At 43.3% G+C, this 144,179-nt stretch overlaps 1 protein-coding gene across 1 annotated transcript; it reads left to right on the forward strand.

Annotated features, from left to right (window-relative positions):
* Positions 1-80,483: 80,483 nt before the first annotated feature.
* On the forward strand, positions 80,484-81,801 carry LOC132569066 (uncharacterized protein F54H12.2-like). Its single transcript, XM_060235250.1, has 2 exons — positions 80,484-81,512; positions 81,640-81,801. Exons 1-2 carry the CDS (start codon positions 80,484-80,486, stop codon positions 81,799-81,801), a joined length of 1,191 nt encoding a protein of 396 aa, XP_060091233.1.
* Positions 81,802-144,179: the final 62,378 nt, after the last annotated feature.

A 144,179-nucleotide genomic window follows, 5' to 3' on the forward strand; every position in this document is an offset into this window, starting at 1 on the left:
AATTATATTTTAAAATTTAGAAAGTTTGCCCCATCATTGTTTGTAATGCATCAGCATTGGGCAAAAGTAGGTTTCTGAAATATGTGTGTGTGTGTGGTGATGATGGTGGACAATTTTACTAAAGAAGGTGAACAGGTTTAATGAAAATAATCATTATTCGGTCTGAATATTCTGACAAAATGTGGATCAATCTTACTAATCAATTAGGGGTTTTTTTTTACCAGTGAAATTTCTAAGAATCAATGCATTATAGCAGCCATATAGGATGATAAGCTTTAATTATCTGACATTCAATATTTTACATATTTTTACAATATTTAGAATACTTTAATGTACACTCTGCATTTGATTCCAAAGATCATAAGTAGCTTACCACAGATTCCATGACTATGGCTATTGGAATACTTTGCTGCTATGTGACACTTGACGTACAAAAAAATATAATACAAAAAAGACTAAAATACTTCTGTATTGGCATACACTGTACTCTAGAAAAATGAAGAATATGTATAATGCATAAATTAATACTAATTTAAAAAGTGATAGGAGGCAGCATTAAAAAACTGAAGTCTTGAACCATTCTATCTAGTTGCTAATTTCATGGGTGAATGTGGTTGAGTATTTTTCTTAAACTCATAATGTTTGGAAAACTAATTGAATCAATTAACATGTATTAAAAGCTTTGTGTACTTTTGAAAAACCCCAAATACATTAGTTTAAGAACTGAGAACATGGTGAGGGTATAAAAAGAATAATTTAAATTACTAATAAACCATGGCACTTCTAAGGTCACATGCTAGGAAAGCATTAGCCAAACTTCTGCACTCTTCTGAAATGATAATAATGGGATAGAGAAGTTAAAAATTAGGACAGAGCTATGTGAAAATTAGAAACATCATTCAAATCACACATATGCTTTTCATTGTCTGAAAGGACTGGCATTTGCCAATTGTGATAATTCAACATTTTGATCACACAGTATATTTCTTACTTCTGGAAAATAATATGGAGCCCTGTGTATGCACTGACTAGGGGAGGCATAATAACATGAGGAATGAGAAGGGTAGTGTTTGGGGAGGGAAGCAATCTCAGTAGGGTATAATGTCAAGAACCACCCTCCAAAGCAGCCTTTTCCCCCAGGGAATATGGAAAGCAGATTTCGAATGATCTCCAGCCCCCACCTGGAGATTAGCAACCCATAATTCCCCTGGAAGAAATGGTTACTATGGAGGTAGGTTGGGCTGAAAGTATGTGACTGATCCACCCAGTGAGATTCCACAGCAAAATGAGGATTTGAACTTAGGTCACTCAGATCCTACTCTGAAGCTCTAACTGCTGTATCACAGAGGATTTCATAGGATGGCTGCTGTTGAGGAGGTGTCAAAGGGTGGATGCAGTTGAAAAAAAATAGATGTAGTCAAAGGGTAGATTCTGTTGAAAAAAAAACTGGAAACTGTCATGGTTAAGCCATTATGACATTCACTTTTGTTAGAGATTGTATTGTTTTGAAAACTTTGTCATATTGCAAATATACAAGAAATATATTCATATTCTAGGATATACATATTCTAGGATGTGTCATTAATTTATCCTAGGGGTTGAATTAGAATTCACCATACAAAAACAACCAGTTCCTTCACTCAAAATATCCCATCTTTTAAATACTAGTTGACTGAAAATACCCAGATGGGTTTTGCATTTCTCCTTACAAGGTTCAGATTTACATTTATAATGGAATGATGCACAAATTTGTTAAGGCATTTCATTATCTCTTTCAACATCAGCATGTGTAGTGTGCAAACAGCAGCTTTCTCTGGGCACCCAAATAGAGTTGCTAGTGCAGTATTGATTACTGATAGGAGACTGACCTGTGGGATGGGGGGACTTGCTGGCAACATAATGATACTGGTGGTGATGCAATGCTGTCATTTCCAGTTGTGCCAGAAGTGGCATCCTATCTGCAGCTACTTTAGCATTTGATCAAAGCTCTATGGTTTCATCATAGTGTTTTGACCAAATACTACAGCATCACTGGTGACATGGGGACATTATTCTGGAACTGACATTATTATATCAGAACCCAGGCAATAGTTCATTTTCACTCCCTTTCCTTTCTCACTGACCAGTTGAGCAGCAGCAGGAATGGCTGGTATATGACTACTTGCCTGAAATGGGAGCCTGGAAATACTATAGGCAAACCACATCAAATCCAACACATAAATGGTGTTCAATATGCTATTTGGGCCAATAGCAAATGAGAAAGATATAATTTCAGCTATTGCAGCATCTGCCTTCTTATTAGTGCCATCTAATTAATATTCATAGCTTAAGATCATTTATTTATGAGCACAACTTATCTCATTTAAGAAGATTCAATGACCTTGGATTGGATATAGAAACCTTGATTCAAAATAACAGTAATAGTTATATTGAAAATTATATCAATTATATTGAAAAATAGTTATATTGAAAATTACCAATTATTTTCTGGCAAAAGACTTAGAATAGCAATCCAAATAGGTAAGGAAAAATGAGATATTGTGAGTTTACTATTAATGATAGAATCTGTGTTCAAGAACATATTAGGTGCATGTGTATGAGAGAGAGTGTCAAGGGGAAGGAATATGTGATATCTGCTGAATAAAATTTTACAATATTAAGGGCATGGCATACATGATTGCTCTTAGTCCCCATATTTCCAAGTTTGCCATTGTTTTTTTTTTTGGGGGGGGGGAGTGATCATTCTCTTTAATTTCTCATAGATGCAGTTACAATACTAGTATGAGAACTGAACACATGCAGAGTTAAAATTATAGGTAAGTGTGGAATCGCATCTAGGGGTATGCATTCCAAAAATTCCAAGCCAAAACTATACATGAAAATTGTTGTTTTGGGTCTTAACCAGGGCTCATTTCCAGTAGGAACGCATAGAAATGAGTTTCCGGGAGAGAAGAAACAAAGTATTTATTTATTACCTTGAGGCAGCAGCACATGGTGAAGTTCTCTGTGCCTGTCTCTGCTCCAGCTCTGCTTCTCTTGCAGTCAGCTGGAGTTACAGTATTGGCTCTTCAAAGGCAGTATAGACTCTTTGAAAATCGGCCCCACCCCCTTAGCCCTGCAAGGGGAGAGGTTGAGGCCTTGCTTGGAGTTACTACCTATCTGGCGATCTTGCTGGACTGGCTACTGCTCGGTAAATTGTGAGGAGGGGGGATGGACTTCTTTGGATGGGGGAGAATGGTCTTCAGCCCACATTAAAAGGCAAGCCTTGGCCTCGCTTACCCTGCTTGGCTGGGTGCACTTGACTTCGAGGAAAGGGCTGTGGCAGGGGGGGGTGATCTCTGGCCTCCATTGCAGGCCTGGCCTTCCTTGCCTTGCTTGGCTGGGTGCATTTGCCCTCGGGGGAGGAGCGCTTCTCTACTGAAGGCAAGTGCATTGCGCCACCACAGCAGGACAAGGCTAGGGTCTTTCCTGTCAAGTGGGCATTGGCGGAGGCAGCATTGGGGGGGCACCTTCAGCCCACAAGCGAGCAGACATCTCAGGGGGAGGTCTTTCACCTTTATGTGGGGGGATGCAGGAGAGTTCCCCAGCCATGCAAGGCCTGCCCAACCATCCTGAGCTACTGGGTGAGTGGGAGTCTTCTGTTGGAGGGGATGGGGGAGGGATTCTATATCTTCTTTTCACACACACCCTTCCCTCTCTCTCAGCAAAGGAGCCAGCCTCCAGGTCTTTCCTGGAGATTTCCCCACAAATCAGGTCAGTTCCCCAGGGGAGAGGACTGAGGGCTTTCCCTTCACACACTTTTTGGGGAAAGTGGGCTGCCCTTTCTTTCTAAGAGTTAGGTCTTTTCCCCCTCACTCTTCAGGACTTTCCTGGAGATTTCCTCACAAATCAGGTTCAGTTCCCCAGGAGAGAGGATGGAGGGCTTTCCCTCCCTTTATGAAGGAAGTGGGCTGCCCTCTCTCTCCAAGTGATAGGATGGGAAGGGCATATAGTGCCCTTCAGCATAGGGTACCCAGACCTTACAAGACAGCTGTTGAAGCAATGTGAAATGGTAAAGCAGATACAATAAAAGGAGCAGGGGGGAAATAGTGATGCTCAGTATGAGAAAAAGGTGGACTAAAAAAAGCCCAGTCTTGTTACTGGAAAAATAAAATTACCGAAACAAGAATAAAATCAATGTAAGGCCTTTTATTGGACCAATCAAATTAGTGCAAAATAAAATTAACCATGAAAGAAAAATGGTGTAAGCCAGAAAGAAGTGGCAAGACCCAGTCACTACTAAAAAAGCTGTCCAGAAAAGGGTTGGTTTTGGACTTCCGGGGGAGAAAAATGCCGAGCTGAGCTGCTTCTCATAACGGGAGCAGGCTGGAACTTCTGTTCGGGGTAGTGGAAGGCAAATTAATGCCTACTGCCTATTTTTCTCAGTTAGAGATTAGTCCAAGATATGTACGGAAAACTTTGAGGAGATTTACCTTGGCTAAAAGGGATTCCCGGGAGGGGGGGCTCCTTTGAGGCTTTGAGGGGTCTCTGGAGAAGAGCTGCATTTTCATCATCTGCAGAAGTTCTCAGAGTCATTTATTTGACATAAGCTCGACAGAATCCTAACCTTCTTGGACATTGCTAAACATCTAAAGCTACAAAAGACCAGTGTGGATCTGGATAATTGGCAGAAAAGGTACAGATTACTATCTTTCATTCTGGGACTATTTATAGTTAAACAGAATAAATTCAGAAGGTGGGAAATGGAAATCTAGAAAGCTTGGAAGAAGAAGGGAGGAAGAGGTGAAATTTGGACTTCGTAAATTTAAAGGACAGAGCTAAAAAAGTGGAAAGGAATTTATTGTTTGGTCTACTTGCGTTTTTGAAAAAAGAGCACCATTGTCACAGACCTGCAGCATATACAATCAACACAGGAAGCACGTCAAGTATCGTGAGATCTCTTTACCAGTAAAAACGAGATTTGGTGGCAAGCAAAGCAGAAAGTAGCTGACAAAAAGCCTACTCTAGGACTGAGAAACATCGGCGGCCATTGCAAGGAAGTCAAAATTAAGATAATATTTTTAAAGTGTTCAGGACATTAAAAAATGTTGGAAATAATTGAGATGATGATAAGAGGATAAATACTATTGGACATATTGTTTATAACGGACTTTAGAAGCCTTTAAAAGGAAAAAAAATAGAGAGAAGCAAAAAGTTACGACCACCATTTTGAAGGATTTAAAAACTTTAAAAATTAATATCTCGGTCTGGGAAGCTCTGAGGACGGCAAAATTAGGCTTGTAAAAAGCAAGCTCTAATCTTTTGAACTTGATAGTCAAATTTCAAATTGGTGAGATCAAAATTTTCAGTATTTTTAAATGTCAGAACACAAGCAAACCCGTACAAGGGCTACTTCATTGGAGAAAATGCAGGATCAATTAGAGGCAATAGAGGCCACAATGATGAAAGGCATGAGAGAGATGATAACTGCATCAAAAAAAGAAATTATAGAAGAGATTAAAAAAGATATGGAAGATCTCAGAAATGAGACAGAGGAAACATCTAAAAAAGTGCAGGAGGTAGAAGAGAGAATGAAAGTACATGACTCCACCTTGTTGAAAATACAAGTGACAATCCATGACTGCAAACTGATGGAGACTCAGATATGTCTGAGAGGAGTACCTGAAATGGAAGATGGTGACCTGAAAGAATATATAGTAAAAATAATTGCAGAATTTTAGAGGAAGATCCTGAAGAGACTAAAAATATGTATGATTATATGTATAGTGTGAACTCACTCTATGCCAAGAAAAATATTTTTTGCTCCATAAGACGCACCTGACCATAAGATGCACCTAGTTTTTAGAGGCGTTTGTGTGATGTTAGAGGCGTTTGTGTGATTTTTTTGCAGTATTCGCTCCTTAAGATGCACACACTTTCCCCTCCACTTTTTTTGGGGGGGGGGGAAGTGCATCTTATGGAGCAAAAAATACAGTAATTTACCAAGAGATGTCATAAGATATATGACAAAAGAAATAGTGGGAAAGATCATGAACAAAAACTTTGAAAAGACATTGATAGTGGGAGGCAGCAGAGTAAGAATTATGAAGGAGTTGCCAAGGCAAGTGATAAATGATAGAAGAACATATAAAAAACTGACAGAAAAATTATGGGACAATGATATGAGGTTTAGATGGATAATACCTGAAGGTTTGAGCTTTGAACTTCAGGGGAAAAGAATCACAATTACAAAAGCACAGGAACTGCGTAGATTTTATGAAGAAAATAAAGAATTTGCACCATGATGGATTACAAATTATTGTCTTGGAATGTAAATGGACTAAATTCACCACAGAAAAGAAGGGCAACATTTCATTGGATTAAAAAGAAAAATTGTAATATAGTTTGTTTACAAGAAGTGCATATTAAATAAAAGGATAACAAATTTTTATGAAATAAACAATTGGGGTTAGAATTTTTTTCACTGGCTGAACAGAAGAAAAGGGGAGTGATTTTTTATATTAAACAAGAATTGGAGCCAAAATTAGTGTTAAAGATAAAGATGGAAGATGTGTAGCAGTAGCAATAATATTAAATGCAAACCCCCCCCGTTGTTATTGGGACTGTATGCGCCTAATGGTGCAAAGGATGCTTTTTAAAAAGACATTATACAACAATTTGATGAACTGACTTATGGCTGCCACCAGACATCACACAGAATGCCGGTGATCACTGTTTGGAATTTTAACGCCGCTTATAATGTATAGATTCAGCACTATATAATGGTTTTAAAATTTGTAATTTTAATATGTTTTAAATTGGAAAATGTAAATTATGGTTTTATATATTTTATTGATTTAATTGTGTAGATGATACTGTGAGCCGCCCTGAGTCCGCTTGCGGAGAGGGCGGGATATAAGTCAAATGTAATAAATAATAAATAAAATAATAATAATAAAATAAAACCAAGTTCTGATAATGGGAGACTTTAATGGAACAATTAAAAACTCATTGGATAGGTCTGGGAAAAAAAATAATAATAAAGAAGGAAAATTGCCAAAGTCTTTTTTTGAATTGGTCAAACAAGAAAATTTGGAGGATATATGGAGGAAATTTAATCCTAAAGTGTGGGACTACACCTTTTTTCAGCAAGACATAATTTTTTTTCAAGAATTGACATGTTGTGGGGCACTAAAGATTTAGGTCTTATAACAAGGAAAATAGAGATTTTACCTAAAATCGGGGCTGACCATAACCCAATAATGTGGAATACAAAATTATCTAAGAAATTGAGAAGATGGAGATTGAATGAAGATTTACTATAGAATAAAGCAATAGTGACATACCTAGAAAATGAAACTAAAGCTTTCTTTCAAATGAATGACAAAGAGGATATAGAATTTCAGACTGTCTGGGATGCCTATAAGGCAGTAATGAGAGGAATATCGATTACTTATAAAGATAAGAGAGCAAAAGAAAAAAAGTTGTTGGCCATTCAAAATGAAATAAAGAAAAAAGAAGGAGAGTTGAAAAAAAGGCCAGGGAAAAAGAAAATTATAAGAAAAATTACAATACTACAAATGCAAATGAGACATTTGTTAAAAATAAAATTGGAATGGAATTTGAAAAGACTGCAGCAGAAATCTTTTGAGGGAGCAAATAAACCTGGAAAGTATTTGGCTTGGCAACTGATGAAAAAAAAGAGAAAATAAAATTATTAATAAAATTGTGGTAGATGGAAGAGAGGTGGTTAACCAAGAGGGCATAAAAAGAGAATTTTTTAAGTATTATGCCAAGTTGTTTAAAGGTGTTATAATAAAGAAAGAAAAGATGAATGAGTATCTACAAAAGATAAAAATAGAACCCTTAACAAAAAACATGCGAAAAGTTTTGAATGATCCAATTGAAAAAATAGAAATTGAAGTAGCAATTAATGCAATGAAAAATGGAAAGGCACCTGGGCCAAATGGATATACAGCTAAATATTTTAAAACCTTTAAAGATGAGTTAATACCGAAATTGCAGAAGTTGATGAACATGATAAGAATAAATGGGAAAATACCAAACACATGGAAGGAAGCTGTTATTTCGTTGATTCCAAAGGAAGATAGAGATGTCACGAATGTAAAAAATTATAGACCAATTTCGCTATTAAATAATGACTATAAAATATATACAAGAATCTTGGCAGAACGGCTTAAACAACATTTGATAAATTTTATAAAGGAAGATCAAGCGGGGTTTCTTCCCAAAAGGCAAATAAGAGACAATATTACAACTGTTGTAAATATTGTAGAATATTATGAAAGACATCCAGAAAAGGAAGTAGCATTATTCTTTGCGGATGCAGAGAAAGCATTTGACAATTTAAATTGGGACTTTATGTTTGCAGTAATGAAGAAAATGGAGCTGGGAGAAAGCTTTATAAGAATAATAAAAGCAGTATATACTGAACAACGTGCAAGGCTATGTATAAATACGGATCTTACAGAAATGATAATTAGCAAAGATACAAGAGAAAGCTGTCTGCTTTCCCCATTGTTGTTTATAATGACTCTTGAAATATTACTGATGCAGATTAAAGAAGATAAAGAAATTGAAGGATTAAAAATAAAAAGATTTACTTACAAATACAGAGCATTTGCAGATGGTATAATGTTTATAAATGAAAATCCCATACAAGTTACACCTTTGTTGCTAGCTAAAATACAAGAATATGGGGAGTTAGCGGGACTTTGTATTAACAAAGAAAAATCAAAACTTTTATGTAAAAATATGCAAAAAAACAAGCAACAGGTCTTGCAGAGACTGATGGGTTGTGCAGTTATCTCTAAGGTAAAATACTTAGGTGTGGAGATAACAATGAAGAATATTGATCTGTTTAAAAATAACTATGAGAAGCTATGGCATAAAATGGATGAAGATCTGTTAAAATGGAATAAACTTAATTCGTCATTGCTGGGTAGAATAGCTGCAATTAAAATGAATATTCTACCAAGAATAATGTATTTGTTTCAAACTATTCCCATTGTGAAAGACAGTAAACAATTTGAGCAATGGCGAAGAAAAATTTCAGAATTTGTGTGGGCTGGGAAGAAACCAAGGATCAAAATGAAAATTTTGACAGATGCAAAAGAGAGAGGTGGATTTCAACTACCGAATTTAAAATTATATCAGGAAGAAGTTTGTTTAGTGTGGATAAAAGAATGGATAACGCTGTTAAATAAAAAAACTCTTAGCGCTGGAAGGTCATGGAAATAAATTTGGCTGGCACGCGTATTTGTATTATGGAAAAAAGAAGATGGGCGGTTTTTCTCTCACCATTATATAAGAAATAAGTTGCTAAATACATGGATGAAATGTAAGAAATATGGAGATGAGAGAAGACCGTTATGGATAGTGCCAGCTGAAGTAATAAAAATAACAGCTGAGATAGGTGAAGAAAAGTGGTTGTCATATAATCAATTATTAAAAATACAAAGTTGCAAAATAGAATTCAAAACTGCTGAAGACTTGAATAATAAATATGATTGGTTCCAAATGCAACAAATAAAGAGTTTGGTGGATAATGATATCAAAACTGAAGGAATAAGAAAAGAACAAACAGAAATGGAAAAAGTTCTGCTTGGAGATAATGAAAAATTGATTTAAAAAATATATAAATTACTTTTAAAATTGTCTACGGAGGATGAAGTAGTGAAATCTCAAATGATTAAATGGGCAATTAATGTATATAAAGAAAGACAGATGGAAACTTGGGAATACTTGTGGAAGAATTCTATGAAGCTTTCGACGTGTCCTAGTATTAAAGAGAACTGTTTTAAAATGATGTATAGATGGTATATGACTCCTAAAAAATTGGCAAAGATGAACAATAAGATGCCAGACAGATGTTGGAAATGTAAAAAACATGAAGGTTCTTTCTACCATATGTGGTGGACTTGTGAAAGCGCAAAAAAGTATTGGCAGATGATTCAACAAGAAATTTCTAAGATCTTGGGATATGAATTTAAGAAAGTTGCAGAGACTTTTCTGTTGGGATTACAAATGGAAAAATTTCCAAAAGAAGATAGAACTGTAATTTGGTACTTGCTTTCAGCTGCTAGGACATTATATGTGCAGTTGTGGAAGCAAGAAAAAATACCAGAGAAATGGGATTGGATTATAAAAGTTATGACATGGAGTGAAATGGACAAATTAACAAGAATATTAAGAGACTATGATTTGGAAGTTTTTAAGATGGAGTGGAAAAAGTTTAGAAGATATGTAGAAAAAGAGTTGAAAATAAAAGGACATTGGACAATTTTTTATAATGATTAAGTTTTAGAAAGAAGAAGAATATAATTTTTTGTTTTATTAGTTAAGGGTACCTTTAAATATTAGCATTTTAAGTAAATAACACCGGCGGGGGTCAAGTAACGGGAGGAGGGTTGGGTAGAAAGTAATATATGGGATAGATAAAAGAAGTTATTAAAGATGTAAGAAACAAATTTATTACCATATGTTACCAATAACATTGTTTTAAACCAGAAAAGGGTTGGCTTCAAGAGCTGTTGCAAACTTAGCAGCCAGATAATTTCCCTGTGTGTGGCATGCAGACTGAGAAGCCTCTCTCCCCTCTTTTCTCTCTCACCTCCCCTCACCTCTTCTTCCTTTCTCTATCTCTCCTTGCCATCTGTCCCCTATCTTTCTTTCCCCCAAAAGTAACTTGACAAGCAATGCATGCCCTCTGATAAATGTTTGTGATATTGAAATCATTTAACATTTTGGCTGTTTATTTTGTGCTTTTGAAGTAATTTTTCTCCAGATTGCCAACTTTGAGTTTGGAAATACCTGGAGATTTTAGGGTGAAGCCTTAGTGGTAGCCATTGCCTTCTGACACACTTCCGGTGATGTCAGAGCATATACAAATAACTTATGCAAATACGTTATGCTAATGAGTTCCTGGAAAGCTTTTTCTACGAAATGACCCCTGGTCCTAACCCTGATTATTGGAACAGTAAACACAGATCTGGGATGCTTAGACATTACAGAATTCGGCCCCGCCCAGGCCGCGCCGCAAAGCGGCTGCGCGCCACGGGACTGCTTTTTGCCTCCCCTTTTTGCCTATGAGCTTCCCCTCCATCCGGGAGTGCAGGCGGGCGGAGCGTCGGGGCTATTTGTAGCCTCGACCCCGCCCTCCCAGTTCAGGCTAGTTGTCGCTCTCGGCCAGGGCGGATGTTTCCTGGCGTCTGAGGCCGAGAGCCGAGGAGGGCCACGTCGGGCCGGCCGGCTCTGTGGCGGCTGCGGCGAGGTCGGGTTCGCGAGCTCCCAGGGGAGCAGACTGTGAGGCGTCCGGCCTGAAGGCCGGGGGCCTCTGAATGAGCGTGCGGGAGCCGAGAGCGAAGGAGGGCCGCGTCGGGCTGGCCGGCTCTGTGGCGGCTGCGGCTAGGTCGGGTTCGCGAGCTCCCGGGGGAGAAGACTATGAAGCGTTCAGCCTGAAGGCCGGGGGCCCTGAATGAGCGTGCGGGAGCCGAGCGGCGGCCGGCGTGCAGGGGGGTCGGGCGAGGTTTTTACCCGCTCTCACCCCCCCTCCCCCCCATTGACACAGGCAAGTAGCACGGCTTGGGCCGCGTCTCATTGAGGAAGGTCCCCCCCACCTCCCTTCAGGAAGGTGTATAATTTTGAAAAATGAGGGGTTTATTGGGGGAAGGGGCTATACCCTCCTGGGCGCCATTGCCAGGCTGAGGTTCCTGGCCACCGAGGTTGTGACGGAGATATGAAACAGGTTCATTGGTGGCTGTTGGCCACAGGGTAGGTGTTTGTTTGGAATTCGTGGCCATTGTGTGGCGTAGAGTGTTGGACTGGATGGGCCGTTGGCCTGATCCAGCATGGCTTCTCTTGTGTTCTTCTGTGACACAGAGTGTTTGACTGGATGGGCCGCTGGCCTGATCCAACATGGCTTCTCTTATGTTCTTCTGTGACACAGAGTGTTGGATTGGATGGGCCATTGGCCTGATTCAACAGGGCTTCTCTTATGTTCTTCTGTGACACAGAGTTTTGGACTGGATGGGCCATTGGCCTGATTCAACAGGGCTTCCCTTATGTTCTTCTGTGACACAGAGTGTTGGACTGGATGGGCCACTGGCCTGATCCAACAGGGCTTCTCTTATGTTCTTATGTGACACAGAGTGTTGGACTGGATGGGCCATTGGCCTGATCCAACATGGCTTCTCTTATGTTCTTATGTGACACATAGGGTGGCCAGACCGTCCCGGGCACCCGGGAATGTCCCGGTTCTGGCCCCCTATTCCCGCCTCCCGGGCTGGCTATACCAGGACCATTGGAGGTCCCGGTTTAGCCAGCCCCGGAGGCGTTGGGCCGCAGGCGCCGGTGGGGAAGGCGGCGAGTGAGGGAGGGAGCGTCCCTGCGCGTGCGCAGGGACGCTCCCTCCCTCACTCGCCGCCTTCCCCACCCGCGCGTGGGGCCCGGTGGCGGAGGCCGGGGAGGCGCCGGCCTCTCCGCTGCCTCCCCGGCCTCCGCCACCTCCGCAGGGCCCCGTGCGCGGGCCCTACACTTCAGGAGGAGGCCGGGGAGGCCGCAGAGAGGCCGGCGCTGGTCCCTGGAGGCCCCCCAGAGACTCTGGAGGGCTTCCAGTGACCAGCGCCGACTAGGGGGGCAATTCGGCCCCGCCCAGGCCGCGCCGCAAAGCGGCTGCGCGCCATGGGGCCGCTTTTTGCCACCCTGGAAGGAGGGGAGGCTGCCTATGAGCTTCCCGTACATCCGGCAGTGCAGGCGGGCGGAGCGTCGGGGCTATTTGTAGCCTCGACCCCGCCCTCCCAGTTCAGGCTCTTTGCCGCTCTCGGCCCACCCACCCACCCTGTGTAGTACAGGTTTAACCGGTCATCTTATTAGGGGCCACTTTCATCTCACCTGATTGGCCTGTGGTGGGGTGTTTTTTTCGCCTACCTTGTACTACCGACAGTGGTGTGGATATTAGGTAATAGGGTGGGGGTTTAATTTTGGTCACTTGGCAGAAGGTGCAAGGGGGTTATACCTTGCAGGTGAGCACCCAGGCAGCTGCACCTGTTCGTGCAGTCGATACGCAGGAGCGGCAGATGGGCTTTACGGCTCAATGCTGTATAATGCGGATCGTATTCATGCCTCCTCCTAAATTCGCCTCCTTCTGGGTATCGGGGCAGAAGTTTAGGGGAGGGTTTGGCCTGGCCGGCCTGGCATTAGCCAGAATCTTATGGCTCGTGCTGGGGGCAGGGTGACTTGCCCTTCGTGGGACTTGGCGGGGTCTGAGGAAGACCCCAGGGCTTGTCCCACTGTAGGTTGCCCTTGCTGTGTTAATTGTGTTAATTAAATAAAGTGGCCCGTTTCCCAATATTCTGTGTCAGCCTCTTTATTCCGACTAGGGGGGCAAACATGTCTCCTGAAAAATGAGGGGGTTTTCCCCTTATGGCTGAGTATTTGCAATCATTATCAGCAGTAGTAGTCTTGTTTTCCTTTGATTCTCCTGATTTCTCGGGAAACAGTATTTCTCCCTTCTGATTGTGTCCTTGCAATACCAGAGAAGGAATTTTAAAGTGTTCCTTGAGTCAGAGCTTCCTGCATGCTTGAAGAATGTGGTATTGAGATCAAGAGAAGTCACTATAAATTCAGGTATGGATTTTATTTTATTTTTGTTTTCTATTTATTTCTATTTCATTCACAATATATCTCACTATTGTCACAATGAGAAAGGAAGATTTAAAAAAAAAAAATCACCACCACCACCTAACACAGAGGAATGCAGATGATGTAAAGTTACAAGGAAAGGAGGGAAAGGTGGACAAAGAAGAAGGAAAAACTGTCCCTCATTCTGAACCCACTTAGTACTGTTCTTCCAGCCAGTGGGTGGGGAAGGAGTGCTTGCTGCAAAGCTTACCCTGAGGCAGCACCACAGCAGTGCTTCAAGCTTAAGCTGAGTGGGTGGCCAGGGGAGGGTCAGGAGACAGCGCTGGTGCTGCAGGTTGGTGGGCAGCCTTGTAAATTACTAGCCTGATATACAGAGAGGGCAGGATGGATTAGGGGTAGGAGAAATACAAAGAGAAGACAGGCTGTGATCACACACACTAAATAATGCTGTTTCAATCCACTTTCAACTAGATTTTGCCAGTTCACACACAGTAAAAGTTGTGAGCTACTGCATAAATTAGTTTGTTCTGGGGCCATTTTTCCTGAGCTAGGAGAAAAATGCATGAGCTAAAAAACTGTGAACTAGCTGACACAACCTCAGCTTAGAGAGAACACTGCTTGTGAGGTAGATGGGGCTGAGAGAGATCTTTCAAGGACTGCTCTTGAGAGGAAAGTTCTGAAAGACCTTGTGACTGACTCAAAGTCACATCAGCACAGCAGGTGCATACAGAGGAGTGCTGGGTGAATCCAGGGGTTTTTTTTAGCAGGAGCTCCTTTGCATAACAGTCCACACATCCCTGATGTAGCCAATCCTCCAAGAGCTTACAGGGCTCATAGTACAGGGCCTACTGTAAGCTACAGGAGGATTGGCTACATCAAAGAGTGTGTGGCCTAATATGCAAAAGAGTTCCTGTTACAAAAAAAGCCCTGGGTGAATCAAACCTGGTTCTCCCAGATCAGAATCTGCACACTTAACCACTGCACCAAACTGGCTCTGGCCACTGTGACTACCTGGAATTCCTATGTTGTATACCCTAACAGTCTAGAGGTATAGGGGAATAATGAGGCTCAGTGTTTTTTACCAAAATAAGTTTTACTTAGGAGCAACTGGTTTGAATAAAACTATTCTGTTGAGTACCTTGAACTGTAAAAAAATCAGCTGAGGAAACTTGACAATAATGTGTGTTATATTTGGCAATACCATATCTGCAATTGTACAACCTTATACAAAATGCATAAATGCTGCAACAGTTGAACATAAGATGAACTTCAGTGTATGACTCATCCAATACTAGTTAAGGTATCTTCCAAACTTCCAAATATGCTGGGAACAAGGAAAACAGTTCACATATCATCCTGCTAATACTTGTGCCTTGCAGTAAATCTGTGAGATAAAATGTCCATTATTACAAGGCAATTTAAAATATTTGGCCATGAAAACCCAAATATAAATATTTTATAATTACTTTATATAAAAGAAAATGTAATCTAAATTAATTATTGTTGCCACAAACAGAAACATAATGTGAGCAAATGTATTAATGGTATTAATGGATGCAGCCAGAAATTGTTTTTTTAACACTGGTGGCCAGAGGTCTCCTGCCAGACCATCACCATTCCCCTCTACATAAGAAACAGTGGAAAGAACTGTGCCAAAGTGCACTGTCTGGACTGAGGTGTCCCAGCCTCTCCCAGACGTGCAGCAACCCCACCCCAAGGGAGCCCCTCCTCCAATGATGAAGCAGCAGCCCAGAAAAGGGCAGCCCGGCCCGCGGGCCCATGTTCTCCTACCTGCCCGTCTGGCAGTAGGCGTCCTGGGGGCCCAGTGGTAAAGTGGAGGAGACTGGCGCAACAGGCATGCTCAACGCCTAGGTGAGGCAAGATGAGGAGGAGCGAAGCCGACGAAGGCCACACCGCTGCTGCCAGCATGCAGCAGGATGAACACACCCCATAGACTGATGCCCCTGGAGGTTCTGGGGAAGGGGCGGGAGACAGGAGTGAGGACGGGGGCGGGTTCTAATGAGGGAGGGGGAACGGGGCCCAATAGCAGGGGGGGAGTGGAACTGGAGGGTGGAAATTGGCACTGAGGTTTGAGGCAATAAAAGAGGGAACACTGCTGCCAGCCAAGGAGGAAGATGAGCGGAGGAAGGGCTGACTGCACAAGAGAGAGTGCCCGGTGACTGTACTCTGCGGAGCAGGTAGCTGAGTGCTGTAACTCACCCCGCTCCACATTTCTGAGGCCTTAAGTGAACCCTAGCCTCCGTTCCCCACCATGGCAGAGGCTTCACCAGGAGGGAGTACCAATAGGGAGCACCATATGCACCTACTTGAAGAATCTATAAAATCAAACTTTTATGTCCATTCTACTTGAAATTTAGGGGTCTTTAGATTAGATGATAGCATATTTTCTGTGCAAATTTGGTACTATTAATAGCTGTACTAGGTACTCATATTCACTCTCAAATTCCCCTTTTGAAAATAATGATCCTGGAATTCTAGAATTCCCTCTTTAAAGATACAAGAACCTTGAATACTGAAATGACCAGGTAGGAGCTGACTTGCTTTTATAGGACCAGCACCCAAACCTTGTTTATCTAAACAATACAATAAAGTCCCTGTTGTACCCACTGCCTATTCCAGAACACCTCCGAAATCCAGTTGAGTATTGTATGTTAAATTGCCTCATTTTTCCCCACTTCAATGTTCCATTCAGCATTTCAAATCTGTCTGGTCCAAGCTGACCAAGGAAGGAAAAAAGACAACATTCTTCTGTCCATCACAATGTGTGTTCTGAACAATTTGTAACTGTCAATGTTTCAATTATTTTATTTGTTACCAAGCAAGGATACATAATTTTGAATTGTTATAGTTGCATCTAAAGAACTTTTTTTCTGTTATATACTTTCCCTTTCATCATGTGGTTTACAGCAAAAGACGGATTAGAGGAATAAGTATTATCATAGCACAGTGCAGTGCTGGGGAGAGTGCAGGGCTTAAAATGCTAAGTCACATTCTACTGATATGTTTTATGAAGCTGGACCCTAATCATCCAGCACTTTCCATCTTTTAAGAATCTTCTCTATTTATAATGATGGCTGCCTTTCCCCATGCAGTGAGTTCAAGGCAGTGCACAGGAACACATAAAGGTATAGACACTTTTGAGATATGTAGGCCATCAGGACTATACAGTATAAACTAGCACCTTAAATGGAGCCTGAAAACATATTGACCAAATAGTTGTTCCAAACAATTTTAGATACAGATTATTAGCTGCCATGTGAACATCAAATTCAGCACATCACAATGATCAAGCTGAAGTTGTAGTAGGGTGGGCCAGTACAGCCTGGTTCTCAGATTTTAGGAGCAGGTACTCTTTGAACCAAATGCAATTTTTTTAAAAAATATTATAAGCAACAGTATTTGCAGAGTTAGTTCCAAAATGACTGCCAAACCTTTCACCCAATTGCCTAGAGGTAAAGCTACCATAACTCAAACTGGTAATACAAATTAGTTGGTATTAATGCAGTTCCCTCTAAATTAGAAACTTTTTCTGACCAACATTACCATCTTCTTGTCTGGATTAAGCTTCATCTTGATCTATCCTTAGCAACTTGACAATAGCATTCAGACAACTACTTATTACAGAAACATTAGCTTCCAGGGACTTATTTAACAAAATATAAAGTGGGGTGTCATTAGCATACTGATGACATCAAGATTCAAAGCTACATACAATCTAATTTAGTCATCTGACATAGCTATTAAACAACACAGGGGAAAGAAAAGAACCCTGAGGGACTTCATATGTCAACTTCCATTGCACTCTACAATGACAATTCTTGGTTTCTGCTGGGTAAAAATGACTGAAATCACTGGAAAACCACCCCTTTCATATCCCACTCTGTTCTGCAAAGAAGACAGAGTTTTCAACAATGTCAAGCTGCTTTTAGATCTCCCAGAATCAACAGGGAGACATTTCCTTGATACATTTATATGCAGAGATTGTCTGCCATAGCAACAATACTACCTCTGTCCCAAAGCTTGATCTAAAGTCAGATAGAAATGGAGCAAAGAAAAATATGTAATTGAGTCACATTTCTCCTCAAAAGCACATTTGAAACTGCCCTTTAATTGTTTAGATCTTTGTTTGCTATATAAAACTTCTGCAACAGACAAACAATTTCAAAGGAATATAAAAGTAACCTATCAAAGAACAATTTGGCAAGAGGGTCACAGCTTTCTTGGCAAGATTTTATAAGCTGCAACAATGCAAGGTGGTGACTTTGAGGATTATGAAAACAATAGAGCACATGCAGTGGTGGGATTCAGCCGGTTTGCACCGGTTCTACCGAACCGATACCTAATGTGCTATCGGATCGGCAGAACCGTTTGTTGGCCGGGTGCCTCCTGTTCATTTTTATTACTTTTTTTGTTCACTGCAGCTTGCCCTGGCCTGGACAATGGAGCCTCTAGCAGCCTAGCTCAGGAATCCATTCCCTTGAGCTGCAATCTTGGGTGCGCACAGGCCCAGCGCTCCACCGTCGGGAGCTCGTGGCCGCTGCTTCCGCAGGTGCCCCACTGCTCTATGCCTTTAAGAAGAGGGTGGTGACAGAAGGGTGGGGGAGGCTGGTTTCGGGGAGCTCTGCCCGTGCACTGTGATCCCCTCGGCCGGTCCGGGAGAAGAGGAACGGAGATGATGTGCAGGCAGGCAGGAAGGCGGGCCCTGAACAGGGAAAGGAGCGCGCGGGCAAAGCAGCCCATTGTGGGGCTCTGAAAGGAACCACTGGGAAGGGCCTGAGAAGTGGCGCTCATTGGGTTGGGGAACAAAGGGGGGGCAGGCACAAAGGGCGAGATTGACGGCCCGTGCTGCCCCCACGCTGGGCTCAGGCAGGCAAACGAGCTGCGGTTTTGTTCCCCTGCTTTTTCCCCAGCGGGCAGAGGGCGGGCGGAGGCTTGGGGGTCGCTGTTCAAGTCCGGCTTTGTCTTGCCAGACCTAGGAGGGCCGGAGGGCAGCTGAAGCCTGCACAGACACAACCAGCGGTGCTCCCTCCCTCCGAAAGGGGGCTGGGAGGAGGTGGGGGGGCTTGGAGAATGGCGCTATCGGCACCGACCCGGAAGAGACCTCGTGGCCAAGGCCCAAGCAGAGCTTTGCAGGTGGGGTCTGCCATCTCCCCCGCCCCCCCAGGAGTGCGCCTGAGCCGGCCGCGTCTTGTCTCGCTTGTCAGAGGCCCGGCAGGAGTGCAGCATCAGTGGTGGTCACGACGACCCGAGCGCGCAGTTCCAGAGCCAGGGAAGGCTCGGCAGAAAAGTGGCGGAGCTGGGGGGTGAGGTGGGGGAGGAGGAAGGTGGCTTGCTGGGATCATTCCCCCCCAAAAAACCAACCCCCTTGGTTAAACTCCATGTCCCTTCAGCACACAAGCAGCTGGCTGGGCTGTGGGCTAGCGGGAAGGGGCTTCCTTCCTGAGCTGCTGGCTTTCCATGGGCAGAAAGTCTCCGGTGGAGGCAACGTGCCTGCAAAGCCAGAGCCACCCCCATGCCGCCGCTCTGGTCCTTCGGCTGCCGCTCTCAGCTCCCCACTTCTCTTCTCTCCTGCCGCTCGCCTGCCTGCCCCACTTGGGGAGCGCAGCCTCCAGGAGGAGCGCAAAAACAGCGGGATCTCCCCTCCACCCCAGCCTCTCCGGCGTGCAGAACTGCTGAGGCTGCCAAAGGGCAGCCATTCGGGGTCTGTGCGCAGTCACGGGAGATATCCTTGGTTCCCTTTTGCTCCACGGAGCAAAGCTTCCCCCAGTTGCTCAGCTGGCAGCCGAGACAGGGACTCTCTCCTGGGTTCCCAGTCGATGCCGAGGGTAAACTGACTAGGCCAGACCAAATGGCTGGCTGGCTCCCACCCAGGCCACGGGTCATAAAACTGTTCTGCCCGGTCGGTGACAACCGCTTTGCTAGAAGGCGGCATAGTCAGGCCGGATTCAAGCAGGGAACTCTGGGCTGGATAGTCCAGGCTAGTCCCACCTTGTCAGATCCCGGAACATAAGCAGGGCAGGCCCTGGCTAAGGCTTGGATGGGAGACCACCAAGGAACTCCAGGGTTGCCGGGCAGGCAGAGCCAGGGAATGGCAAACCACCTCTGAACCACCTCTGGCCTTGGAAAACCTACAGTCGGCTGCAACTTGACGGTGCTTTCCGCCACCAAGAGAAAGGGATTCCCTGAAGTGCAGCATGTCACACCTGAGGGGCCCTGTGGTTGCTGCCCCTCTTGATGCTTTAGGCCCAGGGGGTCGTGAAAAGCACAGGGGAAAGGCCAGCCTGGCCCCCTCCAGTGAGGCTGCGCATCACAACCTTGTCATCGTGTGAGGTGCATCACAGCCGAGGCTGCCAAGAATTTCATCCCCCTTGACCTTAAGTGGTAGTCATCTGCAATAACGACAGCGACCTAGCTTTCGCCCTGCTCACAAGTTGCAAGCAACTCAGGTCCAATCCGTCTACAGCTGTACACTTGAATAAGAGATGTGTTGCGCAATTCTCCAGGCCTCTGGACCCTGATACAAACCCCACATTTGTCCATGGTTGGAAAAGTGAATGCCTTTTGGATCCTTCTTACAAAAAATTGTACTCACATTGGGCAGAATGTAGAAGCGATCATTGTAACGTATGAACATGATTTTTCTTTGCTCAAATTAATCAGAATGTCTCAGAAACAAGCACCCATCTGCCACTAATTAGCCTGACTAATTAGAGAAAAGAGGGCTTATTCCGAGTGACGGAGGACTCTCATTTGCCCTAAGAGACCAACATATGCTCTTCCTCCCACTGGTCTGTCTGAAGGGGTGCCTGCAAGGAAACAAGCAGAGGGTTGCTGGGGCTAGTTCTCTTCACACTCAAGCTTCCCCCCCCAGCCCCCCCCCCATATTATCGCTATGGAATCCTATATTCGCATTTTTATGTACTTTAGAAGCAGGGATTTATAAAACTCAACCACCCCAATTTAATTGCAACAGAAAGACCTGCGATCTCATGTATATAGAACTGAACTAGAACCGAATGGAGTTTGCAATCCTGAACCCTTAGGATCGCCAGTTTCCTGCATCCTGAACAGTCCTGACAGGAACAAGGGTGTATTCACACTACACTCTAAATAAAGCATTTTGCAACTGGATTTTTACTGTGTAAGAATAGCAAAAATCTAGTTGCAAAACACATTATTTCATGTAGTGTGAATGCACCCAAACTTTAGTGAGAATTTTCTTGGCATTATAATGCAATGATGGGAAAATGTGTCCTCTGTTGGTATAGTGTGTTAAAACTGGAACCTCTAATTTAGAACAATAATCAAGAAGCAACTAAAAAGCCTTATGCTATTACAAAAGGGAGATCCAAAAGGGTAGGTGTGTGTTGGTCTGAAGGAATAAAGTTAGAGTCCAGTGGCACCTTTAAGACCAACGAAGTTCTATTCAGGGTATGAGCTTCAGTGTGCAGGCACACTTCTTCAGATAAAATGAAATGGAAGAAAACCATTCAAACTTATAGACAGAGGCTAAACAGCAAATTAGCATATAATGATAAAGGTATTTTGAGACAAAACAGGAATAACAAGTTAAGTGTATAGTTACATGCAGGGATTTAATTAAGAGGGGAACAACAGTTGAATCAATAAATGTCAAAATAGGCAATACATGTGTAAGGAAATTCTTTCTTGTTAATTTCCTTGTGGGAAATTAACTGAGACTCCTTTAGGATGCCCCATTTGTCTTCTCTCAAGTGTGATGGTAACAAACAGCATTTTTTTGGGGGGGTGGGGTGGGGTGCAGACTAGTGCTATGTAGGAAAATATATTTAAAGCTTCATTGCATTGCATTACAATCACTATGGTGTTCTAAATGCCATACCAATGTATTGTTTTGTTAGAGGTGTTATGTCAGGAAAATCTATTCCTATATATTGAATTGCAATACAAACAGTATGCCAATATATTATTCAAAAAAGAAAGAAAGAAATGCATAAAAATATGGAGGATGGGTAGTCCTTCTTGATGAGAATGAGTTTAGCATATATAATGAGATAAGAAACTGATATCCCTGTTAAGTCCTGGGGGTACTTGTTCTGAGTGTTGTAATAACTTGTAATTCAGCAATTTCCCTTTCCATTCTGTTCCTAAGTCAAAGGATAAGTGGACACAAATCTGACATCAAGACTGAGAAATCTGTAGGAGAACACTTTAACCTCCCAGAACATTCAACGGGTGACCTCAGAGTAGCTGTTATTGCAAAGTAACTTCAGGAACAAAATGGAAAGGCACATTGCTGAATTACAAGTTATTACAACACTTGGAACATAGCCCCCTCCCCAGACCTTTTTTACTGTTCTTATTGCAGTATTTAATGCATGAATTATTAAACTACCTTTCGGTATATCTTTTGGTATAGTTAAAATGGTCATTAGGACATAGAACCTCTTGTTAATTTATTTGAATCCCACCACTGAGCACCTGGTATATTTGAGATACAGTAGTGACTCCTTCATCTGGATTCAACATGTCTCTAAAGAGTGAGAATACACATTTTCTAAATACATAAGACAATAATTCCTTGCCGTCACCTGCATGTATGTCAGGATTTTTGTTTTAGAAAGAACATGTACTAGGATTCAAACATGGACATTTAGAGCCGCACATGCTAAAATCCTAAGATATGGTTTTAACAAGCCCCAAATGTCACTTGTGCTGAAGAAAAAGCCATCAGGACTCAGGCCCGGCGCTGGCCTTTCCAGAGCCCCAGGCCGAAAGTGGGCCCCTGCCTCCCTTTTTATTTTTTTTCACGTGCTGTGCACGCGCGGCCTGATGACATCACCAAAAGTGACATTATCAGGGTGTGCACTCCTCACCAGCGCTCTGCATGGTCCTCCCACCCCTCTTCAAAGGGAGCCAACTGGCTTCCTTTGAAGCAAGGGATGGGAGGGCTGCGGAGTGCTGGCTGGAAGCGTCTTTGGCTGGGCGGGGGCAGTGCCAGGCTCTGTGCGCTCCCTGACCCCCACCAGTGCTCCACACAGCCGTCCCACCCCCTGCTTCAAAGGCAGCCAAAGAGCACCTCCGAAGAGCCGGTGCCCAAGGCAGCTGCCGAATGCTGCCTAGTGGACGCGCTGGCTCTGTAAGGAACCCAGCTGTGTTCAGCAGGCCTCCCTAGTGTGTGAACTGACCCAGTAGCTAGCCCTTGTCCTCCATCCAGGCATCTATTAGGTGGTCAAGACAGGACATGACAAAGATCTGTACTTCAAGCACATTACCAGGAACTAGACAATGAGATCTGTGATTGTGGCTGGCCTGTACTACAGAAGTAGTGTCAGTTGTGGTAGACCTGTGGTCCACCCGAGGATGCAATAAACATGTGGGTACAGCATTCAGGAACATTCATGAAGCCTGTGAATGCAGCAAACTTGCCATGGTTGGGGATTAGCATAGCTTTTTCTATGGGGAAGAACACATGCTCCTGCAGGTACAGCAGCATGGCATCCAAGAATCTATGTAGACAGTAGCTTGTCAAACACTGGGACCTCCAGTATCTCAGCCATGACTTCCTGTAAACAAACCTGTGGTAAGGAAGTAGAGGGACAGCAGCACACTCTGCAAGATAGAAATGGCTCTGGGGGCATGTGCCTGGCCCTGCAGAGCTGGTCAAATCTCCTTGCAGAGGCTTTGGTTGGCCACATTGTCCAGGCAGAACCATTCTAGGCAGATGATGCTAGGGAGCTGCAGGGTGTTGAAATGCTGATGCTAGCACCTGATACAGTAGCTGCTGCACTGTCACTGTGCTACCTGAACATCAAGCACTAGTAGGAGGTAGATCAGCTGGATACTTTGTGGAAGTGGTAGGAGAAAGGCCACCATACACCTGAGGGAAGACCAGTGGCTAGGGGAATGGGTGCTGGTTAGAGGGAAGGTTTGCATTGGAGAGCACCCCAGGTTCCAAAGCCATTGCTCCCTGTGGACCTGGCTGTCCCTGTGGATGCTCTGCTGTTGCTCTACAATCCTGTGGTGGGAGGTATGGTTGCATTCTGTGTTCTAGTGGTTCCCATGGCTCCTGGCAATACCCTCATGGCATGGTGGCATGGCTCTGCCAGGCTCTGCGGGAAGTGCTTTTATTTATTTATTTATTTATTTGATTTATGACTTGGCCTTCCTTGCTATCCCACACCTCAGAGCAAATAGCAACATATTTATAAAACATTCATAAATAATTATACATTTTAAAGGCTAATTATATTAGACTGAAGGTGCATATGATACAGTTTCATCTGGGAGAATTTGGTCATATTCACACTGGGGAGAGGCCAGAGGAAAAGGGAACAGATGGAGGGCTCATCAAGACAGTTGTAATTCTCCTCAGTCAAAAACTTCGGCCATAGGCCTGATGGAACAGCTGTTTTGCAGGCCCTGTGGAACTGAGAGGTCCCATAGGGCCTGAATCTTAGCTGGAAGAGCATTTCACCAGGCTGGGGCTATCTGGTCAAGGCTAACTGAATACATCTTGGCCCAGGAACAATAAGAATATCTTTGTCCAGTGAGTGTAATGCTCTGGCGGGGGGAGGGGCTATACCAGTCCTGAAGGTATGCTGGTTCCAGACCATGTAGAGCTTTAAAGATTAAAACAAACATCTTGAACCCAATCCAGAATTCAATCTGGAGCCGGTACATTTGGTGGAGCACTGGCTGAATGTGTACTCTAGTTGGAGTCTTGGGGATAGCCCTGTGTAGAGTGAATTACATAGTCTAGTCTGGTGGTGGTAACTGTTGCATGGATCACTGTGGCTAAGTTAGGGTGGTACAGGAAAGGGGCTAGTTGCCTGACTTGGTGCAGGAGAAGAAAAGCCACTCTTGCAACATTTGTGATCTGGGCCTCCATTGAAAGGGAGTATCTAGTATCACACCCAGACTCTTCACCACTGATGCTAGTGTTAAGAGTCAGGAGCTGACACCCCAGACCCAAACCGCCCTGGCTCAATCACAGGACCTCCATCTTAATTGGATTTAGTTTCAGCTGACTTTGCTTCAACCACCCCTCCACAGCTTCCAAACCCTCTGCCAGAGCTTCAGGGGCAGAGCCTAGCTGACGATGCACCAACAGATGTAACGGTATCATCAGCATATTGGTGACAAGCTGGACCAAAGCTCTATGCCAACTGGGTGAAAGGGTGCATATAGATGAAAGGGAGGCATCTAAGATCACACCCAAACTCTTCACAGCTAGTATTGGTTAGAAGTGCATTGTCAAGAATTGGGAGTTGACATCCCAGTCTGGCATCCCCCTGATTCAGCCAGAGGACCTCCATCTTTGATGGATTTAGTTTCAGCTGACTCTGCTTCAAACAATCAACCACAGCCTCCAAACCCCTGGCTAAGATGTCTGTGGTGGTGTTCAGCCGACCATCCATCAACAGATATAGCTGGGTATTATCCTCATGCTGGTGACACCCTAGTCCAGAGTTCCATACCAACTGGGTGAGAGGGTGCATATACATGTTGAATAACGTTTAGATGAAGATTGCCCCCACATCTGTCCCCAAACATGGAGCATTGAGACAAACCATGAGAGCAATGGGAGGAGTCACTGCATTAAGGCTCTCAAATCTACACTCATTCTCCAAGTGACTCCATCTGCTTTGAAAATTGGCCACAAGGGTGCATTGCAAATGGATAGCATGGGAGTAATAACTAGGGGTGTGCATTCGGTTCGGCCAAACCGAATCAACCGCCGAATCACCCCTGATTCAGCTGTATACGGAATCACATACAGCTGAATCCAATTGGGGCCCATTATGCAGGACCCGAGTATGGTTCCCCGTATACTTCCGTATAGATATTCGGAAGTATACGGAAATCCATGGAAAAGGCGGGAAAGGGGCTTCTGCAGCCTCAGGGGAACTGCTTGCCTCCTTTCCTGCCTTTGGTAGCCTTTTCCCGCCTCTCCCATAGCCTCCCTGGGATCAGGGAGGGGGAAGAGGAGCCCCAGCAGCCAATCCAAAGCATGCATTTGCAAAATGCATTGCAAATGCATGCTTTGCAGGGCTGTTGTATAGCTGATCCCCCAGCCATTAGCAACATTGTTGTTATTTTGATCTTTTGCTTACTTGGGTATCCAAGTAAGCACTGTTGTCTGGCCAATCACAGAGCAGTGCTATTTTTTGAAACTGCTCTCTGTAGGGCCAGAGAACCTTTTTAAGGAGTCTGCCTGGCTGGACTCCTCCATTGCTGCTGTGTTGGTGTGTGAGAGAGATTGTGCTGTTCTGGCCCTTGGCCTCAGCTGCTGCTGCTCTCTCTCAGCCTTACCAGACTTGCCTGGAGTAGAGAAGACGTCTAAGGTAAGACAGTCTTGGGATTCTTGTTTTTATTTTAGTTGGTAAAAGGACTTTTTAAGACTCAGAGTCCCTTTACTTATCCAGATTTGGGTGGTGGGTAGCTTATTTGGGGTTAAGGTTAGGGGGTTCTGCTGGGGGAGAGGGCCTGGGGTGGGGGGAGTTTTGCCAATTTGCCCATATCTTACTTTAGTGAGGGGACTTTTAAAAGTGAGGTATTCTTTTACTTTTCCTGATTTGGGTGTCTTGGATTTCTTGGTGTTAGGGTGACGGTTTTTTTGAGGAGGGAGGGGTCTGTTCTGTGGCAGGGAAGCTGGCACCTGGGTGAGAGATCCAGAGCCAGCATGCTTGTTGTGCTTGGCCAGCTCTCCCCGCGTTCTTTGGGGCAGGGTTGGAGAGCTGGCATCTGGGTTTGCTGCAGCCAGGTCTGCAGAGCAGACCTTGAGCATATTGTGTTTTGTGTGGCAGGGTTCATAGAGTAGATAGATGTATATAGTGCTTTTGGGTGCTATAGAGATTCTCTGGTGTGAAGTTAGGTTTGGCTTTGGGTGCCCCAGGAATTGGACCCCCTGGCCCAATCTTTTTGGGACTTGGGGGGTTTGTAGGGAAGAGTCCCCTGCAGGTCCCCTGCAAATATGGGGGCTCTCCCTCAAACCGCCTCCCCTCCAGGTGGCTTCAAATATACCCTATTTGCCATTGATTTCAATGGCTCATAGGGTATAATGGGGCTGTGTATTCAGAAATAGCTGCGCATCTACCTTATATGCGGCTATTCCGACGACGAAATTCAGAAATATATGGGATTCCATATTTCCCCCCCGTATATTTCCGAATCCGTGTACTACTGATTTTTTTTTTTTTTTTTGCACATCCCTAGTAATAACATCTCATTTTAAAAGTCCTTCTATACCTCTGGGTAAGGTCACTGAAGCTGTGATACTGTAACTTTTTAGTTTTCCCCTGTCCATCAGGGACATGCTGTTGCAGCCCTGTGAGAACAACATGTCTTGTGGAAACACCAGCATGATTGTGGCCCATGTGCCCCCCCCCCACCTGAGCATTTGCCCAGTCCCTAGCCTGTGCAGATTCTCTTTAGGGAAAGGACCAGCTGTGCTGCTGTTCAACTGGTGGCTGTGTTTCTGCCTTAGTAGCCCTCAGGATTGTTCCGATTTGCCACCCATTGTGCTCATTTAATCTAGTATTCCTACATCATAGATCTCCATGCCTATTATGGTACAATCATTACATATGAGTGGTTTGTACATGCAAAGCAAATAAAATGAGATTTTTCATCAGATGAACTTGAATTAATGTAGGGATATGCAAAGCCTTTATGTTCCATGGAACACTTCATGAGAGCAAATGGAAAGGTAGCTGAGCTGTGAATATATGTAAAACTAGGTTACAAGTGACTGAGAACATTAGCATTAACATTAATGAGCTACTTATATTGCTAGATGACAAGTGCAATTATTTATTGAGAGGTTTCTAAAGAATGATGCTTGAAAATTTTATAAAATATCTTCATCTAAATATGTGAAATTTCCATTCAATTGAATAGGGACTAATTTTGGGGATTTTGACATTTCAAGTGATGAAAATGGCTTTTTATGTGTTAACTAGCTACACAAACAACATTTTCATAACACATCTAATAATATCATTGGCCAATGAGGCAATACAAGGACTCATACTATTGAAAATTCTTCCTTTCAAAAGCAAATATATGTGAAACATGGAAACTTCAGAAGATTGTTATATTTACAATCATAAATAGTATCATCACACATTTTGATAGCCAAATTGGATCACACTGGGAGATTCATAGATGCCTATGTGATTGAGCCTCCATGTACAGCTGCACTGACTTATGCATTGTGGAAACATCATTATTTCTAGCCATGGATAGGGCATGTTTTGTGCCTGGCTACCCCATTCACAAGTTAGCTGTTTTTGTGGGGAATGTGTCCTGCTCCTAATAATGACGGAGGGGTACTGCTGCTCACTCTGTGAGTGGCTAGTTCATCCTTATGACTTTGACTGCCATCTGTAGAGAAAAAAAGTCTGTTTGTGGAGGCTTTAATGGGCTGTAGATTACCAATTATTGTTATTTGGCTCCATGCCATGAAAAGCTTCAGCTGTCTGGACATTAGGCCTCTATTAAAGGGACAGGACTTTCCCCCCTCCAGTTCTGTTGGCACCCCTATGTTTAAGCCCAAAGAAAGTGTTCTTTTACCCTTCAGATCTGCTACAACTCTTGTGCAAATGCATCCAGACTGCACTGATCTAATAACTGCATGAAAAATACAGAATAAGCAAAGCAAAACACAGAGGCTCCTGTTCCCTCAAAGTTCTACACAGAGATGCAGATAAATTGCAATTTATTTAGCCCAGTTGCTTCGGTATGTAATTAACCCAAGTGTGCTAACAGGGTTTTTTTTTTTCTAAGTTGTGTAAGTAGGAAAAATATTCATTAATTCTTTTCACTGAAATTTTAAATTTAGCATTTATTTGCAGCCTGAAATAGCTAAAATCTGCAGTACTTCACAATACATGTTTTATTTCCATTTAAAGTTTTTAAAATAAAACCCAATTTTTCCCAGCTGAGTAGTTACTTATTACATGACAATGTTTATGTTTCATTTTCATGAAGATGTTCAGAGAAAAATCCTCTCCAATCCTTAAAAAAATAAAAGGCAAATAATTTTGTTTCAGGATCAAGCTAGACATGATGATGGGAGTCATATTGGTTTATTCATGAACATTCTCAGTCAAAAAAACTGAAGAGTGCAAGGGTCCGACTTAACAACAAAAGGGTACTAATACAGCAGCCCATCAACATTATCAACTGAAGTGTTTTTCTCCCCATCTGATTCCAATACTGTAAGTGTTGGAATCAGATTAACTGTCTGAGGCATAGAGGGACACTGTAAGACTGCCAATCTCCAGGGGGAGGAGGGTGGAGACCTTTCAGAAAATGGCTGCTCTGGTGGATATACACTATGACTCATACCCTGACAAGATCCATCTCTTTCCTGAACTGTGACCTCCTCCATCTTCAACTCTCCAGAAATTTCTCTAGTCCAGATTGATTCCCACGCCAGGTTTTGGTGGATACCATTTCAAGACAGTACAAATTCTAAGACACCTGGGATTTATAGACTAGATTTTTGTGCAGTTTTTTTTTAAATCCTGAATCTGTTGGCTGCATCCGACATGTTTGATGGTCCAGAATAAGGAAAAAGCCTTCCTTCCTTATATTTTTTTCTTCCTTGTTGGATTTGATCTGCCCTTGTTCCAACCCAACTGCTATTTATGCAGAATGAGACTGAAGATCTTCTGCAAGATCCTGCTTGGGTGATTTGTGTGAAAAGCAAAATAACAGGTATGGATTATTTTCCTAGATGTGACTCCCAACCACATGGACTAAACAAACAAAACAACACAACACAACACATATAAATGAAATGTAAAGTTCTGTATTTAGGTAGGAAGAATCCAATGCATCATTATGGAACGGGGGGGACTTGTCTTGGCAGTATTAGATGTGAAAAGGATCTAGGGGTCTTAGCGGACCATACACTAAACGTGAGTCAGAAGTGTGATGCAGTAGGTAAAAAGGCAAATTCAATTTTGGGCTGTATCAACAGAAGTATAGTGCCCAGATCTCGTGAAGTGATGGAATCACTTTACTCTGCTCTGTTTAGACCTCACCTAAAGTATTGTGTTCAGTTTTGGTCACCACAATTTAAGAAGGATATAGACAAGCTGGAACATGTCCAGAGGAGTGTAACTAAGATGGTGAGGAGTCTGGAGACCAAATCTTATAAGGAAAGGTTGAAGGAACTGCGTGTGTTTAGCCTCAAGAGGAGATGATTGAAAGGGGATGTGATCACCATCTTCAAGTACTTAAAGGCTGTCATTATAGAGGATGATGCAGAATTGTTTTCTGCTGCCTCAGAAGATTGGACCAGAACCACCAGGTTGAAATTAAATCAAAAGAGTTTCTGGGTAAACATTAGGAAAGCGGTTCCTCAGTGGAACAGGTTTCCTCAGGAGGTGGTTAGAGGCTAGATGCTGATCTTTGAATTAGGCAGATCATGAGAAGGAGGTCAGGAAGGGTGTGTGTGTGGGGGGGGAGATATTTGTGAAGTTCCTTCATTGTGCATGGGGTTGGACCAGATGACCCAGGAGGTCCCTTCTAACTCTATGATTCTATGTGTCTATGAAAATAAACAACAAACAACATACCACCCATATTTGCTGAGTTGTGCACACATTAATCTGAAGTATCACTTCACAGGCAGGTGGACCGTTTGGTTTTGATGCATGGCTTCTGAAAAGGAATCTTATTCCAGGTCTTACCTTACTTACTCAATGCCTTAGCAAACCTGAGAGAACTACAAGTTGATTGTTCAGTGTGTGAAAACAGATCCCCATGCAGCAGCTCTGTGGATTAGGGCCAGAGAGAGGGAATATATTTCTGCTTTTGTCAGAGAATTCAGGAGTTTACTTAGATGTAGAAATCACATCATAAATATTACTTTGGCAAGCTAACTACATAATAAAAATGTCAAAGGTTGAATTATGACTGATGCACAAGTTTATATGAATTACTATTCCATAATTTATATCTGCTCTGCCTTATTGCATGCTAAAAGAAAAATGACAACAAACGAAACTGTAAAGTGAAACAAATACAGCTTTTAAAAATGAAACTTTTTACCAGTAGTTTATGGGTTGAGATGACAGGAGATTTTGCAACACTTCAGACAGTCTTTTAAAAATCAGTATAAATTAATAGTTGAGAGTATGTTACAATTCATTTCTAGTTACTGGGAATTGTACAATCAATTTTACACTAAAAAGGTTTTACTGGAAATAGACTTTCATGCTGCTTAAAGTAGTTTGCTGGTGGTTCTGAAAGTAGGAAGGTTATACTTGCTAGATATAAATCAGTGGTTCATACATACTATTCTTGTTGACAAGTTGGTAAAATGTGGTTTGGATCCTGAGTGCTTGTTAATGGTTCCTCATCGTCTTGGAGTGACAAGTGGAGTGCCTTAAGGATCTGTCCTGGGACCTATTTTGTTCAACATCTTTATAAATGATTTGGATTAAGGAATAGAGGGAGTGCTTATTAAATTAGCAGATAATATTAAATTAGGAGAGCACGCAAATAAAGTAGAAGACAGAGGGTGATTCCGCATTAGCCTTTGCTCCGGCTCCGACGCTGTGTTTCCCCCAGGGCAGCTGTTGGTTTCCTTACATTTTGACCCGGGGTGGCAGTTTGACCCGCCTCCGAAGCGGTGCCGCCTCAGATCAGGGTGATCGGCAAAATACCAGATCTTTTTTTTGCTGCGGTTCCGAGGCTCGGAATTTTATGTGCGGAACTCGAGCCAGTGTGCTGTCAAACTTGTCGCATCATTAGAACACACCCACATAATTCCACGCCCCTGATTCTGCCCAGTTATTTCATCACACCCTCTTACTTTTACTCCCTTTTAAAATTGTCTGCCATTATCTGATTAGGAAATTTTTTTTAAGCAAAGCTGGTTTTGCGTTACAACGCTGCAACGCGGCAACACGATTCTGTTCTTTGCCTGAATGCATCCCTTACTTTCAAACGCCCTCACTCTTTATGGTGTGCCCTCCATTATCTGGGAAGTAATCTGCCATAACATTTGATTGTTCACAACGTTATCCCCACCCCCCCCCAACTGAAAGCACTTCGTGCTATCATACCTTTTTTTGACAATAGTTTCGTTACAACATCATGAAATGAAAATCGATGTTACGCAAACTAATTTTAAGATGTGCTGATGACACTTTTATCCTCCACCGCCCCCCGCATGTTCCTCAAGAGGGAACTTGGCTATGTTTATAGCCCTTTGCTGATGTGCTGGGGACAATACTTTAGATACCACCCCCCTTTTGGGCTCCTTTTTTAAATAGTTTTTTCCTGAAAACTGTGTGCTTAGCATTCCAGCAAGTGTGTGCTGAAGTGTGTGCTTCCTGCTTTAGACAATAGACCAGGGGGCAGATTAATGACCAATGGCAGGTGGGAAGGAAAACACGTGACTTTGCAAGTATTGCGCCTCTGGTGTTACGTTGTAATGCAATAAAAAGGTTACATTGTAATGCAAACAAGCATGCATGTAAAAAAGAAAGGAACTACATGGATGAGTGAGGGGGGAGGGGCACAAATGAGTGAGGAGGGAGGGGGAAATTGCTCCAATTATGGTGGAAATTCCAGGAGCAACAGTACTGCGGAATCAAAACACACGGAACAGATTGGGAATTGAATCCGGGAGAAGTCCTCTAGTGTGGAATCGGGAAATCAGGCCCGCATGGAACAACCTCGGAGCGAAAGGAAGGCAAATGGCAAATGCGGAATCATCCAGAGACAGGATACAGGATGATCCTGACAGACTAAAATAAATAAATAAATTTTAACAGGAATAAGTGTAAAGTTGTTCACTTATGTAGGAAGAATCCAATGTATCATTATAGGATGGGGAAAACTTGTCTTGGCAGCAGTAGATGTGAAAAGGATCTAGGGGTCTTAGTGGACCATACACTGAACATGAGTCAGCACTGTGATGCGGTGGCTAAAAACGCAAATTTAATTTTGGGCTGTATCAACAGAAGTATAGCATCCAGATCACATTAAGTGATGGCATTGCTTTATTATGCTCTAGTTAGACTTCACCTAGAGCTTTGTGTTCAGTTTTGTATACCACAAGGATATAGACAAGCTGGAACATGTCCAGAAGAGGGCAACAAAGATGGTGTGGGGACTGGAGACCGAGTCCTATGAGGAAAGTTTGAAGGAGCTTGGTATGTTTAGCCTGGAGAGGAGATGACTGAGAGGTGATATCATCATTGTCTTCAGGTACTTGAAAGGCTGTCAAATACAGGATGGTGCAGAATTCTTTTATGTTGCCCCAGAAGGTTGAACCAGAACCATCATAGAGTTGAAAGGTACCTCCAGTGTCTGCTAGTCCAACCCCCTGCACAATGCAGGGAATTCACAAATACCTCCTCCTAAATTCACAGGATCTGCATTGCTGTCAGATGGCCATCTGGCCTCCATTTAAAAACTTCCAAAGAACAAGAGCACACCACTTCCCAAGAAAGCCTGTTCCACACCAGGTTGAAATTATATCAAAAGAGTTTCTGGCTAAACATCAGGAAGAACTTCCTGACAGTGAGAGCAGTTCCTCGGTGGAATAGGCTTCCTTGGAAGATGGTGGGTTCTCCTTCCTTGGAGATTTTTAAGCAGTGGCTAGATTGCCATCTGAAAGCAATGCTAATTCTATGAATTAGGCAGATCATGAGAAGAAGGTCAGGAAGGGTGTGTGTGTGTGGGGGGGGGGAAGGTATTTATGAAGTTCCTGCATTGTGCAGGGGATTGGATTAGATGACCCAGGAGATCCCTTCCAACTCTATGGTTCAATTAGTTTATGAAAAAACAACAACAACATACCACCCATATCTGCTGGGTTGTGTACACATTAATCTTAATTTGTTATTTCCTTACTTATCACCTCACAGGCAGGTGGACTGTTTGGTTTTACTCCAGAGTGGTTCCTCACTGGAACAGGCTTCCTTGGGAGGTGGTAGGATTCTTTGCAGGTTTTGAAACAGAGGCTAGATGGCCATCTAACAGCAATTCTGATTCTGTGAACTTTGGCAGATCATGAGAAGGAGGGCAGAAAGAGTTTCATCAGTGCTTAGTTCTCATGGCCCTTTCTTACACACCCAGGGGAATGCTGATTGACACTTTGGGGTCAGTCAACGATTTTTCCTCAGTTTGGCAAGGGATCCTGGAAGTTACTGCCATCTACTGAACATGAAACAGGAATCATTGGGGATTTTTTTTTTTTTTTTGCAGATAAGATCACGTCGCTCTGCCAGGACCTGCCTATCACATTGGATACAGTATATGAACTTGAGGCTCCGTGCCTGTCTTCTGATTTAGTTCTGGATCGCTTTGACTCACTCAGCCTGGAGGAAGTTGATGGAATTCTCTCTGCTGCACGCCCAACAATTTGTGATTTGGACCCTTGCCCCTCCTGGCTGATTAAATCCTGCCAGAGGGAGCTTAGATGTCCTTTACAAGACATCGTAAATAGATCCCTCGCAGAGGGGTGTTTTCCAACACCCTTGAAAGAGGCTATGGTCTGCCCCCTCCTGAAAAAAAGTACAGCAGACCCGGCCGAGTTGGCAAATTACCGACCGGTCTCTAATTTACTGTTTTTAGGTAAAATTATTGAGAGGGCAGTGGCGTTGCAGTTGCAGGATTTTCTGGAGGACGCTTTCATCCTAGACCCTTGCCAGTCCGGCTTTCGTCTGGGTCATGGGACGGAGACAGTGCTGGTCGCCTTGGTAGATGACCTCCAGCGACATCTGGATCGAGGTGGCGTGGAGGTGCTGATGCTATTAGATCTGTCGGCTGCGTTTGATATAGTCGACCATCAGCTACTGACCCGTCGCCTCGCCGACATAGGGGTTAGGGGGTTAGCCCTACAATGGCTTTCCTCCTTCTTCAAGGGACGGAGACAAAGGGTGGCAATCAGGAGTGAGCTATCCCAAAGGCACACACTAGATTGTAGGGTGCCACAGGGAGCAGTCCTCTCCCCAATGCTATTCAACATCTATATGCGCCCCCTTGCCCAGATTGCCCGGAGGTGTGGGCTTGGGTGTCACCAATATGCAGATGACACTCAGCTCTATCTGCTAATGGACGGCCAGCCTGGCTGCATCCCAGGGAACCTGGACTTGGCTTTGTAGGCCGTGGCAAATTGGCTTAGGCTGAGTGGACTGAAGCTGAACCCAATGAAGACAGAGGTCTTGTGCGTGGGTCGTGGCGCTCTGGGGAGGGAAATCCCTCTCCCGGTTTTTGATGGTGTACCGCTAAAAGCGGCGCACCGAGTCAAGAGCTTGGGGGTTCTACTGAAGGGGGCACGGCAGCTGGCCCCCTTCCTAGAGCGCTGTGACCTAGCAACAGTGATTCATGCAACGATCACCTCAAGACTGGATTACTGTAATGCCCTCTACATGGGGCTGCCTCTGTGCCAAACCCAGAAGCTGCAGCCGGTGCAGGGCCTGCAAGACCATCCTTTTTAAGATGGCCTTTGCCGATTGAATGATCAAAGGACTTGCTCAAAGTGACTTGCCATCATATTCGCTGATAGAATAGCACCAGAAATGTCGATTTTAGTTTATAATTAGAATGTTTTTAAGATTAATGTTGTTTTAATACCCATTGTATATTGTATTGTATGAAATGTTGTTAGCCGCCCTGAGCCTGCTTCGGCGGGGAGGGCGGGATATAAATAAAATATTATTTATTGTTTATTATTATTATGTATGAGTGTGGGGGAAGTATTTGCGAAGTTCCTGCATTGTGCAGGGAGTTGGACTAGATGACCATGGAGATCCTTTCCAACTCTATGATTCTATATATTTAAATGATCCAGAGCTAGTTTGGTGTACTATTCTGTGGACTATTTAGAAACTGTTTTTAGTTGCAAGTGTACTTCTATTGTGCTTCCATTATAATTTATGTTGACATGAAGGAGGGGCTGCTTAACTCTGCCACCAGCCATTTTTCAGCTTGAAATCTCATTCTAGGTGCTTTTCAAATTGTAGGGGAAATTATATTCATATCAGGTTTAAACAGCCTTGTGTCCACCATTCTCAACCCAACTTTGTAACTTATAATATTCCCTTTTCATAATATAATCTGAAGACCATTATGCTCATTTGCCTCATAAAGTTTAGTTTGGCCCTATAGCATTTATTTTGTCTAGTTCTGTTCTGCCTCTAGCTTACTATTTTGATACCTTACCCATATGTTAGACTCCATTTCAGTATGATAAGCTTGAAACAGAGACCAGAATGCTGCAGTGTTTCCTAACAATGCTTGAAAGGTATGTAGATCCAGCTGACTTAATGTTCTGGAGCAGGATAATACTAATTTACCAAAAGTCAAAGTTTGTTCTACATCAACAGACTGGTAAGATCAAGACATTCTATGTAGATATATTTTAGACTTCCCCAATCATGTACACCATTACATCCAATACTGTATAAAGCCAGGATTATCAGAAATAAGTTTAATTGGCTTTATACTTTGGTTTTGTATCTTAAATTGAGGATGTGCCTTAGGGCAATTCATATTCATTCAATATCAGTGGATTACCTCCCTCACTTGAGACCAGGATCAGTGAGATAATTTCAGACTACTAGATTTGTGCTTCAAAATGCAGTAACCGGTTTCTATCATTTAGATCAGGGGTTTCAAACTCATTTGTTATGAGGGCCGGATTTGACATAAATGAGACCTTGTTGGGCTGGACTATATCTATCATAAAATGTAATGTAAGAGAAAAAGAAAAAGTTAAACATATATAAGAAAAAAGACAATGGAATATGCAGTATTCTTCTGCTTGAGTATCCAAACAAATTGGATGCAGATGTTTGCATTGGTAATTAGGATCAATCCAAAACTGCTTCTTTGTGTTCCATTTATTTGTCACTTCCCCAAATATCCCTTTATTTTTAGCATTTATTTGGCAATCTTGTGTCCACACATGTCATCCTGAATTGTTCAACAACACAGTGATCATTGTGTAATTAGATAACAATATGCTTATATAAAAAGGCATGTATTTGCTGTCCAATCCTTATCTATACATACAACTGATTCCTAGGCTGTGCATACACATCATGCTATATTGGTTGAGATTTATCACCCACTCATAAACTAGCTGTGGGAAGGAAAATGTTTTAAAATACATGTTAAATGACTTTTCCCTAAGATGACATCCAACAACATAGGGAACTGAAACTTCCAAAGCTATAGCAGAATGGCAGGGAGATGAAAAGTCCTCTCCAGATTCACAAAGCTATAAAGCCAGTCAAATGAAGTGTCTATAGAGCTGATTATTGCTGACACCTAGAATATGAACAGCTGACACTGTGGACTGTTACCAGGAAACTCTTTCAAAAGCCTGCTGTCATGAAAGGATATTTCATGAGAAATGATAGAGGCAAATTTCACAAGATCAAGTGACACTATTGTGAGATCAGTGCAAATGATTGAAAGCCTGATGAATTATGGGAAATGCTGTAGTAAAAGGACAACTAGTCATGACTGAACAATAATTTTAAAAAGATATTTATAAGGCACCATCAAGGAGTCCAAGCTTTAACCTCATGTGTCCCCAGGGCAGTTCCCAGAACACTAAATTTATTTATGAAGTTTATTTCAATGGCTGCCAACATGATAATTTACTCCATAGCCAACACATTAAAAATCAAGAAAACAAGAAAAGTAGCTTAGCTATCTAACACGCTTCAGGACTTACATTAGATGGCACAAACTTTAAAAAATAGAGAGTCAAAGGCCGAAGATCTGGACCGATTCCCCACTAGGCTTGTTCCAGTGTCGAAGCTCTTTTCCCCCTGATGCTTCCATCTGATTTCACACAAGCTGCCGCACTGCAGCGACTTGGCCCACCTCTTTCCTGTGGCAAGCAAGATCCTCTGAAAACTGGTTTCTGCCTGCCACAGAAAAGAGGCGAGCCAAGTCGCTGCAGCATGGCAGCTTGTGCGAAATCAGACAGAAGCGTTGGGGAAAAAAGAGCTCTGCTGCTGGAACAGGCCTAGTCTATCAAAACCCCAACTAGTCTCCCTTCTTCAGGGCCTTAACCAAATTACAGTTTTTGGGCCCAGGAGTTTAGGTGAGGATGACATCCAATCAGGACATGTTTTCAGGAAAAACCTCTAGGAGTTTACCTCATTAGCCCTGGTTGTCTTCCTCCCATCACACGAACCACAGTTTCTCATGAGAAGCTGATCACCACACTTCCATCTTGAATATGACAAGAAATGTGCAGGTCAAGGAACCAATTAGTAGCACCTGCAGGATGGACCAGGTCCATTACCATTCACATTAACTCTTAAAGGGAAGCCAGGAAGGCTTTGCCTCACTGGAAGTGTCTGCTGGAAGGGGCTTTTTGTGGGCTGAAAATTGTGAATATTTTAGTCACTTTTACTGATCATGTTTGAAAGGCTAAAGTTTACATGCTAAATGTTATGTGTAGGTCAGGATTCCCCCACCCCCACCCCCATGTCAGTTCCATAGCAAATCTCTTGTCAGTGGGAGAAGTTCAACATCAATGTGAGATAGGGAATGCTGGTCTAATGTTCTGCTGCTGGTGTAGCAGCCACAGAAGATATCAGTGTGCTCATTTTTTCTAAAGGTTTTCTTAAAGGAATTGAATTTTTTTAAAAATCATTATCAAATAATCATCATGCAATAAATACTAGACAGATAACTTTTTGGAAATTTTTCAGTATATGTAGACATTTTAAGTAATACTTGCTTTATATACGGTCCTGTGGTTTTATTATCATGCTAATATAAACCTTTATTTATTATGTAGTCTTACATTTCATTCAATATAAATGAATCCAAGGAGAATGGTATACATAAAATTCTTGTAAGATCTAGACATGTTACTTAGGATTCATTATTTTCAATTGATTCCAAGATAAAGTTGTCTTTTCTGATATAGATATGTTCTGTAAACTTTATCACACCAGAAAATCTGTCCCCAAGTGCAATTGGGTAAATATACCTTGCTTCATATGGTGGATGAATAGCAAAGAGCATGCCCAAAGGTCTACAAAGGTGGAAATATAACATATGAAGGAATAGTAAATGTTTAATCTCACCTATACATTCATAATATCATTACTTTTTAAACTTGAAACTGAAGATAGCATTTTTGCACAGTAACCAGTTTTTACCTTTTTGCCATATCTAATAGAAGAAGAATAAACTGTCCTTTAATCCTCCTTCTAAGCAGTCAGGTTGAAAGACAACATGTTTAGGAGGCTGGAAGTGAAAAGGTCAAGAAGAAATGCAGGTATACAAAAATGAGCAATAGTTAATCAAATTATTGTCTCTAAATACAACTTAATAGCAATGCTGTAATTGCAGAAGCAGGGTCCAAGCCAGAGAAAGAATAAAATCACCTAAGAAGGAAAGTGAGATTTCATACTCACCCTCTCTATTCTGCTGCAACCTAAATTTTTATCCACAACATCCCATGCATTTCAAAATTGATGTTCAAATATATGGAAGCACAGAACCAATATAGGTGATGGAATATTGGGGCAATAGCTGCTATTGGTGAAGTCTTGGGCTGTGCTGAAATCAGGGACCAGAACAATATCATGTATGCTTATACTATAATACAGGCCTCAACTATCATGAATTACAGTGTTTGTTATAGAAATGGTTATATAAAAATTCTTCCACTCCTTTCTCTTCTACTTCCATAAACCGGCACTTGTTCTTACATAGGGTTGCCAGGTCCTTTCTGGCCACTGATGGGGGGATGTGGGGCTAGAGTTGCCATTTCAATTCCTGGAGATTTGGGGGTGGGACCCAGGGAAGATAGGGACCTCAGTGGAGTACAATGCCATAACATCTATTTTCTTCAGGGGAGCTTATCTCAGTAGTCTGGAGATGAGCTGTAATTCCAGGGGATCCACAAGCCTCACCTGGAGCCTGACATCCCTATGAGTCTTATGATTGCTTCATACACGCACACTTTTCTAGTTTACCTGCAAGAAACACATTTCTATAGAGAACAATTCTAGCCTACTCATTCATCTGTTGCCTAATTCATCTTCAGGAGCTTTGAAATAGCATTTTGCAATTCAGAGTGTAGGAGGGAAACAGATGTAGACATACAAAGGCTCTGGTTACTAAATTGTCATTCGAGGATCTAAAATACCTGATTTTTTTTAGAGATGTAGAGTACCCATAAATCTATGGAAGATTACAGCTGCTTAACATTAGCTCCTAATTCTGTGAGGGGAAGACATCTAAATAGCACTGCAGCTGTGTGCTGGATTTGTCATCTGTTGAAGAGCTGGGAGTGGGATGAGAAGCCCAAAAATATCTAGGACCTATTATTCATTCATAATCACCATAATCACCATTAATCATTACTTCTTAGTGATGAACACACATTTTCTTTCCCTTTGGGAATTTGGAGGAGCCCTAGAAAATGTGTTATACTGCTTCTGAAAAGAATTCTACTTTTATTTCAAGGGGCCATAAATATGGAAACATGCACACACAAATGACATATATTTTCCCTGCCATTCCTTCATTCATTCATTCACACACACACACACACACACACATGTAATTTGTGTCACACACACATATGTCATTCGTGTCACACACACACATGTCATTCATGTCACACACACACAGATATTTATGTATGTATATGTGTGTATGACACATATGGCGGGTGTGTGTGTGAATGAATGAATGAATGAATGAATGAATGAATGAATGGCAGGGAAAATACATCATTGCCCTCATTATACCCTTCCTGACTTCTCATATGTATAGGAATTTCACTTTAGTTAGTCTCAATAAAGTTTAGCAGAGCACCCCATGGGTAGGGCTCTATCCATGTAATATTTTCCTATATATATGGAATATTTCAGCTGTTAGCATTTCCCCATGCATGCAATAGTAAAAGTATTTATTAAAATGCAAGACTAGTCTCCCCCCCACCCAGGTATGCCATCAAAAAAGCAGGGGCTGTCTTACTGGGGTGAGCAACTCAGCATGCTTGGTCATTGTGGAGTGTTACATGATCCTAAGAGTTCGGCCCCGCTCTGTCCGCGCCACAAAGCGGCTGCGCACTGCAGGGCCGCTCTTTGCCTCCCCAGAAGGATGGGAGGCTGGAGAGCTTCCCGCCCATCCGGGTGCTGCAGGCTGCCGAAGCGTCGGGGCTATTTATAGCCTCGACCCCGCCCAGCCAATGCAGTTCTTTTTCGACTCTTGGCTGGGTTGGAGGCTTTGTCAAGCGTCCGAAGCCAAGAGTGGAGGAGGGGGTTCCTGGTCGGGTCGGGCTGGTGTGCAGCGTCAGCGGCGGACCCGTGTGCGGAGAGAGAATAAGGATTCCGGCGGCAAGCCCCAGCAGATGGCAGCAGGCGTTTTGAGGCTGTGGAGATCTGTGGGCGATAGAAAGGGGCGTGGTGCGGCTGCCGGAGGGCAGCGGGCCCTGGGGGCCGGGGAAGGAGCCTTTAAGGGGGCAGTTCTTCTTTGTTTGTTGTGGGCCAGTTCAGTGTTGGGGCTGCTCACCCCCCCACACACGCAGTTACATTCATTAACTGGGGTGTGGACTGGTGGAAAGAGGGTGTGAGCCCCCCCTTAGGGAAATTTTCTCTGTTGAAGGGTTAACTGACGAGCTCAGTATGGGGCCAAAGAAAGGGCAAGGCCCTTCCAAAGGGAAGCAGCTGGCCAAAGGCCCTACTAAGTGGGTTCGCCCGAGTGCACCGGGTGAGGAGCAGTTGGATGGGTATGAGATGAGGCAGGCCATAATGGATAAGTTGGGTGCCTTAGAGAGGGAAAGGGGTGCGGCTGGGACACCTACACCCTGGTCAGATCACCATAGGGCTTCGAGGCGGTCGGGTGCCTTTACATTTGAGCGGGAGGTACTGGCAAGACTGTCTGCGTTGCAGGAGGGCATGGGATCCAGACCAATGCCCGACCGGAGTCAGGAGGCCGGGACGGGCAAGGATGCCTTGTTGGATGACAAAGGCAAGGACCTGGAGGTGGTGGAGAAAAGGCAACAGCTGGACCAACCGGTAGCAGTGGCAGTGACGTCATCTGGCAGAGAAGGTACAGTTGCACTAACACGACATTCCCAGGTTTGGCCATGGGGGCCTTGGGGCTATAATACATTGCCGGGGCCCTCTAGTTTGGGGCAAGTTTCTACACCATTGGACCAGGGTGGGCCATGGGTTTTCCCTGCCCAGCCTGGCCCGGAGTGGGTGGCGGGTGGCCATGCTGTGGGGCGAGCACAGGGCACCACGGCTGGGTGGTGCCAGCCACTGGTAGCCTCTACGGGGGCGGTGGCAGCTCAGGGGGCTTCCGCACCATCAGTATTGATGGGGGTTCTCTCGTGGGGTGGGCATATGTCACTGGCCCAACCCATGGGGTGGCCTAGGGGGCAATGGAATGCCTGGAGTTATCCTCCGAATCCTTATGAGTCGGTGCCTTTTCTGGCTCTTCCCTTCGGAGATACCGCACTGCCCTTAGGGGACCATTTGATTCCCACGATGTGGGAAAATTTTTTAAGGGGGGAGTATGTCGATGTATTCATCCTCCTTTACAGAGAATTGGAGAAGAAAAGTAAGGACGAAATGGATGAGAAAGAAAAGGAGAAGCTACAGCATAGGAAGGTTGACCGCACCTGGGCCAATTGGCTGCCGGTTTTTTTGATATATGTGGGAGTTATTACTAGGGTGCAGCTATGTAGGGCGGCCCCCCTATTTCAATATTGTTATATTATATATAGGGCTTACTCAGACTTTGCGGGGATGCCTGGTTACAATATGATGAAATGTTTAGGATGAGGGCAGCAATTAATCTGGCTTTACCTTGGGACCAAATAAATCAGCAGCTGTGGCTACAGCTGATGGCCCCAGCAAAACCCAATTTGGGGGACAGGGCTGACAGTGGTCACCTGGTGCATAGACAATCGGGAGTCTCAGTTGCCCGCTCATCAGCAGGCCAGCTGGTTCAACCCCAGTTGCTGTGTTGGGAGTTCACTTCTCAGGGAGTTTGCTCCCCAAATGCTTGCAAATTCAGGCATGAATGCCCGTTATACAGTGGTCCCCATGCATTTTCGGCATGCAGTAAAACAAAGCAGAAAGGGGGGGGGCAAAATGCCCCGGGGGCGGGGGCAATTCACAGATGCCTGGAAAAGGGTCCCAGTCCCATTCGACTGAGAGCGCTTAAGCGTTTCCTGGAGGGTTACCTCAAGGAGACGGACAGGGCCTACTTATGGGAAGGGTTTACCTTGGGGTTCAGGATACCATTTCAAGGGCCTAGGGCGCCTTGTAGGGCTTCCAACCTCCGTTCTATTGTAGGGCTCGAACAGGTCGTTCGGGCAAAGATAGCAAAGGAATGTTCGGAGGAGTGAGTCATTGGTCCTTTTGATGACCCCCCAGTTCCATGTTTATGGGTTTCTCCTCTTGGTGTGGTGCCTAAGAAGGCAGCTGGTGAATATAGACTTATTCATCATCTTTCTTATCCTAGCGGTGGATCGGTGAATGATGGAATTCCAGACCACCTATGCTCAGTTAGGTACACTTCCTTAGACCAAGCGGTCAAAGTGGTGCGGGGGTATGAGCTGGGTGCAGAAATGGCCAAATGCAACATTAAGTCAGCGTTTCATCTGTTACCAGTACACCCTAAAGACTGTGAGTTGTTGGGGTTTCAGTTTGAGGGGAAATATTACATGGATAGAGCCCTACCCATGGGGTGCTCTGTATTCTGCGCGGCCTTTGAGAGATTCAGCTCCTTTTTGGAATGTCTGTTGATGACAAGATCAGGGCATAGGGAAACTGTTCATTACCTGGATGATTTTCTGTTTGTGGGCAGGGCAGGGACTGGGCGTTGCACCCAGCTACTGGAGTTGTTTATGGAGCTGGCGAAGGAGCTTGGCGTTCCTTTGGCACACGAAAAGACTGAGGGTCCGGCTACATGCTTGAGATTTTTGGGCATTGAGCTGGACACCATTCAGCAGGCCTCACGGCTGCCGGAGGAAAAGGTACAGCAACATAGAGAGCAGCTCGCTGCCATTAAACGTAAACACAAGGTGTTGCTGCGGGAGTTACAGCAGCTTGTCGGGCATCTCAATTTTGCCTGTAGAGTGGTAGCACCAGGTAGAGCATTCCTTCGGTGCCTTTGTGATGCCATGGGGTCCCTCTGGTCTCCCCATCATAGGGCGCGTATAACAGCTAGTATGTGCAGCGATTTGGAGTCGTTTAATGGGGTTTCGTTTTGGTGTGGGGACATGAAAGTGGAGGCTGACCTCCAGATATCCTCAGATGCGGCCGGGTCGACCGGTTTCGGGGTTCTTTTCCAGGGGCACCGGTGTACTGGGCAGTGGCCCTGGGATTGGCAGAACAGTGGGCTTTGCTGGAACTTAACATTTTTGGAGTTTTTTCCTATTGTTGTGGCAGTATGGATCTGGGGGGAACAGCTGGCTAATAAAGTCGTACATTTTTGGTGTGACAACTTGTCAGTTGTGCACATCATTAACTCATTAACATCTAGGTCAATACCAGTAATGAATCTGATAAGGGCTTTTACACTACGCCGCCTTCAATTAAATGTATTGTTTCTGGCAAAGCACGTCCCTGGAGTTTGTAACAGGGTGGTGGACGCCCTGTCTCGCCGACAGATGGAGTGTTTTCGCCAGCTGGCCCCGGAGGCAGATCCACTGCCAGAGCGGATGCCCCAGGACCTGTGGGAGCTTGGCAGGTTGAAGCCAGTAGGGCAATTATGTTAGCTTTGGCCCCGAGCACCCGGAAAGCGTACAAGCGTGCCGCTCGACAATTTAAGGTGTTTAGATATATGGCTGACTTGGGGGATAGCTGGCCCATTCCACTGTTGCATCTGATGCAGTTCTGTGTGCATCTAAAAGATAAGAGCTTAATGGTTAAGTCTATTCGGGGGCAGTTGGCCACCTTAGCTTTTATCAGCAAGGCACAGGGCTTTCTGGTAGCGGTTGGGGATTTTAGAGTTAAAAAGATGCTGGAAGGTTGGTCGCGTGAGCGGGGGGCACGGGCGGATGCCCAGCAACCCATCTTTCCGTCCATACTTAGGGGGTTGGGCCATGCATGGCCTGAGGTGTGCAGCTCTGACTATGAGATCGCACTGTTCCATGCAGCAGCACTGACTGCATTTTTTGGTGCCTTATGGGTATGCGAACTTGTTTGGCTGTCACGAAATGATCAGTCGGATGGAGCGGATGGGGCGTTGCAGCACAGCGATGTCAAATTTGTGGGAAGAGACGTGGTGCTGCATGTCCGGTGATCCAAAATGGGATCAGCGGTGTAAGGGCACCAAGATCACAGTCGGTCCCTGTGAAGAGGCTGGTTTGTGTCCTGTGCAAGCGTTACAGTGCTATGTGGAAGGGGGAGTGCCCAGGGACCGCTTTTTTGCCATAAGGGTGGGGCTCCTCTCACTAAGTATCAGTTTTGGGCAGTTACGGCTCAGGCCCTAGATAAGTTGGTTTGGCAGGGTTCAAGTTCGGCACACATTCTTTTCAAATTGGGGCTGCGTCCACTGCTGCAGCAATGGGCTATCCGGGGCCGGCCATCCAAAAGGTGGGCCGCTGGCGTTCAGCAGCTTTCCATGCCTATGTACACCCATTGGTGTTTCCATTAGGGTGTTGGGGTGACTGTTTAGTGTTAAGTGCATTGAAGTTCAGTTGTGTTTGACTGTTTTCTCATAACAGGTGCTGTGTCTCGCCAGGGGAGGCTGCAGATCCTCATCTGCGGACACAGTATGATTTTCTGGGCGGCCCACTATGCAAGGAGATTGCCAGTCAGTACCCAGTTGGAGCTGAGCGAGTGGGCTATTGTTGAATGGCAGGGGCGTCATGGGCTAAGATGGCCAGGGCTCCTGCCATTGTTGTTTTCGGGTAGGGCCGGTTCCCCACCTCACATTCTTGTCGGGAATGATTTGGGGCTTGGCGGGAATGATTTGGGGCTGATGAAGTGGAAGGCCCTTTCATTGCAGGTGGTGGCGGACCTTCGGCTCATTGTAAGGAGGTTGCCCGGAGTCCGGCTAATTTGGTCTGCCATCCTACAGAGAAGAGTCTGGCGGGCTGCTTGGGACCCGGCTGGGGTTGAACGGGCCAGACGAAAGGTGAATCGGGCCCTGTGTAAGGCCTTGGAAGATGGTCTGGGTACCTTCCTTCCTCATCTGGGAATTAGGGTGGAGATGGGGAGCTGTACCAGCCAGATGGGATTCATCTGTCGGATGTAGGTAATCGGGCCTTCTTAAGCGACATTCAGCAAGGTCTTCGGGTGGCTCTAGGCTGCCCAGTGGGGTGCTAATGCCTAAGCAGAGGCTTGGCATTGGTGGTGGCAGAAGGAGCAAGGGGTTTATACCTTGCAGGTGAGCACCCAGGCATCTGCACCTGTTAGTGCAGTCGATACGCAATAGCGGCAGATGGGCTTTACGGCTCAATGCTGTATAATGTGGATCGTAGTCGTGCCTCCCCCTAAATTTGCCTCCTTCTGGGTATTGGGCAGAAGTTTAGGGGAGGGTAGTTTTGGACTGGCCTGCCCGGCATTAGCCATAGTCTTCTGATAAACAATTTTATTAGTAACATATGGTAGCAAAACTATATCTACAACTTATAAAAGCTTAAAATAAAAGAAAAAACTTTCTACCCCATAGCTTACTTTTCCCTCCACCCCTCCCGCCGTTACTTGACTCCGCCAGTGTTATTTACTTAAAGAAAGTAAATATTAAAGGTACCCTTAACTGTTAAAGAAAAAACCCCAAAATAATAATAATAATAATAAATTTTATTTGTACCCCGCCCTCCCCTGCCGAAGCAGGCTCAGGGCGGCTAACAATACGTTATATTCTTATATAACAATAAGTTATATTCTTATTTTAATCATTATCAAAGATTGTCCAATGTCCTTTTATTTTCCACTCTTTTTCTACGTATCTTCTGAATTTGTGTTAATTAAATAAAGTGGCCCAATATTCTGTGTCAGCCTCTTTATTCTGACTGTGGGGGGGGGGGGCAATATATAGATGTTATCGCTTTGAATGGGATGCCTCTCTTTGTCTTAACCTGGGAGCTGCCTTCTGACTCCTCCTCTCTGTTTTTGGCTCCTCATTCTCTCCTCCATGGAGATACATGTCTCTGCAGATTTCCAATGAAAGCCACAGAGAAAACTCCTTATGAATTATGGCATAACTGAAAGCCAAGTGCAGAACACATTAGAGTATCTGGATCTGTAAAGAAATGCATTGTTTCCTGGAGGGTTGGCAAGCAGCAAAAGTCCTCTCTATGTTTTTGAATCATTTTTTTTTCTGAGCTAAGAACAAGAAAAAAGGGAGAGGAAATTAGCCTGTAGTCTTCCAGATGCAACTCTTAAGAAATGCTAATAGGATATTGCAGGGGAGACAATGGGATCATCTGCCCCCCCCTCCCACCCCCCCCCACCCCGGTTAGGTGGGGTGCCAAATTCTTCAGAGGCTGAGGAAGGAAGTTCCTGGACAAAACAGGAAAAGATACCTTGATCTGGGCTAATTGGGGTCAATAGGGAGGGGGAACAGAGAGGGAAAAGGAAATTGCTTTGTTTTTTGGGGGGGGGGATACAGCTGGCAGGAGGACTCTGATCTGGAGTGTGCAATCAGGCAGCTATTTTAGAAAATGTGGTTTGCTTAAAGAGCTGGGAGCAAGCTAAAGTAATGGAAGATCTTTAAAGATCTAGAATACCTAAGATAAAGAGCCTGCCCTATATGTTACCATCAATAGGATATGTATAGAGGAAGGGATAGAGGATTTGAATTTCTTACCCATTTCTTTTGTTCTTTCTTGTTTTAATATGGTACGGTGTCAAACTATGCTTGTAAACATTTTATTTCAATAAATATTTTAAACTGTTGATGTGAGAAGCAGTTCTGTGTATCACATAGACCCCCCACTGTTTCAGACAGGCTATTTTATAAGGGAGCCCCAGGAGGGGAAAGGCAAGCAGATTGCAACTGGCTGTTCTCCCAAAGACTTACAAAGCAGTAGACTGTCCACATGGTAGCCAGGCCCTGGGCTAGCGGGTGACATAGAGGTAAGGCCTCTGAGTTAAGAAAGGAAGCTAAGGGTCCTGATCCCCTCAGTGGGAAATCCCTATATTGATCAGGTGGTGGTGGCAGCTACTGGAGCATAAAAGGAAAAGACCCTCCAGGGATTTGGGAAACCCCAAGGAAAGCAGGGTGGAATGGGGTCTGCAGGCCAGAGTGAGCACATTCTGCCCAGGAGATGAGGCCTATACCCATAGAACAAGAGAAAAGAGATCCAAACTAGAACCCAGAGCCAAGGGAAATGACTTTGTATGCTATTCTGCAGAGAACAAGGGATACCGAATTCTAGGCCCAAACACTGCCTAAATTACTACAAGCAGAATGGTGCAGTTTTATGAGTGACCAAAGAATGACCAGATGGCTGCAACAGATGACTGTCCAGAGGGAGAAGGTGACAACAACCAACTGCTGCTGTATTGTCCAGAGCCAGTGGATGGAATCAATATGCAGACACAACAGATGGTCAACCAGAAGAAGAGGTTAAGGTGGAAGTTTCTAAACCAGAAGATGAGCCAGAGGAGCAGAAGACCATCACAGAGGCAGACAAGGCCCTAGACCTCAGATGCTCACCACAGGCCAATAAGGGAGTTCTAGCTGAGAAACTAACCCACCTCACAAGAGCTTTGCTATCACATGAACCAACATCATGGGCTGAATTACAGCACATGCCTGAACCAGAAGCAAGCTAGTGGAGGAAAGCAATGCAAGAAGAAATATAAAACACTGCATAATAACTTGTAGACTTTCACTGAACTACCTAATGGCAACAGTGCCATTGAGAATAAGTGAGTCTTTAAGGTTAAGCAGTGTACACTTGACGACACTGAGAGCTACAAAAGCCAAACCAGTGACCAAACATTTACAAGAGTTGTACAGTATCCCAGAATTAGGATGCTCCTGAGTAGGGATGGGCATGAATCAGGAAAATGGTGCTTCATGTTGGTTCATGGTTCATTGAATTGCCCAAACTGGTGGTTCATGTTAGTTCATGGTTTGTTTTGTTTCCTGAACTGGTTCATGATTCATTTGGTTCATTTAGTTCAGGAGGTGGTAGAACATTCCCCTTGTGAATTAGAGATGTCAAACTCACAGGAAGTTTTCAACAGACTTCAACAGACTCTCTTCCACCAGTCCTCCAAGTTTGGCAAAGATTTGGATTTGGGATGTCCAAGTTATAGCCCCCCAAAGCAGGTATCTCCAGGAAAGCTCAGCTCTAGCTTCAGGCTAAGTCCCTGAAATCATGGCAAGGAAAACCTTCGCAGCCAGGAAATGTGTTTTTAAAATTGCCCCACTGTGTGTGGGAGGAGAGGAATCCCTCAAAGCTTCCCCTAAATCAGCCGTGCAGCAAACAACAACTGAACTCTTCTTTCTTCATGCTGCAAAGTGAAAGCGACTGAGTCACTGTGTGGTATACTGGTATATAATTTGTTCCCATACAGCACAATGGGAACCCTGTGTTTGGCTCCCAGAGTTGCCAATCAAGCTATGGACAACTGCTTTGGGTGTTTTTTTAGGTTCTTCACAAGTCCACCCCCAGCATTGCCTAGAAATTGATTGAATTGGTGCCAGGCTGTCTGAAGAATGAACTGCAAAAACAAACCAAATAAACCACCATGGAAAAAAAGTGGTTCTTTTTTTGGTTCAGGAAATACGTGACCAAATGAACCAGTTTTAAACAAACCACAAACTGGCCCAGTTCATGCTTGTTTCTTGGTTCTTGCCCATCCCCACTCCTGAGCATTGCAGCTTCAAGAAACATGCAAATGGAACACTTAGACATTAAATATGGTGGGATAAGTTGACCAAGACACTACTCAATCAGGGCTTCAGACAAGGCAAAACTGACTCCTGTCTAAAATGGACATTTATTCTGACCTATGTTGATGAGCTGATTATTTGCGAAGAAAATTTTTTTAAAAAACAACTGTACTGAGATTAAATCAAACACCTAGGCAATGTTAACTTTTACTTGGGAATCCAAATTGAACAGGAATCAGATAGAAGTTATCTTCTTAGCAAAAGCAGAAGATACTGGAACTATTGAGAATCCTGAGCCTGCAAGGTGTTAATCAAGTGCCCACAACAATGGAATCAGGCTTCTACAAAGAAAAAGTACCTGATGAACCATTGTCAGACAACAATAACTACAGAGCAAGCTTCCATAGGCAAGCTTCTATACTTAGTGATGACAAGAAGACCTGACATTGCAACAGCTATAAGTATATTATCCAAAAGGGTTAGCACACCCACAACAAAGAATAGGACTGCAGTTAAAAGGGTGATGAGGTACTTAACGTGCAATCCATGACTTGATTCAGCCCTCCCTGAGAACTGATCACGGTACTGTACATTAGAAAGTGATTTTTATTCTAGTATTTTTAACATGGTAGGCCTGTTTTGGTGACAAAAGTGAACAATTTGGAGGGTTCAGTAGATTCCAACATGTGAACCATCTTCTTAACTGTCTGTCTTTGATTATATGGCCTTTTTTCTTGTGTTACAAATGTTTCAGTTGATTTCTTAATTCATAAGTAATTGTGTAAGCCACTGATTCAAGTTTTACTAGTCTTTGTTTTGGGTCTTTTCTCCAGCCAGCAATTCAAACCAACCCTGCTTGGTAGTATACTTTTATGTTTGGAACTGCTAAACCTTCTCCCTTTTTGCCATCTTATAATACTTTAAAACTTACTCTTGATTTGTTTGCTTGCTTACTCTTGCTTGCAATTCTTCAGCCAATTCCTTGGCCTGCTCCTCTGTTCTACCTTTTGGTAGATATGCCTCTATTGCAAACGATATTCCAACAGTTGCAGAAAGACACCCCTGTACTGATTCCCAAGCCATGCACCCCTGGAATGTGATATTGCAATGTAACCCTAAAATATTAATATGACACAGCAATGCCCATTTGAATTGGAATGGTCTTTCTTGCACATAAGGGAGAAAAATCCAGTTCCTTTTAGGCCTCAGGCAGGCTGGAATGATGTCAAGTCTGGTTCACAGGCTGGATAGACATGGTGGCCAATGCTGAAAACTTAAGAAGCATCCATCTTTCTGCTCCTGGAAATGAAGAATTCCAGGCCCAGAGAGGGACACATGGTGGGCAGAGCTGTAAAAGTTCCTTCACTTCTTTTGGCAACCTTTTAAGTCCTGTTATCAAAACATAAAAAATAAGGGTTACCAGGACTCCTGCGACACAAATAAATGGCTTGTATATATATATATATATATATATATATATATATATATATATATATATATATATATATATATATATATATGTTCTGTTATTCTTCAGGGCAAGACAGCAAAAACACAAAGGCTAAAGGTTAAGTGGTCATCTTGTTGTGAATGTGTGGTATACCTGTAAACTGGTCTCACATTTCTGTCAGGGAATCTGACTTTTAACAAAGTTTCTATTTTTCTTTAATTATTGCTAAAGCTATCAAAGTCAACCAATCTCCTGAACACTTGATGGATGCCTATCCATGTTTGACACTGAGAGAAAAATCTATCACTTTTTGGGAGCTTCAAAGGAATCAGTTTGGAAAAACAGGGCCATAAAAAGTCATTTGGCCAGTGTAATTAAAATTCCTCTATTGGGGTATGAATTTATGACACAATGATCTCTGACTGGATATTCCACATATGACACACTGATTTTCCATTGATTGGATTGACATTCCATTTTCCACTGATTTTTCACTGATTTTCCACTCTGCTTCCTCATTGGGTAATTGAATTGCTTGATGTGACGTAATTTACCCTAGAAAACAGACAATCCCACTTGTCAGGATTAGAGAAAAGGAAAAGAGAAAAAAAGGAGATAGGGAATTCCTCCATCCTCTCCTCCCTCCATCCCTTTCTACCCTCACCCCCCCTTCTTCTCAAGAGAAATCTCCCTCCAGAGGCTTTGTGTTTCCCCTGACAAGCCTACTCTGCAAGATCTAGGTATTGTATCACCTACCCCATCCATACTTATTCAGCTAACCACTGTATTCTTCTTTTATGCTTGAAATTGTTTGATTGGGATGTAACTATTTGAAAACCTATACTTACAATAAAATCCATAATTAACCAAAGGATTTTCAGTGGTCTATCTCCATAAACATTGACAGAGATCCTTGCTCACCTCACCTCTCATAGACTCACCATTTTGAGCTAAGAAATATTAGGATTCCCCGATAAAAAGTTAGTTGAGGTGTAACACAGCCAATTCCTTGGCCTGCTCCTCTGTTCTACCTTTTGGTAGGTATGCCTCTATTGCAAAAGATATTCCAGCAGTTCCAATTATTGTGTTCTAAGGAACAAATCTCTTCAGCTAGGTACTACTATTGCCACACTCCACTTAAAATGGTTCCTTTACTTTTTTTCTTTGAAAGGAGGCCAATACTATTTATTAAGGTTGCTTCCAGGGCCTAGCAACTTTACTGTTCATTCTTATGAACCAAAATGATTGTGGACATGAACCAGCCAAAGATAAGCTCTGTTAAAGAATTTTCTAGAACTGAAAATGTCTTTACTCTTACAATCGAAATTAATGCAATCTACAAGTGTTTAATTTTAGCCAAATTCTGCTACATGTTTTTCTGGAGCACGGATGGATGGTGGCTTCCCTTCTAAAACTAATAGTATAATTCCTTTTTTAAAAATGTAGTATTTTGCTACAACAATGAGCTGCAAACTTCTACTCTTTTTCCTTTCTAAAAGTTAAGATTACCCTGCAGCACCCTCACCATTGACCTCATTACTCTTCAGTAGAAGGCATCACCATTGACTCAATAACCAGAGCGTCAAAATATCATTAAAATCATTAGTCCTTGAATGGAACATTCTGAAGCCATAATTCACCCAACTAGTTTTCCTGAGCCCTCATGCAAAGATGACAGAGCAATATCAGCAGTTTATATAACCTGCCATGCAATGTCATTGACATAGTTAATGTGGGTATGTTTTGTCATAATAATAGTGTTTCCTCAGACTATCAATACACAATGGAGTATTTAAAAATAAGTTTGGCTCACAATCTAAATGTAGATCTGCTTGATCTATTAGGTTGCTAGAGGTGCAAAATTGCAGGCATCTAGCAACCACAATCTTTCTTTTCCTGCTCCCAGAAAACCAACAGGCAATGTACTGCTCAGCTTACTCTGAGAAATACATTTTTTTTCTTTGGAGGCTAGCCTTTTCAATGAGGGTTTTTTTAAATTCTCAGGGCAGAAAAAAGGTATAATGGGGTGGGGAAGTAAATTCGAATTCTTTCCAATCCCAGCTCAGCCACCTTCTTAGAAATGCTAATAGGTCTAGCTTGAGAAAATGTGATGGTCCAGTTCTCACATCCCAAGCCAGGAACAGAGGCTGTGGGGAATGAAGTATTAGAAAGACTTCAAGAACAGCTCCAGGAGACGTCAGGAAGAGATTGCTTGACCTGGCCTGACCTGGTCAGTGAAAGGAGAAATGATAAAATTCCTGACAGCAAAGAGGAAGGGCTCTTATGTGCTGATTTCATTAAGGCAGACAGAACTCTTTACTGAGGTCTGTGGGAGGCAGCCATTGTCATGTGCCGGCCTGCACATGTAAAACAGACTTGAGGGTAATGGAACCCCTGTAAAACATCTGTAACTTTCTAAGCTGCCTTATATTTAATGTCTGATAGGGCATGTATAGAGGGAGGACAACGGAATTGAATTTTACCTTTTTCTTTCAAATCATTTGCTCATACTGATGCTGTGCTAAGAGTATGCTTTTGAACATTTCCTTTAAAATAAATACTTCATAACTTTTGATCCTGGTAGTAGGTCTCTGTGCCACATGTACCTCTACATCTTGGGCATGCTATTTTAAAAGCTGTACCAGGAGGAAGGGAAGGGCAATCAGCTGGCAAGTGACTACTCCCCCAGTGGTGTACAAGAAAGTAAGCTGTCCCTGTGGTGACCAGACACTGGGTAGCATGAGACACAGAGGCAAGATCTCAGATCTTGGAAGGGATGCTGGAAGTCCTTACTATCCCAGTGGGCAATTTCAACAAAGGCCAAATGGTGTCTGTGCTTAAGCAGAAAGAGATAGCAAACTCTCTCTAGGTGTTGGAAAAACTTGGAGAGCAAGGTGGAACAGGACCTGCAGGTCAGATCAGGACTATTCCACCACACAAATTCATTATTGGCTCTGATGGTGCCAGAGATATTGTGACAGCCTCTCTATTTCCAATGTGGCCCGAGGCATCACTAGTAAGCTGTAAAAAGGAGATGCTTGTAAACTGGCATTGATTAAATGATGTAGGTGTTTACACCATATTTCTGACTCATTCATCTACCAATCTGTAGATTTACCATACATGGGAGTAGCTAGTCATCATTTTTAGGAATTTGTGGGGGGGGGATTTCCTCAAAGTAGCTTGTGTGGAGGATCATCATAGTGTGTGCAGTTATAATTAGGCTATGTATTATAACTGTTGGGCCATAAATAGAGGAGAAGAAGAAGAAGAAGAAGAAGAAGAAGAAGAAGAAGAAGAAGAAGAAGAAGAAGAAGAAGAAGAAGAAGAAGAAGAAGAAGAAGAAGAAGAAGAAGAAGAAGAATTGCAGATTTATATCCCGCCCTTCTCCCTGAATCAGAGACTCAGAGCGGCTTACAATCTCCTATGTCTTCTCCCCTCACAACAGACACCCTGTGAGGTGGGTGGGGCTGGAGAGGGCTCTCACAGCAGCTGCCCTTTCAAGGACAACCTCTGCCAGAGCTATACCTGACCCAAGGCCATTCCAGCAGGTGCAAGTGGAGGAGTGGGGAATCAAACCTGGTTCTCCCAGATAAGAGTCCGCACACTTAACCACTACACCAAACTGGCTCAGAAGGCAGAAACTGTGTGGATTGCTAGAATATGGATAGAGATTAGCAGTGAACACCTAAGGCAAGGGTTGCCTTAGGTGCTGAGTAGGGATGTGCATTCGGTTCGGCCGAACCGTATATACAGCCGAATCAACACTGATTCGGCTGTATTCGGAATAGGCCGTAGCCGAATGCCATTGCCGCCCATTATGCGGCTCCCAAATACGGCTCGCCGTATGCTTCCGAATAGCTATTCGGAAGTATACAGTACGGCTGTCAATAGAAAAGGTGGGAAGTAGCTTCTGCAGCCTCAATGGAGCTGCTTGCTTACTTTCCCACCTTTAGTGGCCTCTTCCCGCCTCTCCTATAGCCTCCCTGGGATCAGGGAGGGGGGGAGGGGGAAGAAGAGCCCCAGCAGCCAATCCAAAGCATGCATTTGCAAAATGCATTGCAAATGCATGCTTTGCAGGGCTGTTGTGTAGCTGATGGCCCAGCCATCAGCTACATTGTTGTTATTTTGATCTTTTGCTTACTTGGGTATCCAAGTAAGCAATGTTGTCTAGCCAATCAGAGAGCAGTGCTATTTTTTGAAATTGCTCTCTGTAGGGCCAGAGAACCTTTTTAAGGAGTCTTCCTGCTGGACTCCTCCATTGCTGTGTTGGTGTATGTGGGTTGGTGTGAGAGAGATTGTGCTGCTGCTGGTGGCTGGCCCTTGGCTTCAGCTCCTGCCTGCTGCTCTCTCACTGCCTTACCAGAGACCTCCCTGGACTCAGAGAAGACAAGGTAAGACAGTTTTGGGGTTCTTGTTTTAGTTTTTGTTGGTAAAAGGACTAGAGTCCCTTTACTTGTCCAGATTTGGGTGGGTGAGTACTGGGTGGGTAGGGTAGCCTATTTGGGGTTGGGGTTAGGTTCTGCTGGGGGTGGGGGCCTGGGGTGGGGGGGGTTTGCTAATTTGCCCATATCTTAATTTAGTGAGAGGACTTTTTAAAGTGCAGTGTCCTTTTACTTCTCCTGATTTGGGTGGCTTGGATTTCTTGGGGTTAGGGTGAAGGGGTTTTTTTGGGGGGGGGGGGGGAGTTCCTGTATTATTAAAAGTTGAGTTTTTAACTGTTTCATTGTTTGATTTGTTGCTGCTGTGTTGTGTTGCTGCTGTGTTACCTTTATCTTCAGGTTATTGGGGGGGGGGGTGCTGTTTAGCCTAATTTTCATTGTTTAAAAGGCCACTTTTGTCCCCCTTTTCTGGTTCTGGTTTTAGGGGTGGGGGTGTTGTTGTTGACTGATTTGGCCTGAGTTTTCTTATTGGTGAAAGGCCACTTTTTAAAATCTTGAGTTGCTTTGCTTGGCCTTCTTTTCCTGTTGTCACTTTTCTTGGTTTGGGGGTGGGAGGGCCTGGGGGGGTGTTGTTGACTGATTTGGCTTAATTTTTCTTATTGGTGAAAGGCCACTTTTTAAAATCTCGAGTTGCTTTGCTTGGCCTTTTTTTCCTGTTGTCACTTTTCTTGGTTTGGGGTTGGGGGGGGGGCTGGGGGGGTGTTGTTGACTGATTTGGCTTAATTTTTCTTATTGGTGAAAGGCCACTTTTTAAACACTTGAGTTGGTTTGCTTGGCCTTTTGTGATTCTGCTGGTTTTGTTTTGGTTTTTTAAAATTACCTCTGGTTGGTGTGGGGGTTGGCGAGGGTGTGTGTGGGCTGGGTCACTTTCTTGTTGTTATAGAGTGATTTTTGGAATCTGAGTGTGCTCTCGGTTTGGCTAGGGCCACTAAATAGGCTGCCCAACTAATAAGGGTGTTTTTAGGGATTGTGTTTTTTTTGAAATTTAAAACAACATTAATCCAGTTTAGGGCTTTATCTCCTTTCACAATTCAAGTAGGCCAGATAGGGGTGCTTTAAAAAGTTTTTAGGTTTCTCATAAAAGGCAGCGTGACTACTAGGCCACATCAGGCTCCCTTTTAAAGAGACTAGGGTTGCAGCAGCGGTGCATCTGGCTTTCAGCCACTGAAAGCTGGTGCATCCTTAGATTTCCACAGGGTAAACCACAGCTTCTCTCACGTTATAGGGGACACCTGATTTCTAGTTTGCAAGGAAATCAGGTTTGTCCCAGGATCTAGTTAGAAGTTTAACTAGGAGGATATAACAAGGATTGCCTTCATCTCAAGGTAGCCTTTTAAAAACTGCAGCCAGGTAGAGGCAGGATCACCTAGTCTCCTAAACTTTACCAGACAACTACTACCCCAACCCAAAGAAGGACAGGTTAGGGAGCAAAAAAACAAATAAACAAGCTTTGGTGCGAGGATTTTTAAAAAGAAGTCAGGGCACCTGTTGGTTCAGGGTACAGTGCAGAGAGTTAGGTTTGTAAAAAACCCCACTCTCAGTTCAGGTTCTGTGAGACTGGCCAAGGGTGACATGAGTGACAGGCAGCAGAAGAGGGGCCCTGGGGGCAAGGCCAAGGAGAAGACTAGAGGTGTGGAGGGGAGGGGGAGGACCCAGGTCTCCCCCCCACCTGTGCGTGGGGCCACTCCACAGCCGCTTTCCAGCACTCCGACCTCTGGCCGGAGTGTGATGAAGAAGAAGGCCCGCCTTGGGCCCTTCATCAAGGCTGCTGCTGGGGCACCCTCAGCAAAGGTGCCATTAGGTGCTGGCACTGCGCAGGGGTCTGCTGCTCGGGCAGTCACTCCTCCAGCTGATGTCGCTTGGCCTCAGCAGCCGGAGGAGGGGCAGCAAGAGCAGCCCTCCTTGGAGATGAGCTTTGGGGACAGTTTTCTGTCCAAAACGATCACCCCAAGGAGGGTGGAGAGTGTCGTGCAGGAGCTGGAGGAGAAGCTGGTTGAGGAGGACCAGCCCCCTTCTTCGGTTCCTTCGGGCACCAGCAGACCTTCAGGGGATGGCCAGGAGGGGAGGCCGCATGGGGTGGAGGGGGAAGAGATGGAGACACATGAGGTGCCTCCATCTCCGCCCACTTCCCCCCGGCGGCCAGCCCCTCCTGCCACCCCGAGGCACGATGTGTCTCCCCCGAGCACCTCAAAGGAGGTGGCTCCGGACACCCAACCTGCCAGTCAGTTTGGGCATCTGTTCACCTCCGAAGTATGGAAGCATTTCCAACTTATGGAGGATCCACGTTATGCGCAGTGCAAGCTGTGCAGGGCCCGGATCAGTTGTGGGTGGGATCTTGCCCACCTGACTCCGGGGGGGATGTGGAATCACCTGCGGAAGCACCACCTGGGGGTGCTTCTTAAGGGGGAGAAGCAGGCTGGTGCTGTGTTGTCCCAGCGGACAACACCACCACCCAGCCAGGGGGTCCGTCCCATCGCGACTACCCCCGCTCTCCAGGAGCGTTCCGTGGGAGAACAGGGACGCCAGGCATCTCTGCCTGAGATGTTTGGTAGGGGCACCTCTGTGCCAAGAGGGGGAATCAGGCACGGCAGGAAGCTGATCGCCTGGCACCTTGCCAGGTTGGTCGCCCATGGGCTTCCGTTTTCAGTTGTCGAGAATCCTGGGGTGCGGGGGTTGCTGGAGTACCTGGCGCCCTGCTACAAAATTCCTGCTAGAACCACCCTTAGTAGGACCATTGTGCCAGCTCTTTTCAGGGTGACCAGATCTGTGGTGAAGGAGCATTTGTCCCGTGCTGCCGGGGGGACTGTTCATTTCACCTCAGATATCTGGACCTCCAAACATGCGTTCGAGGGGTATCTCTCCCTGACTGTGCATTGGTGGCAACCCAGTGAGGTGCGGGGTGGGGGTGGCAGTAGCGACAGGCAGGGTCAGGGCCGCCGGGCCGGCTATCGCTGTGCCTTGCTGCACGCCGAAGCAGTCGACGCGCTGCACACGGCGGACACTCTCAGAGCCATCCTCTCACAGCAGTTAGAGGGATGGGTAGGCAGCGGGGACATCGCCAAGGGCTTCGTGGTGACTGATGGTGGCTCAAACATCAAGGCGGCTGTCCAGCGTGTGGGCCTAAAATGCCTTCCTTGCGTGGCCCACCTTCTCCACCTCGTGGTCAAGGACACGTTGGGGCAGACGAAAAACCAGGATCGTCTGTATCAAGCTGCGACCCATGAGTACCAACTTCTGCTCCAGAAATGTCGGTACATCACGGGTCACTTCTCACGCAGCAATACGGACTCGTATCGGCTGCGTGAGAAACAGACACTGACAGGCGTGCCATGGCACCGCCTGCTCGGTGACGTCAGCACACGCTGGAACTCCACCTGCACCATGCTGGAGCGCATGGTGGAGCAGAGAGCAGCCCTGGATGCCTTTGTCTCTGAGACGAGGTTCTTTCGGGATGAGAACCGTCTCACCCAAGAGGATTGGATGGTCATTTCTCAGACTGTGGAGGTTCTTGGGCCCTTCAAGACCTACACAGAAATGCTCTCGTCTGACACGGCGAGCATCGCACTGGTCGTCCCCATGGTCCAGATGGCCCATGAGGACCTGGCCTCGTTTCTAGTGCCAGCTCAAGGCCGTGCGGACGTTCTTCCAGCGGTGCGCGCCCTGGTTGTTAGGCTGCAGGTTGGGCTAGAGGCCCGCTTTCAGACTTTCACCCAGGATAAGGTCTACATGATGGCGGCCATGTTAGACCCGCGCATTAAGGGCACAGTCACCGAGCGGGCCAACGAGCTCGATCGCTGGCGAGACGAGCTCTCCCAGAAGGTCGAGCGTTCCAGAGTCAGGGGCGGCCCAGTGTCGATAGTTGAGGAGGAGGGGGGTGGAAGCAGCTCATCTGCGAGTGCGACTTCCGCTGCTGTTGTTCATCCCCAGCCTCCCCAGCTAGGCAGTGTTTCCCACCAGACTCACGCCACAAGGAGTGCTGAGGTGACATTCATCGGGCGGGTCGTTGGCCCCTCTAGGAGCGGTAGGGCACCGAGAGCGGAGACGGGTGCTGCGATGGTGAGGGACTATCTTTTTGAGCCCCTCGAGCTGCAGGAAGCGTCTCCTTTGGACTACTGGGTCACGAAGGAGGGGGTCTGGCCGGCCCTCTCTGCCGTGGCCAAGGCATTCCTCTCCTGCCCACCGACGAGCGTGCAGAGCGAGCGCGTCTTTTCACATATGGGCGACATTGTCTGCCCACATCGCAATCGCCTGCAACCCTGGACAGTTCAGCAGTTGATCTTCCTGAAGGTCAACTTGCCTCTGTTTGGCTCCCCAAACATGGACTTTGAGATTGAATGAAGTGAGCACCTACTTGTGCCTGCATCCTCTCTTGGCCCGCGTTTGGAAGATGGTTGTAAAACGCTCCTCCCATAAAAACTGACTAGAGTCCAAAGACAGCCCAAAAACTCACTCACAAATTGATTGGCAGTGCATCCCCCCCCCATCCCTCCCCAAACCAAAAGTAAATGCTGGTTTAAAAACTGCAAAGCGATCCAAATTTCTCCAGTCCTCCACCCACACATGCCTAATAATACTGAAAGGGCCATTGCAGCCCCCAACTGTAACCGACAGCACCCACAGGCATAACCCACCCAGTTTTTTTTCAGGGGCAGGAGGAAGAAAGAGGGAGGTGCCAGTGATGATGACAGGCAGCCAGCAGCCATACCAATGCTGAGGTCCCTCTAATGGGACAGTGATGCTGGTGTGTTACTGCTGAGCTGAGAGAGAAGGAATGGTTGCCTTCCTCTCACATAATCTGAGGCCCTCCCAGTGATCTTCCTCATTTGGGGTGCAATTCTGGCTCGCCTCCTCGTGGTGCACCCTGGGTAACACGAAAGAGCCAGGACCAGCCAACCATCCATCACTCAAGGTAAGTCAAAATGCTTCTTGCTTTGTGTTACAGAATGATGTAGACCTAGGTGTGGTGGTCCACCACTTATCTTGTTTGAGACTAGAGTTGTGTTGTTTGGGGCAGGGAAGCTGGCACCTGGGTGAGACACCCAGAGGCAGCATGCTTGTTGTGGTTGGCCAGCTCTCCCCTTGTTGTTTGGGGCAGGGCTGGAGAGCTGGCATCTGTAGATTGTGTGTTCTGTGGCAGGGAAGCTGGCACCTGGGTGAGAGACCCAGAACCAGCAGGCTTTTTGTGGTTGGCCAGCTCTCCCCGTGTTGTTTGGGGCAGGGCTGGAGAGCTGGCATCTGGGTTTGCTGCAGCCTGTTCTGCAGAGCAGACCTTGAGCAGATTGTGTTTTGTGTGGCAGTGACGTTGGCAACTGGGTTTATATTGGTGCCAGGCCTGCAGGGTTCATAGATTAGATAGAGGGATGTAGTGCATTTGGGTCCTATAGAGATTCTCTGGTGTGAAGTTAGGTTTGGCTTTGGGTGCCCCAGGAATTAGACCCCCTGGTCCAATTTTTTTTTTGGCCTTGTGGGTTTTGTGTGGGACAGTGCCCTGAAGCTGCACAGCAGTTTGGGGGGCTCTCCTCAAAACCTCCTGCTCCCCAGAGCCACTTTTCCCACGACAATTGCAGTGCGGAAGTGGCTCTAATTGGTTTTTTCTCACCATTGGGAGCAGTGTTCCTTTTGGGGTGCCCACAGATGGGTGCCGTCTTTTGGGGCCAGGGGGGTTGCATGCTGGGGCATCCCCTGCAGGTCCCCTGCAAATTTGGGGGCTCTCCCTCAAACCCCCTCCCCTCCAGGCGGCCTCCCCATTGATTTCAATGGCCCATAGGGTATAATGATGGAATAGGGGCACCCTCTTTGGGTGCCCCTGGAATGGGATCCCCTGGGCCAATCTTTTTGGGACTTGGGGGGGTTGGAGGGGAGAGTCCCCTGCAGGTCCCCTGCAAATTTGGGGGCTCTCCCTCAACCCCCCCTCCAGGCGGCTTCAAATATACCCTATTTGCCATTGATTTCAATGGCCCTTAGGGTATAATAGGGCCGTATATTCGGAAATAGCCGCGCATTACCGTATATGCGGCTATTCCGAATACGGTATTCAGTAGTATACGGGGAATCCGATTTTTTTTCCCCGTATACTTCCGAATCCATGTAATTCCGAATTTTTTTTTTTTTTTGCACATCCCTAGTGCTGAGCAGCAGCAGCAGCTGAAACTTTAGTTGCTTGAGCACCATGTCAGGAAAGCGGAATGAGACTTGGCTCCTCTTAGCACAATCAATATCCAGGCAAGGATAAACAAAGCTAGCAGTAGTGGGGCCAACCTTGGAGCTATGATGCTTCTGGGTATGCTGATAGCAAGTAGGCTGCTTTAGTACAACCTGCTGCTAAAGTTAAGGGAACAATTTGAGCATGCAGATCAGCTATTTCATTAATAAAACCTGGTTTTATTCATAGGATGTTATCTCATGTCTGCCCTGAGGAGCATTTGTGTGCTTGTATCTTGTGTGTTTGTGTCTCTGGTTGCTTGATTGTTCTTTTTATCTCCGTCCTCTGAATTGTGTTCATCTTTCTTGTTCAGCTGCTTTCTCTTTCATCTTTTTCTTTTCAGCAGCTGCATCCCTTTCCAGGCTAGCACCCTGTAGTTTCCACACATTTCCTGTTGTCATGCCTCCAGTTTCTTTATTGATTATTTCAGTTGATGGGCAAGCATTTTTCTTAAAGCACTAAAGGTAAAGGTAGTCCCCTGTGCAAGCACTGAATTGTTACCAACTCATGGGATGATGTTACATCACAACGTTTTCTTGGCAGACTTTTTACGGGGTGGTTTGCCATTGCCTTCCTCAGTCATCTACACTCCCCTTTCTATATCCATTTTTTTAAAAAACAAGAGATCTCTAGATCCCTTTCCTTCTTTCTGATTATCATGTTCTCCATTTTTTCCTTTTTCTTTGAGTGCTTTTTCCTCTCCAGTGAGTGATCACAAACAGCCACTCAAAGGAATGGCCTTCAAACCTAAGGCTGTATTTTCTAAGTAAGGTTGAGCCCATGTTTAACTTATGATACCCTGAAAGCAAGGAACTAGGGAAAACTAAAATGTACCTGCCAAGAACAGGATTCCTCCTCTCACTATGCTTCCATTACTGTAAGCTGTTTTGCAAAATGTTTCTGCAACTATAGCGGTGGATCGATAAGAACAAGAATCAATACCAATACCTAATCAATATGTATGGCTTGGCGATGCTAGGATTAAATAACAGTGCTTTTGAGAAATAATCTTCTATAGCAGTGTGTAGCAAGGGAGTGTTAGCTTGCAGAGAGGGAAAGGGAACTGTGAAGGGTCATTGACCTTTCTAAACCACAGGCTGAAAACAGTAGGAAAAAGCCTAAGAGGAACTATGACAGGTGCTAGAAGTGGAGCAAGAAGGTATGTGTGGGTGTGTGTAGAATGCTTCTATATATGGAAATAAGGGGCCAGTTGAGGCTCCAAGAGGGGCCCAGAGAGCTGAAAAACAACCGGAATTGTGATTGAAGTATGACGTGGGCATCCTCCCAGGGGACTGGAGAACATGGATGTTTTAAGGTAGTGAGTAGGTAGTGAGTGGGCGGAGGCCCCCTATAAGGGATGGCAGGTAACTGTGATCATTGCTCAGACCCTCGGGTCTGGAGCCCGTGTATAGAGCGCTTATGCACGTTAAATAAAGAAGCTGTTTTCCTGACCTTGCCTCAGACCTCGTTTGTGAGTATGATTTACTATTAATTGGACAACGTAGGACTTTCCCTGCTACACAACAGTTGTACATGAAATAGCCCTTTTTGCTGGGATACTATCTCAGAGTGTAGATAGAGGATTACATCGCTCTGGATCAGGTTGCTCCATTTTGCATGTTGCAGCATCCCATTCCTGCATTCACCTTGAGTGTTGGTTCTGTGCCAGGGAAGTGTGGATTCAGTTTGGTGTAGTGAGAGCCAGTTTGGTGTAGTGGTTAAGTGTGCAGACTCTTATCTGGGAGAACTGGATTTGATTCCCCATTCCTCCACTTACAACTGCTGGAATGGTCTTGGGTTAGCCATAGCTATTGCAAGAGTTGTCCCTGAAAGGGCAGTTGCTGTGAGAGCCCTCTCAGCCCCACCCACCTCACAAAATGTCTGTTGTGGGGGAAGAATATATAGGAGATTGTAAGTCACTCAGAGTCTCTGATTTAGAGAGAAGGGTGGGGTATAAATCTGTAGTCTTCTTCTTCTGGAACTTCCTTCGCTACTCATATGGCCATATTGGTGACACACAGGACTTGGTATCGACCTTCCCACTTGGGCTCCAAGGCAGATTTCTTCCTGTACACCTTCACCCAGGCATAGTCTCCAGGGTGGATGTCATGGCATGCAATGTCTGTGGGAACAGTCTGAGGTTCTAAAACCTGATAATACAACACTTTTCATATTCTCCTCAGTTGTAATACATGCTTAGTCATATTAGTTTAGAATACTGAAATAGTATTTCTGTGGGGTATCTCATTCCCTGTTGGCAAAAGCCTTCCAAATAAGATTTAAAAAAAAAAAGAGGAGTCAGCTGGTGTAAACCTGCAATATGATGGCAGTTCAACAAAATCAAATTGCAATTGTTGACAAGGAACATAACCCCGTGGATATACATTGAGAGGTTGTGTGGGGACTAGTGCATATTTCTGACTATGATTTTAGCTTTTGACCCACTATCCCCCCCACCCCACCCCGGGCAGACTGCATGCCCATCAGACAACAGATACAGGAGAACATGGTTGGAAAGGGAATGCTGGGTTGTGCTTGTTCGGGCTCACAAGTCCTTTACCCAAGCAGGAACACATTTATGTAAATTAGAGAAAAAGGCATGAGGATCAAGAGAAGGTGGTGTGGCAGATTAATGTAAAAACAGAAGTAGGGGGGCATTGGAGTATTGCAGCAGATTAAAGCAGATTTTCTCAAAAATTAGGCATGGATTGATAGATCGTATATAAATCTGGATTAGACCAGGGATAAACATGCATATGCACAATCTTTCTTTTTCTCTCTCATTGCAAATGCAGTTTCAAACATTCCCTCTCAAGTCTTCAAAAATAGATACAAATTTAAAAAAAGGTTGAAGTGTGTGTATGTTTATAACACCTGGTCTAATCTAGAGTCAATCTGATGTAGTGGTTAATGCATGGATTATACTCTGACAGAACTGATTTTGATTCCCCACTCCTCCACAATTTAAGATTGCCAGGTCTGTGTTGGAAAATACCTGGGGACTTTGGAGGTGGATTCAGAAGAGGACAGGGTTTGGGGAGGGGAGGAGCCTCAGCATGATACAATGCCATAGAGTCCCCCTTCAAAGCAGCCATTTTCTCCAGGGGAGCTGATCTCTGCCATCTAGAGATCACCTGGATGCTGGCAACTCTACTCCATGTGCATTTGCTGAATGACCTTAGGTCAGTGACAAGTTCTCTCAGAGCTGTTCTCTCAAGTGCAGTTCTTGAAAGAGCTCTCTCAGCCTCACCTACCTCACAGGCTGTCTGTTGTCAGGAGAGGAAGGAAAAAGAGATTGTAAACTACTCTGAGTGAAGGACAGGGTATAAATCCAATCTTGTTCTCCTCTTCCTTCTCTTCTTCTAAATAATCCATTTTCTATCCACTTTTCTTTTTTTTTTTAGTGTGTGTGTGTGCGTGATTGTACCTGGAAGTCATGTTAACCTCTATTGATTGACCCCAACTGGGGGTGGCTGAATAGAACCTGCCCCTGTCCTTTTGACTGGGTATTTCAAGGAAGTCTCCTATCCAAGTACTAACCACAGTCAATCTGCTTAACTTCCAAGATATGAGATCGGGCTTGCCTGGGCTATCCAGGTCAGGGCCACTTTCTATCCACTTGCAACACACTTTCCAACTGGGTTTTGGCAGTTCACATAGTAAAATCCAGTTGGAAAGTGCACTGAAAATGGATTGAAAGTGGATTACTTAATGTGTGTGGTCTCAGCCAAACACCATCTATCATGCAAGCACACACTCCAAAACCCAGTTTATAAATACCATCCCATAGGCTGTCTGCTCTATTAGCATTGCAGATTTGCCACTAAATTTAGGAAGATGCAAAAACTTTCAGGAGTCTGGTTAAAACAGAAACAGAAATTGAAAATTTAACTAAAATCTAGATAATATTAAATAGCAGAAGGAGAATAAAATAAAATACATAAAATGACATCATGGATAACCATATTTAAAATTTGAACCTGAAATCTAAAAATCAAGAACTATATAATAGACCTTGTGACGAAATCTAAATCAAGGTTCAAAAGGGCAGGACTTAAATTTATTGTGCACATTTCAGGAGTCTGAAGTGGGAGAGGATAGGAGAAGGGAGAAACATTCACCTCAGCTGGCAGTCCCTCTATGTCCACCACCTATGTCTTGCTTTTGTTGATTGCCAATGTAATAACCCTAGATCTTGATGGGACCTCCATTATGGGTGAGTTTAGAATAGGCAGCCCCCACAATTCTGAGAACTTCTCCAGAGGAGAGGAATTCTCACAGATCATACAGTCTTTATTAAGGATGATTATCCTGATGCCTGCAAGAGCAGATCATGTAAGCACCCTGGACAAGATACAGAGTTTTTCCTTTATAGGATAAAGTAGGTAAAAATCTAGAATTCTGAAGAAAGTTCATCAATTCTGTTCCCAAAAAATTATCTCTCTATTCTTTGTTTAGAATACATTCTATATTTCAAAAAGAAAAACAAACCATAAAACTCTTCTCTGAGAGATAGCATGGCACCAACCCTTGACTGAAATAATGTTGCTAAGGGAATAGAGGTTAAAAAAGAAAAAAAGAAAAAAGATCAATTGGAGAGGTTCAGGCAAGAACAAAACATTTCTAAAATTTGGCAAACATACATAAGCTCATAATTATAAAACTACTATAAGACATGCAGAATTCTTTAACAGACTCTAAAATATGAAATATTGTAATGGGAGTTCATATACTTGAACTGAAAATTCATTAAGATGCTGATGATACAGAATTCTGTTTCTTTTTGACAACTCAGGTGAGGTAGTGAATGTTCTGAACAAGTAATGGGCTAGGTGAGGGCCAATGAAACAATGCTTAAACCAGGTTATAGTGAAGTGTTGTTGATAGATAGTAACACCAATTAGAAAGGGATAAAATTGCCCTTCCCCTAAAACAGCAGTTCCCAACCTTTTTGGCACCAGGGACTGGATTCCTGTAAGACAATTTTTCCAGGGACCGGGGGGGGGGGCAGTGCTGGGGGTTTTGCTGCTCCAGGCCACCCCACCCATGCCCCTGTCCCTGCCCCCCACGAAGTTCTGTTAATGGGGGTGAAACCTGGGGCTGCTTCTGCTACCTCTCCACTAGGCGGTGAGGGACAGAAGCAACCGATCTGCCTCCCCCTCCCATTTAAAGACCCTCACCTATCAGGTGGGGGGGTCTTTAAATGAGGGGTTGGAGAAGGTCATTGCCACACTGCCCCTTACAACAGCTTAGGACTGGGCAGATGAAAAAGGTGGTGTGGCCTTACTCTGAGGCTTCCTCCCCTGCAAAGGGAGGCAGCTTTAGAGCAAGGTTGCACCACCTCTTTCATCCGTCTGGGTCTCGGGCAGGCAAAAAGGACAATGGGGCTTCTCTGCATCACTCCGAGGCTGGCTCCCCTGCTAGGTTCGGAGCAAGGCTGCACTGCCTCTTTCATCCACCTAGGTGGGTGAAAGAGTTGGTGTGGCCCAGTTGCTGTCAGGCCACAGCCTGGGACCGGTCCGCAGCCCAGTGGTTGGGGACCTCTGCTCCAAACAGTACAACTAAACATGATCCTTTGGATGGAGACTCAAGTCTAGTTTGTGGCTTAAAGCCTCTTAAATAATTTTGCCAAATTACCTTTATCTGCTTCTCTGTCTGAAGTTTTCCTTCCTGCCCCATCCTAGTAGCCTCTACCTAGGAAAACTATGGCCCAGTTTTATGTTGCTGGCCATTGGACCAGGCCCACTTCCATGGTAGGGAACCCTCATGGACTTGTGGGGTAGCACCTCATTTTCTTCTGTATCCTCTTCCACACACTCTTTCCTCTTTCCCTTCCCCAGCAACCCCCATATAGTAACTTTCCCTGCCTTGTTCTCTAATTCTCAGCTATTCACCAACCTATCTTTATCTGCCTCCCATCCTTAGTTATATTTACTCTTTATTTACTTAAACGTTCTTCACAGTGGGGATCTGTACTGCAGCTTCTAGATCAAGCAGGCCTGTTCCACCTTTTGGCTCAACACAGGGCTGCAAGACAAAGGAAGGCAGCAATCATCAAACTTTGGTAGCATATGGCCACATCAGATTCCTGAATGACAAGGTTAAATCACAGTCACTGAGACACAAATTAAAATATTTAAGAAAATTTTTATTAAGATGATGACAGAAATTGAAAAGCAATAGTGCAGTCAAAAATAATAAATGATCCCCCCCCCAAGCTGTACCACACAGGATTTCATAGGGTGGCTACTGTTGAACAGTAGCAAGCAGCCAGACCTAACTGAGTCATGCAAATAGCTATACTTAACATCCCATCAACCAGGAAAAAGAGGACAGTTTTAAAGAATTCTGGCCCTGGTCCGATGACTGAAGAACCAATAAAATAGTTCTTTGCTAATGGCTTTGTGATGTCATTTAAACAAAACCCATGTATAGATGGAAATGATCTACTACAGGACAAAATCTACATGATCTCCATGTGTAGGAGCTGTGGATTGAAATTTTCTACAGAAGAAAAAAAGGAGAAGGAACCAAAATAACTTTCCATCTCAACATCACTAGCTGCCGGCTGCTCAGAGAAAGGGGGAGGGACCTACAGTCACCTGCCAGAGGATTAAAACTTGGTTTCATAATTACGGCTTATCACTAGAAGACCAAAGCCACTTACATATTTTCCCTCTCCTCCTTTTTATCCATACAATAACACTGTGATATGTTAGGCTGAAAGTATGTGACTGGTCCAAGATCACCCAGAGCTTCCACCACAAGATGGGGATTTGAATCTGGGTTCCCAGATAATACTCTGAAGCTTTAGCTGCTGAATCACACAGGATTTCATAGGGTGGCTATTGTTAAACAGTAGCAAGCAACCAGGCCTAACTGAGTTGCCCACAAGGTTGCTTCCAGGCCTAGGATTTCCAACCTCCGGGTGGGCCCTGAAGATCCCGCAGAATTGCAACTGAACTGTAGATATCTGTTTCCTCTTGGGAAAAATTGTCCTAGAAAGGGCCCTGCTCCCTCCCTTTGCCTTTTTACTAACAGAAACTGCAGACTGGAATACTGTGGTTGCCTAGCAAACACCCCCTAAGGGAATCCATTTTTAAAGCTACAAGGGTTCCCTTTATCATTTTCAGAGTTTTAAAACATCTTTCTTTCTTTCTTTCTTTCTTTCTTTCTTTCTTTCTTTTCTTTCTTTCTTTCTTTCTTTCTTTTCTTTCTTTCTTTCTTTCTTTCTTCTTTCTTCTTCTTTCTTTCTTTCTTTCTTTCTTCTTCCTCTTCCTTCCTTCCTTCCTTCCTTCCTTCCTTCCTTCCTTCCTTCTTCCTTCCTTCTTTCTTTCTTTCTTCTTTCTTCTTTCTTTCTTTCTTTCTTTCTTTCTTTCTTTTCTTCTTTCTTTCTTTCTTTCTTCAACCTGGGTTTTGTTTAAATGACATCACAAAGCCATTTTGTCTTGCCCCTTCACCACTCCAGTCACCAGATTTAAATATCCAAAAATATGGCTGACTTCACTATTAGAAGATTGTCAGCTTCCTCACTGCCCTTGCTTCCCTCATCATAAGAACATAAGAACATAGGAGAAGCCAATGTTGGATCAGGCCAACGGCCCATCAAGTCCAACACTCTGTGTCACACAGTGGCAAAAAATGTTATATACACACATACACTGTGGCTAATAGCCACTGATGGACCTGTGCTCCATATTTTTATCTAAACCCCTCTTGAAGGTGGCTATACTTGTGGCCGCCACCACCTCCTGTGGCAGTGAATTCCACATGTTAATCACCCTTTGGGTGAAGAAGTACTTCCTTTTATCCGTTTTAAACCTGTCCTGCTCAGCAATTTCATCGAATGCCCACGAGTTCTTGTATTGTGAGAAAGGGAGAAAAGTACTTCTTTCTCTACTTTCTCCATTCCATGCATTATCTTGTAAACCTCTATCATGTCACCCCTCAGTCGACGTTTCTCCAAGCTAAAGAGTCCCAAGCGTTTCAACCTTTCTTCATAGGGAAAGTGCTCCAGCCCTTTAATCATTCTAGTTGCCCTTCTCTGCACCTTCTCTAAAGCTATAATATCCTTTTTGAGGTGCGGCGACCAGAACTGCACACAGTACTCCAAATGAGACCGCACCATCGATTTATACAGGGGCATTATGATACTGGCTGATTTGTTTTCAATTCCCTTCCTAATAATTCCCAGCATGGCATTGGCCTTTTTTATTGCAAACGCACACTGTCTTGACACTTTCAGTGAGTTATCTATCATGACCCCAAGATCTCTCTCTTGATCAGTCTCTGCCAGTTCACACCCCATCAACTTGTATTTGTAGCTGGGATTCTTAGCCCCAATGTGCATTACTTTGCACTTGGCCACATTGAACCGCATCTGCCACGTTGACGCCCACTCACCCAGCCTCAACAGATCCCTTTGGAGTTGAGAGGACCTTCAGAGTGGGGAACCAGGTGTGTTGCTGGCTGGGGAAATCATATTTCTCTGAGAGGGTGGTTGAGTTTCACCAGGCTCCCTGTCTCAGAGTCTCTTGGGAAGGCTCCATGGCATGGGTCTCTCTCTCTCTCCCTGGCTCAGGCCTGCTTGTTCCGTTCCAACAGAGTGAATTCTCATGTTCCCTCAGCAATTCCCTTTTTATTCCCCCCGCCTTTTTCCTGGTCCTCCCAGCTGAGCCAATGGTGTTGGATCTGTCTAATAGCCCACGAGACACACCTGGCTCTCCTTTCCCAAAGACTCTCCTCTCTCCTGCCCTGCAGGAGTCTCTCTTCTTTTCTAGGTGGGTCTGATTACGGCCAGTTCCCCAGAATGCCTTTCCTCCCTTCCTGACCCTGGATTGTCCTTGCTCGACAATGAGGAGGCCTGGAGGCTGGGCTCATCTCCACTCGGCTCTGTCCCCCCCTTGTTACTGGTCATGCCTGGAGATGGCCCTAGGTCCCCTAACACCCAGGGGCTTGCCCCAGTGAGTGGGCTCGCTGCCCCCCCTCCCCGGGTTGCAAGTCCGGGTCTGGGCTTATCAGACCTGGACAAAGATGTACTTTGTAGATATATATCTGTTTACCAAGACCATCTTTTTCATATAAGTATTAGAACATGGTCCAGTAAAAAAATGACATTTACCAAATAATTAAAATTAATTTTTTCAGTTTTATTTATATGCTACATTTATATGCTGTCTTTCTCCCTAATGGTGAACCTAAGAGTAGAGAGATTCAAACTTAGGTCCCCCAGATCCTAATCTGACACTCTAACCACTACACCACACTGGTTCTCAATATTAACATGAAAATGCTCTACCAATACCGTTTTGTCCTCTTAGTTTTCACTGCTCTATTGTTATAGGCCTTTGGTTACCATACCATACATCACATTTGGCAGAGAATGATGATTCCCCTTTGATTTTGTTCAGCAGATTTTTTTGCCACATTATTTAGACAGTTTCATTAAACACAGTGAGTAGGCCCCTATCATCATCAAGCCGCATTCCAAAGTGACAGCTGCCCTGCCCACACATGCACACGCACACACAAAAATGAACGTGGTATGTTTCTTCATGGGGGAGTGATGCAACAGTCCCCGAGGGGGTGGCTAGGGATCCGCCCCCCCCAAGGAATGCCGGCTGTTTTCTAAGGGAGAAAGGAGGGTCAGCCACTGGTGTAGCAGGCTTCATATTGTTTGGGGGAAAGCATGTTTTGCAACACAGACGTTATTTAGAGAATTGTGGAGATGCAACGGTTTTCAAAAACAGATGCTTGGCTTTAGGATCCCCTAAGTCAATAGTTTACAGGTGGGAAGTGCAGGCACCAGAAATGTCATTGTACAATATATCTGAAATGTTGCCGGCCGCCCCTGGTTGTCACAGGGCATGTCCCCTGCAACATTTATACACACCAATGAGTGTCGGTGGTGCTTTCCCACAGAACTCTTTAAAATAGAGGAGAGCCCACCCCCACTCCTACTCCATGGCATGTGTTTGTTGCTATTGATTTCCCGGCTCTGTTGAAGCATCATTTTATGAAGAAATGAATGCTGTGAAGGCTGACGGGGTTCCGGCTTTGGAACAGGCTGTTCATGATGATATGAACCCAGTGGAGACCGATGGGGGGAAAGCCGATGCTGGTGAGGAACCTGTTTACGAGGAGTTGATGCATCTTTCACCCAAAAGCGATGGCAAGGAGTCAGAACATGGAGGGAAGGCACAAGAAAACATGGAGATTGTGGAGGAAATGCTCTATCTGGATATAAGGCCTAAAAATGAGGTGTGTGGAATTGGGGGGGGGGGGGGAGCACACTCATGAGGCAGGATACTAATTTTTTTTTTTTGCTTCTTCAAACTTCTAGATAGAGAATGTGGCAACAGTCAACTCAGGGAGGCCTGACTCCTGTCACTACCCAAACTGTGGTGGTCTAGCCCACTTTCAAGATTCAGGTGATGAAAGGGATGATAAGGAAGATTCCCTAGCAGATGCTGAGCACGGTACTGCCGGTGATTCTGGAGCGGACATGGAGGATACCTCTGGAGATTCTGGAGCAGACACGGTGCCTGAAGCTGTGGAAAAGGTGAGGGAACCCCAGAATTATGAAGCGCAACACATTTGCCTCCAATGGATGCTGATCCAGCCAAGGAAGGGGAAGAAGAAGACAACCATTCATGCATTGAGGCTTTATTCCCCAATGTAAGTGTAATAAAACTGCACCAACTGTGTGAATATAACAAAGCAATATTTGAACTAAAAATGTGTTTTCTTCTTTGAACACAGGTGTGGGACAGACCCATTGATTTTGCACTACTGGCCAGATGCGTTAGCAAGGAGATAAACCCAGGCTGTTGCTACCGCTGCGGACTGGTCGCCCTGTTTCAAAAGGAGGGATACGATGCCCAAAGTGCATCTGTAGATGTTCCAAAGTTTACGGTGTTTGAAGTAAAAGGGGCAGACCTGTGTAAATTTCTGCAAAGGAAAGCCATGGAGCATGCTGAGAAGCAGAAACAACTCAGAGAAAAAGATGAGAATCAGAACGAGTCAGAGTGAAGATCCAGTTTTTCTGCACATATGCAGCTGGAAGTTCCAGTTTCTGGGCGATAAATAAAGGCGGCTGCCGCCGAAGCTCCAAAAACGCTAAGTTGTTTTATTAACCTTTTAAACAGCATTTACTTTTTTTCTGTTCCTTTAGGCTGTTAATTGTTTGAAGCAGCCTAACAGCAACATAGTTAACTCTTCCTGGCTGACTTTTATCTGTTTGTTTTATAAATAGCTGGTCGCTAGGTATTTACTGGCTTGTTTCCCAGCTGATGTTTTTAGAGGAATAGCGTGTAATCGCTTGCAATTTGAGAAGTTGCTAAATTTTGCCCTGGCTGAAAGAGGCTGTGTTTGATGATGCATCCCTGCGGTTTATTATAAGCCTGAGCCAAGGAAATAAAACAGTTACTTTTTGCTATTACATTTTGAGACTAATATGGGTGTGTCTAAGCGTAGAAGAGACCAAGAGGAACCTTCATTACCTCCTCCTAAGCAAAACAGAATTGGAGACTTTTACTCTGTCCAAATTCCAACCTCCAATCGTTTTGAGATTCTGGCTGACTATAATGATGATTTAAATAAACCAGCTTTAAATTAATCAGTCTTAACCAAACAAAAAGTTGGTGATTCACACCTGGTAATTAATAACAGCTGTAAGCTGGAGGGGGCAGTGCGGAGTCCTCTAAGCAGCACTGAGTGCAACAATTCTAATAACCCATCTGATTTGATCAGCCTTGTTGCTATAACAGTTGAGCACATTTATAATCAACTAAAACTGCTGCATAGTAAAATTGATCATGCCAGTAAGCAGATCTCTTACTTTGGAAAGAGCCTCCAGGAACTGGGAGAGATGGAATCTCCAAAAAGCCCTTTTTTGGATAGTTATCCCAAGACTGCCTTTCCAAAGCAAGTAACAAAGTCAACAGCAAGTTACAAATTAAAATCCATCTGATAAGCGAGAGCAACTTTATAAACTCATCCTCACCCCAAACAAAATCTGTTTAACCATCTGCAACTTCAAGGGGAGGGGCCCTTTGTGGAACTCTATGCAACTATCCAAAAGACATCTAAGAACTTTATTCCCAGGGGAAACGGCTTGGATTGATCTACATGAGATAGATTTCTTTGATGCTTGTTCCCAGTCACAGAGGGTGCTTTTATCTTTCAGGTCAGCGCAGATTCCTCAGCTTCTGTTGCGATCAAAAAATTATCTCTCATCCAAAGGAATCTTCCATACGTGCGTCTTCAAGAATGAAATCATTCTACCCCTGATTCATCGAAAGAAATATCTAGACCTACAGGATAACTCTTCAATAGTTGCAGATAGATCAGGTGACATCTTGAATGCAAACACTTCATCCGCCACAGCAAATTTGTCACCTCAATCTTATCCTCTTAATGAATCTATGGAGGTTCTTTTTGCAACCAACATCTTGGAAGACAATATTAGAGATCAGTTCCAATCCCTTCAGTCTTATGATCAACAAGACATTTTAAAAAGACTAGACTTGTTGAAAGAAAGCCTCTTATTGAAGCAGAGTGAGCAGCAAAAGAGCTCTCATGGGTCTTCTTCTATCGAGTTGAGAGAGCTTTCAAGATGTGCCTTTGATTGACCTAGATCAACAAGATCCTCCTCACTCTTCAATTTCCATTTGCCCTCCTTTAACAAACTCGAATGTGGATAATACAATATCTACTTTCCCATCTGAGATTTCACTAACCACTTACCCCCAACCTGAAATCAGGCAGCCTTTGGAAAGGCTGGTCATTGCTGAAATCCATCCAGCGCCCACCACGTCTATGGACAATTCCATCAATCCTAAGGATAATTTCATCTGGCCAAACCTTTGTGAACTTAGCAAAAATATTTCTAGGGGCCTCGAAAATGAAGGTATGACTTTTGTTTCTTCCTGCTTGCCAAACCAATTTTCCCAAGATGACTGACTGAGATCCCCTTCATTGTCTTCAATTCCAAATACTTCTCCATTATTGGACATTAAGATCATCTCGTGGAATGTGGCTGGTTGGTGGAATAAATCCAAAGATGCTGAATTTATTAGTTACCTTAAGAACATTGATGTCATCTTACTCCAAGAGACTTGGTCCCAAAGTCCGATTCATCTTGAAGGTTATAAGTCCTATTTGCTCCCAGCCTTTAGAACCAATTCAAGAGGCCGTTTTCAAATGGGTTTGTCTATATTTGTGTCTCTTCTTCACAATTCTGTAGGCATCCCCCTACAGGCTGGAAGTGTATGGAACAAGCTATCAAGCTTGTTTATGGGAATCTTTCTTTGATTTTGGTAAACATATATATTCCTACTGCCCTAGATAAATCAGCCCTTTTACATCATTGGGAACGTTTGAATGTAATTGTGAGTGAATTGGAAACCAAATTTTCCTCTTTTGAAATAATAATAGCAGGAGATTTTAATGCAAGAGTGGGCAATAATGATAAAATCTTTTCTAAGGCCCTTAACCTCAATCTAGATGATACCTTACCACCTTTTTTTTCCTATAGGAGGCAATCTAAAGATAGCTACTCAAATTTGGCAGGCATTTGCTTTGCCAAATTTTGTATCCAACACAATAGGGTCTGGTTAAATGGTTTGGAAAGATTTTCTCATTCGGGGGATTTTACATTCGTTTCTAAGAAAGGTTGCAGTATAATTGATTATATTACTGTCCCTTTCTCACTAGAATTTTACATAAAAAGATTTCTGTATAGGTGATCTCATTATTAGTGATCACCTTCCACTTATCTTGACCCTTCATACAGAGTCTTCCCCAGACTCTTCCCTTAAGCCCTCTATACACTTGTTGGAGTCTATGTCCTTACCAAAAATCTGCTGGAATAGTCAGACTAAACAAGCAGCTCAGTTACTTTTAAATTCTCATTCCCTTTTGAATCTTAGAAGGGTTTTAACCACCACAACAAATTCTTCAGTGCTAATAATAGCCTATGATTCTCTAGTATCTAACATTCTTAGTTCACTAAATGTTAAACCTAAAAATGTAAAAAAAGGAAGAAACATAAAATCTCTGCAGCCCTGGTTTGATGAAGAATGTAGAGCCATTAAAACTCTGTTGTGTAACACCTACAGATGTTACCGCTACTCTGGGGCTTTGTCTTTACCATCAGAGTACTTTGATCTTAAAAATCAGCTGTCCCAGGTTATTATAAGCAAAAAGAATGATTATGCCAAACTTCAATGGGAGGAGCTATACCAGGCCATAATCTTAAAGAACTCTAAAAAATTCTGGTCTATTGTATCAAGTGCCCATAGAGTCGATGCCCCTTCTATGTCTGCCATTTCCCACAATGTCTGGTACCAATATTTCTTCTTTATGTTCTCCCAAAGTAAACTATACACTTCTAGACCTTTCGAACTTTCTCAGGTAGCTCTTCCGGAGTGGCCCTCTGTGACTTCTGATGAAGTTAAAGATCTAATTTTGCAATTGAAATCAGGTAAAGCAGCAGGACCAGACGTTATTCCCTCTGAAATCCTAAAGTTAGATCCAGTTGTTGGGCTACTCCACTCGCATCTCTTTTTACTAGTATTGACAGAACTGGCATAATTCCTAAAGCCTGGCTTAATTCAATAGTGGTTCCAATTTATAAAAAAGGAGATACCGCCATTCCAAATAATTACAGGCCAATTAGTCTCCTATCCACCATTGGTAAATTATATTCTAAGTATCTGCTGAGGAAACTTGAACAATGGATGACACGAGAAAAAATTCTTGGTCCGGAACAGCTGGTTTTTTGTAAAGGCAAAACTACTCTTGATCATTGTAATACTTTGTCCCATCTAATTTCCAAATACACTATTGGGAAAAAGAAGAAATTGTATGTAGCCTTTTTAGACTTAAAGGGAGCATTTGATTCAATTGACAAAGACCTGTTGTGGGATAAACTGGAACAAACAAGTATTGATAAAAGACTTCTTATGCTCATTAAAAAATTATATACTTTCAACTTTTGTCAAGTAAAATGCTCTTTATCAGGCAATCTTACGTCAAAAATCCCATTAAGAAAGGGGGTTAAACAACGTTGTGTGTTGACCCCCTTTTTGTTTAACCTCTTTTTTAATGATCTTGCTCCCTTTTTGTCAGATACTGACCATTATAGTCCAAAACTTGGTGCCAGACATGTTACCTTACGGACGATATGCGGACGATACAGTCTTACTATCTTGTTCCAGAATTGGATTAAAGCATTTGCTTGTTCACTGTATCACCTTCCTTAACAACAATAAGCTCCTATTAAACTATGACAAATCTAAAATTGTTGTTTTTTCCAAATCTTGGAAACCAACTAAATGGTCAATAGACGGCAAAGAGATAGAACAAGTAAAATACTACAAATACCTAGGAATTCATTTTCAATATAACATACTTTGGACTAATCATTGTAACTGTATAATTAAGTCAGTCAATGTTAGCGTTGCAGCTATCCAGCGCTTCTTTTACAGAAGAGGCAATCAGCTTATCCCAGCCGCGCTAAAAATCTGTAAGGCTAAAGTGATACCGCAGCTTTTATATGGGGTCCCAGTGTGGATCACAGCCTTGGATAATAACATTGAAGGTGTCCAATCAAAATTCCTACGGAAAATTCTGGGATTCCCAAAGTGCGTACCATATGCAGTTTTGTGTTTAGAAACACAAGCATGGCTAATGTCACTTAAATACTGTCCCTTGGAAACACAAGCATAATGTCACTTGGAAACACAAGCATGGCTAATGTCACTTAAATACTGGCTATGGCTACATTTCCACTCTGACTCAGAGAGCCTTTTATATCAACTGCTCTCAAAATCTAATTTGTCAAATTGGCTAGTATTTATTGAGAGGAAAATAAAATCTATGGGCATTGATTTAGATTCACTTCTTATGCTATCCTTAAAAGAAGCTTTTTTGAAACTTAAGCTCAGAATTCTAGATATTGAAATGCAAATGTTATATAGCCTAGCCAACAAGTCCTGCTCCCTGCTGAATTTTGAACTTCCTCTCTCAATAGGGAAATTAGTGTCGTATTTCTCCTCTCTGCAAGCTCCACAGTAACGGCATGTGTTCTCGTTAACGAGATGTAATGCATTACCATCTGCTATCCTATTTGGTAGATTTAACAGGATTAAGTACTCTAATAGACACTGTCTTTGTAATTCCAAGTGTATTGAAACTATTTCCCATGTATTACTGAACTGTCCTCTTTATTAACAATATTCGTTGTATATACTTGAAAGATATCTTAGCAGATATGTTGGGCTGTGCTGATTCAGGCAAAGTCCACAAACTTTTAAATGACACTTGCACTGAGGTAACTTTAATGGTGGCTAGATTTCTCCAACAGGCCATGAAAATACGACAGAGAATGGTTCTGGAATACCACATTTTATTTGTTTTAATTATTTAATTTGGCTAAACTCGACTCATATATATTTTACTTATTTTATGTATTTTAGCTCCCTATGTTCTCTATAATCTAAGATTTTATATTATTTATATTGCTATTTTACTGCTAAATCTGTTTTATGCCAATAAAGGCTGTCTATTTGCTTTTTTGCTACATATGCAGCCTAATAAAAATACTTTCATTGTGGCAAAAGAGAGCAAAGTGTCATGATGCGCAACAGGGATGTGTTAAAAGGGATTTATTATAATCTGCGGGAGGTTGGTAGTTTTGGGGGTATTGCACAGCTATTTCAGGCAACATCTAAGAGGGGGTATAAGCTGAGCAGAAATGAGGTGAAAGAGTGGTTGGATGATCAGGACATATACAGTGTGCATAAACAGTCAGGGTGCGTTTCAAAAGGAACAAGGTAACCGTGGGGAATGTTGATGAGCAGTGGCAGGTGGATTTGGTAGATATGCAACAATATTTCAATTACAACAGGGGCTATAAATATATTCTGACAGTGATAGACATCCTGTCTAAATATGTGTGGGTGGTGCCTCTGAAAGGCAAGGGTGGGGCCGAGGTTGCAAGTGCTTTTAAAAGCATTTTCAGAGGATCAGGGAGGGTCCCTCAGAAGCTGCAAACTGACAGGGGCAAGGAGATTCTCAATAAAAAAAGTGGGTGCTCTGTTAAAGCATCACGGAGTTTGCCATTTTGTCACCAACAATGAGGTGAAGGCAGCCGTAGTGGAGAGGTTTAATAGAACTTTAAAGACCAGGATGTGGAGATATTTTACACACAATAACACTTTTAATTATATGGATGTGTTACAAGACCTAGTCAAAAGTTATAACCATAGTCACCATAGAACTATTCAGACATGGCCTGTAGATGGCAAACCCTCTAACGCGCTTACAGTGTGGAGGCGCATGTATGGTGCAGTCCTGGGGTCTCCCAAAAAAGAAAGACAACTTCTGTTTAGAAAAGGGGACCATGTGAGGGTCTCTAGAACAAAGGGGACATTTGAGAAGGGTTATGAATAGAATTTCACAAAATAAATTTTTATTATAGAAGAGGTGGGGGGAAGGGGTGAGAGGCCCATGTACCACCTGGTAGATTTTGATGGTGACCGATCCTAGGAAGGTTTTACACGGAGGAGTTGCAGAAAGTGACTCGTTGGAAAGACAAAACATACAAGATAGAGAAAATTATAAAAACCCGGACAAACAAGAAACAGAAGCAGATCTTAGTGAGGTGGAAGGGGTGGCCACCCACGGCTGAAGACATTGTTGAACAGGATGGAAGATGACGGTTTTTACATCACGCTCCCCAGCAACGCTTCTAAGAATCTATTTCCTGAAAACACCAGTTCGGCTTTCACGGTGTGCTTGTTTAAGCCTCTGGATTTGAGGGGGGAGTGGGAAGTGGGATTGGTGGAAATTCAGTACCCCCGCACCTGGTACACGATCAGTAAGCCACAGATGTTCCAAATCTGTACCGAGGCTACTAGAAACTAATTCCAGGTGAAGCAGGGCTATTACCAAGACGTTCGCCATATATTAGATGCCATGCAGACAGCTGTACGGAAACATGCCCATGCACGCCCGATGTGCATTTCCTTTATGACCAAACAACAGGGAAAACTAGATTTGTTGGTTCGAGCATTACGCACTTCATCGTGGGTGACGAATTAGCGCTGCTGCTGGGGACTCCCCCTAACACGCCGTTCAAAAACATTCAACACGCAACGGATATTACCAAAGGGTTTAATTCTCTGTACTTATATACCGATATCATAGAACACCAGCTGGTAGGGGACACAGCTGTGCCCCTTCTGCGCTGTGTTTCGATAAGAGAGAAAACTCACGATTTTGTCATAGTCATCTATGATGAGCCCCACTACGTTCCCATCAACAAACAGCATATCAAAACGATCCATGTAGAAATAAAGACGGATCAGAATCAACCCGTGTCATTTCGTTATGGCAAGGTCATCGTAAGGTTGCACTTAACTGCGGAAAAAATAGTGATTGTGAAAGATTATGGGGACCCAGCACTGTTTAGGGGCTATTACCGTTCACAGGCCAGTTACACTCTCCCTGGATTTCATGGTGCACCCGTTATGTATGGGTCAGGAGTTGGAGGGATTTTTTGGAGGCTTTTCCAAATGGCCGTACTGCTTTTTAAAAAAGGGGGTGGACATTCTCAAGCCGCACTTGAAAACTGCAGCTCGCAATATTGCTCAATATTGGGCCGTGGGCCATGTGACACGTCGCGTTATGAATAAACTTGACCCCCAGGAGGGATCAGGCTTTCTGTATCTTAAAAGAAGGGGCGGCCTTAAAAGAAAACAGTCTAATACATGAAGGGGCCCCCCAGGACCCGTTAAAAGAAGCTGTGGGGGCCCTAAGAAGCAGAAGGCTTTGAGGAAGAGGGGAGGAAAGAGGAACAAGAAGAGGACTCCTCATGGGGGACTCAAAAATGTTTTATAATTGGGCCATGGCATTCATCCACTGCGGCTCGGAAGAGTGTGTGAAGTCGGAGCTCGATCTGTTCCAAATAGCCCCGACACAAACTTGCATCGAGAAAAGTCTGTATATCGAAGTCCCACCCCTATTGGCCCTTACAGGATCTGCGCCTCTAGAGTTCTACATAGCTGGTAATGGGGAAGATGACATCGATTTAAACAATACACTGCTCTACATGAAATGCAAAATTACTCGAGAAGATGGCACAGACCTCCCTGCTGACACTAGAGTGGCGCTGGTGAACTACATGGTAGCATCCATATTCAGTCAGCTGGATGTGACCGTCGGAGATTGGCTGATCAGCCAGAGCAATAATTGCTACCCCTATAGGGCAATGATTGAAACTCTGCTCAATTACAGCGGGGAAACCCTAGCCACACAATTTTCAGCGGGTGGTTTTTATAAGGATACAGCTGGCCAGCATGAATCCACCATCCTGACAATCCCCGTCAACAAGGGGTTTGCCAAGAGACCAGAACTTACGGCCAAGAGCAGGGTGATAGACCTTTTAGGGCATCTCCACGTGGACCTATTTTTTCAAGAAAAACTGCTACTAAACGGAGTTGATGTGAAAATCAAACTAACCCGCATCAGGGACACCTTCTGCTTGATGAGCGGCGCGGAAGACGGGACACGTTTTAAGCTCCAGATGAATTCAGCCTCTCTCTTTGTGAAAAAAGTAAGGGTGTCCCTGGGTGTCCGACTGGCCTATGCTGAAGCACTGATGACCTCCACAGTAAAATACCCTCTGGACCATGTCAGCATGAAAGTGTTCAGTATTTCAGCAGGGGCCCGTGTAAGCAACCAAGACAACTTGTTTTTGGGAATGCTTCTCAAAATGGTGGTCATGGCTCTGGTGGACAATGATGCTTTCAGCGGCGGCTTCACCAAAAACCCTTTCCATTTTAAAGATTACAACATTAACTTTGTAGCCCTATATGTGGACGGGGAGCAGATCCCCTCCAAACCCTTCCAGCTTGACTTTGCAGCGGGGAACAACGTGAGAGAATACATGAGTTTGGTGCAAATGGTGGGGAAGCATCTTCAGGATAGACCGCTCCTAATAGATCGTGTACCCGTATTGGAACGGGTACACTCTGTTTGCCTTTGACCTCTCTCTCGATCAGGAATGTGCAGACCATTACTCCCTGATCAAAACGGGGAACCTGAGAGCTGAAATACACTTTGCAGACGCACTCCCCCAAACGGTGAATTTGATCATGTACGGGGTGTTTGACAATGTCATCGAGATAAACCAAAACCTCAACGTGCTCTTTGACTATACGTAACATGGATACTGTCCAGCTAACACGCGTCTTACTAGACAATCCTCACACCCGAAAAAGCTTCTTGAACATCTTCCCCAGCGATCAGCTACCTGTTGAAAGGCTGTCCCAGAGGCCCGTCTCTTTAGTGGTGAACACTCATCTCCACTACCTCCCGGGAGAACACTGGCTGGCAATTTATCCCAGTGACCCCGGGACCTCCGAGGTTTTTGACTCATTCGGCAACCCCCCCTCTAGCCCCCTCTTTCCACCCACCATTATGGACTTTTTAAACAAGAATTCTAACGAGGTGCATTTCCAGAGGAACCGTCTCCAAGGATCAACATCTAACACATGCGGACAACACTGCCTGTTTTTTCTCCACCACTGCTGCAAAGGTGCCCCCTTTCATGAGATTGTGAAGATGTATTCTCCCACCCCCAAACTGAATGACAGCATGGTTGTGAGTTTTGCGGAAAGCACCCTGTAGAACTCAAGGACTTTACAAAACATGTACACCCACACCCAAACCTGTGTTTCTTGTGGCCCCCCTAATAAAAATCTGTTGGAATATTAAAATGGAGTAAGTGTGTCTTTTATCCATAAAATACTCAGAGCCGAAAGATTTGCATTTACAAAAAAAAAAAATATTCTTCCATAGTCAACCATGCAGGCCGTCTTTTTTTCTTTTAGAAGAAATAAGGAGGGGTGAAATTTTTTGGTTTTTAGAAGAAATTACGAGTGTGTGCTTTAAAGCCGGAGGCTGTGGGCTTTTCAGGTCTTCCCGCATTATCTAGCAGCCGGGGTACCCACCACTGAAGAGCGGATGTTGAGTTCGGCCAGTGCCCTCATAAACACGTCCATGCCTTTAGGTGAGGGGGAAGAAGAGGGAGAGCAAGTCTGAGTAATAGCCTTGACCAAGTCAAGCAGATGGCTTCCAACAACAGGGGCCCCTCTGTAAAGAAAAGTTCCCCTTTCATCCCAAGAGGCAATTTCTTTGTTTTGATCCATTTTCTTTAGCAGCACACGGGCATTGTTCCTGTTTCGATGTGGTAGATTCTCTATCACCTCTTCAAAAACGGTTGCATTTTTTTTAATCGACGTTGGGTATTAACTCAGTTTGCGGGAGATACAGATCCAGCTTAGTTTTCTCTTCCTCACCCATTCTGACGTGCGTGACATATTTCTGAAGGAGAGAGACTATAGCAGCGCCCGCCTCATGGCCTCACTGGATCTCTTCATTTCAGTCTCTTCGGGGTATTTTACTTGTTTTATTTGAGGGGACCACAGCAGCTTTGTTTGTTCCTCCCACAAAATATAGTCTCTTGAGAACTTTAACTTAAACCACAGATTTATTGTAACACAAAGTCTTAAACTGGGGATATGGGAGATATTTACACAGGCTAATACATTGCTCAGTTGTTTCAGGCTTTACAATCACTTTTACTTTCTTGGAGTCTCTCACAGTTACACAGTCCACAGTTTCCCTATAACTCACTCTCCACCTCTAGCCAAGGTCTGGCCACCCCTCGACTGGAGTCTCTCCTCTCAGCCCTTCTTGGTGTCTCAGACCCACATCCACTCCCTCAACCACCTCACTAGATCTTCAGAGTTGTCTCTAGGTGTTTGTGACTGTTCAGGTCTTAACTGACTCACACACACAGCCCTCTTGGCTGGTTTTGTCGAGCTTGCAGTCTCTGGAAGACTTCCCCGCCTCCGCCTCAAGCTCCTTCACAGGATCAGCTGTCCTCTCAGCCTCTCTGGCAGGCTCGAACTGACCCTCTCAGTCTCTGTCAGGTCCCCACTGACAGACTTCTCTGACAGGCCTCCACTCTGTCAGGCATCAACTGACTGAAACTCTGCCTCAGCAGTTTCTCTCACTCCACTACTTTCCCTCCCTGAGAGCTCTGAGCACTTTGCCCCCACCCTCAGGTCACCTGACACAGGCCCTGTGCGTCTTCAGTTTCTGGTTAACCCCTAGCTTTCCGTCACATGTCCCTCCCCCTTCTGAGACATTGCGCAAGGCGAAAGGTCTCAGCCTTTTGCTGAGCAATGGGACATGGGCACACTTGCTTGGGTTACACTATGTTATAACTTCACACTTTTGTTATAACACCAACTTCAAAATTATATACATTCTTCATCACTTATACATACTAATATCTTCTATAACATTACTATACAAACAGACTTCTCAAAATTTACAGTCTTCTTGACAGTGCATCTGCAATCACATTTTGCTTCCCAGGGATATGCTGTATATCAAAGTTGTAATCTTGGAGCTGTAAACTCCATCTTATCAGTTTGCTGTTCGTATCTTTTACCTGGTTCAACCATTTCAGGGGAGAATGATCTGTACACAGTGTAAACTTCCTTCCCCATAGGTATGGTTTCAATTTACCTATTGCCCACACAATCGCTAAACACTCTTTTTCAATTACTGAGAGGTGTTGCTCTCGGTCCAATAACTTTCTACTCAAATACAGAACTGGATGATACAGTCCTTCCTCTCCTTGCTGACTTAATGTTGCTCCTACCCCAACATTAGATGCGTCAGTAAAAAGGGTAAACTCCTTTGAAAACTCTGGAGTTCTCAACACTGGTTCAGTGGTCAGAACCACTTTCAGATGTTCATAAGCTTTTTGACACTCTGCATTCCAGTTTACTGGATCAGGGTTCTTCTTCTTGGTGCACTCACATAGCGGTGCTGCTATCGTGCTAAACTCAGGTATAAACCTTCTGTAGTATCCTACTACGCCCCCAAATGCTCGAATTTGTTTCTTGGTTTTGGGTCTAGGCCACTCATGTATGGCTTGCACCTTTCCCCAATCTGCTTTGATCTTACCTCCTCCTAGCACATGCCCTAAATACTTAACCTCGGCCATGGCTAGTTGACACTTAGATGCTTTGATGGTGAGACCCGCATCTTTCACTTGTTGTAATACAATGGCCACATGCTGCAAATGTTCCTTCCATGTAGCACTGTAAATAGCAATATCGTCAATATATGCAAGAGCAAATTCTTTCAATCCCACTAACATCTTATCAATTAATCTTTGGAACGTGGAGGGAGCGTTCCTTAACCCAAATGGTAATACAGTAAACTCAAAGAGTCCCTCTTTGGTTACAAAAGCTGTTTTCTGCTGATCTTTAGGATCCATAGCCACCTGCCAATAACCTTTTGTCAAATCTAAGGTGGTAATAAAATTGGCAGCTCCAATTGTCTCGACCAACTCATCTATGCGAGGCATTGGATACACATCCGGTACTGTGATTTTATTCAATCTTCTGTAGTCCACACAAAACCTCATGGTTTTGTCCGGTTTGGGTACTAGGACTACAGGTGAGGCCCACAGACTTTCTGATGGTACAATCAAACCCAATTTCAACATTTCTTCTACCTCCTGCTGTACATACTTGGCATTCGGGCCGGTCACTCTATATGGTTGGAGTGCTACAGGCCTCGAATCCCCTGTGTCAATCTTGTGACACGCTAGGTTTGTCTTCCCTGGTACATCTGAAAAAATTGTTTTGTACCTTCCCAATATTGTTTGTAATTGGCCTCTTTGTTCTCCATTAAGAGAAGGGGCGAACTGAACCTCCTTAAGGGTATCTTCCTGGGATATTTTCCCCCAACCCGACAATTCAGTTCCCGCACACACTCCCTTCTTAGCAATTAAAACCAAATTACCCCTGTCAAAATAAGGTTTTAACATGTTTACATGGAACACTTTACATTGTTCCCCATCTTCACTTAAATTCACTACATAGTTCACGTTGGAAACCTTATGGGCGATGGTATAAGGTCCCTCCCAGGCCACGTCTAACTTGTTCTTCTTCCTGGGCTTCAAAACCAGTACTCTGTCTCCTGGCTTGAACTCTCTGTCTCTGGACTTGGAGTCATACCACTGCTTCTGCCGTCGTTGCGATCTTCTCATGTTGTCTGCAGCAGCCATCCTCACCTCCTGCAGATGCTGTTGTAGTTCGTGTAGGTAAGAGATGACATCTGTCTCCTGGATGTCCTCGTTCCCGGACCACGCCTCTTTCAGAACATCAAGGGGTCCTCTGGCTTGCCTTCCATACAACAGTTCAAATGGGCTGAACCCGGAACTTTCTTGGGGTACCTCCCTGTACCCGAAGAGCAGGTGTTGCAACCTCTGGTCCCAATCATTGGGATGTTTGTATGCGTAAGTCTTTAGCATATGGTTCAGGGTGCCATTAAACCTTTCATTGAGTCCATTTGCTTGTGGGTGGTATGCTGTAGTGGTCACATGCCGGATTCCACAAGCTCTTAACAATTCTTGCATCACATTTGACATAAATGTGGTGCCTAAATCAGTCACCATCTCTTTTGGAAAACCCAATCTTGAAAACACATTCAATAGGGCTTCCGCCACTGTCTTTGCCTCAATGTCCTTAAGTGGAACCGCTTCTGGAAACTTGGTGGCATAATCTACAATTTTCAGGATGTACTTGTTTCCCCTTCTGGTCACTCTGGAGATAGGACCAACAATATCTACTCCTATCTTTCCAAAGGCTTCTGTGACTATAGGGACTGGCTGTAATAGACCCTTAGTTTTGTCTAGAGCTTTCCCCACCATTTGGCAGGCCTGGCACGATTTGCAAAAAGCCCTTATGTCCTTGCCCATATTTGGCCAAAAGAACCGTTCTTGCACTCGGTCCCTTGTCTTATTGATGACAAGGTGAGAGGCCATGGGTGATGCATGAGCCAAATCCAACACTTGCATCCTAAACTTTCTTGGAAGGACTAATTGCTTCTTTCTTTCCCACACTACGTTATGTTTCCTTTTTAAGGCCACCCGGTATAGTTTCTGCTCTATCACTTTAAATTGGCATGGGTGTTCAATTGTGATCTCATTATCACTCACCCCAGTTCTTTGCCATAGTTCCTTCAGGCTGTCATCTTGTTGCTGCTCTCTGAGGAATTCTGCAGCAGGGATGGTCTGCAACATTGTTTCCTCTTCTTCTGCTGGTTGCTGTACACACACCTCAGGTGCTGCCTCTGGCCTGCTTCTTGTAACAATGTTTACAGGATTAGCTTGCTGTCTCTTTAATTCAGCAGCTAAATCATTGCCCAATAAAAGCGATGTTCCTATGTCACTCAGGACTCCCACAATCCAATCACCTTGGAACTCTCTATACTTGATAGGAACTTCTGCCAGGGCCACTTCAAATGTAGGTCCTTTAATGCCTTTTATGGTGTAAGTTTTCCCAGGTAAATACTGTTGACTTTTTACTAATCCTGGCTGTACTAGGGAAACCTGCGCCCCTGTGTCCCTATAAGCCTTGACTTCCTCGTCATTTACTGTCACAGTCTCAGTATACTCCTCACTCAAGCTTTCCTGTACCTTCCACACTTCCAGAACACTATTGGGTCTTTCTGGTGGTGTGTTCTCTGGAAGTGAGGGGTTTGTTTCTGCTTCTTTCTGTTGACCTTGCACCATTTTAACTGTCTTAGCTGGTGGGGTCTTTTTTCCTTTTTCTGGGCAAAATGTGGCATAGTGCCCTATTCCCCCACATTGGAAACAAGCAGCCTGAGTCTTTCTGTAAGGAGGTGGACTGGACCGCTTTGCAGGGCTGTTGTTACCCGCCCCAGACTTCTCTGGAGAGTTCCAGACTCGGGGTTTTTAGTTGGAGCAGTCCACATTGTTCTCCCTAGATCTGATTCAATCTCATCTAGAATCATAGCTGCTTCTTCTACTGTTTTCAATTTCTTGTCTCTCAGAACCCACCTATACTGAGAGGGGACTTGGTTATAAAACTGTTCCAAGCCCACTAAGTTTTTCAGGTCTTCTAATGTGGAAACTTTACTCCCTTCTACCCATCTGTTCAGGGCTCTGTCTAACCGACAACCTAGTTGAGAGTATGTTTCCCCAGGCTTCCTTCTGATTTCTCTAAATTTTTTCCTGCTTTGCTCTGCTGTTAAGCCAAAGCGGACTCTGACCCTTTCCTTGTACAATTGATAGTCAGAGGTCTCCTCATCCCTCAGTTCAGAGTAGATTTCACTCAACTCTCCACAGATCTGAGGTCTCAAATAAATCATTCTGTCCTCATCAGCAACTCTTAAATCTTTACATGTTCTTTCAAAATTAAACAAAAAAGCTTCGACATCATCCCCTTTTTGGTACTTGGGGAATTTCTTTTGTTCTACTGTGAGGCGTCTCTCATTTCTAGTATCACGTTGAAACTCAGGCCTTCCCTGAATCTCCTGGAGTTTCAAACTGTACATTTTTTCCTCATGTTCTCTCTCTCCTCTCTCTGATTCCAGCCTAGCCATCTGCAATTCTTTCTCTCTTTCTGCTTCCCTTTCTCTGTTTTCTCTTTCATTTTCCCTTTCTCTGTGTTCTCTCTCTCTATTTTCTCTTTTACTTGAATTTGGCCATCTGAATTTCTTTTTCTGCTTCTATTCTGGCCAATTCCAACTGTATTTTCATAGCCTCTATGCTCTGACTAGGATTCTCCTCAGGAATCTCTTCTTGTGTCTGCCCATCCCCCGTGGCTGTGGTAGTTCTCTTAGGAGGAGCCATTTCTGACAGGAATTTTTCACAAATCTGTCTTAATTCCTTTACTGCAGTGTCCCTCTACTTTCTGTGTGTCTCAGTGACACTTATTTTGGGTTGTTCCTTCGAAATCCCGACGCTGGCAACCAATTATAGCAGCGCCCGCCTCACGGCCTCACTGGATCTCTTCATTTCAGTCTCTTCGGGGTATTTTACTTGTTTTATTTGAGGGGACCACAGCAGCTTTGTTTGTTCTTCCCACAAAATATAGTCTCTTGAGAACTTTAACTTAAACCACAGATTTATTGTAACACAAAGTCTTAAACTGGGGATATGGGAGATATTTACACAGGCTAATACGTTGCTCAGTTGTTTCAGGCTTTACAATCACTTTTACTTTCTTGGAGTCTCTCACAGTTACACAGTCCACAGTTTCCCTATAACTCACTCTCCACCTCTAGCCAAGGTCTGGCCTCTTGGGATTGATGTGTCTAGTCTCACCCCTCGACTGGAGTCTCTCCTCTCAGCCCTTCTTGGTGTCTCAGACCCACATCCACTCCCTCAACTACCTCACTAGATCTTCAGAGTTGTCTCTAGGTGTTTGTGACCGTTCAGGTCTTAACTGACTCACACACACAGCCCTCTTGGCTGGTTTTGTCGAGCTTGCAGTCTCTGGAAGACTTCCCCGTCTCCGCCTCAAGCTCCTTCACAGGATCAGCTGTCCTCTCAGCCTCTCTGGCAGGCTCGAACTGACCCTCTCAGTCTCTGTCAGGTCCCCACTGACAGACTTCTCTGACAGGCCTCCACTCTGTCAGACATCAACTTGACTGAACCTCTGCCTCAGCAGTTTCTCTCACTCCACTACTTTCCCTCCCTGAGAGTTCTGAGCACTTTGCCCCCACCCTCAGGTCACCTGACGCAGGCCCTGTGCATCTTCAGTTTCTGGTTAACCCCTAGCTTTCCGTCACAGAGGCGTAGACCTTGGCCTTCTGGTATTTGGACAAATCCCCCCTCCCTAGAACCGTTTTCATCTCCTTGTCTAGAGAGTGCACAATGGTGTACCTGATGGGTTCACTCTCAAAGGGCCGCTGAATAGTTAGCTGATCTAACTGCTGGCTAGGGACCAGGTACATCTTCTCCTCATGATCCATCAGGAGGGTGTTAAAAAGCTGGTGAGCAAGAGCAGAACAAAACCCAGCAAAACCCCTATAAATCTCCCCTGCTGTCTAACCAGTTTCTTCTTCTTTGTAAGGAGAGTCTTAGAGCTGCTCAGGGTTTTAATCAGGGACCATTCTTTTTGCAGAACAGTCTTCTGCCACTGTGACAGGGGGATGACGCCTTTTAGTGTGTTTAAAGCTATCTCCCCGATAGCCTTTATTAAATCGTTTGGAGCAGCGCACAGAATAGCATTCCTTAGATGAGGGGGTGATTTGGAGATGAGTCTCAAAAGACTTCTGTTTCTTTTTAAGCATGCAGACATGCTTCCTCCGTGCCAGGCTGACTCTCCTTAAAAGCCACGCAGAGTTGAGCGTCAGCGCCTTTTAATCCCCCCAACTGTTTTTTGAATAGCATAGCAGATCGGGAGGTCTGGGGGGGAACATCCCTGTACGAAGTCTGTAAGATTCCGGCGTGGTCATGTTTAAATCCTCCATCAGGTAGCCGAAGGGCTTTCCCATGGCATCTTCATAAGCCTCCATAAAAAAGGTCACTTTCCCGGGGTACATCTGTCTGGTTAGAGTCGCTATTTGTAATTTATCTCTGGGGTTTTTAAATAACACCATGTACTTGGTGTTCAGATTGATGGTTCTGCTGCTCTTCCCCTGGCAGAATAGATTCTGCACGATGTAAATAATACTCAGATTTCTGTGATGAACATATTTGGTGAAAGCGTTTTCGATTTCGCTGCTATCGGAGGCACACTCCATCAGATCATCCACAACGACAAGGTTTATTTTATTAAGAGGTAGCAATTCATCATCACTCAACTTGGAGGGCAAACCCTCTACAAACTTTATAAAAGAATAGTGTCTGAGCAATTCTTCATACGATGGTTGCCAGCATGCGTAAAACCACGCAATATTTTCAGGCATGGCAGAAAGCGTAGACTTTGCGTTCACAAGTACATTTTTATAAAATAACTTTTCCCTCAATTGCTGGGTCCTGCCACGATGGCCGAGAAAGGGTGATGCCACCTTGTATCCATTTTAATAACCGTAGGGCAGACTCTTAAACCCCTCCCCGAGCACTTGTTTGTCATAAACCACCTTCTGAGTTTTTTTTTTAAGAAGTTTTGTTTTAATAACAAAGTTCTTTTTGTCTCTGACTATGCCTGGGTGACTCACCGTGATCTCACCAGGCTCAGAGCCAGAAACATGCGTGAAAACCAAATCCTTCAAACTGTCAAAATTGATCTTTTCACTATTAGAGGCATTCAGAGTAACACCCTTAACTTTCAGACACGCGTCCCCTCCTGACAGCTTGTATCCATAAGTCTTAGGACCCACAGAAACAGTTACATACTGCACCGCGGGAACTTCACTCGTCAGCTGACCTAGATAGCATCCTAGGGGGGATTAGAGTCACAGGGATGGCTCACAAAGATCACCGAATCAGTATCTGAGTACAAGCACCTCTCTCCTAAACTTTCGATGAGAGCATGGAGTTCTAATCATGCATAAGCTGTGGTGAAAGCAGCTATTGTAGATATCATGCCATGATAATGGCTACTGGTATCCCAAAAACTAGGCAGGTCAGGTCCTGACCTAGTGACCAGCTATCAAGAGATTTGCCAAGCTTGCAAATCTCTGGGGGAAAACAACAACCTTTTAACATCATAGCATGCCTTCTGTTTCCTCTTTTCCTGACAATGTTACTTTGGGAAAAAACAACCATACTATTGTTAAATATTTGCAAACTAAGCAAGATGTTATCTCCCTTGTGACACTCTATTATGTAATTGCATTGTAAGATATAGCAGCACCCGCCTCACGGCCTCACTGGATCTCTATATTTTAGTCTCTTCGGGGTATTTTTACTTGTTTATTTGATGGGACCACAGCAGCTTTGTTTATTCTTCCCACACAATATAGGCTCACGAGAACTTTAACTTAAACCACAGATTTATTGTAACAAAAAGTCTTAAACTGGGGATATGGGAGATATTTACACAGGCTTATACTTTGTTCTGTTGTTTCAGGCTTTACATTCACTTTTACTTTCTTGAGTCTTTCACAGTTACACAGTTCACAGTTTCCCGTTAACTCACTCTCCACCTCTAGCCAAGGTCTGGCCTCTTGGGATTGATGTGTCTAGTCTCACCCCTTGACTGGAGTCTCTCCTCTCAGCCCTTCTTGGTGTCTCAGACCCACATCCACTCCCTCAACCACCTCACTAGATCTTCAGAGTTGTCTCTAGGTGTCTGTGACCATTCCGGTCTTAACTGACTCACACACACACAGCCCTCTTGGCTGGTTTTGTCCAGCTGGCAGTCTCTGGAAGACTTCCCCGTCTCCAGCTTCTTCACAGGATCAGCTGCCCTCTCAGCCCTTCCGGCCGGCACTAACTGACCCTCTCAGTCTCTGTCAGGTCCCCACTGACAGACTTCTCTGACAGGCCTCCACTCTGTCAGGCATCAACTGACTGAACTCCTGCCTCAGCAGTTTCTCTCCTTCTTCTTTTCCTCCCTGAGAGCTCCCAGCACTTTGCCCCCACCCTCAGGTCACCTGACACAGCCCTGTGCATCTTCAGATTATGGTTAACCCATTGCTTTCCGTCACATAAGACTAGAATGGTATTGAATAACTGGTGACCATATATAAAATAAAGTCTGCTTGCCCAGCAAGCTGAACGCATTCTCTCCTCAAGCACTCATGTCAGAGTCTTCATTGCAACAGCTATGAACACATTTGTGTATCTGGGAGCTGCCAAATGCTCCCCAGCATGCTTCCATGACACCCAGGCTACATCCTCACTGATGAAACTGCAGGCTGTGAGCTCATAATTCTCTGAAAATACCAGCTCAAAAAAGCAGTTTGGATCTCTCACAATTTCAGTGTTTGGCAAGTTTGTTCTCTGTGCAAATTTACCCCACAGAGAATTGAGGAAAAGCTTAGCAATCTGGCGCTTTGCGGGGTTGGGGCAGATATGCTTGGGGCGGAGAAGGACACCTTCCTTTTTGTAAAAGATCAGCGACGTATTTCTGTTTATCAGCCTGTGTCACACACCAATCTGGGTAGCCAGAAGATTCCTGCTTCTGCCTGAGATTTCTTTTAATGTATTTTGCAAAGAGCTGCCTGCTTTCCCCCTCAAAATGCCAAACTTCAAAGATTTTCACAACCCTGTAGCCTTTGGCCAGAGCTGCGTGCAGCTCTATGGTGACCCATGTGCCCGTCAGAGCCCTCTCCTCATCGGAATGCCGACATGTTTCCTGTTGTTTTTTTTCAGCGCAGGTCCTGCATAGTGTAAAAAACAGCTTCCCACCCACCCAGGATGGCAACACAGGGGGAAAAAGTCCTCTTGGGGGATAGACTTTAACCTTAGCCAATCCAAAATATTCTGTGAAAAGCGCAAAATTATTTTGAACGATCTCAGGGTGGCCTAGAGGGTACACCTTTGTCAAATTCACAAATGGGTACAGAGTGGTGAAATCGTAGTAGTGTATTTGGTCTCCTTCTCCAGCTTTGTAGTACAGGGTAATGGCATTAGTCCGCCCCCCCAAAAAGCGCATCTCTAGGAATCAGAGGATCAGGAAAGTCTGCTGCTTTAAGAAAAGCTTTCACAGCCTCGTCAGTGTTCTTAAGACGGTTCTACTTGTGCTCCCATATGCTCTCAACTTGAAACCTCATCCTTTTAAGGTCATCATACTTCTGCCTTGTAGCACAGTAAAGCTGATCATATGTTGTCCTTGCTAATCCATTGATTTTGTTAGGTTCATAACATTGTGGACAGCCGTGCCAATAGCAGCCGTTAAACTCAAAAGCTGTTTTCTTCCCATTCAGCACCACAAACCCATCTAGGAAATACTTCCCAACCTTACATTCCTGTCCCTTTAACGCGTGTTGGATTTGGATCTTTTCAGAGTGCTCCAAGTAGCAGAGCGACTGAATAGAAGAAGATGAAAACCTCTTTGTTTCCCTGTGATAGTGGTCTGGAGGAGGAATGGCCACCAAGAGAGGTGTCAGAAAATTAAACCTGTACATGGCTAAACAGACCCCCGCCAACATGAGATATTGTAGGGGATCTATACTGAGACCGTCCTGGGCTGTCATGCTCATAATTTCGGTTTGGTACAACGTACAAGCCTGTTCCAGAATGTTCACATCTTGCTGGCAATAAAAATCTAGTTCTTTTTGGAGATCAAAAGTTCTAGACTTGTTCTCCTTGTGCCATTTTAAGAAAGCCTCCCTTTCTTCGAGCATCATCAGGTCTACCCCGTAGTATTTGGGCTCTGGTAAAAGTCCCACATAAGACTGATTTTCCTCAGTGTTGAAAAAATGAGGAAAATAGCCCTTACTCTGAGAAAATCCTAGAGCTTTTGGCAGCTTAGAGAGGGCCATGGGAAGATGGTTCAATGAATCAATGAATTTTATGTCGAGACTTTTTATGTTCACGCACGTTAGCTTTCCCCCTAAGGCTACCAGTTCGGGATCCAACCTCTCTTCAATCAGCTGCTTAATAATAGAGTAAGTATCGTAAGCCTTGGAGTTATGGGCAATGAAGGTTGTATGCTTAAACTGCTTTTGTGCTGTAATTGTGTTAACAAACTAATACACACACATTTCACCCCTGAATTCCCAAGATTTACCACTGGCTCGCCATTTTTTATCTTCCCCCAAGGCTTTAGCAAAAACATAATTGGGCCGGTGCACCCCACCTACGTTGTCTTGTGTGCATTCAAAATCATAAAACATGTATTTTAACAAAACATTGGGCTGTTTCAGAGGTTCTAAATAACAAAGACTGTGGAAATCTTCACCATCCTCCAGCTTCCCACCGCATTGTCTACATGTCCTCCCATGACACTCTTCAAACAGGTGCGTAATGTCCTTGTAAGAACTGCATTTTGTACACCATGCCCTGGAGGGACATGCTGTTTCATCTTGGGCCACCAGCTCACCATGCCTCTTAAAACAAAAGTCACTGGTACAATACAAGCAGCAGTTGGGACATTTCTTAGGCGTCCCCAGGATCGTTTTACATTCTGCGGTGGAACACATTCTACAAAATTGAGAACAATTATGGTAATGGTTGTATAGGGTGTAACAATACCTGCAATAATTCCTAGACCCAAAAAATCTCTTAATGTGAAGAATGCCATAAAAATGATCACTATGTAAAAGCATAAAATGGGTCCCAGGATATTTTGGGGGCTGCGTTTTAAATATACTCCATTCCTTATCAGAACACAACACAACATGAATGTTCACTTTTAAATGTTCCTCAACTGCTGATATATCACAGAGATCCACCTTTTTCTGATCAGACCATCCTAATTCACTGTGTAATTTTCTAGCTGCCGCTTACAGGATTGTGTCAGAAGGATCCCTCGCTCTTTTCATTACACCCATGAGCCCTGCCGCAAAGCATAAATTGTTATAATCTGAAAAATCTACCAAAAAATGCCGGGGTTTTTTTCAATTATTGAACTGTAAGGGATAGACTTGATTTTACGATGAGCACCGCCCCTCAGGGGCTTTGAAACAGTCACAATTAAGCGCAGTGTGTCGGTGCTGAGTATTTCTCTATTGCTTTGCAGCATATTTACCACAAACTCCAGAAACTCATCAGGGTTGAGATGGTCTTTCTTTTTCTTAAATGAAAATAATTGATTTTGTAGACCTTCCCCTGTAGGCGCATTTGAACAAAATCTCCCTCATCTATGCCGCCGTTTATCTCATCCAGAACATCCTGGATCCCCCTCGTTAGCACCTCCAAGGCATGTGCAAAGGAGCGCACGTGTTCTAAATTTACAAAGCGAAATTCCTCGCTGGTTACCAAAGACTTAAATCTTTCATAGGGCCTCTGCCACCCTCTCACACGTTCCACATAGACTTCGGGAGGTTGTGGGGAGGCATTTGGACCCCCCAGCACCGCCTTTACCTCCTCCACACCATTGGGGCTGTCGGAGACTTTGGGAGGTTATGGAGAGGTTGCACATCTCTCTGCTGCTCCCTCCCCAACCCCATTGGTGCTAGCAGAACATGCTTCCCCATCCTTCTCTCCCCCCGCCTCATCAGCTTGAACAGACATCCGGTCTGGGGAGCCCCTTACCCCTTCAGAGACATTGTAGGACAGAGCCCCCCATACTGTATAGCGCTATCAGCGCACGCTGGGTACTTTGCATAATTTTTAATCAATTCGGTCTCATAGTTGTCAAACAGCTTGGAGATCTTGTTGCAGACAACATCAGGAGCCTCCTTGGCTTTCTTAATAAGATTATATTTCTCTTTCAATTGTTGAGTGAGTTTGAAAAGAGATTCAGTGAATTCCATCTGCTGTTTAGGTTGATTGCCGTCGCTTATTACACCCCCTTTGTTGGTTCTTGCACTGCCATTTTTTTTTCTTTTTAGGCTTAGGCCCCTTCTGGCTGCTGGTAGACACAGAACATTTCTTTTGAGGTGCACCATCACCCTGCAACGGCGTAGCAGCTTGTGATGTTCCAGGTACAGCTTCTAGAAAATAAACATGCATAGATGTAGACCAAAAAACACGCTGTGATCATGTAAAAATGTGCAATTGTATTGAACAAAAGTACATTAAACTTGTACAGGAAGTTTTAAAAGATGATTATGATGTTTAAAACTAAATTATTTTTGTTAAATATGACTCCACAAAAAACCCCTACAAGAATTGTAACCAATTGATAATACATAGGGGATATACATAAGGGGAGGGATGGTAGCTCAGTGGTAGAGCATCTGCTTGGTAAGCAGAAGGTCCCAGGTACAATCCCCAGCATCTCCAACTAAAAAGGGTCCAGGCAGGTAGGTGTGAAAAACCTCAGCTTCAGACCCTGGAGAGCCACTGCCAGTCTGAGTAGACAATACTGACTTTGATGGACCAGGGATCTGATTCAGTATAAGGCAGCTTCATATGTTCATATATGTATGTTGGTTTATCGTAACTAATGCTGGGAGAATTTTGCCAAGCAGTGGAAAAAGTTGGAAGCCTCGACTATAGAAAATACCTGAAACGGCTGAAATAGACATCATGACAGTGGTTCTAAATGTTGAACCTATGCAGGAAGTGTTGGGGAGTTGGGCTCCTTTCTATGAATGGGCCTTTTTCACAGAGTATTAAGGTGTGCCAAAATGTTATTCAAAAAACCACTAAAATCTGTTGATAAAACCTTCTACAAGTCTCGTGCCAGCATTACAATGTTGTAAAAACTAAGCAGCTTTAAGTGTTAAAATCTTTTATACACAAACCTTTACTGTAACCTCCAAATTCTAGTAACCCCCTAAAAACCTATACAGCCCTCATTAGTTTCATATAAAATTCAAAAGCTGCCACATTACAGAGTTGTGCAGTATTGATTTTGAAACCCTTACGCTGTTAAAAGTGACTCTCTCTCTCTCTCTCTGTCACACACACATGCACAGAGTGAGATCTGTTTGGCAAACAAGGCATTTCTAAAAAACCAACCATTAAAATAACATAGAGCTGATTTAATTAATATTCTTACCAGGCTCCTTAAACACAGTGGTTGCCTGGGGGTGCGGTTGTGCTGCTTGATCTTCCTCATCCGAAATAACCTCTGTCAAAAAACCAGATCGAATTAATTCAGAAAATTTTACATTTACATCTTTACAGCTTGTTTGTGTCAAGAACCTGTAAAATTTTTATTTACCTATATCATTAATAGTGTATTGATTCAATTCAATCATGCTGCTAATAGCTACTGATTCTAATGCCTGCGATTCCATAAACAAATAATCATTGAGGTGATCTGAAACCAGAATAAGGTACTTGTTAAATGTCTATCTGATGGTTGTTCTACATCTACACAACACCCCCCCTCCTCATACCAAAATTTCTTACCTTGATAATCATGGAGCTGTGTTGCCATGATGCTAAAAGTTGTATGTTTACAGCTGATCTTAAAAGTTATTATTATTATTATTATTATTATTAGTTGTATTAAAGATGGTCCTTCACAGATTTTTAATATAGTTATTGGGGGTGGGATGGGGAGTCAGAAAATATGTGGCAACTTGACTCTGAAAATATATCCCGTGAGAACCTAATTTCCTCAGTTTTCTCTCTGTTTATCTTGACTGGTCTAAGCACTTGACCTTTTAGGACAGTTTGAGGGGGTCAAATAGTTTTGTCTCACAATTAGCAATATATAAGATCGATCAGATTAGAAGGCTAAGATATATTTCTAAAGTTCTCACCATAAAAATCACTGGCCTTGAGCAGTTGACCTTTTACAACAGTTTGTGGGTTTAAATACTTTTGTCTCACGATTAGCAATATATAAGATCGATCGATTTAGAAGGTAAGAAACGATACGAGACACAGTTCTGTGAGAACTCATTTGCAAGGTTGTGCATTTTGTTTTGACAGCCAGGGGTAGATTCTCCAGCCTAGAGACTGGTTACCTCCCTGTGCTTGCAGAGAACAGAGGCAGTTTTCATGATCGTCTGAGAACAGGTTGCTGAAGCAGCTAGAAAGATAAGTTTTAATGTTAATAAGAAACAGTAGATGTTTGCAATTAATGTGTTATTAGAATGGGTTTCAGAACAAGTCATGAATGTCTTTGCAACAGTTTTCCCCCGTATAACACACTGTGAACATAAGAGCATAAGAGAAGCCATGTTGGATCAGGCCTATGGCCCATCCATTCCAACACTTTGTGTCACACAGTGACCTATACACACACACACACACACATTGTGGCTAATAGCCTCTGCTCCATATTTTTATCCAATCCCCTCTCAAAGCAGGCTATGCTTGTAGCTGCCACCACCTCCTGCGGCGGTGAATTCCACATGTTAATCACCACACATTGCCAATCTTAAAAAGGGATCAAGTAAGTAACAGTGACTTTAAGCGTGCATCAAGTTGTGAAACACAAGTTCCAGATCATAATAAGAACATGAGCGAAGCCGTGGTGGATCAGGCCAACACTCTGTATCACACAGTGGCAAAAACAAAAACAAAAAAACAAAACCATGTTCCATTAGAAAGTTCACAAGTGGTGCTAGAAGGCCTTCCACTTTGCCCCCCCCCCCAAGCACCTAGAATACAGAGCATCACTGCCCCAGACTGTTCCAATAAAATGCTGTGGCTAATAGCCGCTGATGGACCTCTGCTCCATATTTTTATCCAATCCCCTCTTGAAGCTGGCTATGCTTATAGCCTCCACCACCTCCTGCGGCGGTGAATTCCACATGTTAATCACCCTTTGGGTGAAGAAGTACTTCCTTTTATTTGTTTTAACCTGACTGATCAGCAATTTCATTGAATGCCCACGAGTTCTTGTATTGTGAGAAATGGAAAAAAGTACCTCTTTCTCTGTTTTCTCCATCCCGTGCATAATCTTGTAAACTTCTATCATGACACCCTGCAGTCGACATTTCTCCGAGCTAAAGAGCCCCAAGCGTTTTAACCTTTCTTCATAGGGAAAGTGTTCCAAACCTTTAATCGTTCTAGTTGCCCTTTTCTACACTTTTTTCCAATGCTATAATACCCTTTTTGAGGAGCAGTGACCAGAACTGTACACAGTATTCCAAATGAGTCCGCAGCATCGATTTATATAGGGGGGCATTATGATACCGGCTGCTTTGTTTTCAATCCCCTTCCTAATAATTCCCAGCGTGGTGTTGGCCTTTTTTTAAAATCACAATTGCACTGTCTTGACATTTTTTTCAGTGAGTTATCTACCACGATCCCCATGATCTCTCTCTCTCTCTCTTGGGCAGTCTCTACCAATTCACACCCCCATCAACTTGTATTTGTAGCAGGGATTCTTGGCCCCGATGTGCATTATTTTGCACTTGGCCACGTTGAACCTCATCTGCCACGTTGTCGCCCCACTCACCCAGCCTCAACAGATCCCTTTGGAGTGCCTCACAATCCTCTCTGATTCTCACCAATTTCATTGCAAACTTGGCCACTTTGCTGCTTACTCCCAACTCCGGATCATTAATGAACAAGTTAAAGAGCATGAGTTGTATCGACACACAACCTGATGCAACCTGATGTTAAAGGGACGTGTTACCCGTATAAGATTAGCCGTGCTCAGTTTTAAAGCCATCATTTTATCCGTTGGGTATGTCTCCTCTCCAAACTATGGCCGCTTAGAACCGTTGCATCTCCACAATTCTCTAAATAACGTCTGTGTTGCAAAACATGCTTTCCCCCAAACAATATGAAGCCTGCTACACCAGTGGCTGACCCTCCTTTCCCCCTTAGGAAACAGCTGGCATTCCTTAGGGGGGGCGGATCCCTAGCCACCCCCTCGGGGACTGTTGCATCACTCCCTCATGAGGAAACATACGGTGTTCATTTTTTGTGTGTGCACGCGCATGTGTGGGCGGGGCAGCTGTCACTTTGGAATGCGGCTTGATGATGATAGGGACCCCTTATCTACTACTACAGTGAAATCCATAAAATGCATACCTCTTCAAATGAGCTTGCTACCTGTCAGCACTAGAAGCTGGGTCCATAATCCTTTGATTTTATTTCAAAAGTCATTTGTGCTGTTCCCCATTCTCCATTTAACTGTTCCCATGTCTTGACAGCGATGCATGATAGATGAGGATTCTCTGTTAGCTTGTATCAGCATGTCTTTCTACAGAGCAGTTGAAACCATTTTAAATAAAAGTTAATCATTTGGCCTTATGAAAAGTATTGTACAGTAGCAGCATCAATAAAAGCAGTGGGGTAGATAGTATTTGTCAGTACTAGTATCAATAATAATTATCTATATATCTAATTTTCAACATGGACCCCTTTGTGTAGATACTTATTTCTGGAGATCAGGGGCATATGGAGGGAAAATAGGTTATCCTGCACATGTGAGCCAGTCCACAGGTGTGCAGAAAAATCTTAAATGCTTAAAAAAGTATATGGGGATACTTAAATCTCAAAAAAGCTAAAACTACATTCTCTGCGCATGCACACCAAATACTTGCTGAGTCGTGGGATAAGCTCAGAGGAAGCCACTGTGGTAATCCCTATCCTAGCCACTGCTTAGCCTGCTGCAGCCATCCACACCACCACTGATAGTGCCCCCAGTCCCCAAAGCAGGAGCCTTCCTAAGGCCATTAGAACCACAGGTAAAAACCAGAGCCAAGAGAAAGGAAGAAGAAGAAACCTCAGAGAAGTGTGTGAAGCAGGTTAGGCAGAGTATGTTTGGCCCAGCATGCTTCTGAGGCAGAGAAGCTATCCAACAAGCTTCTGGGAAAGATTTCAGCAAGGGTCTTACAGATCCTAGTGCAACACTTCAATCATTGCAAGTTATCTTGTACTTGCAGCTCCATTTATATCTCAAACAAAAAATCACTGCATGACACATCCAGTTTGGTTCATGCCCTGTTTGCTGAAAATGAACAGGGAGCTGATTTTCTGATGCTTGTTTTAACTGTTCTCACCCTGTGAGGCTGTTGCACAAGTTGCTTCAGTTATTCCTTCCTAAAGATGTAATTATAATATAGTGGGTTCTATGCAATGATGAGGTGAGGTGGTAGTGATCAAAGCTCTTTTATCGAATACAGCATAGTATTGGGCTGCCTCCAAAGACTGAGAACTGGGCCAATAGGGCCAAGTTCTATATATACATACAAAGTTCCCATGCTATCATGCTATTGGACCATTCAAACCAGCAGGGGGCTTGTGATTGGAGCAGGGCAGTGGGAATTTGGATCCTACTGCCTATTGTTTCTGAGTCCCCAAGCTCAGCCTTACAGGCTCCAATGAGCCAGGCAAGAACTCCATATAATAGATACAATTCCAACCACATATACAACAGTAATACAAAACAATTGCCTTTTGCATTGTGCAGTCTTACACAGCCCAATTGATTTTTACAGTTCCCCACCCCCTTCCTTGTTGCAGCAGTCAGTTGTTTTAAAAGTCATAAAATAATGTTGAGTTTTATTAACTTCAGTGTCCACAGTCTTGAGTGACTAATGATTGTTGATAGTTTGAATTGTGCATACTTAGTTTTGCAAAAACCAGATACATGCCTGTTTGGCTGGCATTTGTGGCTCTACAACACAAACTAAACAGGCAGGGTAATCAGGCTGCATCTGATCAAAACCTTTGAACATAGTAATTTCAATTGTTGAACTCTTTTGTGGAAAAATCTACAGTATCCATCGACATTATGGGATTTTTCTTTAGTACATTCACTTTCAGATCTCCAAGGCACCATATGTTCCTAGATCCACAATATCTAGTGTATGAGACATTGACATAACTGGTACTTATAATTATTTATACTGGATAGAAGGAAAGATACTGTACTATGCTGGCTGAATGCTGGTATGCAAAACTGTTCTTTGGGCAAAACAGTACCCAGGTCACAGTAACAGGAAGAAGAAGAAGACTGCAGATTTATACCCCACCCTTCTCTCTGAATCAGAGACTCAGAGCGGCTTACAATCTCCTATATCTCCCCCCACCCACAACAGACACCCTGTGAGGTGGGTAGGGCTGAGAGAGCTCTCACAGCAGCTGCCCTTTCAAGGACAAGTCCTACAAGAGCTATGGCTGACCCAAGGCGATTCCAGCAGCTGCAAGTGGAGGAGTGGGGAATCAAACCTGGCTCTCCCAGATAAGAGTCCACACACTTAACCACTACACCAAACTGGCTCTCAGAGAGGAGCCCTATCTAAATAAAATATACATGCTTTTCAGTTGGTTTTGACTGATACTGCACAGGAGTCTGCCAGCTAATCTTAATAACAGAGAGGATCAGACACTTGCTTTTGACTTTTTTTTCCCTTTGAGAGAGGGTTTATGTGACTGATCTTTGTTGTGGACTAGAAAACCACAGCATCATTGAGAACAAGATTTTTGAAGTAAAATAACATGTTTTAAGTATGGATTTTGTTGTTGTTGAGACAGCAATTTTCTTCTAATATAAAGTGCAGTTATGTTCTGAGAAGTGCCGTTTAAAAATAGCACTATAGTCATTCTGTTCCATCAACTGAATTGGTCATAACTTTTCTGGTTACAAATGTCAAGTTTTAATATGATCTTGTTGTTTGCTATCTTGAAACGATAAAAGTAAGATCAAATGAGAGTTTTTATATCCTGTATTTTCAGCTGTTAAAGTTATAATATAACCACTGGACTTAAATTAATATAGTTTCATGAAATATAATTTCTATATTAAAAAACCAAAATTCTTTATTCTTATGTTCAGAGTCAGACACATCTGCAGGCATGATATTCATGCTTCAGACTTGGATGTGAGAACTAAGGAGTTCTATGTAGAATAGCCAGAAGATCCCAAGATTGTCTGGCAGCCAGATGTTCTAACTCTTTTAGCATTATGCACCACTAGGTGGTGAGCTAGACTTATTTTTAAAGCAAGAGACATTTCAGAAGTGGTTTGCTATTGCTTGCCTCTGTTTCATAATTCTGATATTCCTTTGGTGATCACCCTTCCAAATACTAGCCAAGTCTGACCATTCTTAGCTTCCAAGATCTGACAAGATTGGACTCTCCTGGACTGAGAAAAATGGAAGGAACAAAATGATGGTCAGCAACTTTTCCTCCTTCCATTTCATTATTGTTTTGTGGGTCATCTAAACTGGTTCTGTGAGCTTTTCAGTTTCAAAAAAGCTTTCCAAAATGGTCCCCCTCCCCTGAATGTTACGAGAACAACCTTAAAACTGCTTTTTAAAAATCAACTTAACGTTTAGTATGTGTTTCTATGAATGGGGAAGATCAGCTGAATAAGCGAATATACAGAAACATGGGGAAATATTCCAAGATGAAAAGAATGAAAATCCAAATGTTAAAAGTATCACAACATCACTTGTATCAGTCTGCTAATAGGTTAAGAGCCAGGGGATCAGGGGTTGCAGATGACCATGGTTATTCTGGCATGTTGTTTTGGCAGCCCCATTAGATCAAGACCACAGGCATCATGCTTAATGAGCTGCTGGGTCACCCAGCAGCCTCGTTATCAAAAGTGCAGCACTGTCTCTGCCATCTGACTAGAGTGGGCATGATCTAGTTGTCACAGGAATTCCTCTACAGGCAACCCCCCCCCCAAAAAAAAAAACCTACACGCATGCAATGGTTCTTTTTCCTGTGTGCACCCTTACTGTGGCAGCAACCCAACACTGGAAATGCAAACTTATCTGACTCTATAAAAACCAACTACACATAACACTGTAAGTGTTATTCAACAGCATTACTAATAACTGGAGAGCCAGTTTGGTGTAATGGTTAAGTGTGCGGACTCTTATCTGGGAGAAGTGGGTTTGATTCCCCACTCCTCCACTTGCACCTGCTGGAATGGCCTTGGGTCAGCCATAGCTCTGGCAGAGGTTGTCCTTGAAAGGGCAGCTGCTGTGAGAGCCCCACCCATCTCACAGGGTGTCTGTTGTGGGGGAGGAAGGTAAAGGAGATTGTGAGCCACTCTGACACTCTTCGGAGTGGAGGGCGGAATATAAATCCAATATCTTCTTCTTCTTCAAACATAACCTTCAAACCCTGGGAGGGCTGCCAGCAGGTGCCTGTTCCCAGGAAGCATATAAAACAGTACCCAGCAAAGAAATTAAACTTCCCTATTACCCCCATTTGTAACTATCTTAAACCATAATAAGCAGGAAAGAGAAGCTCATCCCATGTTTCTACCCCATCCCCAAAGATGAGGGCTCTCGGGCATCTAGACGATGCAAAGAGACAGAACACAGCGTCTTTCAGAGCATGGCCAAAGAGACACTGAGCTTTTAGATCACTGACAGTTTATACCTTTAAGATCAATAGATATAACATTCCAGCATAGTCATAGAGTACATGACATCAAATTGACAAGGGAGGACAAGACAGATATAATTTCATGCACAAGGGATGTGCTTTGAAAAATGCAAGTGTAATAAAAACTAGTTGTGATGCTCAAAGTTTGTTTTCTGTTCCACTTGGCTAGTTTGAGATAACTTGTTCTTCCACAGTCTATTCACATACTTAAAAGAGGGAACATGCTTTCCCTTTGTTATCTTTTTACAATTTAAGCACTCTAGGGCAGAAAAGTTCTTTCTATTGCGGATTTTCCCCTATGTGTGTCAATGCATCTCCTCTCTCTGTCACTGACATCAGGGCTGGAATGTGTGTGTGCTAGTAAAGGGGAAGGGGGTGAGCAGAAAGGTCACCCCCCCCCTCTTTACTAGCACATTCCAACCCTGACAACAAAAGAGCAGAAAGGAGCTTGCTGACAGTTTGGTCAAGCAGAAAGAGAAAAGGAAGTGCCTGTAGTTTAGGCTTTATGGTATCAAATCAATGGCATATTAATATGCTGCTTGTGGTTTGATTGGGGACCTAAACCCCAATTTCAATAATTCTCATGACACTAGTCACCTTGGGGGAGCAAATGCCAGTGCTGTTTTATTTTTAACCTCACTGGACTAATTCCCTTTGATCCCCCATCAATTTGACTGAGGATTTTGGCAGTTGTGCAGATCTGCTGTTTAAATGGAACAAAATACCAGGGCCCTAATGTGATTGTGGTGCAGCCTGCCAAACAATTTCAAACACGAATGTGAGCATCATGCTTTCCGGGGAGATGTGACAGAGCTCCTTGAACTCTCCCCAGCTGCGATTAACTGGATTGAACATAGATATTAGTATGTAGAAGGATGGTTGAATCAGTCTGCATACCTGTTGTATCAACTTGTGTATGTATTTTATAGCATTGTAGGCTTCCTGTGTGTAACTCTGCAGTAGACAAGTTGCACCTTTAAGACCAACTAAGTTTTATTCAGAATGTAAGCTTTTTTATGATAAATAATAATAATAAATAATAATCCTGCTTGCTCTAAAGCATACTGTGATAGCTGTACACAACACTGCTCCCCCCAGGATGAATTTTCAGCCATCCAGCCTTGATATTTTTGCTGCTGCTGTGGTCTTCCTCTGTGGCTTGATTCAACTGGAGTCTCAGCAGAAGAAGCCTTTTATTCAGGAAACTCAGTAAAAAGATCACCACTTCCTTGCGAAGAAGGAGTGTGATCCTTTATCAGCAGTATCAGGATGACCACCTCCAGATAATTCTGAACTTGATGTTGGCAGGTTACTTTCATTAGAAGTTTCCATTGAAGAATTAGGGATGTTCATGTGATGTCTCCATAACAGTTTATCTGTGGTGTGCACTCAATATAAGACAGGCACTATTATAGATGGAACCCACTGTGAACTGTTTTCATAGTTTGAAACCCCTACTGGTTCCTGAGGAGAGAAGGTATGCAGATTCCTAGATATACAGGTCCTGTTCTTTTTTAGACTGCAAGTCACTTGCAATATCAGCATGGACATGATCTAGGCATGTCCTGAGTGGATGTCCCATAAGCTACTCAGCTCGGCTGGACCCAGTTGAAGGGCAGGGTGTAACATGTTGTGTGAAAAGTAATCTTGCCAATCAGGTTCCCCAGTCCCAGAAATTATCCTTTTAAGTGCATCTCTTGTAGTCTATCAGAGATGAATGTGAACCAGGAAAAATTGACGTTCATTCCAGTTTGTGGTTCATGGGGTCACACAAATCATGAACCTCCATGAGCCTCCCCATTCACTGAACCAGTTCGTTCATGATGTGATGTGGAGAGAAGATCTCAAATCTCCCTCCTTTCTGCTGAGGGCAGCTCCCTGAGGGCAGCAGACTTGAAGGGAGAAATATCTGAGATCGTCCTTCTCTCCTTTTTACTGGTGGCAGCTCCCTGTGGCCAGCAAAATCAAAGTGGGGGCGAGACCTTGCAAAAGCCATTTAAAGGGAACATTTGTGGCACAGCAAATGCCATTTGAAATGAATGTTCCTAGTGAACTCGCTACTTGGACTTCACTTATGCTTTAACCACTGACATGAACCTCTGTGAGAAACATGGAGGTTCATTGCAGGCACAATCACACAACTCTTGGCTCACAAACTGGGCAATTCTCATCACAAAATTAGGTTCATGACAAGGTATGTGCCCATCCCTAGTTTGTACCGTTTACTCTGTTTGCCAATTTGCCTGGGGTCTATTTCGTGCCACTGTGATAGCTCTAATGAAATTTTTATTAGCAAAGTCATGGAAAATTGCAGAGGTGAAAACTGCACTATTCATGGTGTCTGGCACTCCATGAGTTCTAAAGTCTGTCTGTGTGAAAATTTCAAGAAATCCCTTGTGGTCTGTTCAGATTTCAAAAGGATGACCATACACATACTTATGATTTTTAAAAAGCTCTTGCCACACAATAGCCAATGCCTCTTTATCAATCTGAGCATGGTTTCCAGGGCTCTTTTTCTAGCAGAAGCTCCTCTGCATATTAGGCCATGCCACCTGATGTAGCCAATCCTCCCAGAGTTTAGAGGGCTCTTAGTACAAGGCCTACTGTAAATTCCAGGAGGATTGGCTACATCAGAGTGGCTTGGCCTAATATGCAGAGGAGCTCCTGCTAGAAAAAGAATCATGATGGTTTCAATAAGTTGAGGTCCTTGTCCTAAAATAAAAGGCAATTGGTGCTTCTGTACCATCTGGTAATAAATGACTGAGGAGAGCCCCAACTTTGTGTATCATAGTGAGTGAGAACAAAGTCAGAGGTCAACAATTTCTTCAGAGCCAAAGAAACTTCATCATGTTTGTGAGTCCACTTCCACTGACCACTTTTATCTAACAGGTGATGAAAGGGTTCTGCTATACTGGCTTTGTTTTTCAAGGAAATGTGATAAAAATTTAGAAGACCCAGAAATGCCTGAAGATCTTCATTGCATTTTAGTTTAGGAGTATTGTGTATTGCCCTTAACTTATCTTGTGTAGGGTGATACTAACTGCATTAATTTGATGTACCAGGAATGTGATATGGGAAACACCCAACTGGCATTTCTCTTTCTTAACTGTGATGGTTCTACAGAATCTTTTTGAGCCTATCCATGAGCTGCTCCTTAGAAGAGGCCATAATTGACACATTATCAAAGTAAGGCACAACTCCAGAAATACTTGCTAACAAAATTTCTATGAAGCACTGAAAGATTCCTGGTGCTACCAAGATTCCAAACTAAAGGTGTTTCACGCAAAAAAAAAGTGCAAAAACTCATCCCTCTGTGTATGATAATGGTTTGGGTATCTGTAGCAATGACATCCACTGTCAGTTGCTGATAGGTTTGAGCAAGGTCCAGTTTAGCAAAAAGCTTCCCTCCCGCTAGGACAGACAACAACTAATTTATGATAGGCACTGGATTTTGGTGTTGCTTGAGTGCCTTATTAACAGTATATTTTAAATCTCCACAAATATGTATGTTGCCATTTGGTTTCAAGACAGGAACAATAGAGATAGACCAGGTAGCATGAATGGCCTCAGGGCAAAAGGAATATTCTGGGCCTTCAAACAAATAGGTATTATGGTTGGGTCTGTTTGTATGCTCCTAATGCATCAGTGAATATTCCTGGGAACTGAGATGCAAGTTCTTTCAATATTACTAGACAGACACTATGTACTTCTTGAACACTGATTTCCATAGGTGTGAACCACTTTCTTCCCAGCAGGCATCCTTTTTGTAACTAGCAAGGATAAAGTCTGTCTGACAGGTCCATAGCAAACATATACATCATTGCTTCCAAGAATCTGAAGAATCTGTCCACTGTATTCACAAAGGTGACATTTTGATCAGTGCAATTTTGGAGAATGGTCCTGGAATAACTGTGAAAACATGTTGCTGTTTATGATGGTGGAACAGCCCCAGAATTAACTTCCATTTCATGATTTTAACCATTTATCTCTACAGTGGTGATCATTTTATGAATATGTTGAATGGAGTACAATGTACTTCTTCCTCAGGGAAACCCTCCAAATTATGGGCAGTTGGACGCCCCTGCCCTCTTTATTCCCTGGGATTAGCCCTTGACTGACAACTCTTTCTATGTGACTCCTTCTTTGGCAAGTGTGACACAGTATTCCTGAATCTCCATTCACTTTTTAAATGTTGCCCTCCATAGCTTAAACAAATAGATATGTAACATTGATGTAATCCCACTGATGTAGATGTGAGCCTCTGTACTTTCTCCTCATCTGATTACCATCATGACACCACTTGTCATTAGCATAACACTTCCCACACTACAATTGTCTAATGGAGAGTTTGGTTTCTTGTTATATAATTTAAGAATAACAATTGTCTAGAGTGATGTAATTAACAAAATAAATCTATGATTTTTTAGCATCAACTGATAGCCATGAACCTTACATTTTAAGACATTTTGTTAGAAGCAATTGCTTTAGGAAGATATTGCATAGCATGCCTTGATGGTGAACAACTTGCCTGTAACCTTTCCTGCTGTTTGGAGTTAATGTAGTTATAGCTCAAAGGGTAAAATAGCTATATGATCCCTATGTTACCTTGACAATGCTGCTTTCATCTCTGCTATGTAGCAGTCACTGAAGATGACATTTTGATTCATCAAATGAATACTCTCTACTCCCTGGAGCATCACAGTCTACAGCAAATAGACCTCTGGCTGATATGGGATGCAGAACAATTTAAATAAGACAAAATATACTTAATTGAATTTTTATTTTAGAATTTCAAATCTGTGTACACCCATATTGAGTATGAGTCTTTTATTTCAGTTGTATATTACTTTTCTCTTTTAAAATCAAATATCATAGAAGAGAAAGAGAAGATTGGTATCGATATAATGGATACCAGAACATCAGAATAACCAGAATATCAACTTGCATCTTGGACTTTTAATGACTGTAAAATGTATGGGAATGATTTTATTGCATATTCTGTTTTTAATATTTTATGTTGTCTTTAACTGTTGTTAGACACCCTGAGCCTGTTAGGGAAGGAAGGGCTATAAATTTTATTCTATATTGGGTTTTATGTATTGATGAGTCAAAGTATAAGCGGTAACAAGCTCTTTACTGGGTACAGCATAGTAGGTGGCTGCACTACAAGACTGAGGACTGGGCCAAATAGGGCCAAACTTATATACATCTCTGGGTTCCTGTGCAAGCACATTATAGGGTCATTCAAATGGGCAGGGGCTTGTGATTAGTCCAGGGTGGCAGAGATTTGGATCCGGCAGCCCATTGTTCCCAAGTCCCCAAGCTCAGTCCGTATGGCTCGAGTGAGCCAGGCAGGAACACCCAAAGTCTTCACTTGAGTCCACATACATAACATCCCTCCCCACTTAGTCTGCAAGCCCTTTAGGTACGCTGGCTTGCGGTGCTCTCATGTTGACTGCCTGAGTGCTGGAGTGGATTGTGGAGTGGTTGCAGCTTCTGGTGTGGCGAGCTGGGGGGGGGGCGTTGCTGCTGGGATTTCGGCCAGCTGGTCCAGGTCCCCCAAGGTCTCTGGCACTGAAAGCACTTCCGGTTCTTCCAGAATCTCTGGTGCCGGCAGGGGTATGGCTGCAGGTCTCTCTTCTTCTGCCATTTCGGCAGCCATCGTGTCTGGGGTGGCCATTGAATTGTCTGTGCTCCCACCCTCACCTTCATCCCCTGACGCCTCATGTGACCGTAACTGGTCTATGTGCCGCCTCATAGTGAAACCCCCCTCTGAGGTTACCTCATATATTATGGCACCTAATACCCGGGAGACTCGTGCTGGTATCCATGCTGGGCCATCCCTGAAGTTCTTTGTGAACACCAAGTCCCCTGTATCAAAACCCTGGGGAGCCCGGACTGCCTCTGGTACCTCTTGTAGGTCTGGTGTGCGGTTTGGGTGCATGCAGTCAAACAAGGTAGTCAGCTGCTGGCCCATCAGGAGCTCAGCTGGACTACGGCTGGTGACGGTACTGAGGATGGAATGTTGTGCCAGTAGACACTCTGCGAGGTGGGCTTCCTAATCCCCATGGATGATGCAGCGGAGTATTTCCTTTGTAGCATGCACCATCCTTTCCACTTGGCCATTGGTGGCTGAGTGAAAGGGGACCGACCTTATGTGCTTTATTAAGTTTTGGCTGCAGAAATTCTGGAACTCGGCCGAGGTGAAGACTGTCCCATTATCTAATACCAATGTGTTGGGGAAGTCATGTGTGGCAAAAACCCTGAGAAGAGCCCCTAACACTGCCTGGGAAGATGTGGACACTACCAGTACTACCTCTAGCCATTTAGAGTAGGAGTCCACAATAAGGAAGAATATTTGCTCCTGGAAGGGCCCCACAAAGTTGAGGTATAGTTGGGACCAGGGGTTGCATGTGGACTCCCACAGCTAGGCTGGGGCTCAAGGCAAAGTTCATTAAGGGAGTTCATTAAGTTCTGGAAGAATACCAGGGCCATGCTGACAGCGAACTGCAGGCGCTTGACTCGGAAGGCCCCCTGGTGCGTTACGATGGTTTGGGCCTCCACAGTGTCAGCGTCCATAGGGAGCTGCTGATATGCCTAGGCCAAATCAAGTTTGCCCAAAAAAATTTACCCCCTCTAAAGAAGCTAGCATGTGGCTTACCACTAGAACCAGATATGCATGGTCCTGCAACACCTTGTTTATCATGCATTTGTTTATCGGCACAAATGCAGACGCTACCATTGGGTTTGATCAGGGTGACAATGGGGGTCTCCCACTTTGCATTAGTGACCAGTTCCAAAACCCCCTGGGCCATAAGGCAGTCTAGCTCTTCCTCAGTTTTGGGTCTCAAAGCTAGGAGTACATGCTGGGCCTTCAGTCTTATGGGTTGCATGTTGAGGTTCAGTTGTAAGGCCACTGGGCCCCGGGTGTACGTCCCCAAGGTTCCATCAAAGACAGTGAGAAATTCTTTGCACACCTTTTGAAAAACTCTTTGTGAGGAGGTGTGATGAATACCCATTACCCGGATCCCCAGGGCTTCAAACCCGGACCATTCTAGTAGGTTACACAGATCCCCTTCAACCACGATTATGGAAAGCTTGCCCTCAAACTTTCCATATTTAACATGGACCACCCTCACCCCCAGGACAGCAACCTCTCTCTTCTGGAAGTTGCGCATTATGAATGGGGATGGGTGTAACTGGGATTCCCTCCCCGGGCACAGCTCCCTGAACATGCGGGCCAAAATGACCATCTGACCCACCTCCATTTTGCAGGGCTTGCCTTCTAAAAACACAGTCACTTTGTATTTGTCGGGGAGGGCATGGGTAGGTGGCATACCTGGTCCCCCACCGTGGTAAGTGACTGGATGTCTTCCACTAGTGTGACCTCGTGGCGGTGGCCATTTTTCTGTCATGAAGTGTCCCCTTGGCACAGCAACAACAATCGGCAAACTCGTGCCAGATGCCCAGTCCTTCTGTAGCAGACTGTGTTCTGAACTTGCAGGTGTAGCTCCCCGCAACTGGTGCAGGACTTGAGGCTTGTCGGTTCTGCTGCACGTGGCTGTGGCTTTCGCCAGCCCACCTGATGTAGCTTGAGGATGTCATCCCTATCGGAGTCACCCAGTGTTGCAGACAGTTGAAGCTGGTGAGCACCGGTAACTGGGCAGAGGCCCTTCTCTTTCCTCATGTCTTTGGCTGCTGTGGCTCCCTGAAGAGTCTTTTCCAAGGAGGGGTTGGCCTCTGCTGCAATCTTTCAAGGAGTTTCATGTCCTGGAGGCTGTGAGTGAACTTCACAAGCAGGGCATCTTCTAGTTGGGTGCCGTACTCCGCTTTCATGCCCATTTCGTGCAGGTGGGTGAGGTAGACCATGATGGTCTCATTTGGTTCTTGATTCCTGTTGAGGAACTGAACTGTCGGGTGATGCAGGTTGGCTTCGGAACAAAATGGCCAGTCAGTGCATTGATGATCTGGTCATAGGAAGAAGATTCTAGCATTGCCAGCGCAACCAGGCTCTCTGCATGCAGCAAGGTGGTAATGCCACAGTTGCTCAGCAAGATGGCATTCTTCATATCTGGTTCATCATCTTTGATTCTTTGGGCCATGAGGTGGTGCTTGACTCATTTGACCCAAGATTCCCAGACCTCGGGCTACGCCGTGTTGAACTCTGGAATGGAGTTTTGCGATTTGGATGCGGTGGCCATGGTTGGACCGGGCAGCGGTGCCTGTTGTGCAGTAGCACTGGAGCTTGGTGTGCTGGGCAATGCCTGTTGGCTCTGGGCCTTGCTCATCTGGATCCCATCCTCATCGCCATTATTATATAGTGGGTTCTGTGCACTGATGAGTCAAAGTATAAGTGATTAGCTCTTTATTGGGTATAGCATAGTAGGTGGCTGCACTACAAGACTGAGGACTGGGCCAACGGGGCCAAACTTATATGCCATCTCTGGGTTCCCACGCAAGCACGTTATTGGGTCATTTCAACTGGTGGGGGCTTGTGATTGATCCAGGGCAGCGGAGATTTGGATCCTGTAGCCCATTGTTCCCAAGACCCCAAGCTCAGTCCGTACGGCTCCAGTGAGCCAGGCAGGAACACCCAAAGTCTTCACTTGAGACCACATACTTAACAAATTTGATAAAATAAATAAAATAAATTAGTGCAATCCTAAGGATACCCACTGAATAGACCTCATTTCAACTAGATCTGTTTGGGATTGCTCATTTACTTTTACTTTCTAATTTTATGCTGCTACAATTATATTTTAGTGCTGGTTATTTGGCATATTTGATATCCATGAAAGCTCTACATCTTGTGAATCTTTTTGCAAAATGGCAGATGGATAAAAGACTGATTACAGACCATATAATATTAAGGGTGCCATCTTTCTGGCATCTACACTGCCACTGACATTCTGTGCCAGTCAGTATCTTGTTGCATACAGGAAAGGGCTTGTCTTATTGAATTTTATTTTCTATTACCCCTGGTTTGAAAGTAATAATAATATAAAACAAAAGAATAAAAGTGCCCCCAGTATACCTACTGTTTTTTTCCTATTTCATTTTGGTCATAAATACCCTATGAAATCTATGCCCTTCCACATTCTCAAGTTTCAAACATACAGTGCTTGTATGCAAGAAAGCAACTATAATAAGCAGTTAAAGTTAACTTTTAAAAAACAATCTAGGTTCTTTCTGCAGAGGATGTATATATAAAAACCTGTACAGATTTGAAGCCCTGGTTTGGGTGCCCCAGAGTAGCCTGATCTCATCAGCTAAAATGGATGTGACTCAATGGTACTTTCCATATAGATTTGAAAATTCTTTATTAAATATATATACACATTCATTTGCATTGTATTTTTTTTAAATAAAGATTTTTCATGCTGGGCTAAGCTGAAAATACAACAATTCTGCAACTGTTTTCATTAATGTGAAAAGTGCTTCTAGGGTTACAAGTTCTAAAAATAAACTATACCTGGGTGAAGCCCAGAGTGGGGCTGTCACAGCCCACATTTAACACTATAGATATTCATCAACTACAGATATTCTTCAACTGAACATGCTCACAATTCCTCTGTCACCAAGCAACACTATTTACGTAAGGGATGTCAAATGTCTGGTCCGTGGGCCAGAACTGGCCCACCCACAGCTTTAATCAGGCCCCAGAGATCTTAATGGAAAATCCATTCCACGATTTCCTTGTAACTTTGTGCTGCAATGAGTTTCAATTGAGTGGAGATCAGTTTCACTTTTAGCATTCATATAGCCAGCTGAAGCTCACTGTTTCCTAGAGTTGTGTCCTTTCAAATAAAGGGTTGATGCTTTGAGCCAACTTGTCTCTGCTCAATGGACCTGACCTAGTGAGTACTCTAACCTGGAAACCCGCAGCCAAAGGGGATATTACACTGGAGAGCCATTGCTAATCTGAGTAGACTCTGAGGGCAGAGAAACTTGCCGTTTAATTGTTTTCCCAAGCTCAGAGGATTTTATATTTTTAATTTCTGCTGTGATCCTTGTGCTTTTTCTTGATGTTTTATTCATGAAATTGCATTGCCAAATCCCACTGTTCCCCATTTTTCCATTTTAAACAACATATTGCAAAAGTTTTAAGCATGTTTGTATTTTGTTAAATATATCTTTAATTTTGTTTGTCTATGTCTTTTATAAAGTTTATATCTCCACTATCTCACATTACATTTTATGACACGCATGATCTGGCCCACAAAATCCCATTAGCTTCAGATCCGGCCCTCCTAACAAATTAATGTGACACCCCTGATCTACATGATATCAGATTTGGAGGTTTAGTTGGCAGACACCAAGTCATGCAATGTGTGTTCCCTTTGGGGATATCTCCAGGCCCAATACCAAACACTAAAACTCTAAGGATGAAGAGGTTGGGAACTGAAATGCAGTAAGGGCTTTTTCCCATTTCAAAAGTTACCTGTATAGCTGTTTCATTGGCAGTCCTAATTAGCAATTTTTTGAAATGCTCATAGGTATACTGAGAACTTCAAGACAAATAAGTTGCTAGATGAACTTACTTTGTTAGGTGAACTTACCTAATGAAATATGAAGTGAGCACCTGGCTTCTGGTTGAATCACTGTTGAAGTTCAAGTTAAGCAGCTTCTAGGCTGCACAAAAGCTGTTTATTCTAATCCATAGGACCTATTTGTTGCACTTTTGGTTCTTGCAGTTCCAGTTGTTAGGACTAGCTTAAGAAGGGTAGCCATGTTTATCTGCAGCAGATGAACCAGATTTGAGTCCAGTAAGACCTCAGAAGGCATCAAGATTTTTGGGATATCAGCTTTCAAGTGTCAAAACTCCCTTCTGATGAAAGTATCTGATGGAGTATCTGGTATCTGATGAAGGGAACTTTGATTTTAAAATATTATATTCCCTAAATTTTGTAGGTCTCTAAAGTGCTACTAGATTCAAATCTGGTTGTTAGGACTATTTGCTATAAAGAGAAGTAAATGGATAAATAATAATAAGGAACAGTGACTGTAAGTGCAAAGAGAAGCTTTAGTAGTAAGTCTTAATACATACAGAATTTTTAATTTTTAAGAATGTACCTTTTGGTGTCTGTAGATGCGGGCAGCTGCTGCAAAAAAGGACTGTAATCAGTAACCTAATAGTGCTTCTCCTAATGTCTACTTACGGTACATCAGTACATCTGAACTGCTCTTACATCCTGCAATTTTTGTTTGAGTGTGACACTAGGAATGTTGACAAATTGTAGTGCCAATTTCAATTTTTGTTTTAAAAAACTGTAACTGCAACAAACAGTTCAGACAAATATTAAGAGCATTATTTCCAACATGTGTGAGAAAGCATTGCAATCATGTTAAATGAACACATCTGAATTCATCTGGAGACATCTAAACATCTTGGCAAATGACCCTATTCACAGCTGGTGATCAGGCTGAGAGTCAAAATGGTGGGTGCTCAAACATCTCCAACTGTTAGAAGAATTCAGTTAATCAAGAAGCATTTTCTTAAGTCTAAATTGACAGCATTTCTTCTTCATATCACCAGATCTTATTAGATACATATCATCATGACCTCATTACTAAGTGATGCATTTTAGGCTGGAAGTACACATTTGACTAATCCCAGAAGAAAGAACAATTCAGGAATACCGTTCCCCAGGTGGGGGCAGGGGATCCCATGCATTTGCAGGCTCCTGCTTGCTGCCGGCCAGCTGTCTGGTGGAAGGAAATTCCAGATGGCTGGTGGAAGGAAGTTCCCTCCCCAAACAGTGACATTACACAAGACATGCTGACATCACCCTGAAATGACTTCAGCAAGTTGGTGACATTTGGGGGTGGGGGGGTGGGCATGTTCTGCTTTTTGGGCAAAACTCTATGGTATTAAGCTAATTTTACCATAGAGTTTTACCCAAAATGTAGTGTCACCCTGATATTGCCAATGTGCTGACATCATATTTGTGTGACATCAGCATGCTACATAATGTCCCTGCCTACTCCAGGAATGCCCCCCATCCCCCTAGCAGCATGACGAACCCTAGAGTAATTATAAGGAACTGTCACTGAAGCAGCTGTTGATGGGGTAGAAATAGCATCAAGAAGGAGCAATAATGTGTCTGTTCCCATAATTTGGGTAACATTTTTATCCCTATTATTTTGGTTTACCCAAAAATCAAAACAGGAGAACATTTGCCACAATCCTATTTTAACAGATGAGTCATACTAAGAATTCCAAAAGATCACCAGACAGTTCTAGGTTTATATCCTAGTTGAAATGGTACTTCACTAGCATGATTTTGTACACTCTTGAATTCCTCCTGGTTAAATGTTACGAGAAGATACCCACAAAGCAGTGGAAATAACTCATCAGATCTTTAATACTGTTTTTACAGTTATTTAAATAAAATATTGGTAACAAATTGTTTGGAAACTGGGATGGTTGTTGTATAAATACCTCCATAAATATTTTTACTCAGTTTGTTCACATTTAAATACAATGAATACATGTGTTTTCATTAAGAAAGCTGCTAGTATGTATCTTACAATATAGAGTACAATAGAATATCATTCCACATTTATTAGGAATCACCAAGGACAAGTAGCATATGGAAACACTGAGTGAACTATCTCTGAAAACATGAAGATGGCTTATACTGAGGCAGATTATTGTTCTGCCAAGTCAGCATGGTCGGCTCTGACTGACAGAAGAGCTCTAGTTCCTGAAGGTAAGGATGGGCATGAACCAGTTGACAAACTAAAGTCCATTATGAATTTTGACCAGTTTGTGGTTAATGAAGCAACATTAGCAAACTGAAGAATCATCATACAGGGCCGGCTTGCCCACTAGGCAAACTAGGTGGTTGCCTAGGGAGTCAGGAGGGGGCACTGAATAGGGCTCCTCCTCCCAGTACCCAAGACAACCGCCTAAATTTGCCTCTCTCCCCTCCGCCTCTGCTGCTGACACTGCCACCAGCAGCAGCCCCCTCCCTTTCCTTCTGCCATGCTCCATCCCCACCGCCCTCAGAGAAGCTCACTGCGATGAGACTAGGCTCTGCCAGTTTGGAGGCAGCTGGCATCTTCATGTTTTTTGAAGAGAGTGCTGGAGGAGGCTTCGCTCCCCCCTCACTTCTGGTTCCAGAAAGGAGGTAGGGCCCAGCCTTGTTGCACTTCTCTGAGGAAGGGGGGCACTGTGGAGGGAGGTGGCAGCGGGAGGGCAGCAGACAGGGAGCCTGCCTGGGGTGCCATGCACCCTAGGGCTGGCACTGTCATCATGAAATGTCATGAATTTTGATGCAGTTCCTGGCTCTTCATGAAAAACAGTTGAATGGCAGGGAGTTCCCTGCTGCTCAGCTTTTTGGTTTAAATGGCTGGGAGCAATTTAAATCCCTGCTTTCTGTTCCCTGTGACTTTTCTGTTCAGCTGTTTGGCTGAAATGGTCCCCTACATTCTGCTCGCTGCAAAAAGTAGCAAGGAATAGAAAGCAGGGGTTTAAACTTTAAATGGCTCATGAACCAATATGAACTGGGTCAGTTCATGAATCAGTCTCCCTATGTATATGGATTTGTGGCTGAACCATGAATCAAACTGCAAAAATGTAGTTCACACCCATCCATACCCAGGAGATCTTGATCCATGCAGATGGGTCTAATTCATTATCCAGAAGCATAACTTGTACTGAACTAAACCAAGACCTTTGCCATAACAAGTGATTGATGTTGACATATGGACAGCTCGGTGGAACAACCTAAGAAGAATATGCTTGTAATTGTTTCAGCCCATTGCTGTTTACAAAACTCCCACCCATTCTAATGTTCCCTTCAAAATTAAGCTATATGACATTTGAACGTCAACTGTGATTGTTTAACCTTGTCCACTGTTTTTTCAGAATTTCAGTTTTATTGCTATAAACCAACTTCTTCATTATTTTTCTTCTGTTTTATTTTTACTGCCTCATTAATCTTTTTGCCATATCATAAATATGAATATTCTTCCATCAGAGAATGAAATACATGATTCCAGAGCACTGACATTATCATTGTTATTAGTCATGGATTCATTACAATTTCAATGCCACAAACACACACATGCAAACTTAATTATCTGTGAAGACAAAACAGTTCTTCAGATACATCTGGAGTTATTTGATTTTCCTTATTTATATTCTCAATAGGCCTCTCTCTCTGACTTGCTAGAGGAGACGATTTCCTCCATAAGTAAATTGTTATTCTTCTCATTACTCTTCTGATGAAGATTTTTGTTTAATCTTTCTAGCATGGGATTTCCCCCATATTTTTCTTTCTGTAATTGGTTTGCAACACCAGATAGGGAAGCAGTTTCATCCTAGACTACACCACATGGGGTCGCAGTATTTTTAGACTTAATATCTAGCAATAATGAGATTTTAAATCCTAATTTTATAATTAAAGTTAAAAAGAAAAAGATATATAATAGACTTATTTAACATTTCAATATTAAACATACTTATTAACTCTCTACATTAAGCTACGTTATAAAAAAATGTTAATCCTAGATGCAAACTGTGTGTAATATGTCCCTCCCCTCCAAGATTTTAAAGAAAATGTTGGATTGGTCTGCATACTACTAAAGTGTAATGTCCCTTTCCAGGAAATGTGGTGAATACAATTCTTGTAAAAAATGATAACATTTATCCATATAAAACTTGCCAAGATGTTTAGGCAAAATTGGATAGCAATGTAGGGCTAAACTACATAAGATAATGTTTAATGAGAGCAGGCAATTGCTTTTTAAATGTCTGTGGGATCTAACGGCTTCAGACTGTGGTGTGGTAAGAGGACAGCCTCCTTTCTTTTCTCCTATTTTTTTTCCTGAGCTGAAGCTGCCCAGGGTAAAAGTTATTTGCTGAAGTTTGGAGCTGTACTTGCAGTATTACATGCATCTGCAGCTCTAATATGGGACAAACAACTCCCCCTAGGGCCATTTTGGCACAATAAAGCAGCACATGGGAAGGCAGAATCCCTTCTACCCCCATGCCATGGTCCCAGGCCAAATCAGACTTGACTTGTTAAAAAATCTTTTCGTGTAGTTTAGGCTTTAGAGATACAAACCTCTTGGGAAATTATTGTGATATTATTTTAATTATTTTAAGTTCCCTCATAACTACTTTATTGATTCAGTAGAAGAAATATGCTTCAAAGTTCAGCCTAGGTGCTGTAGCATACCTAGCCTATTTGACACCTGGGGCAGATTTTAACAGTCCCTTCTGGCTTTTTGCCATCCAAACAGAGAGCAGAAGCCCTCCCAAGTGCCTGCTCAGAACAAGAGTGGTGTTGTGGATTTTTTTTTCTTTTTGTCATCTAGTTACAGCTGACTGATGGTGACCCATAGGATTACAAGGGAAGAGATGTTTGGATATGATTTGCCAATATCTGCCTCCATGTCAGCCATGCTTAGCTTTTAAGATCTGATGAGATTAGGCTAGACTGAGGCTATCCAGGTGTAAGACAGGGTGTCAACCTCCTATGGCCTCCTTCCCTCCACTGTGCTGAGGAAGGTATGGGAAAGTTTGCTGAAGCCACAGAATACAGGTTACATCACCTCCACTGACTTGCCCAGCCAGATCTTTTTTCCCTCTCTCTCACAGTCTCCAGCTTCTTTTCCTCCCTGGCTTCAGCGTCTTTCACCCCACAACTCCCCCTAGGGCCATTTTGGCACAATAAAGCAGCACTTGGGAAGGCAGAATCCCTTCTACCCCCATGCCATGGTCCCAGGCCAAATCAGACTTGACTTGTTAAAAAATCTTTTCATGTAGTTTGGACTTTAGAGATACAAACCTCTTAGGAAATGATTGTGATATTATTTTAATTATTTTAAGTTCCCTCATAACTACTTTATTGACTCAGTAGAAGAAATATGCTTCAAAGTTCCTTCCACCTCTCCTTTTTCCCTATTAGTTCCTGTTGCTGTCCCTCTTCCTTCTAAAGCACACCACTGGCCACAGCAAAAAGCCTTTTCCTGGTCTTAGCCCTGCCCTCACCCTCCTGCTGCTGAAGACTATGCAGCTCAGCCATGATGGGGAAGTGGTTTATTGTCAGGCTTCCCTGTCTCCATCCTGATGCTGTACTGGAGACTTGGAAAAGTAACTACTGAGCTTTGAGGCCTTCCTTAGTTTCCTCCCTCCAGGTACTTCCCCTGGGTGTAGAGTCTGTCATGGTCCACTGTTCTCTGGCTCACCTGTAAGCCTGGCTCTCTCCTTGGGGCTCTTGACTGTCAGCCCTGTTTCCCATGAGGCAATTCACCATCATTGCTGGGTCAGCGGAGCCACTGCCACTTGGACTTGGGTACACCGAGTTGGGGTTTTCTGGGGACTAAGTCAGGCCATATTAACTTGACCCAAAGCCACTTTATTGCTGCTGGAGTTCCTCTCCCATTGGCTTCATGGAGGGAGGGGGTTGTCGATCTGGACCAAAACACCAGGTTAGGACCCCTCCACTATATATCAAAATTATTTTTAGTAATTACCATGAAATAAAATGAATACTAATAATAATAATGGCCAGAAAAGTCAACCCTAGCATGCTTTTTGCTATGCTAGGGATTTCCTGCACCCCTAGTGGCTGTAACCACTAATTTGAAATAATTTAAAAAGACGTTGGTTGGAGGCAGCAGGATGATGCTGGTTTGGGGTCTCTCTTCAAAGGTCTTCCTCAAGCTGAACATGGAGCTGACCTCCCTTCAATCCTCCTTGGTATGACCCAGCCTAAGTGAAATTGATCTGCAGTTCAATGGCAATTCCAGTGTAAGATGGTTATTACTCTATAGTTCTGTTGGTCTGTTGCACCAAAATTGGGCTCTTGTAGCACCTTAAAGACTAACAAGGTTTTATTCCAGTATAAGCTTTTGAAAACTTGATTAAAATTACACCTGAAGAAACTGGCTCTAGTCAACAGTTGCTTATCTCATAATAAAATCTTTTTAGTGCAGGTGGTTGTTGCTTGATATCTCTCCAAAATTCAAAGTAAAGGAAGTTCTACTTAGCCTTTCATAATCAAATTTTCAAGTTCTAGAGGATAATGGAATGCAATAGGAAAAGAGAAGCACCTAACATGAGACAAAGTGACTCAATCAAGGAAACCACGGCCCATGTTTGCAAGACCTGAGCAAGGCTATTAACAGTAGGATGTTTGGGAGAGTGTTAATTTGTAGGATTGCCATAAACTGGAAAACACTTTATGGTACTTATCACACAAAGATAATTGGGCCAAGCATACTGATGCTAATGGGGGAAAGGGGGAACATTGCATAAATTGCAGGTATTTGATGCTGGTACAGAAGTGACTCAGACTCTGATGCAGTCATCATAATCATCATCATCAAATTTAATTTGTATGCCACCCATTCCCTGTAAACAGGGCTCAAGGTGGTATACAACAATAGATATGATATAAATTAAAACATTAAAATTACAATAAAACTTAAGTATCAAATTAAATCAAATGGCAATCTAAATTTCCAATTATGCTACTGCCTTGTCAGTGATATTAACAGTTGAAATGAATAATGAGGGGATAATGCTCAGGAATTGCAGCTGTGCATTAACTCCATTTCCTACTTCATTACTATCTATAGATTATATTAGGAAATCATATGCTGTTTTAGGATGTGTTATGCATTATGTAGTCTAAAGAGACTAATTGTATGATTTCACAGACAATGATTGTTTTTGTATTCTCACAATACAAGAACTTATGGACACTCAATGAAATTGCTGAGCAGTCAGGTTAGAACAAATAAAAGAAGTACTTCTTCACCCAAAGGGTGATTAACACATGGAAGTCACTGCCACAGGAGGTGGTGGCAGCTACAAGTATAGACAGCTTCAAGAGGGGATTGGATAAACATATGGAGCAGAGGTCCATCAGTGGCTATTAGCCACAGCATATTGTTGGAACTCTCTGTCTGGGGTACTGTTGCGCTGTATTCTTTGTGCTGGAGGGGGGGGGGGCAACAGTGGGAGGACTTCTAGTGTCCCAGCCCCACTGATGGATCTCCTGATGGCACCTGGTTGTTTGGCCATTGTGTGACACAGAGTGTTGGACTGGATGGGCCACTGGCCTGATCCAACATGGCTTCTCTTATGTTGTTATGTGACAGGCAGACTTCTGAACATATATGTTGTGCCAAGCCAAATACATCCAAAGGTAGATGTATGACCTATAGTTCACTAACCCTCATGTGATGAGAGTTGTCCACTTCTGGAGTTCTTTTTTACACACATTTTTACAAACAAGCAAAAATCCTTGTTACTTTGCCCATTGTAAAATAACAAAAGAGTTTACTGTAAATGTTGCTCATGAATGTGATGAATAGAAGTCTAGTGATCTGCCAAGAAGCAAAGGAAAGAAGATGTTTGAAACAAAGAAGCAGCAGGGAAAAGTGATATTTAACATTTTCCCACCCAAGTCACATCTCCGATCTGTGAGGCTCCAGACATCTACAAACATGTGTGCAGAATCCCATCCCTTGTTTTTCACTCCAAATTTCCATGGCCCTAAGGTATTTTGCAGGCTATTGGACTTTCATTACATATGTTTGTGTGTCCTCTTCAGTTAGGGTCTGTTTATGCTTTCAGAGTGGCCCTCTTCAGACAACATGTCTGTGTTGAAATCAGTGCTTGTAGAGGGAGAACCAGTAATAAGTGTGCCATTCCCATGATCAGAATATATGAAAAAGCAATATTCCTGAAAAAGCACTATTCACAAGGACAAAACCTATTAATGTCTATTTAAATGCTGTACCCATAATTTATTGAGCACACACATGTGGGACAGGTCCAGCATGATTTCTCTACATGAACACTAATTTTAGAAAGACAGGATAATTGAATGTTAGAATGTTAAAAATATGGGCAGATTTCTTTTTTAAAAAATAATCTTCTTTATCCTTTTATTCCAATCTACAGATTCTTGCTTCCAATAATATGTCATAAACTTCTGCATGCCAAAATCTTCACACATTCCTCCATCAAACAGATATTTGGTTAGGCTGATGGGCCAAAAGGATGAAGGAAGGTTAGAACAGGGAAGTTTAGAGCAGAGAAGGGGTTAGTGGGCACAATACTCTGGGAATTTTTTTGTTTTAAAAAGTTTTGGCTGATGGTATTCATCTGATGACAGTGGGTTAACCTTTACTCAGTGCAGCTAGAATACATGATGAGATCATTCATTTTATCTTGATCATATGGGAGCCATGGCACAAGGTCAGAAGGAACAAGGTGACAGTATTTTCAGCCCACCCACTGAAAACAGAAGAGAGAAATAAAGAAAAGGAGACATTATTTTAGTGAAATCTATTGGTTGCAGTCAGCAAATTTATGTTCCCCATCTGTTTATAAGTGATTGTAATAAATCCTTTGTGATGCACTAGTGTTTATGTCTTAGAAAACTGCTGCTTTCTGTGAAACAGAATGTACATTCTTGTACAAATGGCAGATTAAGGTTTCTGAACTGCAGCCAAAATGTGCTTACACATATTCTACCCAACAGAGAGTATATCTTGCTTTGCCTTCACTACTCACCTGAAAATAAGGTGATCATCAATAATGGCATTGGTCTAAGGTCCCTGATCCATTCCAGGAAATGTCGTGGCTTCAGCAGCAAATCTAATTTCATTGGGTGGCCAAAACCTGGTGACAAACACACAAATTCAGCAGGAATACAGGGGATAGAGGGAATATAGTAGGGGTTTGAAGGAATTATAAGTACCTATCCAGGTGAAGGGCAAGATGTCCAACATCTTGGGTATGCAGTTTGGATCCAGGAAATCACACATGCAGACTAAGCTTTGGATGCTATTTTTATTGGAATAAACGTGTCCTGAGGCAGGTGACATGATTATCCCTTGGAACAATGTACCCCTCAGAACAATGAATTAGCTGGGAGCAGGGCTTTTTTTGAGCAGGAATGCAGTTCCAGCTGGCTTGGTGTCAGGGGGTGTGGCCTAATATGCAAATGAATTCCTGCTGGGCTTTTTCTACAAAAAATCCCTGTGTGAAGCAATGGTGATGTCAGGGGATGTGGCCTAACATGCAAATGAGTTCCTGCTGGGCTTTTTAGTTCCTGCTGGGTTTTTTCTACAAAAAAAAGCCCTGACTGGGAGTGAAACAATGTGCTGGGAAATGCTGAACAGGGTTTCGAGGAAAAGACAGAGATGTTGTCATATTTGCATATGTGTAAATGGATGTGTTTCTGGATGTAAGCAGGAACAGTTAAAGTTTCTTTTGGAATGTGGCTAGGAATGGGATCATTATCAGTAATGATCTACTGATAAGCCTTGATTGCTGGAGAAAAAAGGCTACCCAGCTGTGAGAATAGCCCAGTGATTAAGGTGATATCTTCAGGAAAAGAGGAACCAGGTGTTTGAAGACCTGGCACTAGGGTTTCTGTCGCTCCCAGCAGACCTTGCACCACGCCCTCTCTCACAAGCTCCATTTAATTTTTTTTCGCGTGCACTTTCATTTATGCTTTCATAAAGTGATTATTAGACTGACCATGTTTGAATGCATCTGTAAGCTCGGTTTTATTTTGATTTTATCTCCAATGTTTAAATTTTTATATTCTGTGTATTTTTATCTGAATCTATTATGCCATTAAAGGTTTGGTATGATAAAGTGATTATTTGGCACCTTATTTTCTGTGATATTTTTGCAGCTACGGGTCATCTGTGTTTGCTTTTGTGTTCCAGTTTTTACACGGTCCCCTTTGTTTGCAGTTATGCCCCTAATGCCAGCACCGTCAGGAGTTTGGACATGGTTCTCGATGCCTTCTTATCAATGGGGGCCCAGATCATGAACACTGCCAAACTGGCATTCTTCCAGCTACACCAGGTGAGGCAACTGGCCCCCTCCTGTCTCACCCCAACTAGCCACAATAATCCACACAAACCTAAACAGTCTGGGACCCATGAAGAGCATAATGTTCTGCAGAGAACAACTTATTGGTGATCCCCAGCCCAAAAGATGTATGGCTGTCCTCAATCAGAGCCATGGCCTTTTCTACTTTGGCTCCTATCTCGGCTGAATCATATCCACACCCTGCAGGCCCTAATGCATCTGGCAGAGATATTCTGTCAGGCTTTTGGCTGAAGACAGCAATGGGTACTATCCTATCTGGCACTCCCTTCCCCTTCTGTTTCCTCTCTACCTCCCCCATGAGACAGTGATACAACTTGAAATTTAAAGTTTTAGTGCCATCTCAGAATGTTTTAGTTATATATTATTTAAACTGTTGGGATTGCTTTATTATTAATGTTTTAACTGTTATTCACCACCCTAATCCCTGTATATTCAGGGAAGGGCAGTCCATAAATTTAAGTAAATAAATAAATAAACAAGCAAGCAAGCATAGGGCCTGAATATCAGGCTATATTAGGAGTAATCAAGAAAAGTTTTAGCTAGAGTACTCTTAATGTAACCTGATATTCAGACCCTATGTTTTTAATTATATTATTATGTATACTATAGAATAAATATTTTTCTTTTGCTGTAACTCAACCCTTGAAGTGTTCTCACTGGCCTGTTCCTCATGCATTGTATTTTAGGCAGGGATCAGCAGGAGATTTTGCTCTCCAGGGGCATATTAGAAAAGGAGGTCCCAAAGGTATACCAGAGGATGTGTCTATATTGTAATAACAATGCAATAGCTGATTGGAATCAAATAAATAGTATTCTTAAAGAAAATTTTGAACCTGGTTAAAAGCAGGCAGTGCAGAAGATGATTATGAAAGCAACAACTTGATTTGGTTTTTAGTAGAAGGGGCTGTGCTTTGCGTACAGGAAGTCCCAAATTCCATCCATGGCATCTCCAGACAAAGGATCTCAGAGAGGAGCACATGGGGAAAATCTTTTTAATGTTCTTATAGGCAGTTTTAAAAGGGGATTAGACAGAGTCATGGATTTGATTTATTCAATATATAATCTGCCCTCCTCTGGAGGGCTCATGGCAGTGCACACTATATAGCAGCATATCAATAAATAAAACAGTTTAAACATTTTCAATAAAACAATTAAAACAATACAATGCAACAATATGTTCATCTTAAGGCATCTAATGTCAGTTTGTACTGTCCCCCAATAGATGGGGGGAGGGGAAGAGATAGAAACCAGACTTGATGATGAACCATTGCTGTCTTTAGGCATAGGCTTGGCAGAACATCTCCATCTCGCAGGCCCTATGGATCAGTTCCAGGTCCCACAGGACTAGGCTTGCCAATCCCCAGGTCCCAGCGGGGATTCTTCCGCTTTCCCAGGCTCCTTCCCACCCCCAGTCAGCTGGCCGGCAGGGGGAAGCCCCACCCGCAGAGGGCCATGTGCCTTTCCACCTCCGGAGGCTTCAGTCTCCGATTGAAAGGCTTCCTCTTGGGATGGTGTGTCTATGTTACTTTGAAGAAGTTGGCTGCAACTCGTGAGTAGAGAGGTCAATCCCTTGCTTCAGAGTCGCCAGAAATGGAGTGGTGGTGGGGAGGGAAACGTCTGCTGAGCACTTCATTATTCCCTATGTGGAGATCGATTCTCATAGAGTACAATGGGGAATTGATCTGGAGGTTTCGGGGGCTCTGGGGGAGCTGTTTTTTGAGGTAGAGGCACCAAATTTTCAGTATAGTATCTAGTGCCTCTCCCCAAAGTACCCCCCCAAGTTTCAAAATGACCCCAGGGGGTCAAATTCTATGAGCCCCAAAAGAAGGTGCCCCTATCCTTCATTATTTCTTATGGAAGGAAGACATTTAAAAAGGTGTGCTGTCCCTTTAAATGTGATGGCCAGAACTTCCCTTGGAGTACAATTATGCTTGTCACACCCTTGTTCTTGGCTCCACCCCCAAAGTCTCCTGGCTGCACCCCCAAAGTCCCCAGATATTTTTTGAATTGGACTTGGCAACCCTACGCAGGACACAGATGTCACCAGGCAGAGAGTTCCACTAGGCCCTGTATATCTGAAAAGGTATTTTTGCTTTAAGCCCATGCATGGAAATTTCTCTGCTGAGATACACTGAAGTTATATTTTAAGAATAAATTCCATTGTGTCCTATGGAATGTAGCCAGAGATTTACTTAACACAGAATGAAATCATTAGTAAATCAAATGCAGGCCCAGATGTTAATATTTACTGCTGTGAGAGACAATTACATATGAAATTTTCTCGTTTCCATTAAAGGTCAGGTAGGCAATGAGTGAGTGACATATTAAAACTGTATGTCTTAAAGAGGTGTAGATTATGCTGATCTAGCACTGAATCCATTTACTTTGAATCAGATGAGTATACAATATTGGCAGTAAAGTAGCATACAAAGATGCATGACTTGGTCACCAGAATTATGTATCAGAACTTAGAATAAGCTTCCCACTGGAATTTAAAGAAGATTCATACTATAGCTGCTCAGTGCAGCTAATCATGAAATCTTATGGATCATTGAGGTAGTTAAAGGTAGGTCTAGTGATGCTGCATAAGCAGAATAAATTTCTAGATAAACTGCTAGTGGTTGTGAATACTGATACAACATAATAATTGAAAAGAACAAGAAAATATCACTAATGAGTTACTGATGTTATGATATGTATAGACACGGGAAAAGTTATATTCTTCATTCTACAGAACTGTCAGACAGCATGGTAATTGATAAGAAATCCATCCTTAACACCATTTAGAAAAATCAATACAGAAAGCAGTGTTTTAATGCATAGTTGTGAATAGTAAATATTGTTGGATGAAATTAAGAAACTTGGTCTTTGAAGACCCATGCTGCTGGCAGTAAAACAAGATAGATTCAGTTAGAACAATAGTCATGGGAATGATGGCAACAAGTTTAACTGTTGCTGATATTTAACAGACTACTCTGTAGACTTTCATCATATGTAGAGGGCAAAATGTTAAAAACAGACCATGCAAAAGGTCTCAGGTTACTAGGAGAATTCAGTTTTCTTGGATGAGAAACCAAACGTATCTTCTATGATCCTATCTTTAGGGTGCCCCAAAGGCTGAAAGGAAAAGTAGGATCATTTTACACATTCATGACCTGGCCAGGAAACAGCTAGTCCTGTTTTATTCTAGATGTAGGAATACCTTACCTCTTCAAATATGGAAAGTATTACAAAAAGCCCGTCTCTATTGCCAATCTACTTCAATTCAGATAATGAAGATACACAGCCCAAAGGACTGTTATATAAGATTTTTTTGGTAGCCAAGCTTAGTCATGTCTTGAGAAAGAAATAAGCTGTCCAATTCCTGACTTTCTGTGACCAAGGCTTGGAAAGGTTCTCCACCCCTGTTGTCATTGCTTTAAAATCTTTTCTGTGCTATTTTCTCCCAAGTAATTAGGTTAAACATAGACCTGCGGAATAAAGTAGACTAGTAAGAGTTAAAGCCTTCCATGCCCATTAGCACCAGTCGAAAGATATAACTCTGCTTAGAACTATGGTGTTAAAACAAACAAACAAAAGAATATTTTTCATATATTCAAAATATCATTCCAAAACCAATCAGTTTTAGAGCTTTTAACCAAAAGGAGTTCCGTTTGCAACTAAATTATTATTCAAATCAACATAATTTTTCCATTTGTTTCCACATAGTCATTCCTTATTCCTTTACCATTACGTATAATTTCATTAAGCCTCTTCTGTATTGTTTTACTGATGAGCACAAATTTCTGATACAACCATACATTAAAAACACATCACTATTACGATACTTCATCAGTGCATTGTAGTACCAATGGACATCTGCAGAGCATTGCACAAATTTATATACTTATGGTGTGTATTATTAGTGTACACATGCATATCAGTAACATGGGATTTGGAAATCTGGAGGAACTGTATCTGTTTAATTTACCTTTATATCCTACTTTATCACCATACCAGTGGAGCCCAAAACAACTAGAAGTCTAAAATGTACACCCACTGCTAAGAGAATAGCAGTGTAATGGTATGCAGTCTTCAATGGACTTAGAAAGGTGTAACTCTATTTAGGATTGCACTGTAGGATTGCAATGCCAATAACAGGGTTGTCAGCCTAAAAAGACCACTAGCCAGGTTTTCCCCAGAAGTTGAATCATCAGTCCTCACCAGAGAGGCATGAGATCATCTTGGTTTTCATCAGCCAATGGCCACCCCCATGTCTCAACCCCCACCTCTTAAAGGTGGGACTCAAACTTTGTTCTGCTGCTTCAGACCAACATGTTTACCCACCTGAATTTATGTACTGCTAGAACACACACCAAAAACAAGGAGATTTTCTGACAGAGACATCTGAAACCCTTTGTTGGTCTGTCACTCGGAGCTTGGGGTTCTGATGGTGGACTGAGGTGAAGTTTAGGAGGAGCTGTGTGGGATCTATTGTTGGTAGGGTTGCCAATCCCCAGGTGGGGGCAGGGGATCCCCCGGTTTGGAGGCCCTTCCCCCGCTTCAGGGTCGTCAGAAAGCGGGGGGAGAGGAGGGAAATGTCTGCTGGGAACTCTGTTATTCCCTATGGAGATTTATTCCCATAGAAAATCATGGAGAATTGATCCGTGGGTATCTGGGCCTCTGGGTGGGCTGTTTTTTGGGGTAGAGGCACCAAATTTTCAGTATAGCATCTAATGCCTCTCCCCAAAATACCCTCCAAGTTTCAAAAAGATTGGACCAGGGGATCCAATTCTATGAGCCTCAAAAGAAGGTGCCCCTATCCTTCATTATTTCCTATGGAAGGAAGGCATTGAAAAGGTGGGCCAGAACTCCCTTTGGAGTTCAATTATGCTTGTCACAGCCTTGATCTTGGCTCCACCCCTAATGTCTTCTGGCTCCACCCCCAAAGTCTCCTGGCTCCACCCCCAAAGTCCCCAGATATTTCTTGAATTGGACTTGGCAACCCTAATTGTTGGTTTTAATCTATATTAACCCTCTTAATTTGTCCAGGCTTCATTCTGCAGTCCCTGAGGAGCCCTCACAATACTGAAAGAAAAACTGGTCACAGCTGTAAGGAGGAATCTGGCCATCAAGTCCATATTAACATAATGTCCAATCTTGTCATACATCTTCAATAAAAACCTTTTGCAGTTAGTATCTTTAGTAAAAAATAGTTTAGCAGTTAGCTACAGGCTTGAGGGGGGTTATTGAATGTTCTATAAAAACTGATTTGAATTGACAAACTGAATAGTGCCGTTTCTGTGTACAACCCTGAGTCATTCTTAAATCTTTTTTTTAAAACATCTATGTGAATCCTATTTTTACACTTTGCTATACTGAGGTGGGGAAGTAGCCACATTTTAGCTCCCATGTTTTTCAGGCTTTTACAGAAAAATAAGGAGATTTTTCATTACATTAAAAAAAGGATTCACAAAATTGTGTTATATAATTTAAATTATGAAGTAGGCACTGATGTTCCCTTAGCTGTATATTGGCATCTTTAACTTTTTAAAAAATTGTCTCCTAGTAGTTCCATCTAAGAAATGTCAACTGTTTGAGTAGAATTCCCTCCACCAAGCTTTATAGTAGTGTATAAGGGTAATATTAGTTAAAAGAATGCCTGCATACTCATTCAAAAATAAACCAAAGGTTATAAAACTAATATCATAGTGCTTCCTATGATGAACTGGTTAAGTGTGGAAATTGATTTTGGATGCCAATTTTAGATTCCATTTATTGTACTGATATTTCCAAAATGTACCCAGCACTACTGCTGCTGCTTCTGCTACTGTTACTACACTTGGCACTAGGGGTGTACATGGAAAAAAAAATCATTACAAATTGGTTTTGGGTTGATTAAACAAAAAAATTGTTATTCCTTTTGAAAGCTGAATCTCATATTAGGTAAAGGAAAAAAAACTGAAAAAATCAGTATTCCCATTTTTTTTTTGCACCATTATACTCTATGGGCCATTTTAGTCAATGGCAAAATCCTTCAGAGTACATTCCATGGGCTGGGGGAGGGGAGGAAGTTTGAGTGAGAAGCACCAAATTTGCTGGGTACCTGCTGGAGTTTCTCTCCAAAAGAACCCCCAAATTTCAAAAAGATTGGACCAGGAGGTCCAATCCTATGGGCACCCAAAGAGGGTGCCCCTATCCCAATTGAAATCAATGGCTGCAAAAGCTCCATTGGTTTCAATTGAGTGGGGGGGATGACTAAGGTCAAATAAGAGAATCTCTTACCTGAAAAACAGTGTTTTTTCAGTCAGCAGAACCAGTACATGTGCCCAGCAGAGGCAATGCTACTATGGCATTGCCAAAAAAACAACAGGACCAAGATCAAATTGGGTAGGAGGGATTTCCTGGGGAACCATTGTTGCCAATCTCCAGGTGAAGGCTGGTGTGCTCTCCAGGTGGCAGAGATCAGCTCCCTCGGAGAAAACAGCTGCTTAAATTAGGGTTGCCAGATTCCACGTGGAGCCTGGAGATCTCCTGCTTTTAAGATTTTATCTGGCCTACTTACAGGAGAAGTGCTAAAGCTCTATGCCAACAATGTTACTGTCTCAGACCCTAATTATTTTTAAAAGTCTACTAATAGCCCTAACTAAGTTGTAAAAACTCAGAAACACCCACTGAACAACTCTCAGACCAACCAGTTTGCTCCTGAAAAACAACCTTCTGGAAGTCAAAACTATGCCCCCCCCCGACAAAGCAATAAAACTTTTTAAAAAATGTGTAGGCAAGGGCAGTCTTCCTTCCAACCCAAAGTAGCCCCCCCTTAACAGCCCTCCCTTTAACCCACTAGGCAAATTTAAAAAAACCCAACAGGAAAATATTCTTAAGTATTGCCAGTCAAACCAGGAGATGTCTTCTTCCTGCAGCCAGGGACAGGACAGGAGTCAGGGGTATTCCTTCAGAAATGATCAAGGAATTCTGCTGAATTCTGCAGGGTAATCCTCTCTGGCCATGCACAGAAGATTTTCAAAATGTGAAAAATCCCCTGTGACGGGCATGCACTTCTTTGGCCCTAATTGTCCAGATTGTCCATCTCTCCCTCCCCAGCCCCCTTCCTGCTAGGTCTTACAAAGGAAAGCAATTTGACTATACTGTGTAATTAAAGGAAACACAAAGGCATGATAAATTAGATAAATTACATACTAGCCATGTTTTTAGCTATTGGTTTATTTCAGAACTCCATTCCTTTGCTAATCCATTCCTGAGTATGTGTGAAATTATAAATAGTAACCATTCTAGAGCACGTATTCTTATTTGCAGTAAAATAAAACTTGCTGCAACAAATCCCTCCTCTCCCCCATTGCCCTGATTGAGTTCACACTGATAAAGCAGTTGTTAACTTGATGGCTGAGTTATTGAAGAACACATTGAGAATCTTCACCTCTTAAAGGATTCTAATTGTAGAGATAAAAGAAGTTGAAAGATTCCCCTGAAGTATGCAAGGAAGGAATATTCTTCTCTCCTTCCCCCTGCTATCCTCCTGATTCCCGAAGAAAAAAAAAGCCGATTTTTTTTTTGCTGTTTCTTTGGTATGCTTAATTTGGCTACCAGGTCAGATCAGAAAATCTGACTTGGCTTTATGAAAGCCTAAAATTACCAAAAAGGACATTTTTCTTTTCCCCCCACATTTTATCTTTACCGAATGCACACCTGTACTTGGCACTACTATTTCCTGAAGTTCTTCCTTCTCATGTTTTTTTCTCCTCTACCATACGTGTTCTGTAATAATAATCTGAAAATATTTTGTACAAATCACATGCAAATTTTTGAGGATGTTGACTTATTTTATTTGTTTATTTATGTTATATTTATATCCCACCCATTCCATAGAGACTCAAGGCAGCTAACAGCATAAAATAAGACAGTAAACAAAACAATATTAAAACAATAAAACAATCAGATAAATAACAATGGTGCTATTTAATCTGTGATATCAGCAAACAGGAAGGATATGTGGCTGGACATTGCTTATTTTGAGTCATTTGACATCTCAGAGCAGAGATTGAGATTAAGATTTCATGTCCACTCCTTTGCAGGTGGCAACAGCCAACTAAAATACTCCAATGTACTGGGTTGGGTTTTTTTTTTAGAAGAGCAAAATGCTAAAATGTACCTTTTGTGCTTTGGTTCCGTTCAGCTGGTAGCTTCTAATGATTATTTACTTCTAATATTTACTTCTAATAATGCTTTTTATGTGTATGTTTTAATATATTCTTATTAACATGAGGAATATGGTTGGTAATTTTTACTTTATTTGCTCTCTAGAGAAAGCTTCTAAAATTCTTAATATTCTCTGTAAAAATTAAAGATGTAAAAGTAATTAAAGACTTAATGAGAAAATAGTATTTTAGAAGTATTTGTGAAATACACGTGTAAGTTATATCTTAAATGTTGAATATGCCTAAGTGTGGCAATCACTCTAAAAGGGGATGGAACTTTATGCCAATACCTTTCATCACTATGGATCATATGGGAAGTTGGAGAGATGTATCCAGACTTCTATCCAACATTGGTAAATGACTGAAACTGGCCCTAAACCTTCAGCTGTGGCAAGATAAATGTTTCTGTGGTTTTATGGATCCCCAGGGGTCTTGAACTGGGGTCTAGCAGAAGGACCTGGGAATTTTGTTCTCTAAATACACTGATGGTTTGCTTATGGTTAGAGCAGCTAGCCTGCTCTCTGGTGCCATGCTACTCACCAGTTAAATGAGCAGAGGCTAGTAGTGTGTGTGCTGACTCAGCAGAAATTGAGACAGTATTGTTCTGCCTGGACCTATAAAACCTTTCACTCTATCCTGGCAAACTGATTCTCAGGCTCAGATTAAATGGCTCTTGGACTAGTAATCCCTGATTGCCTCCTGATTGTCAGTCATGACAAGCTCGGCCTTCTTCTAAGCACATTCTGAAGGTTTATAATGTTGTAGAAAAATATGGAAGAGGACTGAATAAGAAGCGCCAGCAGTTACAGATACTGCTTTCTTCCAGAAGAATCAATACAAACCCCTCTGTCTCAATCCTATCCAAATTCTGAACAGTTCTTAAGGCTTAGGATAGCTCTGATGGACTTGTGCTTATCCATTCTGAAAGCTTTTAATTCCATATGGCTCAGTTATATAAAACCTTGTGGGGTATATAAACCAGATGTCTTTGTTCCAGTGTATTTACCACACAAATTGTGATAACCAAAAGAAGCCTGTTTCAATTTACTTGTAGTAAGACATCCTGCCTAGATTGATAGAATTGTCTCTCTGTCTTCCTTTCTTAGTGTGGTAAAATCTCATTTGATATGTTAGACTGTTTCTGTCATTTGCAGTTGAAACTCAAAAAATCAATCCAAAAACCTGTCTAAATCCAGCTGTTCTTAACACTTTCTCTGTTCCTTATCCCAGATAAAATATGGATCTCATCTCACTGTCAACCGAGATCCAAGATTCTGCATGTCTCTGTTTGTATCAATCTGCATAGTGTGACAATGGTTTTAAAAAGACATGTTCTCTTCACAAAATGTGTAATCCAACCACAGCAGTCCAATGTTATACATTCATTAAAGTAATCAGCTAAACAAGTAATCAGGCTCAAAAAACCAAATGACTGGAAGGAGTTCCTTCAATTGACTCTAGCAAAAGTCTGCTTGGGAGAAAAAATTGGCAGTTTCAACCTGTCTGCCTTGGAAGTTGCAGATAGAGGCTTGGCAGCATCTTCCTGATATGCTTTAAGCTTTTCAGAACTGGACTCTACACTTGCTTGGATTTAGAATTGCCAGCACTGGCTCCTGCTTTCCTATAATTCTTTCCCAATATTTTGAATAAGCAGATTTTTCACTTAAAACCCACAAGTTGCTAATGTTCTCTCCTGCTAAGGAAGTTGGCCCTGCTCAAGCTGCCCTTAATGTCCTGCCGTTTGGGAGAAGTAGCAGGAAAAACAATATTCTGAGTATGTCTGAAAAGCCGTCACCAATATTCCAAGGAGATTTTATTGAATCCAAGTGTTGAAAAGAAGCAGAGAATAACATTATTAAAAACAACTCCCTCTCCCTATTTTAGAGTCCATATATGAAAAAAGCAGCAAGTATCAATATTAATTCATCAAAGGAATATAGCTTATGTCTAAGTTCAATTTTTTTAAAACAATATTTTAGATATTGCATTATATAGGGACAGACCAGCATGCCACAGTGGACAGGTTCCTGGGAAACTCAGGTTCAAATACCTACTCCTACCATAGAAACTCCTACCTTGAGCCCATCACAAGCCTTCAGATTGACCTACATCACGTTGTTGTTGCTGTGAGGATGGATGAGGGAAGAACAATGTTCTAAGTCCCACCTGGGGAGAAATTGTCACAATAGCCTGTACAGAAAGGTACTGGCTCTACCTAAAAGAATTGTAAATAGCCCACTGAAGTGCTGATATGCAAAGTTACCAACTACTAAAAAATGGAAGGTTTTGAGCCAGGCTAAAATACATTTTGGGAGACAAGGAGGCAGCTCAGACTCATCAGATCTCAGAAGTTGAGGATCAATACTTGGAAGGGAGACCACCAATGAAGGTTCAACAAAGGAAGACAATGGCAAATCTCCTCTGCTTTACACTTGCCTTGAAAGCCCCTTGCTGGGATACCATAAGTCAGTTGCAACTTGATGGCAGTTATGGATATAGAAACATACTTTGGAAAAGATTCTGTTCAGTTATAGGACACATAAAAACAAAGTAATTTTCTTCCCTGGTTTGGAAAGAAAGGAGGAAAGCTGCTAAACTTCACAGGTCAAAAAGGGGGGAAAACAACTTTTTAAAATTTAGGAGTCATTCCCATTGATTGTGCAGTCTGATTGCCCCAATAGCTCTCTGACACAAGAATACTAGGGTACAATGAGAGAAATATCAGTATGAACTCATCTTTCATATTCAGGGCATGCCTGCTTAACTATTGTTTAGCACAGCTCGATACCAGTAAACCAAAAGTCTCCTGTTATTTTATATCAGCTACAACACATGTTCATTACCTGTAATGTTCTAGAGTCAGGAAACACTAATTTATACTGCTGTTTTGTGAAATCCTGAATTAAAAGGATCTAGATTAATTGATATACAGTGCCAATAGACACTACTGAGATCTCCTTTCTTACTGACTCTAAAATGATACTCAGTGGATTTTACCCTAGCACAGTGCTATGTTAAGGGAAGAGCATTCCATCAATGCAAGGCAGATTCCGTTGGCTCAAGACAAGCTCTGCCTATTCTTACACCAGGCACAGCAGCAGAGGATCTTTCTAGGTAGCCTATAACCTTGGTCTGGAGTACAAAAGTTGAAACTAGAGTACAAAGGTTGGAACCTTGAAAAGTGATTGATCCAGCAAGATCAAGGCTTAAACAGGCCTGTAGCCAGAAATATTTTGATGGGGGGGGCAGTGGATAAATTTTTAGGTGGGGGGGCATAAAACACTGCTGCAGCAGCTGTCGCCTTCTCCCCTTCTGCTCCATGCCTCGTCCCCCCTTGGTGCCGCCTCCTCCTTCCTTCACACTTTTAAGGCCCAGGGAAGGGGTGGCAAAGTGCTGCTCTGGGCTCTTTAAAAGGCGACTCCCTCCCCCCGTCGATCAGGTGATCAGTGAGAAAACCTGTGCAGAAGGCTAGCTGCTCAGCTCCTATGATCAGTGCTGGGGGCAGCAGCACCTGCCCCAGTGCTGATCATGAGCAAGTGTGGAGGAAAGAGGAGGAGGCAGTGCATGGAGCCGCAGGAGGGGAGGGGGTGGCAGCCGCTGCAGCAGCGTTTTACCCACCAATCAGCGGGGGGGGCAGGCAGCATCTTTCTGGGGTCTTGGGGGGGCCACAGGGCTTTAAGGGGGGTTGAATGGGGTGGCTGTGCCCCCCACCCCCCATGGCTACAGGCCTGGGCTTGAATAGACCAAAAGAGAAGAAGCAGCACCTGCTCTGGATGTGACACCTGGAACTTGATGCAATATTTGGCTGGGGCCAGCATCCTGTGAAAAAATTATGTCCATTAGCACTGAGGTCTAGCCCAAAAGCTGGAGCACTGACAGCAAGCCTGGCACTGCATCTGTACTCGGCTGCTTCTTTGTGAGTCTGCCATCTTTGTTGTTTTTGCCAACTGGTGACAGATGGCAGGAATGAAAGTTAACTACCAAAAAACAAAAATGTTAGTAAAGAATATGTCAAAAATACAAAAAGTGGAGTTAGAAAAGAAATCTGGTTTGCAAACTGAAAAAAAGTAAAGTACTTGGGTGTCCAAATTACAAATAAAACAACTTTATTATGGGAAAATAATTATCTGAAGTTGATCAAAGATATTGATAGAGATCTAGACAAATGGACGAATTTACATCTGTCCTCAATGGGTTGGGTGTCAATGATCAAAATGAATATTCTTCCAAGAATGCTATTCCTTTTTCAGACTCTGCCAATTCCGCTGAAACAAACGCTATTTCAAGAGCTAAACAGAAAATTATCTAGGTTTATTTGGGAAAATAAAAAGCATAGGATAAAATTGAAAGTCCTACAGGATGATAAGACCAGAGAGGGAATGGAACTTTCAGATTTTGAGCTATATTATAAAGCCTGTTCATTAGTCTGGTTAAAAGTCTGGATTGAAGTCCAAAATAAACAAGTTCTGACTTTGGAAGGGTATGATCTAAAGCTTGGGTGCCATGCTTTCGTATGGTACAGGAAAGCAGGAAATTATAAATACTTTAAATATCATAGTAGAAGAAAATCATTACTATCACTGTGGGGAAAAAACAAAGAATAAAATATATAATAAAATTCCTTCTTGGGTCTCACCTATAGAAACCTTCACCCCACCCAATTTACGAATAGAGGGGAATGTATTGGCCTATAGGGAATTATTAAATAATGAATTGCTATTAAAAACTAATGAGGAATTGAAAGAGCTAACTATAAAGCTGGATTGGTGGACTAGGGCACAACTGGATTCAAGATATGCAAAAGATAAAATAGCAGGTTTTGAGAAAGAAAAATTACCATTTGACTTGATTCTTGGAGGCCAGAATGAAAAATTAATTAGAAAAATCTATGCCTTTCTGTTACAAATGAAAATGGAGGACAAGATAATAAAAGAATCTATGATAAAGTGGACACAAAATTTAGGCCATAGTATTGAGCTATGTCAATGGGAACAAATCTGGTCCACCAATATAAAAATGACAAAAGCAGTAACACTCAAAGAAAATTTATACAAAATGTTTTTCAGGTGGTATGTAACACCAGTGAAATTGTCCAGAATGTATAAGAGGGTCTCGGAATTATGTTGGAAGTGTAAGGTATGCCGGAAGGCTAAGAGATTTTGGGCTATGGTCCATGAAATTATTCAAAAAATGGACAGTAATATAATTCCTTTTAAGCCTAAATTCTTTCTACTAAATATGTTGCCTCCAAACTCTTGAGCCATGGTGTTGGAGATTCCCTAAAATACTATATCTGCTCCAGTCAAAGGTCTCATCTCCTCTGATGAGTTTGAGTCTGGGTCAATGAAGATTATAAAACTGTTGATGTAATACAATTATCTTTTATATCTATAGGATAGTATTTGTTGTTGTTGTTAATAACAATGAAAGGAATTGTTTTCTTTCCTCACCCATGGTGCCAAGTTGTTTCCAACAAGAGCAGGAAGCTAAGAAATACTTACATAGAAAGATTGTACTTTTCCTATGTAGAGGCATCAGGGAAGGGGAGGGGAGGAGATGGAAAGCTGAAGTCAGAGGGGCAGCTAAAGGTAGGTTGATGGTTGTCTGGGAAGGAGATAGGATTGCCAACTTCAGGTTGGGAAATTCCTGGAGATTTGAGGGGAAGAACCTGGAGAGGGTGGAGTTTGAGGAGTGGTACGATCTCAGACAGGTACAATGCTATAGACTCCACCCTCCAAACCAGCAATTTCCTCCTGGGGAGTCATTATCGCCAATCTCCAGGTAAGGGCTGGAGATCACTCAGAATTATAACTGCTCTCCAGATGGCAGAGATCACTTCCTCTGGGGAAAGTGGTGCACTCTGTGTCATTGTACCTTGCTGAGATCACTTCCCTCTTGCTTTGATCCCCACTGTGAGAAAGACTGTACTTTTCCTAGGTAGAGGGTGCAAGGAGAGGGGGAGGAGAAGAGGAGCTAAAGTCAGATCACTTTACCTACAGAAAAGCACATACTCTGTGGAAAAGCACAACACAGCCATGCTTGGCCAAAAAAGACAGATCATGCCTCAAGCACATGTTGATGCTAAAAGCTGCAAAGTCAAATATGAGAGGACAAGGTGGCAACAAAGCACTCCAGACAAAAGGAATGCTGATGGTTGTCATGGTATGATGCCATAGCAAATTGACGATGAGTGTCCAAGGCCAGGGCACTTGCCCAGAGCCTATTTCTAGACCTCATTGTTTTATTTATTTATTTTTATTAATTTCTATTCTGCTCTATCCTTCAAGTGGGCTCAGGGTACATTACAGGAAGTCTAAATAAATAACAGTGAAGAATTTGCACAACTCAATTGCATATGCCATACACCTGTAACATCACCAGCTCATCTATCTTAAAATGCTTCTTGAATTATAATTGCTATAATAAAACCTTACTCCCATCATACTTTTTAAATTACTTTCTCCTATGTGGCCACAGTGGCATGAGAAAGATTTCCATCTGTCTGCTGTATATATTTTGGTTATTTTCCCATTTTTTGTGGGGGGGAAATATTAGAAAGTTTGTCAAATCTTAGAGTTCAGCAAAATTCTTACAGGGGGGCTGGACAATGGAGCCCAGAAGCAAGTTGGGTTTTTTTTGGGGGGGATAAGAATGAAAGACCACAATAAAATGTAGAGGTTCCGGAGCTCCGCTCCTGTGAGCTCCTGCCCAAAATGAGGCCTGCCTATGACTGTCTTCAGTAGTCTATCCTTCTAACAAATCCTTCTAGCTCCAAACTGGAATAGAACTGCTTGGAATAAAATACTGGGTTTTCTTTCCAGCCCTCTTTTCAGACAGACTTGAAATGGTCAAGCAATGGCAAAATACTGGTGTTAGTCTGCAGCACCAGCTGAGTTCCTTGTTTTGGTTCCAATATGACTTTTTCAGCATGTTCCAATTCTATCACCACCAGCTGTCAGATTTTTAAATAGATTTCATCTTCATGTCTCACCAAGGTCATGGCATTATTGATTTCTCATCCCCAGAAAAGAAATCATTACAACAAGCAAACACTTTGCCTGAGTAAGAACTTCAGAATATGAAAACTGCCTTGCTAAATCAGCTGTGCATCATCTAACACTAACACTGTCAACATAATCAGCAGTACCTAAGCAGATGTTTCTGGTTACCAGGATATGACCATTCTTTGTCTGTTTCCAGTCTCTGCTGCTCAGAGATATGCTGACTGAATACAAATGGTCCATTTTGCTATCATAACTAATAACATTTTATTCACAAATTTATCAAATCTAGTAATAGTTGTATCACAGTGTGCAATAGCAAATCCTTCACATTAATTGCATATTGTATGAAGACAGATTTATCGCTAGTGAGTTTTTACTAGTTGCTTTACCTAAATACCACATTGTTTTGAACTGAAATTCCAAGTGGATTGCTAAATTGAACTGGTTGCTAGATTGATCAATCTGATTTGCAGTCATCCTTTCTTTAGAGAAAATCTGGTATACCTGTGGCACATTGAGCTCTGAAATGAAAAAAGGTATTGATTTGGGGGGATATAATGAATAGATTTATTGCAGCAGATTTTTATTGGCTTGTAAAAAGTTGGCTAAAATCCCCACCCTTGAAGCATATGTAGTGTAATATAATCAACATACAACAAAATAAAACCAATAAAAATATTGTCTGAGATGAAATTCTCTTAATTTTTCCTCCTTTTTTTTTAACCCAAAGCCTTCAAAGACTGGTTGTATCTGAGTGTGTGGTCAGATAAGCAGGTTACCGCAGCAGTATCTCAGATTTAAATAAGCCACTTGAGTTTGGGGTGGTTTCTGTTGACCAGACAGCACTCACCATAGCACTGCGGGCTCATGGTTGGTTGTTCACATCATTAACATGCCACAACCTTGGACCTTTGCTGGCCAGATTGAGTTTTTTCCCTAAGTTCTTCTGTGTGTGTACTGAAGCAGACAAGTACACAAACGCTCATGGCCACATTCTATGGGGGTGCTGATGTGCACATTGGAGTAGAATTGGGGGGAAAGAATGCACCAGAAATGGAGTGAAATGATCACACTACTCACACATCCCCATGGTGCACCCAGACAATCAGATGCCTGGAAATCTACCATGGAAGTGCTTTGCCCCGGTAACCACCGGGATTTGCTAGTGGCTATTTAATTTGTGTGGGAGTAATTTTATTGCAAGGTAGGGACGAGTACAGCAGGAGAGCCAGATGCTCATGTTTGATCACACCCTTTTGATCTGGAGGGGAGGGGTGGCTATGTTGGACCAAATTACTCACGTGATCACACACTGAATGGAAGAAGAATGTGTGGAAGGCTGTATAGTTAACATTTCTCTCTCTCTCATTGTTTTCTAGATCAAAAACACACTGCTCAAAATGTGTTCTTATCATTTTCTGGTGGAAATCTGATATGGAAATACAAAATCCCCATAGATGATTTTGAAACACACACACATCAGAAATGTACTTCTGCATCCTGCATCCAGCTGTCCTCCTTCAAATGAAGCACAACTTCCCAAGTTCTTTGAGTAAATAAAAGGAGAAAAGGATTAAGGGGCTCTACTTCAGATGTAGTTTAAGCCTGAATTAATTCAAGTGATTAATTCAAGATTTACTCCATAAAGCTTGGGCTGTGATTATCTAAAATAGCAAGTTACAAAGGGCTTTTTCACACAGCCTAAGTATTCCGGTATGGCAGCTGGTCAGTTACTGAATAGTAACGGGTTTCTGTTGGCATTTCAGACAGACCCGATTCAGTAACTGGCTGCTACCGGAATACTCTCACCTTTTCAGACACTCCCGCGGCTGTCCCGGTAGTGAGGTGTGCCTGGGTCGTTAAAAACGAAGAGCAGCTTCTTCCACTCTTCAACCCCTCCTTCCGGGTTGAAATCGCTATGGGGTGCTGTGTGAAATGTCCAGCATCTAACCCGGGAGCAGTTTTCGCGCCGTTTTTCGCCTGCCGGCGCGCGCGATCTCCGGCTTTTTTTTTTTGGAACGTCAGTTTAGATCGATATAGCGGTATATCGCTATATCAACCTGTCAAAACAGCACCACCATAGAGATGGCTAGGCTCCGTTGAGATGCCAGAGATCGCCGCAGCTGAAACTTGGTAACAGGTGTCTCATTGGATACACAGTTCGAGCGGGAGATCAGGGCACCAGGCATTGGTCTGTCACCTGTTGCTATCACTTCCATGCCTACACAGGAGTCACAGTGATTGGTGAAACAGATGTTGCTAACCCAGCCTGATGTGCACCCATCCATACCCACAGGCTATTGGCAGGAAAGTGACTTGTGCCAAGCTGCAGCAGGTATAAATGTCAGGGGGGGAAGCCACAGATTTCTGTGGGTTGTAGTTGGTGAGTGGATTGTCTGGTGTAATAGGTTGGTGAGTGGTTTATCAGGAATTGTGAGAAGGATGAGTGGGTCAAGAGGTGTAGCTTGGAGTGAACAGGAGGTTCTGGATCTCCTAGAAATATTGGGAGATGATGAAATCCAAGCAGCTCTGCAGACTTCCCATAGAAATTATACCTGCTTTCTGAAAGTCTCAGCAGAGATGGCGAAACGTGGCCATGACAGGACAGCAGAGGAATGCAGGAGCAAAACGAAAAGTCTGCGAGCAGAATATAGGCGGGTCATAGCTCACAATTCCAATCCTGGAAATAAAACAGTTACATGCCCCTTTTATAAGGAGCTTGACAGAATACTGAAGGGGGAAGGAAGTGTGAAGTCCAGAAGGCTGTCTGCCATAACCTTTGTGGGTGATCAGCCATCAGACTATGGCAGGACTGCCGTGGTCGCTAATGAACTGTTGTGCCCTGAGACGCCAACAATCAACACGGAAGACATACGTGAAAATGTTAATGGTAAGTGATGCATTATAAGAGTGGGGGGGGGGGGGGTGGAGTAAGTGCACTTGGAAATATGGTTCATGAATTAATGTGGTATGCCTGTTGATGCCTGCAACGCCCTGCACAAAGGAGGGAAATCAGAAATACCTCCATCCCCCACCCAGTGGCAGTGAACCCTGCTGCAAGTGTAGAAGATGTTAAAAAAACATAAGTATCCCAGTTCAAAAGGGCCTGGAGAAAACCAGCTGCCTGATCTATCTTTGAATCTTTTCAGCGCTTCAGGTCACTTCAAGAGCAGCTTTCCAGTAGAACAAGTGTCCTCGTCACTGTCTTGGTTGCTTTGCAAGACTTTAGAAATGAGGGCTTCTGAAAAGCAACCATCCTAAGAGTCCTGGTTTATGGGCACTGACTAGCTTGCAGGATTTTGTCATTAAAGTTAAAACCTGCAATGATAGGTATTGCTTGGTTCACTGCATGTCTGCAACACCAAATAAATCTACTGCTTTGTTTGATGGGAAGCAGGGCAGTGAGTGAGAATCCAGACAGGCATCTTGTCATAAGGCAGAAGTGTAGTCCAATGGTACCTTTAAGTGCACAGAAATTTCTGCATAGGCATAAGTTTTGTTGATCTTACCGGTTCCAATGAAGTCATACAGCTGCCCATCAAATCCATCGTAGCAATATGTATGTATTGAAATGCCTCATCATTGCCTCACCAATAGTTGTCGCTATTACTGTATGCAGGCAATAAGAAGAACTGTATGGTGTTGTTCATGTTATGTGTATATAGGAAAATATCTGTGGTAGATAAATGATGTGTTCAGAGGCAACCCTGGTGGTCTAACTATTTGCATTTTGTTACCTGCATAGATGAAAGAGTTGTAGAAGAGACTCAGGACCAAGATGAAACACTGGTGGAGGAATTTATTGGTGAGTGCAGCTTTTGTCTTGTTTTCCTCTTACCTGTCAGCAAGAAATTTGTAC

This window comes from Heteronotia binoei, chromosome 3 (assembly GCF_032191835.1).
Source record: "Heteronotia binoei isolate CCM8104 ecotype False Entrance Well chromosome 3, APGP_CSIRO_Hbin_v1, whole genome shotgun sequence".
In the NCBI taxonomy this organism is placed as follows: Eukaryota; Metazoa; Chordata; class Lepidosauria; order Squamata; family Gekkonidae; genus Heteronotia; species Heteronotia binoei.

Excerpts from the sequence above, each read along its gene's own strand:
- LOC132569066 (XM_060235250.1), top strand. The coding sequence starts at position 80,484 with ATGGCATTCATCCACTGCGGCTCGGAAGAGTGTGTGAAGTCGGAGCTC. Across the intron at positions 81,513-81,639 it reads ACTTTGCAGCGGGGAACAAC|GAATGTGCAGACCATTACTC; the intron begins GTGAGAGAATAC and ends TCTCTCGATCAG.